The 144,179-nt window shown below is 45.0% G+C and overlaps 1 pseudogene across 1 annotated transcript; it reads right to left on the reverse strand.

Annotated features, from left to right (window-relative positions):
• Positions 1-17,791: 17,791 nt before the first annotated feature.
• On the reverse strand, positions 17,792-105,041 carry LOC146838958 (uncharacterized; annotated as a pseudogene). Its single transcript, XR_014960744.1, has 3 exons — positions 104,874-105,041; positions 52,256-52,329; positions 17,792-20,996 (listed from the first exon to the last, which is right to left on the reverse strand). The product of XR_014960744.1 is annotated as an uncharacterized LOC146838958 (transcript).
• Between the last annotated feature and the right edge of the window lie 39,138 nt (positions 105,042-144,179).

Consider the following 144,179-nt stretch of genomic DNA (forward strand, 5'->3'; position numbering starts at 1 on the left):
CTTCAGTCCAAGAGAGTGACAATATTCTGCAGGAAGCTGTGCCGCCATCGAATCGACTGGACACCACTGAGCCTGAACTTTTGTTTCAAGACCAAACGGCACCTGGCCGTCTCCGCTATAATTTGAGACCTAGGCCCATGGACAAATAAAGATTCCCTCATTATTTCCCTTTTGACATTTCTTGCTCTCCCATCTGAAGGACTTTCTTGATTTTTGTTTTTCGAACCACCATCCGGGTTCTGCCGCAGGGTCGCGGTGCCAAGACTTTGGGGTACAGGCCGAAGACGCTAGGTCAACGGTTCTGGTTGGTCTAGGGCGTTTCCCTGGACTGACAGGCGTACTCCTTAGCAGAAGAAACTCATCCACCGCGAGCGGCCCGAGTAGAGGATGGAGTTTTGTAAGATGGAGAGACCGATTGGAGAAATGAACTTTCAAGCCAGGATGTGTAGAATTGTAAAAAGTAGATGTTTTGTCTTTTTGTGCTTTTTTACACTGTGTAGTATCATAATGTTTATTGTAGGATTTGTGTTTTTCTCTGCTCCAAAACCCATTGCACCCACTCAACAGCCTATATTTCTTTCTACTGCCTCCTCTCACTCTTTTCACCCTTTGCCTGAGCACGAACAGACCCGACGATCAGAGTTCGTAAATAACTCATTTATCCAACTCTTGCACCAGCACCAACTGGTAATGAATACGACCAATTGCTGGGTCTGTGGGTTAATGCCACATACCATTAACAAGGGTATTCCCTACCTGGTACTACCGTACAGTTACAATGGATCGTCATGGGCATTCCAGACCATGTTTCTCTACGCTCTAGATACATACTCCCCTCGCCCACCGCGTTCCATCAGGCCCATCACCAATAATAAGGCTTTGATGAAAGGAGTTGCCGATATGAGTAGAGATATTAATGCATACTCATCCATTCCCAAAGAAGAGCTGAGACCTTATATGGGATGGAACGCGACGGGGTATAGTATTAGTCTGGGTGAAAGACAGCGAAAAATCTCATCTCCAATCTGGGTCGTACCCCACATGGGTCGGTTCTGCTTACAGGGTAATGGTCAGAACCCTAGGGCTCAACTGGGAAGAAGTGACTGTACTGAAACGTACACTTTCCCGTCACAGTTTTCCCCTGCGTTTTTGGCTGCTAAGGGCACATATTTCATCTGTCATGACCGAGCATATACATGGTTGCCCCCTGATTTCTCGGGCACATGTTATATTGCGAACTTGCTACCGCCGACATTTACTGCTGCCTCTGATTATCACAAGACCAGAGTTGTGAGAGGTGTGATCAGTAAGGAGGACACTGCCGGTCAGGAAGCAGGAGACTTCTTCTTGGGTTTCCTGCCGTTTTGGGGACCTATGGTCAATAGTAGGAACCTGAGACAGCTGACTCGTGTGGTTGAATCCACCGTCAATATAACGGCTGGTGCCCTTAGTAATCTGACAGCTGAGCTCCAAGCGGATCGCCTTATGACTTTACAGAACCGCATGGTCCTAGACGTTATTCTTGCAGACCGCGGTGGGGTATGCAAGGTCATCCAATCCAGTTGCTGCATTTTCATACCAGATAATGCTCCAACAGTGTATCAAGCCATCTCCAAACTCCATAAAATATCTGAAGCCATACACGTGGATAAGGGAGATTGGTCACTGATGGGATGGTTCTGGGAATTGATATCTGCCTGGGGTTGGAAGGTTCTGATGGTCATTGGAATGATCTTAGCCATTCTTTTCCTGTTCTGTCTATGTATACAGTGTGCTCCTGCGATATGTGGCCTCTGTGCTACCCTATGTGTAAGGAAGCCTGTATCGAGGGACGAGCTAAGCAATAGGATGATGCTACAGCAACATCTCCATGACTTCGTGAACATTGACCTAGACTTGGATTAAGATGAGTATAGTGATTGCCTATGTAAGGGCAAAAGGAGGGTCTGTCGTACTTTGATATTCGGGGACCGCGTAGGGGACAGGGCCTTACCCCTGTCTATCTTGGTATTAACGAACCGCGAATGGTAAATGCGGCACGTACGAGTGCTTTGCGTGTCGTTCTAGTTACGAACGCACTGTGTACACGTATTCTGCTCAACTACGCGGGTTCCATTTTGGAAGCAGTGGCCATCTTGTCATTGCCCTCACATAGGCTATGATGGAGTTAATACGGGCCTCACAGTACACGGGCTTCCCCTCTGACTTCTCCGTGACCTGGGCAGCTGGCTCTGCTGCCCCGGGTCAAACCGGTCTCACGAGCTCCCCTTCCTCCTTCCACCTATGATTCGTATCAGGGCTTGACCCGTCATAAAACCCTTTCATCCTACACAATCCCCCGGCTAATCTCTTCTACACCTGCTTGTTCTTGCTTTATTACTTGTTTCCCAAAACAGGAGATGCTCATGTTTATTGGGGGGTCTATTTACTTCAAACATGGGATCTGAACCTTCCTGTGTAAATCATTGTGGGCTGGCCGAACTGGAATGTGGGATGGTCATCATGACTCTGCTTTTTCGTTTGTAATGTATGCCTTTATATGACCATATCATAAACCAAGGAATGTATGCCTGGAGCATGATATTTTGTACTTAAGGAGAAGTCCGTTCCTATGATTTTCAGCAGTCTCCTGAGAACATACACGCTGGTGTACTTCTAGGATACCTGTCATTGGTCTGCAGCCAATAAACGATTCTTTGACTTCACCCAGAAGACTCTGTGTTTCTGTAGGTCCGGAACAGGGAGAAACCCCGAAGTCATAGGGTGTGTGCCCCTGCACCGCTGGGACTAAAATACCCAGTACTTCACCCCTCAGCGCCTTGAGAGTAGTTGTGCTTTATAAGAACCCTGATGGATTGAGTATGGATTCAGTTTAATCAATCCATCAGTTAATCTGGGCTAACAAGCAACCCCATATCAAATGGGAGGTCCTTATGCTCCCGTTTCACTTGGGAGGATTTGAGGCTCCAGATCCGGAGTTATACTACCAGTGCACTCAGGCTAATTTCTCCTACTATTGGATCCGTCTATATGCTCCACTCCACACATTGCTAACGAAAAGGACGCGGTCGCTCCGTGCGTGTTGAGTACTCTGTTAGGAGACACATGGATTTACTAGTCCATGCATATGTCAACCACGGAGTGCACCTCTAGAGCTTTGAGCTCGCTTGGCGGGCGGATGGGATGCATGCCTCTCTACGCAACGTCCCTCCCTTTGTGTCAGCCAGCACAAATCTCTGGCACACATGAACTGAAAGCACATCTCCCCACTAATTCCGAAGGGCATCTCCAAATGCAGGGACCTCTACCTTGTTAATAAATTCAAGACACAGGAGAAGTTCCTCGGCACAGCCCCACACATCCCTCTTGGATGTTTTCCTGTATTACAGAATCAGAGGCCCAATGGCGTGAGCACCACAGCTTTACTAACAGAACCAGTGCCTTGCCGGCCACTTGTCTGCCTTTGCACGGCCACAATCATGAAACAACTCATCTCCAGATTATTCCAGCATCTTTGGAGGACAGCCCTGCCCAGGAGCACAATGCGCATGCCCGGTGGGAGGAGGATATGGGTTTTGAAGGGACGAGTAGGTTGTGGTCCTTCTGTTGCACGCAGAAGGCCTAGTGTCTTCCAGTAGCAGGCTTCATATCATACATTACATATTGTTACAGTGAGTATAATACACTCCCTTCACATTGCAAAGACTGGGGCATCATGAGATAGCCCACTGTGCCCACTGGGGCCTCACAGGTGCAACATCAGGCGTGGTCATGCGGAGAACACTTCATCCCAGAAAGCCTTAACAGCACTGTTCAGGCATTTTAGGACAAGGTGCTCTCCAAGTTATCTATCATGATCGAATATGAGGTACCTAGGAACCCGAGGGTGGCACTTCTAAGTTGGGTATGGGACATCCTAGCATCCGTCTATCATCTTGTTGTGTTTGCTATGCTCGCCCTAAGTGGCCAAGGGTATGCCCAGATGTGGGTCCCTTGCTCGCTGTGCCACTTGACTCAAGCTACCCTGGCTGATGAAGGGTGATACCATGAAACTGGTCCCAGGATGTTTGTTTACGGTGCAGGGAGGACCTGGCCTCGCAGTTTGGGTTGGACTGTTCCCATGAGGCACAGGGTCAAGATGGATTTTTATATGACTGGGTCCAAACTGGGGTGACAAAGTGAGCAAATGAATGATGGATTTAACCAAGATCTCTTGACTGGGGGTGAGTGGTTGAACATTTTCAGAACTCTGCCCATCATCTTATTGAGTTTGCTATATCCTTGCGTCGCACAGGATATATACAGCTCTTGTGCTTTTACTGGCTAAGCGGCTGGTTGCTTGCAGCTGAGGATGTGGAAGATCGCCTAAATATAAGGCATGGTTGCGCTCTCTCCTTTACTGTTACGAGCAGTTAGAAACTTATGCCATGCTGCTGCCGCCATCTTCCAGGCCCAGAAAGATATGAATCCCACTCACAGCCTTTTTTCGAACTGAGCCCACTGGTAACCAGGGCGTCATGCATACCCTAGAGGAGTCCAGAGACCCCTAGCATCAAGGCCTGATGTCACACTGAGAGTCGATGTTTGTTGTGTGCACTGGTGCGATGTTCCACCAATATGTTATGTGGAAACTCTGGACATTTGCACCGGATTATAGAAGTCATTGAAATCCCCCTGTGTGCTTCACACAATTATTGCCTAATGTTCTTCCCTTACAGTGATGCTGGTACAGTGTCTTTATTTTGTGCTGTTAGTATGTGTATGATTTCTTAATTATTGCTCTATAAAAAAATTAAAAATAAAGTACATAGCTCCTCTGCCCATTCCCTCTGGAATGAGGGAGGGGCAGGGGGAATCTGTATATATGCCATCCAAATACCATACTCTTCTTGCTGATTTCGAACAGGGAGCAGGATTTGCCTCTTTCAGTTTACAAGCGGTGCTGTCAGAAAATCATGCTCTAACTTGGAGAAATAATTCTAATTTCTAATTTAATTCTAATTTAAAATACTTGTAAAGCGCAGCATACACCTTGCGGTTTCTTGGCGCTGGGGAAATCGGCAACTGAGGTGAAAACAAGAAGACCAGGGAGAGAAAAAAGGGATATTTGAAGGGGTTTAAATGGGGAAGGCTTGGCTAAAAAGGAACGTTTTCAGATCTCTGCGAAAGGGGAGATACTGGGTGGCAGACCGGAGGTGGTCAGGAAGTGAGTTCCAGAAGGTTGGAGCTAGGGTGGAGAAATTAGCCCCGCCCCACTTTTTGCGAGTGAAGCGAGGGATCTGGAGGAGGGACCTGGAGGAAGATCGAAGTTCTCTTGTGGGTAAATAGGACTTGATTAGTGAGGAGATGAAGGCAGGGGCGGAGCCCTGGCGGGCCTGGAAGACCATGCACCCGATCTTGAATAGGGCCCGTTCCTTTATGGGGAGCCAGTGAAGCTCTCTAAGAAGGGGGGTGGAGTGGTGATAACGAGGGAGGCCGTACACAAGCCGGGCTGCTTGATTCTGGACGGTCTGGAGTCTACGCAAACTGAAAGCGGGGATACCGTGATAAAGAGCGTTTGCGTAGTCCAATTTTGATATCACGAGTGCGGCCATAATGATCTTAAGTGCCTGGGGGGAAAAGAAGCGGGAGACAGTGCGGATAGTGCAAAGAGAAAAGAAACAGGAGGACACCACAGAACTGATTTGTGAGTGGAGAGTGAGTTGGCTGTTTATTTTGACACCAAGTGTTTTGACCGTGATGGAGGGGGTCGGTGCAGAGCCAAGAGAAGGGGGCCAAAAGAGAGAGTTCCAGGGACTGGATGAGCCACCGGTGAGAACCAGCTCGGTTTTATCCGGGTTCAACTTAAGGTGGTTGTGGTTCATCCAGTCACTGATGAATGTCATGGTTGACTGGAAATTGGAGACCGAGAAAGGAGAAGGGGACAGATCAAAGATGAGCTGGAGGTCATCCGCGTAGTTATAAACGGTGACCTCCAGCTGCTGTAGTGCAAAGATGAGAGGAGAGATGTAAAGGTTGAAAAGTAAGGGGGAGAGCGAGGATCCCTGGGGAACACCGCAAGTGACAGGAAGGGGAGTGGCCGTGAAATCGCCTAACCGGACCGCCTGAGTGCGTTCCCCCAGAAAGGAGGAGAGCCAGATCAGAGCTGATCCCCCGATACCGGCCGCCTTGACACGGGTGAGTAGGATGGTGTGGTCCACCGTGTCAAAGGCGGCGGAAAGATCAAGGAGGACCAGTGCCTGGTGTTTATTTTCGTCCATGCCCTTTCTGAGTTTGTCCAAGACTGAGACCACGACTGACTCAGTCGAATGCCTGGGACGGAACCCGGCTTGGCGGGAAGCCAGTCCCCCGTTTGCCTCCACATGGGCGCTGAGCACCGCGGTAACATGGCGTTCCATCACCTTGCCCAGGAAGGGTAGCAGGGAGATGGGGCGATAGTTAGCCGAGATAGAAGAGTCAGCGCCAGCTTTCTTCAGGATGGGCACTATGGTAGCTGCTTTAAGCGAATAGGGCACTACGCCCTGTGCCAGGGAGCTGTTGAGGAAGGCAATGGGGGAGTCAGGGCAGCTGGAGTATATTTGCTGCAGGACTCGTGCTGGGCAGACGTCCGCGGGAGATCCCGACTTCACTTTAGGGAGTATCTCCAGAAAAGAGTCCTGCGTGAGTGGGGGGATAGAGCTAAGAAGGTGGGGGAGGGGAGGGGGGGCGGGATCGACGAAGGCAGAGGAGGGTGGAGGGATATTAAGCTTAATGGTTGCTATTTTATCTAAGAAATAGGTATTAAGCTGGTCGCAGAGAAGTTGGGAGGGAGGAATAATGGGCGAGGTTCGGTCTGAGAATGCCAGGTCATTCACTATCCCGAAGATTACCCTGGGTTTGTTTTCGGCAGAAGTAATTTTGGACGAAAAGTAGACGGACTTAGCAGCCAGGATAGCTGTTTTATATTTGTCCAGAGCTGATGAAAAGTGGGTTTTTAATAGGGGATCGTAATTTTTCCTCCATTGCCTTTCTGCCTGTCGGGCGCTCAGTTTGAGAGCTTTTAGGTGGTCGTTGAACCATCTATTAGAGTCCTTTGGTCGGCGGACGGAGATGCGGCGTAGGGGCGCCGCAGAGTCGCAGCCATCCGCCAGCCAGGTGTTAATGGCCTTGGCTTGAGAGGTAGATGTTAAGCCAATAAGAGTAGGAGTAGAGTCGCGAAGCATGGAGGTCAAGGAGGGGTAATCCAATCTATTCCAGTTCCGTGCCCAGGTGTTTTTGGCATACGGAATTTTAGACATCACGTTGCGGGGAATAGAGAAGGAAATGAGGGCATGGTCGGACCAAGGGCACGGCGAGACAGTGGCCGAGGCCACGGGGAGGTTGAGGGACCAGACCTGGTCCAATGTGTGTCCATGGGAGTGAGTGGGGACGGATATGTGCGACACGAAATTAAGGGTTGATAGGCAATCTGTAAACTCTTTTGAGGCTGAGCACTCGTGTGGGTCAGAGGGCCAGTAATTAAAATCCCCTAGCACCAAGACCGAGGCGTAGTTGACCGCCAAGTTGGCCAATAGGTCTTGAAAGGCCGGCAAAAATGCAGGCGAGGGCTGGGGAGGCCGGTACATTAATAGGCAGGTAATAGGGGGGGAAAATGAGAGAGAGCGGGCTACCAGGAAATCAGCAGGGGGAATGGGAGGTGAGGGAAGTGGTTGGAAGTTCAACTCCGACCGAGCGATCAGGGCAACCCCACCGCCTGCCCTGCCCGCCGGCCGGTCGGCTCGAAGGGCCACATAGGAGGAGGGTAGGGTGGCCAGGAGAACGGGGAGGGAGGTGTCACAGTACCAAGTTTCGGTCAGGAGCAGTAGGTCCGGTTTCTCAGAATCGAGTAAGACGAACAACTCATGGTGGTGCTTGACCGCTGACCTGGTATTGAGTAATAAGACAGACAGTGCCGGCGAACAGGGGGGGAGGTCAGGGGGAAGGGGGCAGGGTAACGGGGGAGCATGTAACGGGGGATGAGGGGCTATGGGGGAAGTGGGGGCAAGGCCTAAAGAGGAAATCAATCTGCGGGTGGAATCTGAAAGTAGCCATTTACCTTGAAGGGCAATAAGATCCTTAGAAGAGTAGGATGAAGATTTGGCATGGAGTCGTGCCCCTAGCCCCGTCCGGCCGCGGGCGGGCGCAGACGGGCTTGCCTTAGGCGCGCCTTCGGCGCGCCACCGTCGCGCCCGCTGCGCTCGTCCGCTGCGCGTCCGACCAAGACACATACTTTATGCCGGTGGGTGAGGAGGTTGGAAGGGGCGTGGCCAGCCGAGGGGGCGTGTCTCGCCTCGCCCTCGGGAATGGCGACTGAAGGGAAGAAGTCGTTGCAGCGAGAAGCGCTGTTCTAAGATGCCAAGATGCAGGTGAGAGTGGATGGCAGTTAAAAGCACAGTGAATATTACACAAAATACAATTTTTAAAATCGTCCCTGCTCCCGGCTTTCCGCCTCAGGAGCCAATCAGCAAATAATGGGTTACATGAGTTCACTTAAGACAGTGAATGCACACATAAAGAGCTGCTCACCTGTGCTCTGAGCCAATTCAATTGTTCACTATAGGGGCCCAAAAGCATCTCTTTACATTAGTGTTGGACTGTTCAGAGGCTTAACATTCATCATTTACAGTGACCGCACGTATCTCTATGTGAAACAATTCAATATTTGAAACATTAAAAAAAAGATAGGCTGGGTTTGCGATAGTGTCAGCTGTTCACACACCAGCCGTCTGCAGATGCTGCTGGAGAGCATGTAGAATAGGTTGTGTTTGTGGGAGAGTATCTGCTATTCACACACCAGAAGTCTGCAGATGCTGCTAGATAGGGTGTAGAATGGGTTGGGCTTGTGATAGTGTCTGCTGTTCACACACCAGTTGTCTGCAGGTGCTGCTAGAGAGTCTGCAGAATAGGGTGGGTTTGTGAGAGAGTGTCTGCTATTCACACCAGTTTTCTGCAGGTGCTGCTGGAGAACGTATAGAATAGGGTGGGTTTGTAAAATTGTCTACTGTTCACACACCAGTCTTCTACAGGTGCTGCTGGAGTGTATAGAATAGGTTGGGTTTGTGATACTGTCAGCTGTACACAGACCAGCCATCTGCAGGCACTGCTGGAGAGCGTGTAGAATAGGTTGGGTTTGTGAGAGTGTGTCTCCTGTTCACACATCAGTCATCAGCAGGTGCTGCTGGAAAGTGTATAGAATAGGTTTAGGTTTGTGAAAGTATCTGCTGTTCACACACCATCCGTATGCAGGTGAAGCTAGAGAGGGTGTAGAATTGATTGGACTTGTGATAGTGTCTGCTGTTCACACACCAGTCATCAGCAGGTGCTGCTGGAGAGGGTGTAGAATAGGCTGGGTTTGTAATAGTGTCTGCTGTTCACACACCAGTCATCCGCAGGTGCTGCTGGAGAGGGTGTAGAATAGGCTGGTTTTGTAATAGTGTCTGCAGTTTACACACCAGTCATCTGCAGGTGCTGCTAGAGAGGGTGTAGAATAGAGTGGATTTGTAAACGAGTGTCTGCTGTTCACACACCAGCCGTCTGCAGGAGCTGCTAGAGAGCGGGTAGAATAAGTTGGATTTGTGAGAGTGTCTGCTGTTCACACATCAGAAATCTGCAGAAGCTGCTAGAGAGCGTGTAGAATAGGGTGGGTTTGACAGAGAGAGAGTGAAGGAGTAGCTCACCTTTTTCACATAGGGGCGCTGTTAGTGTAAAAATGTTTGCACTCCTGTTTGCAGTACATAATTGGCGTGGTCACACAGGACTTGGCATTTACCCCTTCCCCATTTTTAATGCTTACATGATTGTCTTACCATTATTCTTTACACTGTGAAATCTTCATTTTCAAATGTGTGCTGAACTCAGCCAGCTAGTGGTCCATCTGGATATGGGAGGAAGGAACATGGGCCAGTACACTTATTTTGATCAGCGAGGATGGGTAAGTGGCGATCAACAGGCTGAAATCCATGAGCTGTGTCTGTGGCCTCCACTTTAAGGTTTGACTTACTAACAGTTACGTCATGCCCCTCACACCTCGACGATGAGGTAGATCCTAGATAAACATTTCAAGCAGTCACTGCATTATAAATAAAAAATCACAAAGAGCTTATACACTATGAGTGAATGAATCACTGAAGATTTATTTGGATTGAATGTATATTCCGTGAAATCGATACAGCAATAGTACAGGAGAAACCATCAATGAGAATAATGCATTTTAACATTAACTAATCAATTCATAAACACTGGCAGGGAAGCAAGGAGCTGCTGCATCAAAAGCATAATGTAATCCCACGTCTAAAAATCCATATATGTTTGATCGAACATTAAAAGGTACACAGACTAACTAAAAGATTCCATAGTTTTTCAAACCAATAGTTAATTGAAACCTGAAGGTATATATACCAGTAGCATCTTCCACCTTATGGGTTACATGAATTATTAAGCTAATGAAGTCACATTTTTTCTAAAACTCACAAACTTAGACTATTCCTCTCCAGTTTCCGATGCTTCATACTTTTAGCCAATTAGTATAGAACATCCGGAACATATGATGTTAAGAGAAAAGTTAATATAGATTAATAGCTTCTCAGGCTAGCTTTTAAAATAAATGTCATTTTTATTTTAAGGGCACCAATATATTGACACTCGTAGCTGACTGCATGGCTGTGTACAAATTGCTACTCTTTTTTCCTGTTATCTGTCACAACCGTGAACCTCTTTATTCTGTACGTCTGTTGTGAAGGCTAAGGACAGATGTCTTCTGAATCAACCAACAATTTCAATTAGTCAAACATCTCCAATGCCCTCAGAAATAAGCATCTGGTGGCTAGGCCCAATGTCTGCACATCTATATATAGTCATTGGCAACAGTCAAGACATATATTTGCCCAGTTTGTGCACCTCGTGGTGCTGTCGTGCTATGAACCAAGCCACCTTTGGTGCAATTCTGACCCTTCTTTTGAGAACCAAGTGTGTGCCCAATCTCAAAAACACAAATTGCCCTCCAACACATATTACCCAAACGTTAGATAAGTCTCATCTTAGTAGTCCAATATCAACTCGAAGGTACACGGAGAGTGAAACCTACAGACCAGCACGTTTATCAGGGGTGTGCCGTCCCTCGATATATTTTAATACTACGGAAGCAGACACAATGTATCTCTGCGGACTATTTCTCTGTCAGCCCAGCATTGGGCCATATGAATGTGTGAGGTCTCAGACAGATGGAACCTTGGTTTCACGTTTTACAAACTGTATATTTTATGAAAGACCTCACATCTATTTTGGATATATTACGATACCTATAGCCTTGAAAAAGTCCAGGTGGACGAAACACGTGTCGGCTGCGGCATGTTGGACAACATTGTTTGGAGAACTGCTTTTGGAGTAAAAAAAACTTAGTGGAACATCGTGATTTGTGTGGACTGGAATTGATATTGGATTACTAATATGAGACTAATCTCCAGTGCCCTCAGCCTAGGGGGAACAAATCAATTCTCAGTAAACTCCTGCCATTGCAAACACGACAGGTAACCAGCTTTATAAACATACCAACTATTTTCATGATAACCAGTGGCAGAAAAATAAAAAGGTTTTAAGGATCTTTGGTTTACCCATTCAAAAAAGGAAATAGACTAATTTCTAGATCCCTATTATCAGTGACAGGATTGGTTCAATCTGCATCATATTTTAATGAGATCAGTTTCTTTTTTCTGATTTCCTAGGTTGAAAAATAATTTCAAAATATGAGTGTATTATCCACCTGCCCTCTACAAACTTTCCCGAAAGATGTAAATGCATCTGTTTGCTTTGTGCTCGGCCTGGCTTTCACACAGCTGCAGCTTTGTTACTATCATTAATGATCCCTCGCCATCTTACAGTGAGCAGCTTCATGAATTTAAGGCGATACTGTTCTACCTGTGTGAGATCCAAAAAAAACATTAATTTTATTTTTGGGTCTATGTAAAGGCAACCACATTATGCCAGAGTAAGGTAAGACAACACACTATTATTAGTTTTTGGATGATATGTAACAAAAGTAATATGTAATCAAGAACTTTAGATGCTGGCCTTGCAAATTAGAGACCTCTAAAAGCAGTCCTGATAATTAACCATATCAAATGAATATGGACAAACTGATTTACCTCTTTGCCTCAAACTGTGAATATGCTTATTGAAAATGTGTGAAATTTTATAAAACAGTATAAAAAGTGATGTTAAAATACATCTGCACAGTATGCTCTCAGGTACTTTCCCAACCATGAAAATGCTGTTTTGATCATCTACCTTGGCTCGGCAGGCACCGCCGGGGTTGCCCTGGGTTGCTCCTGCCTCCTTCTGGATGGCCAGTGTCAGACATTTTCCCTCCTGATCCAGTTGTTTGTTTTTCAGTGTTATGCATATGCAGATGGCACCCACAGCCTGCTCAATTTGGATTTGTTGTATGTTATGTCATCAGCATCTGTCTAGCACCTCCTACCTCTACTATTGCATCAAAACACTTTCTTAATAATGTCACATGTCCATGAACGTGTCTGCCAGTGATGATATTCTAAAGCGAGATTGAATAAGGGTCAAACCCAATATACCCTTGAGGGCTTGGGCAAATAGATGCGGAAGGGTAAATATGCCAACAAGGGGTTTTGTTTTAGAGTGATCTATTATTCGTGAATTTCAATGATCTGAATCAATAAACATGTTAAGATGAAATAACATCACTGTGAAATCAATCAACTGATATGAACATCTAAAATATATATAATGACAACAACACACACAGGGTTTTTTTTTGTGATTTAAGCACAATGATTTTTATATTTTCATCCAAAGTAAAAAGAGTACAAAAGAGACATAAATTTGAGCAATATATCATGAAAACAAGGGACGGAATTAAGTCCTCATTTCATCTAACAAACACATCTATTCCTGATTCGTTTGAACAGAGATAAGACTCTTTTTGAGCATATAATCTACTGTACATAACATTTGAACTGGAATTAGATGGTAAAGTCGACGTTTCGGTCTTGGGTGGTGTCAATCCGTCAGACCATCTTCAGGACAATAATTGCATAAAACAGACTCCTAAACGAACACAATGCAAATAGTTACAAATATGTAAACAATTTTGCACTAACAGATTAATGTACAAAATCTAAAACATGAACTCCAACCCGTGTGCGAGAAATGAAATTGTCAATTTAATCTAATGTTGAACAAGCTATTGCCAGTAGTTTATTTCCAAAAATTACTTTCTATAAACACCAATAATTTTAGTAAAGGACCGGGCTTACTTCGAGGTCTCAATAGTGTTCTCACGTAACTTTGATTAAAAATCGTGGAGATATTTACACTGCAAACGAAAAACAACGGAAATTTAGCATTTAATTAAAAAGTAGTGGTATTGTATCAAGGAGATAACAAATCATATCCTACCATGAAGCACTTGGCACCTGCAGTTGCCAATTCGTATTTATACGGGAGTCAATCCTGCCGTGATTTTATAGCTGTGTGATAACAAAGCCGAAAGGTATTATGCACATATTTGCCTGTATGTTTAATATATCATTTTGGCATAGCCATAATAGTGCTAGCTCTCATCGTGGAAACCTAATTATATGCTACGCTATAGGTGATATCTGCAGTCATTTAAAAATAGATTTCCTGAAAAGTATGCATGAGTTTTAATCGTCACACATGCAGCACAAAAAGGTAGATGCTGCAATTTAAGAATAGGTGCATAGCTGGTCTGCATCCCAATAGAGCATTGGAAAAAATGTCTAAAAGTAATAGACAAACAGGGAGAAAGTTTTAACGCCTTGATCATTGTGTCTAGATTTAAACAAACATAATGCACCTTGTTGCGTAGATAGTGCTAGAAGATCATAAAAATACAATGATTTAAGCGTGTAATGCTGACGAAGCGCGTCGCTAACTAACCTAGATAGTGCATGGATTATGGACGACTTACATTTCTGACGTTAGTCTTCAGAACGTAGATGGGGGTCCGCCTGAATCGAAACAGCCTAATTTGGCACTGAGCTATCATGTGCTTTTAAAGGCTAGCTGTGGCTGTAATTCAACACAGCTGAGAGCTGAAGAAATAGACAGGGTAACAGTGTTGAAACTGTGGCGGCCATCTTAAAGGAACCTGTATACATCCGATACCTCTATTATTGAGAAAATTGTAAAAAAACATTGGTCACTTCTGTCTGCACTACCTGAGTTTACTAACGAACCATTGTTTGCATTCAAGAGAGGTACTAACCTCAAAGATCGACTTGTACATGCTTACAATATGGCAGACCATAATGTAGTCAATGATATGCGTCAACTGGCACCAGTAATTGGTCATTATAAATGCGGCAAGTGTGCAGCATGTCCTACTACAAGGACCACTAAATCTTTTGAATTCCTTGGTGAGAATCACATGGCTAAAACCTTCTCAAATTGCAATACCAGCAATGTGGTCTATTGTATACAATGTCCATGCAACTTAAAGTATATAGGTAAGACCACACAAATGGTAAAAAAACGGATCCTACAACATCAATCTAGAATCAGATGCAAAGTGGAGACCGCACCACTAGTGGAGCACTACATTAAATTGAAACATACTGAGAAAGAAATGCTCTGGTGGGTCATCGAAGTGGTAAAGCCCACGATACGACAGACCAATGTTGAGCACATACTGACATTGAGGGAAAACCGCTGGATTTGTCGTACTGATAACATCAGACAAGGTCTGAACTCAGCCACTGAGTGGCATTCTTTGGCTTGTATTAGCCGTTGATATCTGGATAACACTCAAACTGCGTTGTTGATACTTTGAGAGTAGTTGTCCATTTATGTTTTCCTAACCATAAGACCTCTGATCTAGGTTCGTACGGTCTAATCAAGTTTTAAACACGTCTCTTTAGTTCCACATTCTATAGACTCATGCTACTATAATGTGTATTAAGCTAGTTATGTCTGGTGGTTCATATGTCTGAAGAAGATACTATCAATGTGGCTTTTCCGTCTCATACACACTGCCCATGATTTAATCCCTATATGATGGCGATACATAACCACTATTAACTTGATGTTTGATCGATAAAAATTTCTAGAGAATGTTAACATCTATGTTGAATGTACATTAGATCAGTAATCTAGACAACCATATGTTAGTCAAGGATACCTATGTTAATAGAATGTATATAGGCAGGATATTTTAAGCCATGTTTAAGTAACCTTGTGCATTACTCACTGATGGGAATACGCGGTTGATTTGAATAATATGTATTTTGATAAATTTCTTTTGGAAATGTCAATATATATTTAGTATTTTATACTCATTCAGTACTTTATTTTGAATTTCTGGCTTTGTAAGTATGTATCAAGTGGATAGCCACCATTTAGCTATACAGCAATTTAAAATAAAATAGTATCAACACCCCCCCTCTTTTTTTCACAGTGGCACACTACCATTTTATTTAGTCACAACTCTGGGAATTGTCTCAATGGCTGGTACGCATTGGAAAAACGATGCAGTAATAATACAGTCCTCACGTGTTTTCTAGACACTTCAAAATGGCTGCCACAATTCAATCCCAATACTCGTACAGTTTTTAGCTGTACCGAATCACAACATGGGTCAGCTTTTGATAACCTTATCCTGTAATAAATTCACAATGATTAATCAGTAACTTTGGATGTCCGGAATTGTTTTAATAAACGGCACTCCATAACAATAATAGAGGTATCGGATGTATACAGGTTCCTTTAAGATGGCCGCCACAGTTTCAACACTGTTACCCTGTCTATTTCTTCAGCTCTCAGCTGTGTTGAATTACAGCCACAGCTAGCCTTTAAAAGCACATGATAGCTCAGTGCCAAATTAGGCTGTTTCGATTCAGGCGGACCCCCATCTACGTTCTGAAGACTAACGTCAGAAATGTAAGTCGTCCATAATCCATGCACTATCTAGGTTAGTTAGCGACGCGCTTCGTCAGCATTACACGCTTAAATCATTGTATTTTTATGATCTTCTAGCACTATCTACGCAACAAGGTGCATTATGTTTGTTTAAATCTAGACACAATGATCAAGGCGTTAAAACTTTCTCCCTGTTTGTCTATTACTTTTAGACATTTTTTCCAATGCTCTATTGGGATGCAGACCAGCTATGCACCTATTCTTAAATTGCAGCATCTACCTTTTTGTGCTGCATGTGTGACGATTAAAACTCATGCATACTTTTCAGGAAATCTATTTTTAAATGACTGCAGATATCACCTATAGCGTAGCATATAATTAGGTTTCCACGATGAGAGCTAGCACTATTATGGCTATGCCAAAATGATATATTAAACATACAGGCAAATATGTGCATAATACCTTTCGGCTTTGTTATCACACAGCTATAAAATCACGGCAGGATTGACTCCCGTATAAATACGAATTGGCAACTGCAGGTGCCAAGTGCTTCATGGTAGGATATGATTTGTTATCTCCTTGATACAATACCACTACTTTTTAATTAAATGCTAAATTTCCGTTGTTTTTCGTTTGCAGTGTAAATATCTCCACGATTTTTAATCAAAGTTACGTGAGAACACTATTGAGACCTCGAAGTAAGCACGGTCCTTTACTAAAATTATTGGTGTTTATAGAAAGTAATTTTTGGAAATAAACTACTGGCAATAGCTTGTTCAACATTAGATTAAATTGGCAATTTCATTTCTCGCACACGGGTTGGAGTTCATGTTTTAGATTTTGTACATTAATCTGTTAGTGCAAAATTGTTTACATATTTGTAACTATTTGCATTGTGTTCGTTTAGGAGTCTGTTTTATGCAATTATAGTCCTGAAGATGGTCTGACGGATTGACACCACCCAAGACCGAAACGTCGACTTTACCATCTAATTCCAGTTCAAATGTTATGTACAGTAGATTATATGCTCAAAAAGAGTCTTATCTCTGTTCAAACGAATCAGGAATAGATGTGTTTGTTAGATGAAATGAGGACTTAATTCCGTCCCTTGTTTTCATGATATATTGCTCAAATTTATGTCTCTTTTGTACTCTTTTTACTTTGGATGAAAATATAAAAATCATTGTGCTTAAATCACAAAAAAAACCCCGTGTGTGTTGTTGTCATTATATATATTTTAGATGTTCATATCAGTTGATTGATTTCACAGTGATGTTATTTCATCTTAACATGTTTATTGATTCAGATCATGGAAATTCACGAATAATAGATCACTCTAAAACAAAACCCCTTGTTGATATTCTAAAGCAGCACTTCATATAGGCTACAGAAAACTCAACTTTTCACACATCTTATGTATACATTTGCATTGCATCAGATTTTAAACACATATCTGTGTCTTATAGTATGTATTTTAACAGATAAAATCTGTGCTTTTTTTAATTACTTGCCAGTAATCCAAGTTGCTGGCTCGCCCCAAAAGTAATTTGCTATTTTAGGGTTTATAGTATAATAGTGTTATTCCTGCCTTGTCTAAGGTTGGTTTTATAGGAATATGAACTTACAGAACACCATAGACAGCTCGGTCTGACTGACTCAGCCTTTCTTCCATCTATATTTGGTAAAATGAGTATCATTATATTCAGTGGTAACCATGGACATCTTCTAGAGTTAGTCAGGGGTCGCAGCTGTGACTTCTAGCTTGCTCCCTGCTACTCCTGGCATTTCCTTTGCGACCCCTGGCCTCGAAGGAGGCAAAGGTTTTACCCCCTCTGAAGCCAAGGGTCGCAAAGGAAGTGCCAGGAGTAGCAGGGAGCAAGCTAGAGGTCACAGCGGCGACCCCAGACTACCTCTAAATCACATCCAGGGTGGTAACAGCATTCAACATTAAAGAGACAAATGAGTGAATGGCATGTACTAAGTAAGTGGCTGTTTGTATTATTTAGTGTAGAGAACAACAACTTTGCTCATATCTAGCTTTTATCCAAGGATATTGTTTGATAAATGTTGTCAGTAGCTTGCCTAGTTCGCATGTTGTGCGTCAGCCTTAGTTGGCTCTTCTGGTGCTTGTCTCTCCCCTGGAGTAAAGCCTCTTTACCATACTTCTGATTGGATGACTTGTATACTTTCACTACTCAATATTAGAAACTACGCTTGTCTTTTGGTTGAGCATTCCATGGGAGCACATTTGTTTTGGGTTCATGGATTTACAGGTTTTATCATTAATATCTAATTTTATCTGAAAAAACCCTTGGTAGTTCAAGCGTTGTTCATTATGTTGCTTTTACCAGTAGCGTGATCAGGTGTGCTTACATGCTTTTCTTTATAAGTTTGTTTCGCTAAAGAAAAACAACAATACTTCTTTTGTTTTAACCCATATTATGTTAGTCTCCCAATATGTTTCCTGGTATTTCATGTTTTTTTCCTAACAATTGCTGAGATTAGACACTTTCATAATTTTACAAATAACTATGTTCTTCTTTCCTGCTAGTCGGGTCTTTTATCATCTACTTTTTATTACCTAGTATTTGAATGTTCCACATAATTGTAAAGTTACAATTTCATCAATTTGTTCATCTTCCATTAACTGCACTTGTTTGTTCCTGTGTGTGTCCACAGATTGTTCAGTATTATTGTTGATGTACTTCAGTTCTTGACAAATTTGCTGTATCTCTAGGATTATTTCCATGTGTGTTCAATGAGGGTGTGTTTTTGCTTATGGCGTTGTAGATTTGACAATCGACTGAAGGTTTCCATACATTCAGTGCACTTGTATGGCTTTTCCCCTGTGTGCATCCTCTGATGCATCTTTAGGGTTGAGGAGTAACTAAAATTACTTCCACATTCACTGCAATGGTAAGGTTTTTCCCCAGTGTGTGTTCGCTGATGACTTTGTAAGCATGATAATCGATTAAAGCTCTTCACACATTCGCTGCAATTGTATGGTTTTTCCCCAGAGTGTGTTCGATGATGGCATTGTAAGTCTGATAACTGACTAAAGCTCTTTCCACACTCAGTACAATGGTATGGGTTTTCCCCTATGTGTGTTCGCTGATGTCTATGTAGGATTGATGACTGACTAAAGCTCTTCACACATTCAATGCAATGGTATGGTTTTTCCCCGGTGTGTGTTCGCTGATGACATCGTAGGTCTGATAATTGACTAAAGCTCTTTCCACACTCAATACAAGGGTATGGTTTTTCTCCTGTGTGTGTTCGCTGATGTCTGAGTAGGACTGATGATTGACTAAAGCTCTTCCCACATTCGCTGCACTTGAAAGGCTTTTCCCCTGTGTGTGTTTGCTGACAATTCCTGAATGTTAAGGAATGTCTACAACTACATCCACATTCATAGCAATGGTATGGCTTTTCCCCAGTGTGTGTTCGATGATGTCTTTGGAGGTGTGATAACTGACTAAAGCTCTTCACACATTCACTGCAATTGTATGGTTTTTCTCCAGTGTGTGTTCGTTGATGTACTTGGAGGTTTGATAAACAACTAAAGCTCTCTGCACATTCTTTACAATTATATGGTTTTTCCCCAGTGTGTCTTCGCTGATGTACTTGAAGATTTGATAACTGACTAAAGCTCTTTGCACATTCACTACAATTATATGGCTTTTCCCCAGTGTGTGTTCGATGATGTATTTGGAGAGATGATAAACAGCTAAAGCTCTTTGTACACTCATTACAAGGGTATGGTTTTTCCCCAGTGTGTGTTCGATGATGTACTTGAAGGTTTGATAACTGACTAAAGCTCTTTGCACATTCATTGCAATGGTATGGTTTTTCCCCAGTGTGTGCTTGCTGGTGTCTTTGGAGGTATGATAAACAACTAAAACTCTTTGCACATTCATTGCAATGGTAGGGTTTTTCCCCTGAGTGTGTTTGCTGGTGTCTTTGTAGGATTGATAAATCACTAAAGCTCTTCCCACATTCACTACATTTGAACGTTTTTTCCCCTGTGTGTGCTTGCTGATGATTCCTTAATGCTGATGAGTAACTAAACCTACTCCTACATTCAATGCAATGGAATGGTTTTTCCCCTTTGTGGGTTTCTTGATGACATTGTAGGTTAGATAACCGAGTAAAGCTCTTAGCACATTCATAGCAATTAAATTGTTTTACTTCTGTGTGCGTTTGCTGAGGGTGCTTTAGTAACGATGACAAACTAAAGCTCTCGATGTATGTGTATGATTCTTTATTATTGGTTAGTGTTCCTGGGTCGGGTATATATTGGTCTACATCACAGGACTGTGTTTCCTGAAAGGCCAACATGGCTGTTAAAGCACGTGTGTTCTTCTCACACTCCCTAAATGTGTGCAATATTTTGCACATTTGGTTTCCGATTTAACAATAAAGTGCAAAGGTCGTCTAATACCAGTCACACTCAAGGTCACCAAATACCTGTCACACTTATATTGTGTGTAAGGCTTCTTTTTGGGCGATAGTGCCTTTAGAATGGATAATGGTTTTACACAGTTACTGGTAAAGATTCATATTCCTTCTGGCTGGTGCAAAAATTTGAATTTTAGATACCAGAAATTGTCTCTTATCTACACTGGAGTTGTCCGGCTCCTCTCCGTTGTTCTTTTCTCTGTTTCTTGTGGTTTGGCAAGAAATAGTTTACAATATACCCACATCACTGAATAGTAGTCATCATAATAGGAAGTAAAGCACTGCTGTAAACACATCATACCGATCCCATGATCAAAGCTTGTACTGGATACTTCTTTATACAGTAGGTGGTTTGTCAGTGGTGTTTCCTCAATTTTCTAGAGTTCCTTTTCTTTGTCTTGTGGAGTGGAGGTGCACAGCTCTGATGCTTACATTCAGTGAATTGCCCTTAATAGCTTCGTCCGGGATCTGTAATTTTATGTTCAGGTTCGTTGGTCTCTAACTGCGCTGATGTTTTCCTGAATAGTGGAGTTCAATTTATCATTGTTTTTGCAGATTTACTGTAGTATCTTCATTATCCTTAATCCTTTCATGTATTCAAGCTTTGTTTCCTGTTGGATGTAAAGAGATGTAAAATTACTAAATGCAAAAGTAATTTTTAAATGGTAGTAAAAGACATCTCTTCTGGTTCACTCACAAAATATCTTCTACCAAAAAACCTACTAAAAAAAAAATTGAGTCAAAAATATCGATGTTATAAATATTGACACCTTATACTTATAATGAAAATTACGAAAAAAGTTTTCATATATTGTTGTCACTAATATAGCGGTCTTAAATATTGATTTTTAAATATATATATATATAAATTTAAATAATGAACATTCATTAAACTAAATATTAATAGTACAATAATCAAAATAAAATATATTTAATAATTGTTTTGAAAAATGTAACAATTATTTTCAAAAATTAAAACAAACACATATTAATATATATTTGTATTTATTTACATACATCTAATTTAAAAATAAGATTAAATTAATATTTTCAATACTTTTTAAATGCAATAATATAATATAAAAATAGATAAATAAATATATATATATATATATATATATATATCCAGATACGAAAGTTAGTGGAACGTGCGCTCTCAGTGAGACACAGACAGCCAGCAGTGTGGTATAGTCCGAGTGTTGATAATCTCCCCGTTCCAAGATGGCCGCCATAGTCACTGCCTTGTAGTCCTTTGTTGATTATCATAACCTGTTTGAATACTTCTCTAAATGCTTTATAAATGGCTGTCTGTATTTGCTCATTTCACACGTGATCAAGGTTCTGTACCGAAACGCGTTGTGTGAATTAAACACTCGGACTATACCACCCTGCTGGCTGTCTGTGTCTCACTGAGAGCGCACGTTCCACTAACTTTCGTATCTGGATATTGTTGTTACCGGCGTGCTCCGCCGGTGTGTGCACTACCTCTCTTGGGTCCCAGCGATTCCGGAAGGAGCAACTTTTCTTCGTGGATATATATATATATATATATATATATATATATATATATATATATATATATATATATATATATATATATATATATATATATATATATATTACCTACTGGCGGTCGCCAGTAGGTAGTTATAGTTAGGACCACGTTTCCATAGGAAATCCGCAACATTCTATTTTGAATAACTTTGGCGCCGGTTGACGAATCCTCGCGAATTTTTCAAAATAGGTGGGGCCCTACGCTCCGCTCCTACCCTGAAAGTCTCGGGGGGATTCGTCAAGCGGGGGCTGAGATAAAAGGGGGGTCCCAAAACGCGTTTTTCCCATGCATTTTTCCATAGGACCTTTAGACACAGCTACAGCCCGAACGGCTGAACAGAATTACTTGAAATTTGGCAGAGAGGTAGTCCTCAGGTCAAGGAAGTGCCTTTTGTAGGTTTGGTGTAAATCTGTTCAGTAGATTCTGAGAAAATAGCCTTTAAATCAATATATATATCTGAGCCAGCGCACGGTGCGCTTACGGTGCGCTTACCGTACGCGTACGGTGGCGTGCGCGAGCGCGATTCTGATTGGCCCTTAGACCTTAGTAAACATTCGAATCGGTCGAAACCAGGAAGCGGCGGCCGCCATTTTCTCTCTCGCACTCTGACAGGGGGTTCAAAAACCAAGTGCAAAAACATGTAAAGGGGCTGTTTACACAGCTCCCAAGCACCTAGCCATGTCGAGGGAGTCCCCAACGATCCCCCAAGTGAAAACAGGCAATTTTAATTTTTTTGAAAATTTCGCCGATTACGCTTACCGTACGCGTACGGTTAGAAATAATAATAAAAAAAAAAACAATATCCACATTCTCCCCACCCCGTGTGCAAAAGGTGCCCGAAGGTCACCTTTTGTGCATGGCTTAATAGAGTTTAACAAAACATATATTTTACCTGTCACAACGATGCTCATCATATGTCCTCCATGTGCGCACAGTGCGCGAAGCGCATCGTGCGTTCATCGCCCATCTAGCGTAACGTGGGCACGCGGTGCGCGAAGCGCACCGCGTGCTCACTGTGCGCACACGGAACGAACTGCGTTAAGTGGGCGCGCACGCCACAAATGGCGTAAAGTAACTTAGCATTTAAAAAAACGTACAAATTCACTGAAAAAACCATAGGTTTCACACACGTTATAGTTAGGAATTAGCATTTAAAAAACCTTGCAAATTCACTGAAAAAACCATAGGTTTCACACATGTTATAGTTAGCTGGACATTTTACTGATAAAAAAACAATGAAATTCCCCCGTTATAGTTACTGTAGGCAACTATAACTCACGCGACCGTAATCCTCTGCTGATGACATGTGTCTTTATGAAAAAAAAATATTTGTAATATATGTATAGCTAAAATTTAATGGAAGAAGACATGGGCAAATAAGTGTCTAAATACAGTATTAGCATCAGCAGAGGATTACGGTCGCGTGAGTTATAGTTGCCTACAGTAACTATAACGGGGGAATTTCATTGGTTTTTTATCAGTAAAATGTCCAGCTAACTATAACATGTGTGAAACCTATGGTTTTTTCAGTGAATATATATATATATACATATATATACATATATATATATGTATATTATCTACTGGCGGTCGCCAGTAGATAGTTATAGTTAGGACCCTGTTTCCATAGGAAATCCGCAACATTCTATTTGGAATAACTTTGGCGCCGGTCGATGAATCCTCGCGAAATTTTCAAAATAGGTGGGGCGCTACGCTCCGCTCCTACCCTGAAAGTCTCGGGGGGATTCGTGAAGCGGGGGCTGAGAAAAAAGGGGGGTCCCAAAACGCGTTTTTCCCATGCATTTTTCCATAGGACCTTTAGACACAGCTACAGCCCGAACGGCTGAACAGAGTTAGTTGAAATTTGGCAGAGAGGTAGTCCTCAGGTCAAGGAAGTGCCTTTTGTAGGTCTGGTGTAAATCTGTTCAGTAGTTCCTGAGAAAATAGCATTTAAATCAATATATATATGTGGGCGGAGCCTAACCACACATCTCATCCTGAGATCTGATTGGCTGTCAGCACTTCATCCAAGAAGTGTTGGCAGCCATCTTGGGACCAATATACATGATAGCACCTCATTAAAAAGCATTGCAGTTAATAGAAGGTTTTAAGACTTTAGTTACATTATAAATCATTTGTTGATGGTACCATACTCATTTTAGGAATTGTGGTATGTTCTAAGGTGATTTCACCATGTGAAAAAGCCTTCTGCTGGGATATCATGATTGAGAGAAAAATATTTTCTCATGCTTTTACCACAGAGGTTTGGAAGGTGATCTATAAGCTAAACTGAGAGCTTATTTTCTGTAAATTCACATTATCTTTCTCAGTCATGTGAGAATGAAGTCTGACATTCTCAGTAAAACATGTACATCCAACAAGGGCAGAGACTGTCAGTTGATTCCTTTGTGTTCTACTGCAGCTTTCCAGAGTGTTCCAAAGAACTACTAGAGCGCTAACCGTCCTACTTATGATAAATGTATGGCACATCTGAAGCCATCTTGCATGGATTAAAGTGGTAACTCTTAAAACATTTAATTTAAAAAGGAACAAAATGAGGGGGTTCATTTTTCCATAAAAAGTATGATTAGTGCTGCAGAAAGAAAAATTAGGGCACATTTTGAGTGACTTCTCAAATCCTCTTCTATTTCATTAAAAAATTCTGACATGCAGACTGAAACATGCACTTTCAATACCAGCAGCAGTTTTCCCTGGTGAGCAGTAGCTTTACTACAGTGATCTAATGAGCAAAAAGAGTGCTAACATTCTGATTTTATGGCAAATGTGTGACACATTTGAATGCCTTCTTGATGAAATCAAAGTAAAAAACTGAAAGTATTTCCTACTGAGGAGACTGCAGTAAATGAGGAAATTAGGAAACTTCATAACAAATAAGTCTCCCAAGATGGCCACCAGAGACAAAAGAGCCCAAATGTAGCCCAAATATCACCCAGATGTAGCCCAAGTATAGCCCAATGACAGAATGTCCAAGAATGTTCTTAAAAACAACTAGAGCACTTACTGTCTTCATTATGACAAAAGTATGGCACACCTGAAGCCATCTTGATTGGAATAAACTGGTAACACTTAAAACATTTAATTTAAAAAGGAACACAATGAGGGGGTTCATTTTGCCATAGAAATTATGATTAATGCTGAAGAAAGAAAATGAGGGCACATTTTGAGTGACTTCTCAAATCCTCTTCTATTTCATTAAAAAATTCTGACATGCAGACTGAAACATGCACTTTTAATACCAGGAGCAGACTTCCATGGTGAACAGTAGTTTTACTACAGTGATCTAATGAGCAACTAGAGTGCTAACATTCAGAATTTATGGCAAATGTGTGACATATCTGAATACCTTCATGATGGAATCAAAGTAAAAAACTGAAAGCATTTCCGACTGAGGAGACTGCAGTACATGAGGAAATTAGGAAACTTCATAACAAATAAATCCCCCAAGATGGCCACCGGAGACAAAAGAGCCCAAATGTAGCCCAAAATCACCCAGATATAGCCCAAATATAGCCCAATGACAGAAGTGTGCAAAACACTTATTATTTTGTGTTTTTGCAGTGTTATATAGTGCAGACTTGTCAGGTATTGGAGTGCTTTACATGAGCATTGGTTACATCACACAAGAACAAATTCATTTTGGTTGTAGACATGGGGAGACTAAGTGATTTGACCAGAATCACAGAATGTCGAGCTGAAGCAGAAACTTCAACCTGGTTCCCCAGTTGCAAAGTCTGCAGTTCTGGAAGTAACACCACATACTCTCCCCTAAGTGCAACATTTAATCAAGTTGTCAACTAGATAAAAAAACATAAAGATAACAAATAATTTAAAAGTGCTTTGTCGCTATTTGAAAACTCAGAAAATATGTCCTTATTTTAGTCTTTTAGAGCACTAACCATAATTTTGAAGCCAATAAGACCCTCTCATATATGTAATTTCTAAAGGAATGCTCTAGGTATTACAGTTTTGATTACATTAAGATGATGTCAGGCGTTCCACACTTTTGTAATAAATATAGAATGTTAGCAATCTAGTTGTTCATTAGGATACTGTTGAGAGGCAGAGGCCAGGGGCACGGACTCTGAAAATTGAAGGCAGGTAGGAGGGTGCAAAGGCAACAATTTAACCACACTGAGCAGGCAGGAAGGGCCGTGGAAGCACAACAGACTATGGAGGGCAGTGGAAAGGGGGGCAGGGGCAACAAACCAACAATACAGGACTTGCAAGAGAGGCTGTTGGAGGGAAGATCTATTACGGGTCAAGGAAGCTAGGGGCGGTCCCCAGAGCCCCGGGAGCCACCACAGAACTGAGCAGGAGAGTGAGTCAGGGACAAAAGGGGCACCTTAATTTGAGCCGGGGTGCCTAGGAACGCTTGCTCCAAAAATGAAGAAAACAGACATATGAGACATGGAATTGGAGGCAGAATACAATGGCAGTTTAATGAGAAGATGCAACTTCAAAGAAACCGCAGAATAGAGACATAAAGTACAAAATACAGAATCCAGATAATCATACAGCTGTCATGATATTCTCTGTATCTCAATTAATGGACTGACAGAGAGAGAGAGAAAACACATCTATAAATGCATCATGAGAAACAAGTTACACCAAGGAAAATGTTACCTAGGGACACTCACATTTACTCTTAGAGCAAGCATTCCTGCAATTACAATACAACATCTTTTAAATGCAAAAGTAAAGAGAACAATGGTTAAACATAACATGACATTTCATATAGGTAAAATAGAATAAGATACTTCAAGCAAAGCAGAGCAAGACATTTTAAGCAAAGGAAGACAAGAGCTCCCAGTTCTTGGGGAAAACCTGCACAGCCTGTTAACCTACATACAGACGGCGAGGTTGTCCGTCGATATCTGTGGGTGCTCCCTTTTTATATCATTTTGTGGGCTCCTTTGCACGCTACATCTACCTACGTATGCTACCCAAAAGCTTCGTCTGCAGATTTTACCAGACATTTCGTCATTTACCCACTTCATGCTGACAATGGACTGGGTGAAAAGGTCAGTCTCTCAGGCCAATCGCTTATCGTAAGTTCCATAGAGCAAGCAGAAAATAATGGGTATTGTACAGGAATTCAATATATTCATGTATAAAATCTCCTCAGTTCTCCTAACTTGACGCTCTGCGGTTGCCACTTCCTTAAAAGCGGGAAACCTGCCCAGGAAGCAAGTACCAGTCCAGGATGCAGCCTACTGTATGTCGACAGCTTCAGGGGGATGTTGAACTTTGATACCGAGCACGGAGCACTCGGGTAGGGTGGGGGCTACTAGTTTGGAGCAGAAGGCCTCGCAGACCTGCCTTCAGACTGCTATACACTAAAATTGCAGAGCTATGGTCAATTTAACAAAGAGGCCTACATATTGAACAGAAGGGCCTACACAGGGGTTTTATGCTGGCTGAGTGGTAAGGATGTCTCAGGATAATTATAAAGCAACACAGGACCCGCTGGTCAATTTAATACGGCCTACAAATGCGGCTGGCAGGGCAAGGACAAGGGTCTCATACTTCAGGTGTGGACAGAACGGGCCAGGGGCCCCCTGTGATACAAAATCTACCCTCCTTCAAGGCTGTGGCAATGTAATAGACCATTGTGGGCAGAAGGAAGAGGCAATGGTAGTACAACCATACATGCCAACAGACCCGATACAGCCAGGAAACGTCCAATGTTTTTAAGCTCAAATGGGCTTTATTTGATCTGTCTCCTGTCTACAATATCCTCTTTTTCAATGTAACTCAAAGGGGAAAATCAATACCCCAGTTTTTTTTCAAAATCTCCCTCTTACCAAGTTCAAAATGTTCGCAAGTATGGTACATTGGATCATGGAAGGAAATGGATAGGGACATGGACTTGGATAACAGAGGACAGGAGAGACATGGAGAGGTGCACCAAACTGACCCTGCAGGGCAGGCATCAGGGTTTGCAGCAGCACAATACACCACACAGGGCATGCAGGACGGGAGTGCAGCACAACAATCCATAGAAAGCAAGAGGGAGGGGACAGGACCATGCACATGGACAACAGAGAACAGAGGGGCAAGAGGCAATGGTAGCTAGCTGACCATAATGGACAGACAGGAGAGAAGGCTGCAGCATAACAGACCATAAAGGGCAGGAGGGACGGATCAGGGGCATTACAATGGAACAGACAAGCCAGGAGGGAGGGAGTAGGGGTCTGCACATGTAAACAGAGGGCTGGGGGCAAGGGGGCAGGGCAGGAGCAGCAAGATAGCCATGGAGGTGAGGCAGGATGGGCACTAGAAGCAAGACACAACATGAAGAGCAACAGTGAGACTGTGATGGCATACACACAGACCATGGAGGGAAGGTGGTAGGGGGTCAGGGGCAGCTAACTGACCACACAGGGAAGGTGGGAGGGGCCATGGCAGCACAGAAGACCATGCATGGCAAGTGGGAGGGTTAGTGGCAGCACAATGGCTATGATGGGCAAGAAGGAGGGTGCAGGGGCATGCACAAAGGACGATGGAGGATAGAAGGGAGGGTCAGGACCTGTGCACAGACAAGAAAGTTCAGGGGAAGGGGCCTCACAACAGACCACACGGGGCAGGCAGGAGGAGCAGTTGCAGCACAACAGACCAGGGAGGGCAGAAGGGTGTGGCAGTACAATGGACCATGTAGGACAGGAGGAAGAGGATAGAGGCATGGCATGTGTACAGGCAGGGTGGAGGTGGCAGGGACAGGTTACAGTCATCTGACAATGCTAGGCAGGTGGGAGGGGAGTGGCAGCTCAACAGAACACTCAGAGTAGATAGGAGTGGCAGGTCCATGGGACATGGTGGGCAAAAAGGATGAAGCAGGGGCATGCACAAAGACATCGGAGGGCAGGGGGAAGGAGAATAGGGGCAGCAAGCTAAGCACAGAGTTTAAGCAGGAGGTCAATGATGGGGCATAGAATTGGGCAATGGAGGGCAGGAGGAGTGGACTGGTACATCATACTAAATTGAGGGCAGTGGCAGCACATCAGACCATGCATGGCAGGAGGGAGGAGGCTAGTCCATGGATTCACACAACAGAGGATAGGGAGGAGGGGGATGGGGCAGCAAGCTAACTGTTCAGAGAAGGCGGGTATTCGAAACTTTATTGTTTTTAAAACATTTTGTCTGTGCAAACTACTTAAAATATGAACAAGTATGCAGCATAATCTCACTTTTATTCAGGAAGAAGAAGACGTTAGTGACTGTGACTCCGGGCTCACTTGGCAAAAACACCCCCTGACCCTCCACCCCCTATCCCAAAATGTAATGCCCGTGAAAAGGGTAGGTGAACACAGTGTTATATAGAACATAGTCCTGAGAGCACGATTGAAAATGAAAACTAGATATAGTGTATGGTATAAACTATGCACCAAAAAGTGTGATATAAGATGAACCAGGCGTGAAATATAATATGCAATACATTGTGCGCAATGACAGATTCATTGGAGAGCGCGAGATAGCACAGGCACTAGCGCGTGCTATGCGATATGCGCCTTGGAGTGTAATATGCACAGGGCAGTGTTGTGTAACCTAACTAGTCTCTAAAGTTGTAATATAAAATATGTGCTGGGGAGTGTAACGTTGCATATGCACTGTGACAAAGATATGGATCCCAAATTGTAATATGTATGGCATAGCACTGTGCGTTATAACATAGGCATCGAGGAAGGCACGTTAGATGGGGCAATATAACCCGTGCGAAGACAAGTGTGGCATGACATTTTCACGGGGTGGTGTTACAGTGCACATGGGCTAGAGAGTGTCATAGCATATGCACTAGCTAGTGGAATACAATACAGAGGTGTGTGGCACTCGGCAGGCAATGGTGGGTGTAACACAGCATTGGGCTCTGTCAGGAGCGCGCTGTGACTCGCAAGTGATGTTCGTCCCCTTTCCAGAGAGTAAAATAAAAAGTATTACACATCCGGCAGTGGATGTGTGTTTTATTAACTGTGAGGGGGGTTTCTTGCATAGTTTTGGTCGAATTTTTGTCGAATCCCCTTTGAATGGCTTGGTGTGCATGTGTATTAAATGTGCCCGTCAATAGCTACCCATGTTTGTATAAATAAACGACAAGGGTGTCTACCGGGATTAGGCACGGTAGAGCATCAGACATGTCAGAGCTTCACTAGTGGTGTAAATACATTCCACGTGGATTAATTGCATGCATAGTCGCCTTTTAATGAATATCACGCAAATCGTCATGGTGATAGGTACGTACGGTTTGTCCAGCATGTCCTAGGTGTGTCTATAAATATATATTTTTTAAAAATAATAAAAAACAGTGGCCGGCCCTGGGGATTGGGGTCAAAAAAATATAATTAGGAGACAGGCCCTGGGGGATGGGGTCATCAGGGCCAATAAATTAGAATAAGAAGGGGAACCACACAGCCCCCCTTCTTAAAAAAATAAAATAAATAAAAGACTGGCATCGTGCCGGAGGCCATGCCCCCTCCATGCAGCACTCTGCAAACGCGCCCCCAACAGGCATCTCCAGTATGCGCCAGGGAGCTGCGCTGCAGACAGGTGTTCTGAGGCCAAGCCCCTTTTTACACCTCTCTGCAACGCAGCTCTGTGGCGCTTACTGGAGGTACCTAGTGGTCTAGTGTGACCCTAGGGACCCTTAGGATTCAAGGGGACTTAATCTCTCAACTTAGAACAGCCACAGGGCGCGTTTACACAGTGGTGAAGGGAGGGGACGGGGCCTGAGGTGACGTGTGCAAACACGCACCATGGCACGTTTTAAATTGGGGATATAATTTCCCTTCAATACTGAGGGCCCCTGGGGGCTAACTAGCCCACCAAGTGCTTCCAGTAAGCGCCACTGAGCTGCATTGCAGAGAGGTGGTCCAGGCCGTGCCACTTTTTACACCTCTCTGCAACGCAGCTCTGTGGCACTTACTAGAGGTACCTAGTGGGCTAGTTGGACCCTAGGGACCCTCAGGATTCAAATGAACTTAATCTCCCAACTAAAAACGGACACAGGGCGTGTTTACACAATGGTGAAAGGAGGGGACGGGGCCTGAGTTAACGTGTGCAAAAACGCCCTGTGGCCTGTTTTAAGAGGTAGTTTTAATCCCCATGCCCTATTATATACTAGGGGCTTATAGAGGAGGTAAGGCTAATCACAGGGGGACCCCAACGCATAATGTTCCCTAGTGTATGTAGGTGTTTTCACTGTATTCTAAGTGTCTTTTAACATAGCACTGGCTCTAGGACTGGTTAGTCAGACTCAGTTACCACCAGTATCCGTCTGAAAAAGTTGAGGGTACAGGATGATTTTGCAACAAGGCTTCTTTCTGCTCTTCTTTTTGTTCTTTCTGCACGTTATCCTTCTTCCTGCACTTATCTTCGTATTTGAGGACTTCTGTTGCTTCTTTCTGCACTTCTTTTGTTTCTTTCTGTGCATTTTTTCTTCTTTCTTCACATGTCCTATCTCTGTAGGCATAGTTAGAAATTAGCATTTAAAAAACCTTTGAAATTAACAGAAAAAACCATAGGTTTCAGGCACGTTATAGTTAGGAATTAGCATTTAAAAAACCTCAGAAATTCACTGAAAAAACCATAGGTTTCAGGGGTGTTATAGTTAGCTGGACTTTTCACTTGTACAAAACCATTGAAATTCCCCCGTTATAGTTAGTTCAGCTAACTATAACTCGCGCGCCCGCAATGCACTGCTGATGACGTCACATATTACATCACTCATGACATGGTCAGTGACATCACTCATGACATCACTGATGACATCTCAAATGACATCACTGATGACATCACTGATGACATCATCCTTGTGATAGAGTGGCAGACCTCCTCTCACCCTAATATAACCTTTGATACACACATTCAAAAATAGAGACTAAAATTTTCAAAACAATGGACATACCAATGCCAGTTACAACAACCTCTTCAGTAATTCTAAGATCCACATACACATCCACTCATTCACCAACAGTCCAATACAGTCACTCATACATGTACTCACTCATCATATATACTCGTACACCTATACATCCTGTTACACAATGCCACTCATCCATAGAGTTACTCACACACATAGTCACTCATGCTAATAAAGAATCAAACATACATTTACTTGCATATACAGTTATACACACACCACCACACTTACTTCTACGGAAACTTACACATACTTAGTCTTTTAAACAATCACTTATAGAAACACATACTTATTCATACAGGAACTCTTTCAATCTCTCACTCTCACATATACTCACATATATACACCAATAGTCACATATACTAGTTTAAAACATATGTAGTTACTCATAAAGACACTATTGAGACAGTCATTCACTCACTAACACACCCATAAACACACTCATCCACCCATACAGTCCTGCACACATACTGTGTTCAACACATACAAACAGTGAGTCACTCATTCATGCACCTATGCACTACGTAATACCCCCACCGAACCATGCAGACACTCAGACTGATACTCAAAAAACCAACTAATAACCTATATAGACACCCATGTAGCTACTCACCAACCCATGCAGCCACTTATACACAAAGTGAGAGACTGATACAGATATTTACATATTTAAACATTACTCACTAAGCCATGTATTCACTATGATACACTTAATCAGTCAGTTACACAATCAATTTTTCAAAAACAAATCATCCATTTAGACACTTATATACCCATTTATTCTTCCATCGACCTTGAGATATACATATATACAACATATTTAATTTTCAGAATAACACACATTCACTGGATGATGTCATCAGTGATGTCATCAGTGATGTCATTTGAGATGTCATCAGTGATGTCATGAGTGATGTCACTGACCATGTCATGAGTGATGTAATATGTGACGTCATCAGCAGTGCATTGCGGGCGCGCGAGTTATAGTTAGCTGAACTAACTATAACGGGGGAATTTCAATGGTTTTGTACAAGTGAAAAGTCCAGCTAACTATAACACCCCTGAAACCTATGGTTTTTTCAGTGAATATATATATATATATATATATATATATAAATTTATATTAACTGAGAAAACCATAGGTTTCAGGCACGTTATAGTTATAAATTAGCATTTAAAAAACCTTTGAAATTCACTGAAAAACCATAGGTTTCAGGGATGCTATAGTTAGTTGGACATTTCACTCATAGGAAACCATAGAAATCCCCCTGTTATAGTTAGTTGAGCTAACTATAACTCGTGCCCCCGCAATGCACTGATGATGACATCACATATTACATCATTCATGACATGGTCAGTGACATCACTGATGACATCACTGATGACCTCTCAAATGACATCACTGATGACATCACTGATGACATCATCCACGTGATAGTCTGACACACCTCTTCAGACTGTAACATAACTTTTGATAGACACACTCTAAAATACAGACTACCATTTTGAAAAGCATAGACACAGCAATACCAGATACTAGATATCCATTCACTGATTCCTATCTATATATTGTGAACCAGATATACACTGATACAGTCACTCATACATGGTGTCACTCATCATTACATCAGTATAATATCCACTTATACACGTATATATACATTTACACAGTGCTACTGATCCATAGAGTTACTCACACATCTATTCAGTCATGCCAAAAATCAATCATACACCTGTGTACTCACCTATGCAGATATATACACAACACCTGCCTTATTTATACACACATCACTTTCCTTATTTATATAGATACTATCACATACTTACTTTCTTATACAATCACTAATACATGTACACATTCGTGTATGTAGACACTCTTGCAATCACTGTCTTTCACGTAGTCAATTATGCACCCCAACACTCACATATAGTGTGTAAAAACATATATAGTTACTCACATATATACAACTGAGACACCAATTCACTAATGAACACACCTGTTCACACAGTCAGCTATCTATACAGCCCTTCTGAGATGCACTTTTGAATCTATAGAACGAGTGAATCGGCAATTCAGACATGTATGCACAGAGTCAGAGACCACCTACATAGACAGTCAGACCCCCATACAGATACTCATACAATCAATGAAAAACACATATACACACTGATGTAGCTACTCACCAAGCCATGCACCTGCTTACACACCAAGTGAGAGACTAAGAGAGACATTCACACAGTCTAGTCACTAATCCATTCATTCAATAACATACATTCAATCAGTGACTTATGGAGTCAGTCATGCATCTACTAAATAATGTATTCAGGCACTTTTACATCAACTTATTCTTGAATAGACCTTGGAATAGGTATATATGAAAAATATTTAAACTTTACAGAAACACACATTCACTGGATGATGTCATCAGTGATGTCATTTTCATCCCTGAAACCTATGGTTTTTTCAGTGAATTTCAAAGGTTTTTAAATGCTAATTTCTAACTATAACGTGCCTGAAACCTATGTTTTTTTCAGTGAATATATATATATATATTATCTACTGGCGGTCGCCAGTAGATAGTTATAGTTAGGACCGAGTTTCCATAGGAAATCTCAAAATTCTATTTTGAATAACTTTGGAGCCGATTGACAAATCCTCGCGAAATTTTCAAAACTAATGGGGCGCTCCGCTCCGCTCCTACCCTGAAAGTCTTGGGGTGGTTCGTCAAGCGGGGGCCGAGAAAAAGGGGGGGTCCCAAAACGCGTTTTCCCCATGGATTTTTCCATAGGGACTTTAGTCGCAGCTACAGCCCGAACGGCTGAACAGAATTACGTGAAATTTGGCAGAGAGGTAGCCATAAGGTCCATGAAGTGCCTTTTGCAGGTTTGGTGTAAATCTGCTCAGTATTTCCAGAGAAAATAGCCTTTAAATCAATATATATATCTGTACGCGCGCAGCGTGCGCGCTGGGTGCGCGCTGGGTGCGCGCACCTTGCCGTGCGCGAGCGCAATTCTGATTGGTTGTTAGATCTTAGTAAACATTCGAATCGGTCGAAACCAGGAAGTGTCGGCCGCCATTTTGTCTCTCGCACTCTGAGGGGGTGAAAAACAAATGTGGAGAACGTGAAAAGGGGGCAGGGTGGACAGTTCCTGACCCCCTAGCCGTGGTCACGGGGTCCCAGAAGGACCCCCAAGGGCAAACATTTTTTTAATTTTTTTTCCGAAAAATCGCCGAGTGCGCGCACCTTGCGCGCACCACCCAAACGGAAAAAATTCTGCGAAGTTCGCGCAGCGTGCGCGCACTCCATGATTTTTCAAAAAAAAAAAAATGTATTTGGCCCTTGGGGGCGAAGCGCTCCGTGCCCACCGCGCGTGCACGGCACTAACTGTGAAAAGTGGGTGCGAGCCCACTGTGTGCGCACGGTGTGCGAAGCGCACCGTGTGTGCACGGCACGAACTGCGTAAAGTGGGCGCACGGTGCGCGAAGCGCACCGTGCGCGCGCCGAGAAAAAGTTTTGTTTAAAAAAATATATTAATAAATACATAACTTAGCATTTAAAAAACCGTACAAATTCACTGAAAAAAACATAGGTTTCACACACGTTATAGTTAGGAATTAGCATTCAAAAAACCTTGCAAATTCACTTAAAAAACCATAGGTTTCACACATGTTATAGTTAGCTGGGCATTTCCCTCGTTAAAAACCAATGAAATTCCCCGTTATAGTTAGTGCAGGCAACTATAACTCACGCGACCGCAATCCGCTGCTGATGACGTCAGATATTACATCACTGATGACATATGTGTCTTTCTGAAAAAAAAATAATGAAATATATGTATAGCTAAAGATGAATGGAAGAAGACATGGGTAAATAAGTGTCTAAATACAGTGATGTAATATCTGACGTCATCAGCAGCGGATTGCGGTCGCGTGAGTTATAGTTGCCTGCACTAACTATAACGGGGAATTTCATTGGTTTTTTACGAGGGAAATGCCCAGCTAACTATAACATGTGTGAAACCTATGGTTTTTTAAGTGAATATATATATATATATATATATATATTCTGTACACCCAAGTTACTGTTATCAACAGGAACCACTCGGACACCTTCATGTGCTGCAAAAATTCCGTAATTTTAATGGCAAGTTTGAAACTACGCGTTTCGGCTTTACGCCTTGGTCACGTTCAAAGAAGCTCAGTATCACCATGTTTAAATTCACTGTTTCCAAAATAAACAAAGGACTATTTACAAAACCCATGTGTAATCACTGCCAACTGTGGCGGCCATTTTGTAACGTCTAAGCCTGAATTCATATGTATGTAGCCGAGCTATTATGATACAAATCTATACACAGAAATTTCTCCAGCAAATTTCTCAACATTAGTATAGCTGAAAGCCGCAATCTATATATTATTAAGCGGCAATTGTGGACATTGATAATATCACATATGCGCAAAATTTGGCATCATTCCAATAGCAAGGCTCACTACAAATTAGTACACAGCATGTCATATCGAGGCCAAGTGGGCTACAAAACAAATACAACTAATACATCAGTCATTGCTAACAACTTTTTCACCCAAGTGGGTTAAGGTGTACATCAGTTCTTAGATCCAATCGTCTCAGTCTGTCACAGTTGTTAATCAAGTTGACATATGGCCACACCGAGTTTTCAAATAGTAGATAAATGAAATACCACAACCTGAAATATAAAAAGTTAAAATTACTGAAAGCATCTGCTACTCTGTCTTATTGAATACCTCATTATTTATCATGTAAATGGATTGCCAGCTCTTCGCTCGAGTTTAGACCATTAGGTGCTAAACTTTCTAAATCTATGATGTATCTTGACTAATTTTTTGAGAGATAATTCTCTGTTACCCCCTCTTATTCCCAAATTTATTGAATCAATGACAACCATACGAACTTGATTCTCATCCTGACAGTGTTTGGCAAAAAAATGCCGGGCTACCGGATATTGTTTGTTATTGTTTCTTATAGCCCGGATATGTTCCAAAACTCTCTTCTTGGCCTGATGTTTAGTACTTCCCACATACCATTTGTTACAGGGGCAAATCAATACATAGATACAATATGTCGTACTGCATGTAAGGATTTTTCTGATTTGAAATTCTCTCTTGGAATTCGGTAGTTCCAATCTGTCACAATCAAAACTTCCCTTGCAGGCCTTTGATTTAAGAGGATCCATCCTAAGCATCCAACCGGGAGTGACATAGTCTCTATGAACACATTTATAATGAATCAGTTTGAGTCTTGCATTGCAAGTTACTTTCTTGCAGCATCTCATTATAGACCTCCAGTCTACTTCTTGCAATGGCAACCCATATCTATCTTCCATTGTGAACGCAAGGCAGCTATACGAGGTGTATTCTTTGGTAAAAGTAGTGAATACAATGTAGTGATGAGCTTTCCTCCCTTCACATCCCATTTATTGTTAAAGGCAGCGTAACTCATCAGGCGCCCATCCTCTTTGAAATCTCCCAGCATACGTGGGTTGCCACCCTCCCTTCCCTGCCTCAAAAAAGCTGGGTACAATATCTGTTAACCAGGGCACTAATTGCTGTAGATACACTTAAATTCATGTGGTTTCACCAACTTTGCCAGCATACACATTACAGGATCAATGTAGATGTCCATAAACCACTCAGTAATATACTGCAACTGGGATGCCCAATAATAGCTCCTAAAATGCGAAGCCTGCAATCCACCACTATCTCATGGTAACTGTAGCCCCTGTAAACTAATTTTCGCTCTTCCCGCGCCCCAGTAGAGTGTATGGAGTAATTCATCTAATCATTTAAAGCACATATCCACATATTTGCGCTCTTCCCGCGCCCCAGTAGAGTGAATGGAGTAATTCATCTAATCATTTAAAGCACATATCCGGAATTCTCATCGGCATATGCTGTAAAATGTATATAACTTGATGGAGAAGGGTCATATTACTAATCTCTATTCGTCCCATTAACGACAGAGGGAATTTTAACCATCTACGGACTGCCCACTCCACACTCTCCAATAATTTCCCTTCATTGGCCTCATATACTTCTTTAACATTGGAGTTCAAGTAAACTCCCAAATACTTAATAAGTGTTCTCTGCAATCTAATATTACTAACTGTTCTCTCCCTCAATCGTGGTGCCCATATTTGATAAAGAACTGATTTGTCCACGTTCAACAAGAATCCTGAATGTATCCCTACTTCCTTAATGGTGTCATATACTAAAGGCCATGTACGTTTAGGTTCTTGCAGGGTCAGCAAAATATCATCAGCGTACAAGGGAATAATTTCCCTTTGCAATCCTACCATCACCCCGCGTCTGCATGTCTAGCCCTTATCAACCTTGCTAGGGGTTCAATGACTAATGTAAATACCAATGGAAACAGGGGGCAACACGGTCTGGTCCCCCGTTCCACCTTCTACCTCCTACCTTCACCCTGGCTCGACTCAGTGTAAAGCAATTGTACCCATTTTAGATAGGTGTCACCCAAGTCATATTGTTTCAGGACTTTCATCATATACCGCCAGTCGACAGTATCAAACGCTTTATGTGCATCTAAACTCGCCAATACACACGGCTCTTCCCCAATTTGCATCTGTTCTGTTGTAAGGAACGCTTTACTTATATTGATGGGGGTGTTACGAGCTCGGGATGTGCCAGTACCCATGCCACCTTAGCCAAGCGATGAGCCAGAAGCTTCCCTAATAGCTTAGCATCTATATTAATCATCAATAACGAGCAATATCATACCATTCTTATTGACCGGTTGTCGAACGCTGGTATTGAGGATAAAGCCATTGATTGGCTAAAGAGCTTCCTATCGGGGCGTTCCCAGAGAGTGATCATGGACACGTATCGATCAGCGGAGGTGGAGATATCTAAAGGGGTGCCACAGGGCTCTTGTTTAAGCCCTACCTTATTTAACATCTATGTGGCACCCCTGGCAAGAGTGATGCGCAGCTATGGATTCATCCCAGTATCCTATGCTGATGACACGCAGCTCCTCTTCCCTTTTAAGACCATGTCCGCAGAAATTAAAAACTCCTTTTCTGCGGGCATGAAGGCGGTGGCTAATTGGATGTCTTCCAACTTCCTGCAATGCAATGTCAGTAAGACGGAACTAATGTTGTTTGGAGAAGCCAAACTATTGTGGACTCCTGATTGGTGGCCCCCCGATTTGGGAGTAGCTCCAGAATCTAAACAGGTTGTGAAGAGTTTAGGGATTCGGATGTATCAAGACCTGTCATTTGGACAGCATGTTAACCATACTGCTGGAATTTGCTTCCATACGATTGGCCTGCTACGCAGAGTCTTTCCCTTACTACCGGACTCTTTTAGAAGAACTCTGGTCCAGACATTGGTTCTGAGTCGTATTGACTACTGCAATGGCCTGTTGCTTTCTGCCAACGAAAATGTGCTGGCCAAGCTTCAGGTCATTCAAAACACCGCGGCTCGTCTTGTCCTTAATGTTCCTCCAAGAACTGCGTCCAAACCTCTTCTGGAGAAACTGCACTGGCTTTCCATTCGCCAGAGATCTAAGTTCAAGATATGCTGCTTGATCCATAAATGTTTAAATGGACAAGGGCCTATTTATCTTCAGAACAAATTTGTTCCTTATGTTCCAAGTCGTTCACTTAGGTCCAGTAACTGTCTTCTTCTGGTGACTCCCCGTGCAAAGAAATCTAGACACGGTGGTAAAGCGCTATCTATCGTAGGCCCTACCCTATGGAACAAACTTCCTCTTCATCTGAGACAGTGCAAAGAACATCTCACTTTCAGGAAACTCCTGAAGACTGTGTTGTTCAGAAACGAGATCTAGCTCCTATTATTCCTCTGTTTCTACCGGCTCCAGAAAGCGCAGAGATACTCCAGCTGGAGTCGATTCTAGCGCTATACAAACCCACAAATAAATAAATAAATAAATATGATTCACAATCTATCGGATCGCGCCCTTCCATAGGAAGGATCACAATATAAGCCTCTCTCAATGTATCTGGTAAGACCCTTTTGTCAAATGCCTTGTGGTACATGTTTAATAATGGCTTGCACAATAAATCAGCATATTCCTTATAAAACTCCGCTCCCAAGCCATCATTCTCAGTTGTCTTCCCTGTGCACATTTGCGCAATCTCCCACCTTATATCCGTTTAATCTATAGGAGCACCTAATACTTCTCACATCGCAGCGTCTGTAACCGGAAGCTGAGATGCATCTAAAAGCGCTGTCATACTCGGTTCATCATATATCCTTTGTTGGGTATACAATTCTGAATAGAACTCTCCAAAGCGCTGCTGTATGGCTTCCTGCCTTCTAAGAATGTGTCACTGCTTATCCTTTATTGCAGCCACCATATTCCAAGTTCAGTCTCTATTGACTAGCCACATCAGCAAATGACCTGGAGTGTCCCCTGTTCATGTTGTATCTCCGTATATGTTTTGTAATCAAGAAAACTTAGAGTCTCGCAACTTGCTACGCTCTTCCCATATCTCGTCTGTATGTGGTGCCTGCCTATCAATATCCCCAATTTGGAGCTCCAGGGTTATCACTGTGTGTTGTAGTGATTGCCGTACACCATATGAAGTTGCCATGCATCTGGCTGGCCCTTATAGTCACCTCCCATAACATGCCAGCCGACGCAACCGTTCCTGTGTTAATTTAAAAAAAACTCCCTCACTGCTATACAAATGCTCTCCCTAGATGCCATATCGTTCAATCTCCACATCAGAATGGGATTGATAAAGGCTTGGAGTTTCATAATAGCCACTAGGGGGGCATGATTCGATAATGTACGATCAAGATATTGTAATTTTACAAATCCATTCACTTGATCTGGGTGAGTCAACAGATTATCAATCCTGGAGAACGTACCGCGAGTTTCCAAGAGCGCCCTAGATGCTCTGCCCCATGGACATCTTGCCTGCCTAGAACTATCCAACTCCTCATCCAATATACAATTATAACTTCCCATACATATAATTGTATGAGTAACATAGGGAGCCAGAACGCCTGATAATGTCTCAAAGAAGTCTGGGGTATTTAAACTTGGTGCATATGAGGTGAAGAGCACCATGGGCCTAACCCCATCTCCACCACTACCCCTACATATCTCCCACCTGAGGCCTTCAGTTCTGCATTAACCCGCAGTGGAACACTATCATTTACCCATAACAAACCCCCCCCCATGTGGAAGAAGTAAAGCTCGAGTACCATAACCTCCCACGCCCTTTAGCTCGTAATGTTTCAGCTTCCAGAGACCATACATGTGTTTCTTGTAACATTATAATTTTTGCTCTTTGCCAGCGCGCATAAAACTATAATCTCTGCCTATTAATGGGATTATGGATCCCCTTCACATTCCAAGATAAAATTGGAATTTCCATATTCCAATATACAATTTGCCTGACTCATCCGCATCATCAATGGCGTCAACGAAGGAGTCCTGGTTTGCAGTCACTCCCACACGTCATAAGTGTAACTAAGAGGATAATCCCTCCCCCCAGTCGGGTGGCCTACCCCAACTTGGCCTCCACATATATCACTAAAAACATTCCCCTCCCCCTGACCAAAACAGTCAACTTCCCCTTTAACAGCACGATGTTTACCGGGATTCCTGTTAAGGGATCTCCCAGAGGCAGCGACGCAGTTTATATCCCACATTCCAAGGCAGATTATTCAAGGTACCCATCTCATCTCCAGTCAACACTCACTCTAATCTCAATCGTGTCATGTGAGCCCTTTAAAAATGTAATAGAGCATCAACTTTCTTTCTCCCTTCCAATCAACTCAACACATGAAACTTCATAGATTAAACAACATACACAGATTATCATTGATTTTCAACAAACTGCATAGCTTCCTCGGGCTGTTCAAAAAAATACCTTTTCCCCCTCACAATCAATCCGTAAGTGCACCGGAGGGAGCAGCACATAATCCCACTCTTTATCTCATAATTTTCTTTTGACTACTAGAAATTACTTACGCTTTTTTTGGGTGACCATACCACAATCTGGATAAAAAGACAGCACATTACCATCACACTCTACTTTCCCCTGGGTACGCACCACTGACAGTATCTGAACCTTGTCTCTGTAACGTAAGATATGCGTGATTAACATGTGGGGAGGTGCTCCAGGTTTGGGTCAACTCCCAGGGGTTCTATGATCCCTGTCCACATGTAAGTCTCCCTACATATTTAGCCACGGCAACACCTTAGGTAGCCAGTGTAGGAGAGTAGGGTCTGCAATCCTATGATCACCCAGATTTTTTGCTTTTTGCTTCATTGGTTTACGACTTTCCCTGGCTGTGGGCCTGCCAATCAGACCCACAGCCTAGCTGTTCTCTCTCGAAATTAACACACATGTACATTAGGTGCATCCACTAATTGGAACTGGGCCGCCTTATCAGTCCCTGTATCAGCATACCACAGGTATCCAGGGCGCCGGTGTACCCAGGGCCTACCAGGGGCTGCAGCATGTATTATGCCACCCCTGGATGGCCGCCCAAATCTGACACAACTGGCTGCACGACAGCTGGGGCAAGATGGTGTAATCACCCGTTGCTGTAGGTGTAGTATTCCTATACCTAACCCTAAAATGGACACATGGATTCCTATCAGTCACTCCTATGGCAGGCCTTATCAATCCTGAAGGCAGAGTGCGGGGAATCATGTGGGATGGTGCTCTGGCGCGAGCTGAGCCCGTCGACGGCTTGCGGAACCAAGTCCTAATAGCCGTTCCATGGTGACGCGTGCCAACTACCTTAAAATGCACTATAATCCTCGCGGTTATTTGCTAACTCTGGCATCGCATCACCCACACATGTCGAGTAAGGTGTCATACGAATTGGAATACGAACCCCTCGCCAATTCTGGTGACGGGGTTAGCATTCCCCCCTTTTAGAGGGGCACGACATGGAAGTAACCTTGAACCCCGGTTAAAGTTGACTCAAGCCTCAGCATCACAAAATGGATGCTGCCACCAGACACAAGTCTGACCTCCTGCTGCTGGGAGACCTTCCAGCGAGGGGAGCTTGGACAAAGGGTTTCCTGTCGAGGGCGGTGTTAGCACCATCCCAGACAGGGTTTGTGTATCCCAGGTAGGCAGGGCTGAAAGGAAGGTGATTGCAAGTGGCACCCCGGTGCTCACTGTGCATAGCCCGGCTCAAACCAGTTTCGGGGGCAACCCTGCCCCTGAGCTGGGGCGAAGCCGGACAAAGGATAGGGGTGTAACCACCCCCCTCCTGGCCCCACCCATAGGTAGGACCTAGTCACGGGCCAGCCCCTTTTCCTAGAATAAAGGTAGGAGCGAGTCCCCTTCCCAAATTGGATAATTCTGAATCTTGAACTACTTTCCACGAAAGGAACTCTTGACTATTTCTGAAGACTCTCCCTTGTGGCTAAGGAGTAGCCACCCTGCACCGGCAGGCACCACCTAAGCGCTTGCGGTTTGCTGTACGTCTCTCCCAAGGATCAAGACTGCCCAGCTCGACGAGACCCGGGTTCCCTGCCATCTCTGACCTCTATCTACATCGTCAGCCCAGCTGAGATTCGTAGGTGTGACGAGACCTGCGGGACCGGCCATCTTCAGAACCTGCACGACGCTTATCTAGCACGCCCACCGAGGGACCCTCGAGTGAGTGCACCTAGGGTTTGAGAAGCCCTAACCTTGAGCGGCTCCAGCACCGAAGTCTGCCTCCCCAGCATCCACGAGATCTGCGTGGGGGCCCTTCTGCTCCTTGCTGCTCACCGCGTTGTCCGACCACTCGCCGACCGGCTTGTGGCCCTCTTCACGACGCACCACGACAGTCTTTCATCACTGGTCTGGTTGCTCCAGACTGGCTCTTGCTCCCCTTCAACAGAGGAGTACCTCGGACCCTCCTGGTCCACTCCAGACGCCATCTTGACTCCACCGCGTGGGTTTGCCACTGCCAAGACCTGCTGCCCCATTCCTGGGCCCAGCATCATCGACAGCAGACACCTTCGTGGGACAGCTCGCCCTCCATCCTGGTCGCCGCCGCGCCTCCTGGTCCGAGGAACAGTCGAGTCCGACGTCATCCACTCACCTGGTCGAGGTGACTTCATCCGGTACCTTCCTGGTACCCACACGATCGCTGGCTAGCGGTTGAGAACTGAGTCCCCTCTGCTTTCAGGTTTCCTTCATCACCGATCCAGGCTTGGATCTCGCTGAACATCGACACTGGTCGCCTGCCAGCAACTTCTTCTTTCAGGCTCCTGAGACTACCACGAGGACTCCCGACATCTTGCTGAACCCCACGCAGCCACAGCCTCTGGGCTAGGTAACTCGAGCATCTCGGTGCTCCATCGTAGGTTCACTCTGCAAGTGTCCAGTTCCTTTTTCGTTTAGTCCCACTGATCGGATTCCTCCGGAATCAGTAACTTTAAACTTTCTAACCTCTCCCATTCCACTTGCAGTGTAAATGGTTTCGTGCCCTTCGGGCATTTGTGTAAATTGTGCAACCAGAAGTATTTTCCTAAGAGTTTTGTATTGTGCTTAGCTCCCTGACTCATAAAGAGCCAGGGTAGTCTTGTTATAAATAAATATCCTTTATTTTCATAACAACTTGTGTGGTGTCCTTTCACTTGGCGTTCAAGGGGTATATGTGATGGTAAACAGCTGGCTTAACACGCCCCCTAGAGTTTAGCCTGAAGACTGCTCTTGTCCACGCTACTAGGATAGCTGGTCTATAAGGTTGACTTACAACCAATCATCAATAAGGGTCGTTTGGAATGATACACAGTGATCACTAGAATAGTGAGCACTACATATCAGGCCAACTTCTCACAGCCAGTTCTCCAAAAACAGTTTTACCGGTGTCGTCTCCGTCCTCTCTGGCAATCCAAGGATGCAAATATTATTCCTCAGACAGTGATCATCTCCTGTTACTGTATGCAACATTCCTGATCTTTTAACTGCAGTTCCTCCGCAGTATCTATCCTGATCCCTAGATCAATGACTCGCTCCCGGAATTTGTCCATATCCTGGCGTAATAAAGTGACTGTGAACGCCACCCCATCTATCTTTTGTGTTATGGTTTTGTTTCCTTCGAAGATCAAGTTCTTAATGTCCAAATTAGATGGTGGGATGGATTCTCCTTCATTATCAGTTTCATGTATAGTACCAGACTGCGCCATCTTGGCGATACTTTCCTCTATTGTATTCCAGGTCTTGGGTGCCATGCCCACACCACCCTTGTGCTTAGGCTGTATGCAGAACTACAAGGGTCTCAGTCCCAGCTTCCTTCTGCGCAATCCAAAACACAATACTGTGTAAGCGATCACTCACACTTAGTGGAGGAAGGTAATCTGTCCCCTCCCCTGGCTCAATCAACTGTACAATCTGGAGTTTCACAAAAATCCTTCTCTTACCCCCCAGAGAGCATCAGTCACACAGCAGTGCAATAATCCTGTGGCGATCTCCCATGATATACAATGATCCCCTGAAAGAACAAGCCCTTCAAGACACCACCATCAAAAAGTGGTATTAAATAAAATGTTGTTTGCGCTGTATGCAGAGAGCACACAATACAGGGGAATATCTCAAGTCCCGGCACTACAGTTTAGAATGACATCGCAATGTCTTTTAGACATGCGCCTCGTAACTGGAAAATGGTGACCTGCAGGAGCTCCACCGCCGGGCAGCGTGGGGGGCCCCAGGGCTCCACCACCAACAGCACGTTGCCGCCACAATCTTACTGCTGCTTCCTCCGTCTCCCAGATCCACTACAATGTAGCCGCCCTCAACTCAGAACTCAAGGCAATTCACAGCCGGTCCACAGCTCTGTCCGTGGTGTCCCGTCTTCGTCACTCTGACGGCGGCGGCGACCTCCGCTCCAGGGCAGCACGCAGGGCCACGTCCCAGCAGGCCGCTGAAGCCCCCAGTCACCACGGCTCCGTATAAGCGGCCACACAAACCCCCATCATGGCTCCACCACCCATATTTATTGCAATGTTTAATAAATATTATAAATGAGGCCAAATATTATTTTTATTAAAATACCAAAATGTTATGTCAAAATAATAACAACCAATAAATACAATATTATTTATAATTAAAAGCATTACGCAATTAACACAATTAACACTAAATAATAATTACAAATTCATTTTTTTTACTCTTAAATTTTATTAGTTACCTAACTTTCCTATTTAAATGTAGAATATTTACACATTTTACATAATCATCTATTAAAATATGAACACTAATTAACTACTAATAAAACATTTACATTGAATTACCTTTACACCCTTTATTTATACAAAACAAACAACCCACACCTAATATATATATTGGAAAATATTAAAGAATTTATATAATTAATAGTCAATTAAACAATATTACTAATTAAATAAGAATAAATTAATTATATTTAATTATCTTTCCACCCATTACCCCTACAAATACAACCCACACACATAACCTAATCAATATTTTAATTACACATTTACATAATTACTTATCACTTAAACAATTATTATAAATTAACAATATTTATTCATTATTATAATTTCCTACACATCCTTTTACCCATACAAAAACCACAAAACACCCCAAAACAATATATATATATATATATATAATATATATATACAATATATATATACTACACAATTCACTTATCAATTAATTAATTGTAATATTAAATCCATTTTAAATAATTATAATTTACTTCCCACCCTATACCCATACAAAACCAGCAACCTGTACGTCAAATTTAACTTACAATTTTTTTTATACAATTAACGCATATATTTATCCATTCCATTCAATAACTTTATTTTGGCCACTAGGGTCATAAAAGTACATTACTAAAAAAGCACAACAAGCAGTAAAAACACATAAAAATATATGCACTTACAATTATATATTACATATCTCACAATTGCCTTCTTGAGCAGAGATTCTCCAAACTTTGCAGAAATGTAAATGTGAAAAAGATGGCGTCCTCAAACATTTTTAGAATCCAATAAAACAACCATCTGTTAAAAGCACAAGCTAAAATTTTTACAAGGTTAAAAGAAAAAAATATGTAAAATGGGCCAATGTACCCTAATCATGTTTACACTGGTGTGGACCTTTGCAATTTTGACACATAATTCTTCCCAGGGTGCTACATTAACAAACCTCGTCGCATGTGCCACATATGGTTTAAAAAACGTGATACTGCAAACACAATTGGCAGGTGAGTATCATATTTTAGAACTCTGTAGGCCTCTGAGCAACACACAAAGCTTAGGTTTCTACATATTTGGATTAACCAGCGTTTGCGATATGCAGGGCAAAAAAACAGTACATGAATTTCAGACTCCAGCTTGTAATTGCAAGCAGGACAATCACCCGTATTCTCTATGGCCCATTTGCTAGTGTGTACAAATAATGGAAGGTTCCCCTAGTCTAAACTGCACGTACAGTTTCCTGGCCATTGGGGGATAGATCACATCCAGGAAGTGTTCCTTACTATATACATCTTTTACTTGTAGAAACTTTGCTGTCAACCGGCCACCAGTGGGACACTAACTTAAAGAAATAATCAAAATTAGACTATTTACATAAATAATTATCATTTAAATAATTCATAATAATTATACATTAATTATAATTAATTTACTTCCCACATAATACCACTACAAAATCCACAGCCCACACCTAAAACTTAAAAACAATATTCATTATATAATTAACATGAATTATCATCAATTAAATAGTTAATATTAATGTAAAAATATTTATTAATTATAATTTACTTCCCACCCTATATTCTACAAAATCCACAAACCGCAACGAAAAGGTAAAAAAACAAAATATTAATTATACAATTAACATAAATAATGATCAATTAAATTGATATTAATTATAAAATATGCATTAATTATAATTAATTTACTTCCCACCCTATAGCCTTACAAAACCCACAACCCGCACCTAAAGCTTAACAAAAAAATATAAATGATATAATTAACATAAATAATTATCGATTAAATAATTAATATTAATTTTAAAAATATAAAAATTAATTTTAATGAATTTACTTCCCACTATATTCCTTGTAAACCCACAACCCACTACAGTGCTAAAAATAACAAAAAACTATTACATTAAATGTAAAAACTATTCATTCACAAACCATATTAAAAGACTAACAATACTAAAATATTTAAACAAACATTTTGTGCTGATCTAGAGGCAGCTGCATCGCAGATCACAACAAGCCCAGGCCTGAATCGGTGTAGCAATTATCAATCCTCTACACACCTGGCCTTCCATACAGCCAAGCAGCGTTCCGTTGGCGCCCCCTCCCCCGCAGTGCACGCATTTCACTGCTAGCGTGATCCCACTGCTCCGGAGGGAAGCACGTTGGAGCCTTGAGCGGTCCTCAGTGTCTACGCACCAGATGGCTCTCCTCAGCGACATCGTTCACTAGCAAGGGCAGCCAGAAGGGTCTCAGCAGAGAGGGACAGTATATTTATTGTCGGTTAGCAGCAATATTGTAGGATTTTGCAGGATTTTGAGGCAACGGGACTGGGAGCTCACCTAAAGTGCGGGCATCTTTGGATAAGGCAAGCTCTGCCCCTGAACCAACAATGTTGAGCAAAGAATTTCCCAACATCAAATCCCACCAGGAGCAAAGAGTTCACAGTACCTTAATTCAGCAGTCCCCCAAAAATTGCATATCTACATGACAAAATGTGCCAGGCACTGCCCAGGGCACATATGAGAGGGCAACATAGAAGCACCCTGCCACAAAAGTCCTTCCCACCAGACCGTAAGACAAGGATTGCCTGTAGCTTAAATGCAAGTCGAGGTGTCACTGGGTGAATTCTGGTCTGTCCTATGGAGTCGTCCCCTGAGTCCAGGAGTACTTCTGTGGTTTTTAGGGTGTCATCTGGGCCGATCACGATTTTCTCCAACCTGCGGTCATCCTTCAGGCTTGTCCAGAATCCCCTCCAACACCTGTGACGTCCTGACTGATGCTGTGCATCAGGTAGAGACAGGATCGATCGGCTTGGGCCTCGGCCCAATGAGCCAGGCAGGGCACCTAACCACTGGCTAACGTCCTCCAGAGAGAAAAAGAACAGAGCCTTTCCTACATGTTGTACTTTGTTTTCCCGGGTATATTAAATTGTATTTCATATTGAGGTCCAAGAGACTCTTCTTGATTACGAGAAAGGTTTTCCATTGTTCCTGCACATGTTAGGTAGTATTGTCAAGAAATATAACAAGCATTGGCATAGCCAATAGGTCTCGCCTTTGGGACCTTATAAGTGTTTAACCATGCAACAGTTAATGTTGGTGCACAAAGGATATTGTGCTGCATAACTAAACACTAATAAGGTCCCAAAAGCGGGCTCCTCTGGCGTATGGGTGCCCCTGCCCCCTGGGTGTAGGTGCAGGGCAGTGGTGCTGAGTACACGGGCAGATGTTTAAGGCAGCGTGAGGAATCTGCTCCGGAGGGCAGGGATGGGCCGAGTGACACTGCGATGGTGGTGAAATGAGGGTAGGATGAGGCAGGGGGTGAGGTGATGCAGGGGTGAGAGATACGATGGGAAGGAAGCGAGACTGAGGGGAGAGTAGTGGGTGAAAGCATGCAGGCACGTAACAGGTGGGATAAGACTGAGTGAGGTGAGAGGGGGGCGATGCGAGGCTGGGAGGTATGACAGGGTATAACATCATGGAGTGAGACAGCTGGTGGGGTGAGGCAGAGGGTGAGTGACGGAGGAGTGGGAGATGTGAGGTCAAGGGGGGGGAGAGGCTGCACACAGTGAGGATGTGAGGCTGGTGGAATGCAGGGAGGGAGCGTCGGTGGGCAGACAGTTTGTGGTGATGCAGGGGTGACACTGTGAGGGGGATGAGAGGAAGAGAGCATGAGAGGATGGGATTAGACACTGCAGAGTGAAAGCAGTAGTTTAATGCAGAGGGTGGGGCTGTGAGAGTGCGAGGCGTGGGACTGTGAGGGTGAGCAGTGACAGAGGGGTGGAAGTGATGGAGGGGTGGAAATGATGGAGGGGTGGGGGTGCAAGATGATGGAGGGGAGGGACTGTGAGGGTGCGCGGTGATGGAGGAATGACTGCATGTGAGTTGAGAGAGGGAGAGAGAGAGAGACCACACTGCGAGGACGCTTTGTATTAATCTCCTGCTAATTTTAGTAATAAAAGACGTTTAATAATTTGCTGCATTACCACATTGCCATACTGTACAAACTGTATTACTTTCAATGTTGTGTTCATCTTTGTAAGGCGTTTAATCCGTTCATCTCACTGTATAGCCTCTACAATGCTCAAAAACAACAGACCGACTACCTGTTGTTGAAATGCTCATTGTGCTACAGATTTTACGTGTAAATCGGCACACGCAATAAAACAATCTTTTCAATGCTTGTTTCATTTGGTTTCAAATAGTAAATGCAGTGATTTGCCGTGTGACACTAAAATAAGGTTACTAAGATACTGATGAAATGTTAACTGTCTATTTGGTTATACGCCACATAATATTTCACAGTGTGAAAAGCGTAATCTGTTTTAATTATTTTCTCTTACGAGTCCTCAGGTCGTGAAGGCTTTTCAGATGTGTCCATAGCATGCTCGATATAGACTGTTTTAGAAACCCATGACCACAAAGGGCGCCTGCTGGGAGAATTAACCTCCACGGGGTTCCCCTAAAGAATGGACTCATCTTTAACGGACTGAAAGAACAGCAGGGGGGGGGCGCGCACACCACTTCTATCAGAAAGACTATTACCACAGACCGCTCAAACAACATAGCTCTACGGTTCGTAGTACTAGGCGGCGAAATTGATCACCAAATGAATACTTGCAGTGAAACTACAGAGCGATAGATAATACGCACTCTCAGTTCGCCGACAACTTCTAATGGAAGATATGCCAAAGCATATAAAATGCATTTCGGCAGCCACGCATTTCTATAATTGGTTCAGTGAGTTCGCCTTTGAACTGGTGTGTTGGGAATCCAGGATTGTGTGTTCTTGGACGCATACATGAATACGGATTCCAACTGCTTTTTTTTGCCAAAAATGTGCGATTTGCATGAAATGTGTATATTTGGAAATAAACAAAAACAAGCGCTAGTAATGTTGCCAGTTGTGGGTGTGCCGGCAGAGGAGGCTGGGTCTGCGCAGCACAGCGGCCCTGCGGCCGCGAAATTGAAAGTGATCGCGATCGCGATCAAAGCGGCCGTGCGGGCGCAAAAGTGAAAGTAAGCCCGGCGCGCGCGCCCGCGCACATGCACTGTAGCTTTAGGCCACGGCAGCACTTTGAAAAGCCCAGATATAAAATGTCTCTTCGAGCCTTTGGCTCGCGAGACCTAAAAATAGGGTGGCCTTTGAACAGCAATGGACATGTGCGGGTGTTTTGTAGAATGGAGTCACGGTCACCGAAATTAAACAAACGGGCGATGATCGCTCTGGGAATGTCTCCTGGTTGTGGAGGAAGAGCCAGAGCCCTGTGCGCCTGCTCAACAGTAACATTTTTGAAAAGTCTCTTGGGCATAAGGACCATAGTGATCCAGTCCTCCAAGAAAGGTTTGGTAGATTGACCTTCTGCTCTCTCAGGGAGCCCCACAATTCTTAAATTGTTCCTCCAGAAACATCCCTCTGAGTCTCCCATTCTTTGATCCAAACAGGTTGACAGCGTTTTAAGTTAGAGGACTGTCTCTCATAGAGTGCGGACCACCTATTGCAAGGAATCTACATTTTGTTCCGTGGCCATCACTTGGTCCGCCACTTTAGGTAACTCAGTGCATAACAAATTGACATCAATGGCCACAGAGTAAATTATATGAACCATTTTGTCCCCAAGTTAGGATTCCTAAAATCTGCTCCACAGGAGACCCCCAGCTCCTCACTCAGCACCACTGGGCAATAACCGCTGTCAGGGTTCGCCCAAAAACCATGACACCTGCCTCGCAGAACATTTGTGTAATAATGAGCTGAACATATTTGAGTCATTCAGTAGCAGCAAGGCACTGTATTTTGCCTATCTGGTGCTACAGGCGATGTTCGTGGATTAGGGAGAAGGCAGTGGCTTCCAGCGAGAGTTGCGGGTCTAGTGTTTACCCCGCTGAGATATTGTGAGAGTTCCAGGGAAGCAGTGAAGTGTGCTCATAACATTCTGAACAGCGCACTTCACCTCGGAGAGTTCAGCAGCGTATTGTGTCTTCACACATGTTAGTCAGTTATTAGTCAGATTAGTGTCATTCGTAGTGCGCACGTGTAGGGAGTTAGTTTCATTTTAGGCGTCGGACTTGTCGCAATTGAGAAGCCACAATACAGCGCTCCTTGAAAAGAAGAATCTTGTGGTTCAGTAAAAGAGAGGAAATCTTACCCCAGAATAGCATTTCAGCTGAAGAGACACTTTTCGGCAGCAATTCGTTTCTGGGTTCACGCAAGTACCAAGTTCTAAAGAAGAAAAAGGACACATTAACATATTTAACACAAAGTCAATTGCTATTTATAATGAATGCCGTTTAACGATAGAACTGTAAGATTAAATTAAGGTGCTAAGGCTAAATAGGACAGAAACAAAAGTAGTAGAGATTAATATTTAGAAGGCAACTACAGAGAGTGCAGAAAAGGCTGCTTACAAGACTAAAGAAGAGAAACAAATACATTAGTCTAGAGGATATGCAATATTTAAAATCATATATATATATATATATATATATATATATATATATATTCACTGAAAAAACCATAGGTTTCACACATGTTATAGTTAGCTGGACATTTTACTGATAAAAAACCAATGAAATTCCCCGTTATAGTTAGTGCAGGCAACTATAACTCACGCGACCGCAATCCTCTGCTGATGCTAATACTGTATTTAGACACTTATTTGCCCATGTCTTCTTCCATTAAATTTTAGCTATACATATATTACAAATATTTTTTTTTCATAAAGACACATATGTCATCAGCAGAGGATTGCGGTCGCGTGAGTTATAGTTGCCTGCACTAACTATAACGGGGAATTTCATTGGTTTTTTATCAGTAAAATGTCCAGCTAACTATAACATGTGTGAAACCTATGGTTTTTTCAGTAAATTTGCAAGGTTTTTTAAATGCTAGTTCCTAACTATAACGTGTGTGAAACCTATGGTTTTTTCAGTGAATTTGTACGGTTTTTTAAATGCTAAGTTACTTTACGCCATTCGTGGCGTGCGCGCCCACTTAACGCAGTTCGTTCCGTGCGCGAACGATGCGCTTCGCGCACCGTGCGCGCACAGTGAGCACGCGGTGCGCTTCGCGCACCACGTGCCCACGTTACGCTAGATGGGCCATGAACGCACGATGCGCTTCGCGCACCGTGCGCACATGGAGGACATATGATGAGCATCGTTGTGACAGGTAATATATTAGTTTTTCTTATGTATAATATGCCATGCACAAATGGTGACCTTCGGGCACCATTTGCACATGGGGCGGGGAGAGTGTGGATAATTTTTTATTTTTTTTAAAAAATTTTACCGTACGCGTACGGTAAGCGTAATCGATGAAATTTAAAAAAAAATTAAAATTTCCTTTTTTGCCTTGGGGGATCGTTGGGGACTCCCTCAACATGGCTAGGTGCTTGGGAGCTGTCTAAACAGCCCCTTTACATGTTTTTGCCCTTTGTTTTTCAATCCCCTGTCAGAGTGCGAGAGAGAAAATGGCGGCCGCCGCTTCCTGGTTTCGACCGATTCGAATGTTTACTAAGATCTAACGGCCAATCAGAATCGCGCTCGCGCACGTCACCGTACGCGTACGGTAAGCGCACCGTAAGCGCACCGTAAGCTGGCTCAGATATATATATTGATTTAAAGGCTATTTTCTCAGAAACTACTGAACAGATTTACACCAGACCTACAAAAGGCACTTCCTTGACCTGAGGACTACCTCTCTGCCAAATTTCAAGGAACTCTGTTCAGCCGTTCGGGCTGTAGCTGTGTCTAAAGGTCCTATGGAAAAATGCATGGGAAAAACGCGTTTTGGGACCCCCCTTTTATCTCAGCCCCCGCTTGACGAATCCCCCCGAGACTTTCAGGGTAGGAGCGGAGCGTAGCGCCCCACCTATTTTGAAAATTTCGCGAGGATTCGTCGTCGGCGCCAAAGTTATTCAAAATAGAATGTCGCGGTTTTCCTATGGAAACGTGGTCCTAACTATAACTACCTACTGGCGACCGCCAGTAGGTAATATATATATATATATATATATTCACTGAAAAAACCATAGGTTTCACACACGTTATAGTTAGGAATTATCATTTACAAAACCTTGCAAATTTACTTAAAAAACCATAGGTTTCACACATGTTATAGTTAGCTGTACATTTCACTCGTAAAAAACCAATGAAATTCCACGTTATAGTTAGATCAGGTAACTATAACTTGCGCGCCCACAATAAACTGCTCATGACGTCACATATTACATCACTCATGACATGGTCAGTGACATCACTCATGACATCAATGATGACATCTGAAATTACACATTGTGGATTGCGGTCGCGCAAGTTATAGTTACCTGATCTAACTATAACGTGGAATTTCATTGGTTTTTTACGAGTGAAATGTACAGCTAACTATAACATGTGTGAAACCTATGGTTTTTTAAGTGAATTTGCAAGGTTTTTTAAATGCTAATTCCTAACTATAACGTGTGTGAAACCTATGGTTTTTTCAGTGAATATATATATATATATAACCTACTGGCGGTTGCCAGTAGGTAGTTATAGTTAGGACATTCTATTCCCAATAAGTCTGGCGCCGGTTGATGAATCCTCGCGAACTTTTCCAAACTTTTGGCCAGCTCCGCTCCTACCCTGAAAGTTTTGTGGTGATTCGTCAAGTGGGGGCCGAGAAAAAAGGGGGGTCCCAAAACGTGTTTTCCCCATGCAATTTCCCATAGGATCTGTTGTCACAGCTACAGCCCGAACCGCTGAACGGAATGACACCAAATTTGGCAAAGAGGTAGTCCTCAGTTCAGACTCGTGCCCTTTGCTTAAATGGTGTAAATCCGTTCAGTAGTTTCTGAGAAAATTAGAGTTAAAAGTACATATATATCTATGGCCGGGGAGGATCCGCGGACCCTACCCGCACCGTAAGCGCATGCTCCCCGAACCGAGCGCACACCCTCCCGATCGCGCGCTGAATGCTAATTGGCTGTCGAGTGTCTTTCTACATTTGAAACCAGGAACTGTTGGCGGCCATTTTCTGCCTCGGTAGAAGCGAGGCTGAAGAAGCAAGGGGAATAAGTGTGTAAAACATATAAAGGGGGTAGAGTGGAAATACTCTGATGCTCTAGACCTGCTTAGGGGATCCCAGAAGGACCCCCTGGGGCCCCCTTTTTTTTTTTTTTTAAACAGCAAAATGTGCCCACGGTGAGCGCATTCTATCGCGTTGGGTGCTCGGATTCTCTTGCGTTGGGTGTGCGGATCCTCGGGAAAAAAAAATGAAAAAAGACAAGAAATCGTTGGTTGTATGACTGAAAGATAGGGTGTATATTTCTGTTTTTTAAAGGTATGATTCTTATTGGTTAACAAAAACAGATTGTAAGGAACATTATATATGATAAGCTGATATGTTGAAAAGTCAAGCACACTTGCTGTCTTGTTTAGTAACATTGTGTGATGAACTTGTGACCTGTGTGCTCAGTGCAGTGTTCCATGACCTGTTTCTATGGTAACAGGCAGAAGGCAGATTGGGGGAAGGGTTGGAATGTATTTCAGTTGGAAAGGGTAGAAATGTTTAACTAATAGAAATGTGTGTTTGCTTTTGAGTTTATGTGTGAAGGATTGTGATTTGATGTTTACATGTATATGTGTGGAAAATGAAAGGGAAACTTTTCCATTCTTTGTTTTTGCTGAGAGGTGCACAGTGCAGATATTCTGTAAAAGAAAATCTGGTGTGTGACTGATATACTTCTTAATCTACAAAACAACTTGAAATGGGAGTTATTTAATTGTGAGGGGATGTGTGTAGACTATTTTGATTTTAATCAGACTAATGTATTTCTCCTGCTAAAGTGTAGGGAGTACTTTTTTTGTCTACAATCTTATTGACAGTGTGTGTGCATGTAGAAACCATTCTGTGATAAGCATTTGTGTTTTTCATGTGTTTGCAGACAGATAACTGTGCTGTTTTTATATTTTGGTAGAATTAGAAAGCAGTCATTGTTTATGAATTTGTGAAATGAGTTATGTTTCTATATTAAAATGTAGTACTCCTTCTAGATGAAGAAATGTGTTTTGGTATAGTGCCAGGGATAGTGTTGTTTGTCTAGAATCACACAGTGAGTGTGTGTGCATTTGGAAACCACTGTGAGAAGCATTTGGTAACATCGTGTATTTGCTGACAGATAACTGTTTTAAAACCTGTCATGTTGTCAAGTTTTAGTAGCATTAGAAGCCAGTCTTTGCTTATGCATTGATAAAATAAGTCATGCTTTGACACTAATGTGCTGTACTTTAATATGTAGATTGTGTGTAGTCTCCTTACCCCTTGCACAGTAGTGAATGAGTTTTGGTAAGCTGCTAGGGATAGTGTTGTTTGTCTAGAATCACACTGTGAGTCTGTGTGCATTTGGGAACCACTGTGAGAGTAGTATGTGGTAATATTGTGTATTTGCTGACAGATAACTGTTTTAAAACCTGTCTTGTTGTCAAGTTTTAGTAGCATTAGAAGGCAGTTTTTGCTTATGCTTTGATTAAATGAGTCAGGCTTTGACACAAAAGTGCAGTCCTGAAATATGTAGATTGTGTGCAGTTCCCTTACCCCTTCCACAGTAGTGAATGAGTTTTGGTAAGCTGCTAGGGATAGTGTTGCTTGTCTAGAATCACACTGTGAATCTGTGTGCATTTGGGAACCATTGTGAGAGAAGCATTTGGTAACATCGTGTATTTGCTGACAGATAACTGTTTTAAAATCAGTCCTGTTGTCAAGTTTTAGTAGCTTTAGAAGCTATTCTTTGCTTATGCATTGATAAAATGAGTCAGGGTTTGACACTAAAGTGCAGTACCATGTACTATTCTCTTAACTGTGCCAGAACTGAAAATTTAAACGTTTTACCCAGGCACTAACCTAGCAGTAGTCTGATGATTTAGTCAGTTTCCAAGTACTCATGTTGTGAACCATACATTACCACATAGATTGCTTCAAATGTCTATGCAGTATGCATGCTGTCTTCTAACCACCTAGACACTTGTCTTTCACACTTTCAATTCCCTAGTCAGTATCCATACAGTCCAGCAAACATCCTGTCACTCCCTTTGCACTCCTCTAGTGACCCATTCAGTACCAAGTACTAATCCATTCCCTGCGCCAAAAGCCTACCACTTATAAATTCACCCAGGCACTCTCCTTGCTGTACTCTAATCATTCAGTCAGTACCCAAGTACTCATGCAGTGAGCCAGGCCTTAGCACATGGACTGCTTCAAATGCCTATTCACTATGCATGCAGGCCTCTAATCACCTACACAGTTGTCTTTCACACCTTCAATTCCCCAGTCAGTATTCATACACTTCTAGCAAACACCCTGTCACTCACCCAGTGTGTCTCCTTATAGTACTGTAATCATTCAGTCAGCTAGCATGTAGTCTTTTAGTGAGGTAGGCTTTAGGGCATGAACTGCTGCAAAGTAGTATACACTATGCATGTAGTGTTTTAAATATCGTCACACTTGTGGTTCAGGGCTATAGTTTCTTAGTCAGTTTTTATATAAAATGTGTTTGTACAGTAATGGAATAGTATAAATGTGAAAGTTATTAATATACATTAATTTGTGATTCTTTTTTACAGATACAGAACAGGAGTGTTTCTCATCTGTTTGCACTCTTCTCGTGCAAGATTGTTTGGATGAAGGGTCCTTCGGTGTTTCATCATACTTGCCGTGCCGTACGAGTATTTCTTGTTAGGATCCCCTTGCAACAGAACTCTTTTGCAAATCTTGCACGTGACCAAGGTGGCATTGGTCTTTGTTTGCCCCTTGGAAACAGTTAAAAAATTTCACACCACTGAAGGAAAACGTTGTGGGCGTGGTGCGTCCTCCAAAAATTCATCCTTAGATTCGGTGAATATTTTAAAGCAACAACATTTACAGTTTTTGTAAGTTAAACTTATAAAATGTTGTTAGCTGTAAGCATTTTATATATGTGATTTGTATCTTGTGGTATTTTGTTGAGAATAGCATGTTGTTTTTTTTTTTAAACAATCTTTGTGATTGTTTTTTTTTTGCCCGCTGTTAAGTGATGAGTACGATTGAAATCACTATTTTTTGTGAAATTTAATATATTCTGAGAACAGCAAAAAAGGCAAACAAATTACTTTGTGGAAATTATGCTGTGTTGTAAAAAATGTATCATTACATGTTATAATTTCTTTTCCCTTTTCTTTCACAGATCCAAATTTAAAAAAAAGCAATTTATATGAATTTAGATTGGAATGAAATTCTGAAAAAAATGTATACCATTTTTTATTCCTATTACTGTGAAGGTAAGTTTAACTAAGTCTCAATATGCAGAATGAGGAGGTCTGCAAGAAGCTACAAAGTTGAAACACGTTTCTAAAAACACTTTATACCTATGTAGTTTTGAAATCTGACCATAATCAGATATCATGTGACCTGCAAAAAAAGAGATTTGAGGAGTTCATAATATTTCCCATTTTAGCTATTGAAGGACCGCAATCATTTCAATCATTCTTCTTTGAACATCTTTGCAAACAAAAATTGGTGCTTACCTTCTATCATTCGCAAGGAATTTTAAAACATTTTGTAACATTGTTATTGTGCAAGATACTCTTTCATATTTACAAAGAAAGGAAAAGGCACTCTGTGCACTTTTTATACTCCATGTAAATACAACCTCAGCATGCACACCACTTTGTGTTGAAAGGGTGTTCTATAAGTGTTTGTTGTTGTGCATGATTGCACTTAATACTCATAGAACAAGACGCACGTCTAGATTTATCATAAATCATAAATGTCGATATGTGTGTGAATGCTGCACCATTCTAAAATTGGTGTAGGAAAGCACAACAAGGAGAATTGTTTTAATTTCTCCACATTTTTATATCTTTAATGTATGCTGAAATGTTCAGCATACATTGAAAGAGAAAAATGCATTCTCTTATTGTTTTTGTGGAGGAAGGTGTGTCTTCCTGTAGAAAAACAAACAGCACATGACACAGATATCCTTGCACTATGATGCAAGGGTGCCTGTGTCACCACATGGCTGCAGTTTAAGCAGCCGTGCAGAGAGAAGCATTGATTTGCAACATATTTATGTACATATGTTGCATCCCTGTGCTTCGGAAGTACTACAGCACACAGCAGTTAAAGAGGTTACTGTGTGATGCTGCAGCACTTCCTCATAGTTCTGCACTTATACATTCACCATACGCTACTAATGCATTCATTCAGTCAATTACATACTACACATACATTCATCTAAACTTTCACACACTAACAAAGAAATTTAGCTCTTTTTTTAAGCCAGGAAAGTTAGTTCTTAGAAGAACTTTTTTTTTCTTCTTTTTTGTTTTTTAATTTTTTTGTACTTTTTGGAACAATTTTTTTTTTTGTTTGTTTTTTTGAAAAGGAAAGAAAGACAACAGGAGGAACAAAACAGTCAACTTCTGCAAAAAAATAAAATAAACACAAGTTTAGCACTTGTGGTTTTGCTGCAGATTAGTTCAATTGACTGCTCGCCGTAACATAGTAGTTTGTTGCATTTAATGTAACTAATTTTTAGTTTTCCAAATTCTGGACGTATGTCCGGGTGAGTGCTTGATGGTGATGCTGCAGAAGTGCTTGCCACTGCTGGCTGAGGCTGCTGTCGGAGTCTTCTGCATTCCTGCTTGGCCAGGTTCAAGGGATGCAGAGTCTTCAGGTGTTTTAACATACTTGCAGTCCCACAAGAGTATTTTTTTTATGGATCTCCTCTGGAAAGCACTCTTTGACATATTTTACATGTCACTTTAGTTGAATTAGTTTTATTTTGTCCTTCTGGGAAGGAAAAAAATTTCCACACCACAGAGGTGTATCTTTCTGGGCGTGGAGGTTTCACAACAAATTCCTCATCGGACGAATGGTCTGATTCTGATGGTGGCTGCTGTGCAGAAGCCATTGTCTTCAGAAAAATTGCAGCTGTGGAAATCTTCCCCAAAAAGTTTCTTCTAGTTCTAAGGTGTGAGATGTTCCTCCAAACAAGCTCAAAGAATGATTGAAATGGGTGGCGTCTTTGAATAGTTAGAATAGGAAGTGTAATGAACCAATCAAATCTCTTTTTTTGCAGGTCACATGGGATCCGCGCACCCTGCGCTTACGCAGCACACACCCAGCGCGCATCCGCGTAGTTGAATTAAAAAAAATTATAGAATTAGATGTAAAAATATATTAGTTTTAAGACTAGTTTAGAGTTCGTCTTCAATTAACATTCACATGAAATACATATATATATATGTTTTTTTAAATGTTAAATATTTTGCGGGATCCGCGCACCTACCGCGTCATAGACGCGGATGACGCACCGCGGAAGCGCGTAAACATCACGTTACGTACATCGAACGTGTCGCGTATAGGCTGGGAGTCGCGTACCTGTCGCATTGCGATCGAGCACTAAACACGTACCCAACACATACCATGCGCAGATGCTATCGCATAGGGAACGGTGCGCTTAGGGTGCGCGGATCCAAAAACATGGAAAAAAATATATAAAATAAAGTTTCGAACATATAGTTAAAAAAATATTTTTAAAAATATTTAAAAATATATGTTTGAAAAACCCATTAAATTCAAATAATATTTTTAAATTTTTAAAAGAATTAATTGAAAAAATAAGTTTAAAAAATGGTGATAAAAAAGTATTTAAAAAAAAATAATAATGAAATTGACACACTGAATTTGAAAAATATAGAAATCCAATCAAAATCATTAAACATGATATCTTCAGAGATAAGTTAAAGATAGGAATTAGCATTTAAAAAACCTTTGAAATTCACTGAAAAACCATAGGTGTCATGCACGTTATAGTTAGGAATTGGCATTTAAAAAGCCTTAGAAATTCACTGAAAAAAACATTGGTTTCAGGGGCGTTATAGTTAGCTGGACATTTCCCTCGTACAAAACCCTAGAAATTCCCCCATTATAGTTAGTTCAGCTAACTATAATTTGCGCCCCCGCAATGCACTGCTGATGACGTCACATATTACATCACTCATGACATGGTCAGTGACATCACTGATGACGTCATCCAGTGAGTGTGTGTTTCTGTAAATTTTAAATATGTTTAATATATATATATATAGAGAAAAACCTATGGAAGAATGAGTGGGTGTATAAGTGTGTGAATGGATGATTTAGTAGGTGCGTGACTGACTCTATAAGTGAGTCATTAAATGTATCTTACTGCAGACTAGTGACTAAACTGTGTGAATGTCTGTATCTGTCTGTCTGTTGGTGTATAAGCGGCTGCATGGTTTTGTGAATAGCTATACGAGTGTCTCTATGGGTTATTGATTGGTTGTCTGAGTATCTGTATGGGTGCCTGAGTGTTTGTGTGGGTGGGGTGTGTGTGACTCTGTGCATACATGTGTAGGTGGGTGAATCTATGGGTGCATGGTTTTAAGAGTGCATCTGTGATGGACTGTATGGTTGGGTGAGTGTATGTATGGGTGTGTTCGTGATTGAATGTATATCTTAGTGGAACATGTGTGAGTAACTACATATGTGAAAGGCAGTATATATGTGTGTAAGAGTATATAAGTGGGTATATGTGAGAGTGTGTGATTGTGAGAGTGGCTGTATGGATGAGTGTGTGCTTGTATCAGTGATTGTATAAGAGCGTAAGAATGTGGTACTATTTTTATGAGTAAGTGAACTTGTGTGTGTATAACTGCATAGGTGAGTAAATGGGAGTGTGATTAATTATTTGCATTACTGACTAGGTGTGGAGTACCTCTATGGATGATTGATGGTGTGTGAGTGTCTATGTAGGTGTATAAATGCATATGATAGTCCTGCACTGAGTGACTGTACAGGTGAGTGAGTGGATGTGTGTGTAGATCTAAGAGTCAATGAGTGGGTATGTAGTTATTGGTATTGGAGTATCTATGGTTTTGAGAATGGACGTTTGAAATTTTTATTGAGTATATCAAAGGGTGTGAGAAGATGCACTAATTTATCACATGGATGACGTCATCAGTGATGTCATCAGTGATGTCATCCGTGATGTCACTGACCATGTCATGAGTGATGTAATATGTGACGTCATCAGCAGTGCATTGCGGGGTCGCGAGTTATAGTTAGCTGAACTAACTATAACGGGGAATTTCTAGGGTTTTGTACGAGGGAAATGTCCAGCTAACTATAACGCCCCTGAAACCTATGTTTTTTTCAGTGAATATATATATATATATATATATATATATATATATATATATATATATATATATTCACTGAAAAAGCCATAGGTTTCACACATGTTATAGTTAGCTGGACATTTCACTCGTAAAAAACCATTGAAATTCCCCCGTTATAGTTAGTGCAGGCAACTATAACTCACGCGATCGCAATCCTCTGCTGATGCTAATACTGTATTTAGACACTTATTTGCCCATGTCTTCTTCCATTAAATTTTAGCTATACATATATTGCAAATATTTTTTTTTCATAAAGACACATATGTCATCAGCAGAGGATTGCGGTCGCGTGAGTTATAGTTGCCTGCACTAACTATAACGGGGGAATTTCAATGGTTTTTTACGAGTGAAATGTCCAGCTAACTATAACATGTGTGAAACCTATGGTTTTTTCAGTGAATTTGCAAGGTTTTTTAAATGCTAATTCCTAACTTTAACGTGTGTGAAACCTATGGTTTTTGCAGTGAATTTGTACGGTTTTTTAAATGCTAAGTTACTTTACGCTGTTCGTGGCGTGCGCGCCCACTTCACGCAGTTCGTTTCGTGCGCGCACGGTGCGCTTCGCGCACCGCGTGCCCACTTTACGCAGTTAGTGCCGTGCACGCACGGTGGGCACGCGGTTATGCTGGATGGGCCATGTATGCACGATGCGCTTCGCGCACCGTCCGCACACGGAGGACATATTATGCGCTTCGTTGGGAAAGATTATCTATTAAATGTTCAATTCCTAAATATGCCATTCACTAAAGGTTCCCTGCGGGCACCTTTTGCACACGGGGGGTGGGAAAGGTGGATATTTTTTTTTTTTTAATTTATTTTTTAACGTACGCGTACGGTAAGCGCATTCGGCGTTTTTTCGAGAAAAAAAAATTGAATTTTTGGCCTTGGGGGTTCTTTTGAGACACCCTAACCAAGGCTAGGTGGTTAGGAGCTGTCTAGCCTGCCCCTTTTCATGTTATCCAACTTTGTTTTTCCTCCCCCCCTCAGAGTGCGAGAGAGAAAATGGCGGCCGACACTTCCTGGTTTCGACCGATTCGAATGTTTACTAAGATCTAACAGCCAATCAGAATCGCGCTCGCGCACGGCACCGTACGCGTACGGTAAGCTTACCGTAAGCGCACGGTAAGCGCACGGTAAGCTGCCACAGATATATATATTGATTTAAATGCTATTTTCTCAGGAACTACTGAACAGATTTACACCAGACCTACAAAAGGCACTTCCTTGACCTGTAGACTACCTCTCTGCCAAATTTCAAGTAACTCTGTTCAGCCGTTCGGGCTGTAGCTGTGTCTAAAGGTCCTATGGAAAAATGCATGGGGAAAACGCGTTTTGGGACCCCCCCTTTTTCTCAGCCCCCGCTTGACGAATCCCCCCGAGACTTTCAGGGTAGGAGCGGAGCGTAGCGCCCCATTAGTTTTGAAAATTTCGCGAGGATTCGTCGACCGGCGCCAAAGTTATTCCAAATAGAATGTTGCGGATTTCCTATGGAAACAGGGTCCTAACTATAACTATCTACTGGCGACCGCCAGTAGATAATATATATATATATATATATATATATATATATATATACACAGTCCTGTCCGCTCTCTTCTCTCAGCGGAACCTTAGGCACGGACCTCTCACCTCCAGAAATCAATTAAAAAGTCCCACAACACGGAAAGTGGGTGAAGCAGTGACCAGTGTCCTCCATGAGGCGTTTCGTTCCACGCGGGGAGCTTGATCACATGATGCGTCTCCGTATTGTGACGTGTTAAATAGAAGCAATGGGCACAACCAGCTTAAGAAAAAAGCTGTAATGGCGCAAAAAAAATAGACAACACACTGCAGCAATCTACTTGTCCAATACAATACATCTGAATAATAATATTGTTGCAGTTATAATCATGTGAAAAATACGCAAAATTACCATGAGAAGAAAATAATATGTATGAATACATAAAAGTACATAGAAGTGGTTTCCATAATCATTACATAGTGTAATAGAGAAAGTATTTTTTTAGAAAATATATATATATATACACACATTACAAAAGTTCAGAATAGGGAAGAGTGTAGGAATATCAACTGTGTGCTTTTGTATTACAGTTCACACAGTGTTTCCAGCATTCTCCATTAAGACCAGTAGAAGCAAACTGTGGGCAGTAGCGAGGTGAACCTAAGAAAACTAGTCAAGGCGGTCTCTTCTCTCTATCCCCATCCCCTTTCCCCCCTTGGAGTTCACTTAGCCCTTCATTTAATAGTGAGGGCTGAGGGGCTTCTAGGCGGAGAGTTGGAATCTGTGTATCATTCTGCTCCCGTGAAGTACTGGGAACCACCCAGTGAGTACAAAGTCCCCGATAGCCGCACACTCCGACAGGATCAAATGTGACTGAGCTCAGTGGGAGGCTGATCAGCAGACATAAAGCCTACAGCCTGTAGATAGAGCAGAGAAGGCACCGCCACTGCAGTTCAAAAAGCATATGGCACTCAGCAACTCTCTAGAAATGAGGCATACGCCCCAGCACAAAACCATGCAAGTCGCCCAATGGGGTGGGAGGTCCCGCAGCAGACAGGTCAGCAGGTCGTCAGTTCCCCTCATGGGACCGCTCACACTTGACCAGAGACTCGGTGTGCATCACTGCATCTTGCCGACACTCCAGACAATGCCAGGGAGCTCACACAGTCCTCAATACCTTTAGACGGTTAATGGTAGTAGCGGGACCTTGAACAGCAGGCACCTATCGGTTGCAGTCGTTTTGTGTGCTTCCCCCAGGAACTCAGACAATCGCTCGGGGTCCAGGCGCTTCGCTGCCTGTGACACTGTCCATAAGGAGGGAGCTGACTTAATCACACTACCCTCCGGCAGCCATCAGTCATAGGCCTCCTACGAGCAGGCCTCGCTTCCATGCAGTCATGCACTGTGAGTGGGTCTGCCCCGCTGCAGCTGCCCGTCCCAACCACAATCGGGCAGCTGATCCTCAGAGGGGCTCACCGGAGCCTCACAGGCCCGAAGCTAAATGAGCACCTAGGGCTCGTCTCCAGAAGGCGCCCGGAGACCTGGAGGGTCACCACGCAACAGTTCAAGGTGGAGCAGCGCTCCGACCCAAGATAGTGGCTTTTCTTCTCTCCAGGCCCGCATCCAGATGAGCGTTGCCGAGCGGTTGAATGTGCAGTGAGAGAGCTGGCAATGCACTCAGGCATGTTGTCAGCGGACTAGGGAAGCTGCTGGGGGATAGTTGGATTCAGGATCGCTGAGGATTGAAGCAGGACTACAATCACTCTGGCGGGAGCTTTGGGAGAATACGCTGTATGTTTATCTGATACCAACAACTTTTTATGTTGTATATGCATAAGGTTCCAAGAGACTATCAGTTGGAGGGACTATGATGAATGTTATACACAGCCCTCATTAAGTAGTTGTATGGAAGATAAGAGTTTTTATGGTGTACTTGTACTATTTTTTGTAACGTGGTGTAATGTTTTGTATTGTTTTTGTACATAATATAAATGAATGTTTGATGTAACACATCACGCAGCAGCATACTTCCAGTGGAAGAATGTGAATATAACTGGATTTTCTCAATAAAAGAAAAATCTCGTAATTTTCGAGTGGTATCAAGGATTAACTTATGTAATTATTAGATTTAACATTGAATGTATTTTTCCCTGCTTCCCAGTTCTATTTTTTGTAGCGGGAGCTTTGGGAGAAGCGTCTAAATGGCATTTTTGCTTGGCCACCAAAGTCTTAGTTTTATAATAGACAGTATTAGCTTACTGCGGCTGTGAGTTGCAGTCATAATGTTACCCCTGCCGTGTTCCTTTTAGCTTCTTTGCCCAGCTTCTGTCACCTATGCTCATAAACTGTCAAGAGTCGATTTTGCTATTATTTCACTCTAATGTTTCCAGTGACTGATGCTCTTTTCTCTATTGAATTTTCTCAATTTTGCTTCCTATGTGCATCATCAGCGAGGAGGGCTGGCAGCAGGCATGGGAGGCTTAAATGAGATCTAGAGAGACATGATAGTGCACCCGGTTTAGTCTTCTGTAATGAAGCGTTCAAATGGGTTCTGGGAATTACAGTCTATTTGTTACTGCATTTAACTCGGCTGCCATATGGATAAGGCAAGGAAAGTAATGCATAACGCTCTCCTCTCTGCATTTAATAAAGTGGAGACTTTCTGACACTTTGCACTCAGGAAACTCTAAACTCTGAGCATGCTTACAACGTATTTCATGGGAAGTGTATATTGACAGCAGAAAAGAAAGAAATGAGAAAAGAAAATGAGCAATGGAGGAAACGGAGAAAGAGAACCCTTCATCCCCCAAAGGGTCAACCTTAAAAAAAGATGAAACAAAGAACTTCCGTTAGCCATTTTTGAGCTCTAATTTCACCACTTTCAAGGACGGTGGGATCTGATATGAACTGGTAGTGGGTCCCTAATATTCAGGGCATTGCCAGAGAAGGGCCTACTGAGGCTAGATGTCTGTCAAATGAGGGGACCTGAGATAAAGACATACTTCCTCGCGTGGCCTGACAAGATGGCTGAGTAGACGTCTCTACCGGCACGCCCGTCGACCTAGAATGAATCCGGTATCATCCTGAAAAGCCTGGATGGCAATTTTACTTCTGAGACTCGGGGAATGACCGGCATCACCCCAGCACCTGCTACCTGACACTGCCTGATGGTTCGATGAAGCGCACAATACAGAAAGAGAGTCGGTGTGTGTCAGTGCTGGCCGCCATCTTCACTGCCCTGACAAAATGGCTACAGACCTGGCCATCCTTGGACTGCCGCCTCTGTGGTAACGGAGCAGAGTCACTACTACATCTATTGTGCATCTGTCCGGCACTACATAACCTAAGGACGTCACTTTTAAGGCAAATCCTAAGAGAAACTCAAATTCGGACTTGCAGAGCGGCTGTCATAAAATGCCTCAGCGGTTCTTCAGTTCAACTGTCTTGCAACACCGTCAAATTCTTGTCACTAGCAGCACAAGAACTAGAAAAGAAAGAAACAGCACACAATCTTGGAAAGAATGAAACACCAAAATAAGAACTTGGCAGAAGGGTATAAAGTAGCCAGCCCAAGTCTTTTTTAGACCTGTCCCTGTAATCCCTTTTCTCCAAAGCCCCTTTCTATGATAAGCCCCAGGCACAAATATGATCATACCAGTAAATGTTCCAGATATGAAACCATAGTGACTTAAGAAACTGGATAGAAAATAATGCTTAGCAGTCTTGAACTTTGCTCCCTTCTCACTTTTCGTTGGCATTAGCACTTTAATTACAACAAAAAGCATGGACATGTTTACATGGGTGTTATAATAATCCGCTGCTCTTTGGTTTAATCCCACACGAGGGTTACGACAACTAAAAATGTTTTAATGTAATTTTTAATCTGAATTATGATGCTTTCATCATGGTGGTATGTTTTTTATGATTTTAACAGATCAAATAAAAGTATTTATCACTCACTGCCCTGCACTGAGCCGCAGAGGTGTACTCACCGAATCAGCGCAAGACTGGTGGCCTGGAGCGGAACGGACACCGAGTTCGAGGTCCCCGCTGAAGAAGTCGACCCTGGGTGCGTAGGAAGTGGGTCACGAAGATAGGGCTGAGGACTGCGCCGGCACTGCAGGGAGATCTAGGCATTGAAGACGATACCACAGGTCGTATGAGGCAAGTTGTGGCGCGCACCCAGAGAACCAGGCCAGAGGCAGGTGCTTGGTCTCTGTGGGTGAGCGCTACAGCACTAGGCGCCCTGGGAAGCGGAGCTCCAACCCACAGGAAAGGTCACGCGGTCTAAGAAACTCACCAGTGAACAAAGCCGATCGCTCGGCACTCTGCAGCCCGACACGGTGGGGGCCCACAAAGAAGTGGAGGAGCTCAATACAGCTCCAATCAGAGGGGGCCTTTGGTGTGTATATTGGAAGTGGTGTAACGCGCAATCAAAGCAATCTGGTGAGCAGGGCTGACATAGCTGAATCGCCCCCTGGAACAGCCCTATGCTCAAGATATAAGATGAGGTGGATGCCCATAGAGAATCTGCAGAGATAAATACAGCTCCAAGAGGGAAGAGGCTTCACTACAGAGTTCGGGAGTAGCATAAGGCCACAGTTAACAAATCAGGTGAGCTGTACTGGCAGAGTTGAGGCACTCTCTGGAAAAATCCTGCACTAGAGATATAAGGTGAGGTGGAGGCTCACAGAGAAACATCAGAGCTGGATACAGCTCTAATCAGATAGGGCCTTTGCTGCAAAGTTTGGAGTGGCGTATGACCCAATCCACAAAATCAAATGAGCTGGGCTAGCAGAACTGAGGCGCCCTCAGAAAGTCTTGATCTCAAGATATAAGATGAGTGGTGTGAGCCGGCAAAGGTAATCTGGAAGTTTGACACTACCCGGCAGCCAAAATTTGATACTGATATATATCTCTACGTCTGGCTGCCATATAAGTGAAAGATACCCATAGCTGATACAATTGGAAAGATTGCAAGGGCTGTGACGGGACTGTGCTGAGGCACATCAGTGGCCACACTCAGGTGGGGGAACGAGTTGCAAGCAGGATTGGAATCCTCACTCCTCACATTTAAGTACTTGGGAGCGATTGGCGCTGGAGGGAGCGAGGGAATCAGACTGCGCCTAGTGATCTTCTGGACCCACAGATAGTACGAGAGCTGGCCTCATGGTCAAGGAGAAAGGAAACAGCGGCTCAAGCCAACAAAATCCTGAATTATGCATACCCTCTCCCCCCGGACCATGGAATACAAGCAGGGCCCTTGACAGAACAAGCTGAAGGGGCACAGACTGCCACGGATCAAACCCTTCTATTGCAGATGTGCTGGGGGCGATTCATACCACCAGTGACGAGATGGTACACAAAATAGACACCATCGCCATTGAAGTCAACTTGCTCTGCTGTGACCGTTGCAAAGTCTCAGACAGAGTGACCACTAAACAGGCGGAGGTGCATACTTTGTGGGACACTGTAATTAACCACAAAAAATGTGTGGTGTGACTAGATGAACACGCGGAACAGTCAGAAGGGAGGTCGTGCAGAAACAACTTCCGCTTTGTAGAATTCCCCGTGTAGGCGGAGGGGCCATCTACCAACTCTTCCTAGACGATTGGATCACTTCCACGTTAACCCCAAAGAAGCTCTCTAAGTTCTTCACTGTGTGGGCACATAGAGCGCTTGTACTCCTGCCTAGGCCGGGCGCAGGCCAAGGGCCATTATATCCCAGCTTTTTAACTTCCGAGATCGAGACGCCATTTTGCAAATCACCTGCACACGCAGCCTGCTGCTGTTTGAGGGTCAACAGATCTCTATCCGGATTACATACAGTGTGTGCAGGATCAAAGGAAATCTTTCCTAATGTTGAAACAACGCCTTAGGACTTTAAACCTGAAATACAGCCTCCTCTTCCCAGCCAAGTTGAGGGTTGAACGCAACGGGAAAGCATTGTTCTTCTTTACAGCGGCAGAGGCTAGTGACTGGTTGGACTCCCGAGGTCATCCGGGAACGTGTTTGGGTCTGTCGACGGATTCGTCCCGGCCCACTGGATCAAGCCACCCACCTCGGGATGAGAGAAAACAGAATGCCTGGCAGAACAGTACTAAAGTGCGAAGTCCCAGAAGAATCTGAGTATGCCCTAATGGTACACTGCAGACATTGGATACTGTCCCTGACTCAGGGGACTCGTCCCCAGAGCAGCAGATGGACACAGGCCAGAACGAAGATACTGAAAACTAAGAAGGGTGTGCCCTTTGGGGAAAACTAGAGACACACGCTTGGCCTAGATAAGTATAATGCTGTTTACCTGTGGAGAATGACGGAGAGCACATGTTCTGCATGAGAGGAAAGCAAGCATAGGTGTTGTATGGGATTGGTTGTCTCTAGATCCAGGATGAATGCAGTCGCCAGGGGCCTGAGGAGGGCACATGGTTCAGAGGCTGGAGGCTTGACCTCGCACTCCATTAGCAAGCCTACCACTAGCTTTGCAAAGTGTTTTGTAGGTAGTTCTTAACTGACCAATGCTGGACATTAAAGATATCTGAAAAGTTGGAATGAATATTGGAAGTTTTTGTTCCTTGTTATCCCATGAGTTTTATTTTTTTCAGTGATGGGGCGGCGACTGCACATCCTCACCAGGTCTCTTTTGAGACTGGGGGGAGGTGCGATACTTCCCAAGAGGAGGGGAGTGATTGTCTCTATTGGGGTTTGGTGGGGATTGCTGTCCCCATGCCGAATCGCTGAGTCTGAAATGATGCATAGGTTTCAATGGCAATAAGTGAAGCAGGAGAGTGCATGGCTGCGGAACGGTAGTGAGAATGGAGTATGTGCTTTATGGCAGCCCCCATGACAACATTGATTACATGGAATGTGCATGGCATAGCCGCCTTTAAAAAACGCAGAAGAGTATTTGACTACTTGAAACGATTTAAAGTAGTTGTGGCATGCCAGCAGGAGACCCACGTCTGGGGGGATTCCTTACCATTTTTGAAGAAGCGATGGAGAGGGCAACTGTACACCACCTCCTACTCTGAATTGAGGGGTCCTCATTTGGGTAGCCCCTGGGGTCCCGTTCCAACATTTACATCATTCTGTGGACCCAGAGGGGAGATATGTTATTCTGCATGGGACATTAGACGGTAAAGAAATATGCATTCTTAATGTGTAGGCCCCTAATGATGATTGTCGCACCTTCTTTCCCACTCTGATGGAAGTGGCAGCTCCATATCTGGGAGCACCGATATTACTTGCAGGAGATGTTAATTGTGTCCTTGGTGGCTTCTTAGACCGTGGACCCCCACAAGCCGATACTAAGCCCCGGCTGACTGTAACACTACGAGACATTTTGGATGGCATGCACCTATTTTTTTTATAAAGGGCGACAACGCCACTCGACAACCCAACATTTTTCCTGCGTCAGGAATTTTTAGTCAGTTAGACTACTGGTTCCTTTCGGTCGAACTCAGCCGGGTGTGGAGGGAATAACTTATTTACCTAGATACCTTTCCGAACTTTCACCTGTATTTCTGAGCCTTGGGGGGCTAGAGTTCGCTCTGCAATACCCCTCTGGCGACTTGGTACTGAGGCCTTAACAGACCCTCCATTCGTGGCTACATCTTAGAAGCACTGGAACGTTATTTTGAGGAAAACTGGAGATCCACCTCGTGCTCGAATGGGAGGCCATGAAGGTGGTCATTAGGTGTGTGTGTATTAAGATGTGCAATGGGGTTTGGCAACAACTGGAAAAAGACAAAGCGAAAAAGGAGGCAAGGCTGGGCAGGCTGGAAGCAGCGTTTCCTCGGGCCCCCCACAGGATGGCAGAGTGGTGTACGGCTCAGGAGGCGCTGTTGACGGACCTGCATAGATTTGAGAAACCTGTACGCTATTCATACTGACAAAGGCTACACATGGAGGGAGATAGAACAGGAGCTTTGTTGGCCAGCCTGGTTAAGCGGGAATCAGCCATCACTCCCATTCTGCAGCTCTGAGATGGTGGAGGGAATATGGTATATACGCAGAACGCAATCACTGAGGCCCTGGCAGAGCACCTCGGTGATGTACAAGCGTATCGACCTTCCGTCCAACCCGAGGCGATCTGAGCTTTTTTAAGACTCTGTTGGGCTTCCCCAGGTGGATCCAGAAGCAAACGAGGTCCTGAATGCCCTGATACAAAAAGAGGAAATCTTATTGATTATCCAACATCTTAAGACTGCTAAGAGCCCCGGTGCCAAAGGACTACCTGCTGAGTTCTATCAGAGGTTTGCCCCCTTGTTGGCCGATCACCTACTGGAGGTCTATAATGAGGCACTAGTGACGGGCGCTTTGCCGCCTTCCATGTGCAAGGTCGTGGTGGCCATGATACCGAAGCCTGACAGAGACCCTTTGCTACCCAACTCCTACAGGCTGATTTCCCTATTAAATATAGATGTAAAATTCTAAGCGGAATCTTGGCGGCGCACATTCTCCCGATGATATCCCACTGTGTCCATACAGACCAAGCAGGGTTTAAACCCAAGAACAGTACCACTCATAACCTGCGATGCCTGGCACATGTATGGCATGCCCCGTGCTTAATGGAAGGCGATTATGCATTGGCGCTGTTGGACATCGAACAGGCCTTTGATTCAGTAGATTGGTTCTATCTGTGGCATGTCCTCCAGCGGGTTGGTGCAGGGGGGTGGGGCAGAGGTCCTTAAATGGGTCCTGTTACTCTACGCAGCCCCTACGGCCAGAATTAGAGTTGGAAACTTGGTGTCTAAACAAGTTGCTCTTTGCTGAGGCACCCACCAGGGATGCCCGCTCTCTCCACTTTTATTTGCAGTAGCCCAGGAACCAGTGGCAGCTGCCCTACGAGGCAAACTAGGACCCTGGAGGATCAGGCTGGGGGAGACCAACCATGTGGGCTCCCTTTACGCCGATGATGGAGTGGTCTATTTGCGCCAGCCGACAAGCTCTGTGCCACTTCTCCTTGCAGAGCTGCGGAGATTTGGAGAGGTGTCTGGACTACGGATTAATCCAGGATTCCCATTGGCAGACTGGCTGGAGTGCCGCAATCTGAGCTGACGTGGGGGGGAGCTGCCATGGGTAGGTGAGGGAACGAGATATCTGGGGATACGGATAGCAAACATGGCCTCTTCATATTTAGATCTTAACATTGGCAGAGTGCTTGATGGATGAAGTGGCTCCATACGATTCTGGCAGTACCTACCACGATCCATCATGAGCTGAATTACAATAGTAAAAATTAACATCCTACCCAGATGTTTGTATGCATTGCAACACTCGATTCACACAATACCACGGCATTACTTCCAGACACTGGATCGCTTGCTGGCAGATCTCTTATGGGGCAATAAACTTAGACGTGTAAGCCTGGCAACGTTACAAAGGACATGGGGTCAGGAAGGACTAGAGGTTACCTGTTTGGAATTCTATTACATGGCCTCCCAATGCGGTACACTCGCTGGATAGCGATGATAATTCGAAGACACGCCTCCTGGCGGGCATGCATGACGGTCGCCCGCTGCCGGAACTTTTAATGCTTGGACTGGTTGTTCCCCCGGGATCCCATGCATTGTGTGGCATGTAGCCACAATCTGGGAAAATGTGGTACGACAGGTGATACAGCATGCCCGTATGCTCCAGATATGCCCCTCTGGGCGCTGCGCCCTTTCGCCCGTATTGCGATTCTATGTCTGTGCAGTGGGGGAGGGGGGGCAGAGGCAAGGGGACCTGAATGTAGATGAAAGATGAATCACCCAAGAAGAAGGTATGGACACCTTTAATTTGGGAACAGGATAATTCCTAAAATATGAGAAGATTTCAAGTGTGGCAAAGGAAATTTGGCTGGTGTTTCCAGAGGAGTCCCCTAGTACTAATACATTGAAGATGATGCTGTATATAAAACCAACACTTATTCTGCAGTAACCAGATCAATTTTCGATTGTATAGCGATTTTTTACAAATGGATGCTGCACTACTCTCCTCAGAACTTTAATAAATTCTCTTACTGACTTTCTACAGCTTGCAAAGGATGCGTTAATGGTTTAATAGGGCGATGGAAGCAAGTTCTTTGAAGGTCTCCGTCACGCTAATTTCGGGGACGACATTTTTTGTTTTGCTAGGAGTGAAGTGTCAGCCCTGATTCACAAACTGCATTTTGTACTATGTGAAGTATTACTACTGGAGTTCCACTTACTTACTACAAAATGCAATTCACAAACCTATCAGTGTAAATCTCCACCTCGAGTCCATAGAGCTGTACGATTCGGCTCCGAAAGACGCGGCCTGTCCGAATGCCTTTCGGAACAGATTCGGACAGCCCTAAGTGTGTACAATTCGGTCGGCAACAAGGTTCTGGATCGGATTCGTAAACACAAATCCGATTCGGAGCCCTTCTGAACGACATCGGACTCGACTCTTTAGTTGTAAATATGAGAGTGGCTGGAAAAGAGGCATACATACTACTAAATGGGAGGGGTTTAGGGAGGAGTAAGGAGGGAAGGGTTAGAGAGGGGTTGAGGGCGGGACGTGCACCCACATAAGATCAAGTCCATTTTTATTTTCAACCTGCACTTTGTAAAGTTCTTACAGCCAAAAGCGACCCAAGGCAATATTACACGGGCTCTAGCTCAGAGATTAAATAAGTCTAGCACCACACATGGCCAACAACTGGTACTGCAGCACCCTCCCATAGAAAAGGATGAAGCAAGAGACTTAAAATATAACCAAGTAGGAATTAATGTTAAATTACATTAAATATAGATAAATTACATTAAATAGGAATTTTGTTCTTTTTAAATAAAACATTTATTGTTTGGTAAAAAATATTTTATTTTAAAAATGATTTTAACATTTATATTAACATATAATTAAAGTACTTTTAATTAATTCTCTGCATTACCTAATGTTAATATAGAATAAAAATACTTGTTTTAGATTGGCTGGGAATTGGTTTCGTTTTAATTTGAACTTCAGAAAAATAATTTGCTTAATTCAATATTTTCAAAGTAATTACACATTAAATATAAAATAACAGCTCTACAGCATTTATTAATTTGTTCATTTCAAATAAATATATTAAGTCCTACTTCAGACACTAACGGGATCAAGCAGCAAACTGCCCCAAGAAACTTTTCGAATTGGTCAAACAACAGTCAGTCGTTGGTCATAACCACTCGGATCCTGGTGGCAACCCACCCTCTTGTGATGAACTTGCCGCTTTCATCACTGAGAAATCAAGTCTCATCTCCATTGACCTCGCCGCTAAGAAGACTCTACTACCTTCTTCCAGTCCTTCCCCACCCATTGACTCCTCTGAGAAGCATAAATCGACCTCCACGAACTCCAAGAACAATGCATCATGGGGCACCTTTACCCCATTTAGTGAAAATTACATCATCAAGATTTTTCAGAATATCAACCCTTCCAACCACTTCAGCGACCCGTTGCCCCCCTCCATCTTCAAAGAAATCAAGAATACACTCATCCCCACCTGGACAAGGATTGTAAACGCTTCTCAGGTACATGCTCCACTAAGAACAATTCGATCAGCAAGACGCCACGAGGCACAAAGATGGTTTTCTCCCGACTTACAAAGCCAAAAACTAGCACTTCGTCAATCCGAAAGGAAATGGAAAACTAGTTACTCCTTAGATAAAAAAAGAGAGCTATTTGATCCAACTGAAAGAGTACAAAAAATCTATTTCTTCAGCCAAGGCTGTTTACTTCTCTTCAAAAATCATGAGCTCTACTAACAGGTCCAAAGAAATATTTGCCATCGTGAACGAATTATCCAATCCTGATACAGTTACATTAAAATCTACTCCCAGCCTAGCCTTTTGTAACTCCCTCAATTTGTTCTTTATTGATAAAATTGTTACAATAAAAGCCAGTATCCCCTGCTGCCCTGATCCTGAGGGTTCACCCTCAATGCTGGAAAATCAGTGCTCTCTTGAACAGTTCTCAGCAATAGACAGTCAGACTTTTTTGGACCTTCTGTCTAAAGTAAAATCAGGATCGCCTACGGACAGTTGCCCGCCCCATATTTTAAAAGAAGTTTTTACTATTTTCCCCGGACCCGCCTTGGCTCTCCTTAATGACTCTTTAGCACAGGGCTGTGTCCCGAGAGCTTTTAAAGAAGCAACAGATGTCCCCCTACTAAAAAAAAACAGGTCCGGACCCTGGGATCTTGACTATCGGCCTATTTCCCTGCTTCCCTATTTGGCCAAAATATTGGGATCTCATGTGGCCAAATGTCTCTGCACTTTCATTGAGCAGTCGGACTATCTTGATCCTAACCAAGCAGGTTTCCGCCCAGCCCATTCTACTGAGACAGTAATACTCACCATACTGGACACGCTTTGAAAGGAAGCCGATAAGGGCCCCAGGCCTTGGTGATGCTGGATCTGTCAGCGGCATTTGACACGGTTGATGATGGTATCCTGATCAACCGTGTCAGGACGTGTCAGGAATCCCCTCCCGCACATGGATTCCCTCCCACGATGCCAGTTCCGTGAACCTGGTGCGCTTGGAGGAGAGCGGACTACAACTCCCAGAATGCCCTCCGGCAACAATTGCCTTATGCAACTCAAGAGTTCTGGTTACATAACACCAAGGGGAACGCCTAGTTTTCATGTTATGCAACTCAAGAGTTCTGGTTGCATAACACCAAGGGGAACGCCTAGTTTTCATGTTATGCAACTCAAGAGTTCTGGTTACATAACACCAAGGGTAACGCCTAGTTTTCATGTTATGCAACTCAAGAGTCATGGTTATACAACGCAGAGAGTACTACTTAAGGAGAAGATCACTGGGACTCGGCGTCGGATATTCTGATCTTTGCAGGAGTACCTGGTTGAGGTACACGGACCCGTTGGTGAGTTGAGCGGCGGAAGGAACATTCTAAGGAGCGGAGGAGAGGTGCTGGTGTGTGCTTCCTGCCCGTGTCCTGTCCCGTTCTGAGAGCCGTATTCAACGTCATTGGGCACAAGTCCCGTTGGTAGAGCCGAAGCTCCCAACGGCCTGACAATTTGGAGAAAACGAGGTTGGTGCGAGCCGAAGCTCCCAACCCTCGTTCCTTGGGTAAACACACGCTTAGAGCTAAGACGCTATCCCGGAGGTGTTTCCGCGTCTTAGCCATCGACACTCGTAGGAGAACTGGGATAGGTAGAGCGGCTGCTCCCATCCATTCTCTGCGCCACCTTGGGTATCATCACTTAAACCCGGATACAAGAGACGCACACTAGGAGGTGTTCCCAGCGTCTTTGTGTTGTGGCAGTACTCTGGGGGATACTGGTAGAGCGGCTGTTCCCAGGTGGTAGCGAGCCCGGCCGGGTGACTCCCACGTGCCCCCCGTAGATTCCACAACCTTGGAACTACCCTTCACAGCGGTCGAGTGGCATTGTCGGCCACTGCTTAACACTGTGCCCTCCGTTGGAGCATACCGGGTCCGGTGTGCATGCGGAGGACGGTTAAACGAGCTGTGAATGGGTATCGTACTTTAACTGGTGATTCCAGTACCGGTATTCTTTGTTGTCTGTAGTTGTTTATCTGTTTATTAAATCATCCTTAAACCTCCATTTCTCTGGTCCGTCGTCTGTTTGTCCCAACCCCGAGAAAGCCAGGACGTTACATAATATCCGCACTCTTCCATAACTATCTCCTGGTTGGGCGAACGACATGGCCACAATTGAGAATGTGTTGGCCGTCTTAGCCGCGATGCAAATCGAGCTCACCGCTTCCAGACAGGAAACAGCAGACGTTAAGGCTAGAATGGACGCTCTGCAGAACGATCCGCTACAGGCGGGTGCCTCTCACACGGCCACGGCTCCTGCGGTTGTGGTAGAGATGCCCCTAGCCATTCCTTTGGCGACACCAGAGAGGTACAGCGGAGACCCCAACACAGTGCAGGTATTCCTCACTCAAGTAGCACTGCATCTGTCCTGCAAACCAAAGGCCTTTCCTACCAGCCAAGCCAGAGTGGCCTTTCTGATCTCGTATCTTGCTGGGAACGCGGCGCAATGGGCAGTCCCACTGGTGAGCAGGGACGACCCTATCCTATGTGATTGGGGAGCCTTCCGCGAGGAATTCTTGAAGGTGTTTGATCGAAGGGCGGACTCGTATACTGCCGATCGAGAGATGTTGGAGCTGAGGCAAGGCAACAATGATCTGGTGCAGTACCTTAATGCTTTTCGAAGGTTAGTGGCCGAAACCAAGTGGCCCATAGCCAAACAAACCGCGCTGTTTCACCAGGGCTTGAGCGAAGAGCTCAAAGATGTGGTAGCACAAATCGACCCCCAACCCAAGACATGTGAAGGCTTGATCAACCTGGTGCTACGGCTAGACCATAGATTGAACGAAAGAAAGGGCGATCACAAGAGGAAAGGGAAAGCGCTGCCATCTTATGTTTCGATGGGTGGCCCTGAGACCAACTCCTACACCAGGACGGAACCCATGGACATAGGAGCTATAAGGGCGAGCCTTAGAGCCACTGAAAAAGAATCACGCCGCAAGCAAGGCCTTTGCCTTTACTGCGGGAAAAAGGGGCACTATGTACGCGAGTGTCCAGCCAAGCCAAAAACCTCACGATACCGAGCGAACAAAACGGTGACAGCAGTGGAGTCACACCCACATCCCTTCCATGTTGAGCCCGAATCAAAAAGGGCGAAGACATTTGTTTATTACCTTACACGAAGGAGTGCAGGACCAGTGGATACCTGTGGTAGCCATGATTGATTCAGGAGCCACGGGCATGTTCATGGACTACAATGAAGCACGGAGACTGGGTCTCACTCTCCTTCCCAAACATATACCAGAGGAGGTGTATGCAGTGGATGGGAGAAGTCTGGTGACCGGACCTATCGGACAGCACACAGGAGAAATACCGGTGAGGTTCGGAAAACTGCATAACGAACGTATCGATTTTAGCATAATCAGAGCCCCGCAGTACGGGGTCATATTGGGTCTACCCTGGCTCCAAAAACATAACCCAACGTTGGATTGGCCTACGCATCACATTGAGTTGACTTCCCTGTTTTGTGAACAATGGTGCGGCATGCGGCAGGACCCCCACGAAGGTGAGGTAGGCGAAGGTCACACGGTCGCCACGGCAGCAGAAAAGGACGTAAAGCTGCCCAGAGTTTATCACAGTTTCGGGGACGTCTTCGATGAAATCCGAGCGGAGGTGCTCCCTCCACATAGACCGTTCGACTGCCAAATCGACCTGGTTCCGGGGGCTAGCGTTCCCAGCGGCAGACTGTATGCGCTCACAGAACCCGAAAACGTACATCTACGGGGATATTTGGATAAGTTACTAGGGCTGGGGTTCATCAGGCCGTCGAAATGCCCTGCCGCATCGCCTCTCTTTTTCATTCCGAAAGCGAATGGCGAATTGAGGGCCTGCGTGGACTTTAGGGCCTTGAACGCGATAACCATAAAAAACCGGTACCCCCTGCCTCTCATAAGCGTTCTCCTGGAACAGGTAAAAAAGGCCCAAATATACACAAAGCTTGATCTCAAGGGGGCATACCATCTTGTGCGCATGAGGGACGGCGACGAATGGAAAACCGCCTTTAAGACCAGGTTCGGGCTCTTTGAGTACCTCGTCATGCCGTTCGGACTATGCAATGCCCCTGCCGCCTTCCAATACTTCCTCAATGAGGTGTTCCGGGAGGTATTGGATATCTACGTGGTCGTTTACATAGACGACATACTCATCTACTCCAACTCAGAGGAAGAACACGTACAGCACGTATCCGCGGTTCTCAATAAACTGAGGGAAAACATGCTATACTGCAAACTCAGCAAATGTGACTTCCACGTCACATCAGTGGAATTCCTTGGGGTGATGCTGAGCCCCAACGGACAGGAGATGGCGGAACGCAAGATCAGAGCGGTGGAGGAGTGGCCGGTGCCCCGAGGAGTAAAGGAAGTCCAGAGCTTCATAGGCTTCGCCAACTTTTATAGGCGTTTTATTGAGGGGTTTTCTGGCTTGGTTGCCCCGATCACGCAACTACTAAGGAAGTCTCAGGAGTTCGTGTGGGGACCGGAAGCACAAAAAGCATTTGTGGCCCTCAAGAAGGCCTTCAGCACCGCCCCGTTGCTAGCTCACTCGAATCCGGAATTACCCTATGTGGTAGAAGCGGACGCCTCTGATGTGGCGCTGGGTGCCATTCTATCTCAGAGGAATGAGGTGTCGGGTTTGCTCCATCCTGTGGCGTACATGTCTCGTAAATTGAACGACGCGGAACGCAATTACCATATTGCGGAGAAGGAACTACTCGCAATAAAGGACGCATTTGCTGAGTGGAGGCATTTGTTAATGGGGGCCAGACACGTGGTTACAGTGTATACGGACCACAGAAACCTCCAGTTTCTGACGGCGGCGCGGCATTTGTCTCCCCGTCAAATGAGGTGGATGATCTTTTTCTCCGTTTTCAATTTCCACATCACATACCGAAACGGTACGGAGAACAGGAAAGCGGACGCGCTTTCGAGGCAATCGAATGCCAGGGATCCGCAGCCGGTTGCCGAACATTCCATCATCCCTCCAGGAGTTGTGATAGGGGTGATTCAACCACAGACATTCCTCAGGGGGGTCCAGAAGGGGACCCATACCTTCATGTGGCGGAGGTGGCTTCGCAGTCACAAGGAGTGGCAGATGAAGGACGGGATTCCGGTGAAAGGACGATGTATGTTGTTACCCACGCCTAGGCTTCGAAAACAGGCCTTCACCTGGTGCCACGTGTCTCCCTGTGCCGGCCATCTGGGTGTCGAAAAGACGGTAGCGAGCCTAGGACGGCAGTTCTGGTGGCCTGCCATGAGAACGGACGTCCGGAATTGGTGTTCATCATGTACCGTTTGCGTATCCATGAAATCGGACCACAGAAGATCGCAAGGACTCCTCCAACCCCTTCCTACACCGACCAAACCCTGGGAAAACATATCCTTAGACTTCATTGTCGGGCTACCAAAGGATCAAGGAAAGACGGCCATACTGGTGGTGGTGGACTATCTCACGAAGATGGGGCACTTCTTCGCTTGCAAACAGGTACCTTCGGCAGGAGAGCTGGCGTCGTTGTTATTGAAGAATGTAGTGAGACTACATGGCCTACCCAACGTGATCGTGTCGGACAGGGGGTCTCAGTTCACGTCGCACTTTTGGAAAATTTGGTGTTCGGCGTTACACGTCAAGTCTGCCATGTCCACGAGTTATCACCCGCAGACGGACGGCCAGACGGAGCGCCTGAACCAGTCGCTCAAACAATATCTACGTTGTTTTGTAGAGCAAGGGAAGGATGAGTGGGTGGACCTACTTTGGATCGCGGAAATCGCGTACAACAACGCCACACATTGTTCCACCAAGGCCTCCCCTTTTTATAGTAACTACGGCCATCATCCCCGGTTCTTGCCGTTTCTGCACCCGGTCAGGGAAGACAGATTGCCGACAACAGCCAAGAGGGTGGCCCGCATCAAGTTCTCGATGAGTTCTCGAGTTGCCCTGGAGGGGGCTAAGGCCACGTATAAAGCCTTTTCTGACAGGAGGAGAAGGCCTGGACCGGTCTACAAACCTGGAGATTACGTCTGGGTATCTACTCGGCACATGAGATTCAAGAAAAGTAGCATGTTCCATCCCCGCTTCATGGGCCCATATAGGATCCTTCGATGCATCAGCCCGGTGAACGTGAAAGTGTGCCTGCCCCAGTCCCTGCGGATCCATCCCGTGTTCCACGTTTCTCTCTTGAAACCCGCGAACGCGGTGAGGCCACGTACGCCGGTGTCGGTGACTGTGGATTCGGAGGTGGAGTACGAGGTGGCTGGTATCTTGGATTCCAAGTGGCGCAGGGGCAAACTATGGTATCTGGTGGCATGGAAGGGGTACGGACCCGAGGAGCAGTCATGGGAACCTGCGGCGGGGGTTCACGCTCCTCGTCTGGTATCGTCGTTCCATCGTCGATATCCTTCCTGTGCTGGTCCTGATGGGGGGCGCTGATGGGAGGGGGATGTACTGTCAGGAATCCCCTCCCGCACATGGATTCCCTCCCACGATGCCAGTTCCGTGAACCTGGTGTGCTTGGAGGAGAGCGGACTACAACTCCCAGAATGCCCTCCGGCAACAATTGCCTTATGCAACTCAAGAGTTCTGGTTACATAACACCAAGGGGAACGCCTAGTTTTCATGTTATGCAACTCAAGAGTTCTGGTTGCATAACACCAAGGGGAACGCCTAGTTTTCATGTTATGCAACTGAAGAGTCATGGTTATACAACGCCGAGAGTACTACTTAAGGAGAAGATCACTGGGACTCGGCGTCGGATATTCTGATCTTTGCAGGAGTACCTGGTTGAGGTACACGGACCCGTTGGTGAGTTGAGCGGCGGAAGGAACATTCTAAGGAGCGGAGGAGAGGTGCTGGTGTGTGCTTCCTGCCCGTGTCCTGTCCCGTTCTGAGAGCCGTATTCAACGTCATTGGGCACAAGTCCCGTTGGTAGAGCCGAAGCTCCCAACGGCCTGACAATTTGGAGAAAACGAGGTTGGTGCGAGCCGAAGCTCCCAACCCTCGTTCCTTGGGTAAACACACGCTTAGAGCTAAGACGCTATCCCGGAGGTGTTTCCGCGTCTTAGCCATCGACACTCGTAGGAGAACTGGGATAGGTAGAGCGACTGCTCCCATCCATTCTCTGCGCCACCTTGGGTATCATCACTTAAACCCGGATACAAGAGACGCACACTAGGAGGTGTTCCCAGCGTCTTTGTGTTGTGGCAGTACTCTGGGGGATACTGGTAGAGCGGCTGTTCCCAGGTGGTAGCGAGCCCGGCCGGGTGACTCCCACGTGCCCCCCGTAGATTCCACAACCTTGGAACTACCCTTCACAGCGGTCGAGTCGCATTGTCGGCCACTGCTTAGCACTGTGCCCTCCGTTGGAGCATACCGGGTCCGGTGTGCATGCGGAGGACGGTTAAACGAGCTGTGAATGGGTATCGTACTTTAACTGGTGATTCCAGTACCGGTATTCTTTGTTGTCTGTAGTTGTTTATCTGTTTATTAAATCATCCTTAAACCTCCATTTCTCTGGTCCGTCGTCTGTTTGTCCCAACCCCGAGAAAGCCAGGACGTTACAGGACGGCCGGTCTCAAGGGGATGGCGTCCAGCTGGGTTGAGTCATTTCTCGAGTAACGTACTCTGTCAGTGCGTCTCTCCCAGTTCTCTGCACCTAAAATGGCAATGACATGTGGAGTACCGCAGGGCTCCTCGTTATCCCCTCACTTATTCAATCTTTACCTTCTTCCCTTACTTCAATCCCTGAAAAATAGGAAGGTATGCACGTATGCAGATGATCAGCAACTGGTGTTTTCAATCGATAATTCACCTGCCTCGATATCTGATTTCCAGGCAATGATGTTACACATCCGTGACTGGATGAATATCAACCAGTTAAAATTAAACCCAGATAAAACTGAAGTGATTCTGATAGGTGGTCCCCTGAACCCCTGGAACGGACAGTTCTGGCCGAGTGAACTAGGCTCCCCGCCTAACCCTTCTTCCTGAGCTAAAAGTCTGGGAGTGATCATTAACAGGGATCTCACTATGAATCTCAGATAGGAGCAGTGACTTCTACCTGTTTCTTACAGCTAAGGAAGATAAGGAAGATTAGGAGACTACTCACTCGGGAAGCCTTAATCCAGGTGGTCCTAGCTATGGTGATGTCACACCTGGATTTTGCCAATTCTCTATACTTTAGCATTCCGCTCTACCTCATCAAAAGACTGCAGATGGTTCAGAACCAGGCAGCAAGGTTGATATCCCAACAACCCAGATGGGAGCACATCTCTCCCACTATGAAAGAGCTATATTGGCCTCCCATCCCACAAAGATGTGCGTTTAAAGTTGGTTGCCTTATTTTCAAAACCCTGCATGGTGCCAGCCCAAAATGTATATCCAGATTTGTCCAGAAATATTTACCTGCACAGAGCTTACGCTCTGTCCACAAGAACCTTCTAACCATTCCTTCCTACAAACGGAAACGAATAGGTGGCTGCAGGTTTGCAGTATAGGCCCCCAGCTTCTGGAACACTCTCCCTTTAGATATAAGAACCTGCACTGAATTCGTTAGAATCCGTAGACTTCTTAAGACTTGGCTATTCACCCAAGCTTATAACTAGATTCTGTTGACAACTAAATACATGAGGTTCCAGCAAAACCTTAAGTTCGGCGCTAAGAAACCAATCGGCATACGAGCGATTTACAAGAAATTTTAACATAACATAACATAACAGGTAACACCTATACTAACAAAATCTAACGCTGACAAATCTGATCTCAATAACTTCCACCCCATTTCTAACATCCCTACCTTAGCGAAACTCCTAGAAAAATGTGTGCAATCCCAACTGTGTGCTCACATAGAGAATTACCAACTCTTAGACCAGCATCAATCCGGCTTTAGGAAGGGGCACAGCACCGAATCGGCTCTCACTCACGTTAAGGATGACATTTTAAAAATGCTTGACCAAAATGAATCCTGCCTCCTGATCCTCCTTGACCTTTCCTCTGCATTTGACACGGTTAATCATGACAACCTCCTATCCATCCTGCAAAACAGAATGGGTTTTTCTGATCAGGTGTTACAATAGTTTTCATCCCTACTACAGCAGCAAAGAACACAAAGAGTCAAGGCAAACCACTCTCTCTCCCAGCCCTCTCATGTACTCATGGGGGTCCCCCAAGGGTCCGCTTTGTCTCCTATCCTCTTCAACCTTTTCTTGGAACCTCTTGCAAACTCTCTAAATTCCATGGACATTCTCTTCCACATGTATGCGGACAACACGCAACTATATCTAAAAGTCTCATCTCCGGAAAACATCATCTCACTCAATACTACCCTAATGTTTACCCAAAACTGGTTAACGGAGAACCATCTCCTACTCAACACTTACAAAACGGAATTCCTGCTCATCTCCCCTCCGAACCACATCCCTAAGCTAGACCTCTGGCTGAGTCACCTCAATGCTTTCAACTGCACTCCTCTCATCGTAGATTCAGCCAAATCTCTCGGTATCACCATGGACAAGCAGCTGAACATGAAAAATCATATCAGCAATGTATGCAAAGGAGCAAACCACTTGATGAGGTCACTCAGAAATATCAAACCTTTTCTTCCTCTAAATGACTTCAAGCAGGTGGTCCAAGCGCCCGTCTTGCCGAGGCTAGACTACGGCAGTGCTAGCCTCTGTGGCCTTCCCAAATACGCCCTGGCTCCGCTAAGGGCCTCACTGAATGCTGCGGCTAGACTGGTTACAGACACCAAACGAAAAGAGCATATATCCCAAGTCCTAAAATCCCTCAATTGGCTGCCCTATGAAGCGCAAATTCACTTAAAGATTGCTGTTCTTACACACAAAGCCCTTCACTTGAACACTCCTACGTACCTTGCGCAAAAACTTAAACTATCCTGTGGTGTAAGAGCCTCAAGAAGCGCCTCTACCTTCCTCCTGAAACCACTCATCCTTAACAAAAAGAGAAGTTGTCACCGAGCCTTCTCTGGCGCTGCCCCTAAGATATGGAACTCTCTTCCACCGGAAGTACGTAGAATCTCCTCATCAACGACGTTTAAAGTGGAAGCCAAAATATTCCTAATTAACACATTTTTACCCTAATAGGGACAGACTCAAGTGCCTGTTGACATTGCTCCTACTACCATTGTACTTCCATCTGATTCCCCCCCGCCCCCCCCTAGCTGCTTGCCTACACCTGTCTATTACATTACCCTCCTGGGTGCAATTGTACTGTAATATGCAACCTTTCCTGTTTTTTTCTCCCTCCTACGTGATACGAATATTGCTTTTGTACTTCCTCCCATTATACTGTTAAGCGCTCGGATATCCCTCGGTATATTGTTCGCGCTATATAAGTAACAATTATTTTAATTTTTTCCTTTTCCCTATATTTTAACATAAGGAGATCTCCGCTACTATGTGCTTTACCTCGCAGGAGGACAGATAGCCCAGGAGAGGGTTAGTGTGTTCCTAGCATGCGGAACACCCAGAAGAAGCAGAAAAACAAAAAGAGCAAGCCAGGAGTGACTTAGGCAGCAAAGGGATCCCTTAGTCTATGATCCGCTGCCTTTTGTCTATGTTGGTATTATAGAAATACCAACTCTACACACATATCGTCTCTGCACAGTTGGTGAGTGAACTGTATCACAACTGGACCAGAGCGAAGATTCCAGTCTCACTTTCAGCCTGGCCTATTCTACAGATACTAGTACTGCCCCCGTCGATGGAGTAAAAGAAAACTGCATATCTAACAAAGTGGAAAGCCAGGATCGGCCTCGGGCAACAACTGCCACGGCTACATCATCGTGAAGAAACTCAATTGGGAGGCAGCAACTTCTACCTCGGATGACAGGTGTGCAGACAGCCACGAGGGCCTCTACTGTTGCAGATTGGTGTGACCGCACAGAACTACCCAGCAAGTCTGCTCCGCGAACCCTATCATGAGTGAGGCTGTCACTGCAGACCCTGCAAAGAAACCATCAGTGGCTGACCCTGCATACGCTGTGCAGTATGAAGTACAATTCACCCAAGGGCAGAAAAAAACAGGGTTTTAATCTGAATTTAGGGACAAAGACGGATTCTCATGGTCAAAGCACCCACACTGCTTAAAAACGTTTAACTGAGGGCGGTAAAAGAAACTGAACCCAGTTGCACAACTACTGAGTGAGTCTGCTTTGAGTTATCTGCACCCATGACTCATTCTTGCCTCCTCCCTACTGCTATAGCCTATTACTGAGTGAGACTGCTTTGAGTTATCTGCACCCGTGACTCATTCTTGCCTCCTCCCTACTGCTATAGCCTATCACTGAGTGAGACTGCTTTGAGTTAGGCACACATGTTCATAATTCTTGCCTCCTCCCTACAGCTATGACCTGTTACTGAGTGAGACTGCTTTGAATCACCCGCACCTGTGCTTCAATCAATCAATCAACTCGGATTTGAAAAGCACGGCTCATCACCCATAAGGGTTTCCAGGTGCTAGGTTCTTACTGGGCTTAGATAAAAAGCCAGATCTTGAGTACCTTTCTGAATTCCGGAAGAGGGGGTTATGTTCGGAGATGAAGGAGATGGTAGTTCCAGGACTTGGCCGTGAGGTAGGATAAGGATCGTCCTTCACTGCAGCTTAGGTGGATGAGGGAAGTGTGTGTGAGGGAGGAGGAGGTGTCTGGCAGGTTGGTGGATGTTAACACGGTGGTTGACGCATGCTGGTCCTTGGTCGTGGATGGCCTTGTAGGTGCGTGTCAGCATATTGAATTGGCTTGCATCTTTTCAGGATGGGAAGCTCATGGTGGTTCCTGAGGTGGGGATGATGTGGGTCAGTTTGGGGAGTTCAAAGATGAGTTTGGCAGCTGAGTTCAGAATCGTCTGGAGTCTCTCCAGGAGTTGGGTGATAATTCCAGCATAGATCAGATTGTAGTCCAGCCGGCTGGTGACTAGGGCTTGAGTGACCCACTGTCTGTTGCTGAAGAGGAGCCATCTGAATATTTTTCGGAGCTTGCGGAGGATGTGGAAGAGGAGACTGTGTTGATCTGGCGTTTCATTGTGGATTTGCTGTCCAGGATGATGCCAAGGAAGTTGGTCCTAGTAGTGGAGGGGTCTTCTGAGAGCGAGACGATGAGATGGGAGCTGTATGCGTAGGATATGTTGTTAAGGCCATGGGTTCTGACGATGTTGGCCAGGGGCATCATGTAAGTGTTGAACAGGGTGGGGTTGAGGGATGAACCTTGCCGGATGTTGCAGATGGTGCTCTTGGGTTTGAAGTGAAAGATGGTAGGCAGATTCTCTGGGTTTGTCCAGTGACGAAGGATGCGATCCATTTGAGGACGTCTCCTTCGCTCTTGATGTGGTAGAGTCTCTTGTGTGGTGGGATATGGTGTCAAAAGCTGCTGAGAGGTCGAGGAGGATCAGGCCTACTGATTTCCCCCATTCACAGAGGGTTATGATGTCATTTGTGGCAGCGATTAGGGCGGTCTCGGTGCTGTGGTTGGTGCAGAAGCCGGATTGGGAGGTGTGCGGCAGTTTGTTTCTCTCCAGGTGTTTGGTGAGTTGGTGGTAATGGCTTTCTTGAGGACTTTGATGGGGATGGGGAGCAGAGAGATGGGTCGGTAGTTCTTGAGTTAGCTCTGGTCGGGGGAGGGTTTCTTGAGGAGGGGTCTGACCTCTGCGTGTTTCCATTTGTCGGCGGAGGTTACCGTGGTGATCGATGCATTGAGAATAGAAGTGAGTTTGCCACTGATATCCTTGCTCCTGAGGTTGAAAAACTGGTGGCGACAGGGGTTCGTGGGTGCTCCGGAGTGGATGGGGTACGTGGTGGCTGTGGTGCTCTGAGTGGTGAGCAGTTCCCATGCGGTGAGCTGGTAGTTGTGGGTGAGGTTGGTCGGTGTGAGGTGATTGTAGCGGTCGGTGGGTTGGGGTTCGAAGTTACTGTAGATGGTGGATATCTTGTTGTGGAAGGGTCTTGCTATGTTTGGACCTTGCTTCGATGTGGTCTGCTACGGCACCTCTTTTAGTGTCTTTTAGGAGCTGATGGTATTTGTTGAGGGCTGACTTGAAGTTGGCTTGTTCTGTGGGATCTCTGCTTCTGTGCCATCTTCTTTCTAACTGTTTGCAGTTGCATTTCATTGTCCTGAGTTCAGGTGTGTACCAACAGGCTTGTGTGGTGGATCTACTAGTCTTGCTGGCTTGATGGGGGTGACTGTCAAAGTCTGACTAAGTGCAATTGGTTATCCAAGCCGAGAAGTTCTAGGCAGTCTGTTCAAGATTGGTTGCAGGGTCAGGCTTGTTGGTGTTGAGGGTGTCCGTCCATTGGGTCTCTCTAATCTCGTTCTTGCCTCCTCCCCACAGCTATGGCCCATCACTACGTTAGACTGCTTTGAGTTATCTGCGCAAGTGCCTCATTCTTGCCTTATTCATTATGCTATTGAGGGAGACTGCTTTGAGTTATCCGCACCTGTGCCTCATTCTTGCCTCCTCCCTACAGCTTCGGGAACTGTAGAAGCAGAACATTCACCACAGTGGGAAGGAGACGGGAGCTAGAGAGAAGAAGGAGGTGTAGCTCGTCATTATCCGAGGCTACTGATTACAAACCCATATTACACTGTCTTTGTAATGTGTAATATTTAGTTTAGCGGTAAGATTAAAGTACTCTCTTTTTTAAATAATAGATAGTCACTGGGTTGGGCATTATGTTATTGTGGCCCATGTTAACACTTTTGAGTTATGAGTTTCTGTCCCAACTCCCCTGCCCCCACAAACACCCCCAGCACGACCTCCTGAGAAGCCTGTAACTGCTCACATCATTGTCCCGAGAGTAAAGTTTGGTAAGGTCTGTACTTGTACCAGTTTGCAAAATCATAATAGGACGTATTCCAGGATCTTACAGGTGCTTACAGGACTATGTTCAAGACGAAGTATCTCAAGCTCGAGAAGATTCTCTCTGGTGCCAGTTGGCACAGGCTAGCTATCCAGTGGGTATGGCATAGAGTGCCCGTTTGCTCCACATGAGGTAGAAATTAACGGCAAGTGTACCGTGGCCAATGAAGGTTTGAGAGAGAAGCAATGTAATGTTTTGATCGACCCTGGTTAAGTACCAGATCCAAAAGCCTACTCATGGATACATCTAAGGTTGCTTAAATAGAGAGATCAAACTTAATGTGTTGGCTTTTTAAAATAGACTAAGATTTTCTTTGTGACAGAATCTCTGTGAAAACCCAAAATTTCAAAGTAAAAGCCCTGCAGCCGCACCATGTTTCAGCTCACTAGCCTGGCTCCAGAAATGATATCAACAACCACAAAAGCAAAGAAACAGGTCAAGACATAAGGAGGAATAGATGGATTACTGATACAGGGCACATGAAGCAATGTACGGACTTGTGAGATAGACCACAAGCAATGGGGATAAAATGTTGTGATGGACTAGAGTTTTTCCAAGAGGATCAACCTAGCTTAAAACTTTGAGGTGTTGAGACATTTGGTGAGAGTTGAAATACTGAGACTTCTGGAAATTAGTGAGACCTTGACCTCAGGGCCAGGGCCAGCACTCTCCCCAGCATCTCCGCCACTCCGCCACCAGGTCTGAGCCCATCCCTGTGCAGGGTTCGATCCAGCTACCCGACCGGCTGCCTCTGCCTCCCGGTATCCCCCAGCGCTCCCTCTGTTGGTAACTGCTCGCTTCTGTGTCTGAATTACTGTATACCTTCTGTGTTTTAAATGCTGTTTTCTGTGCATTGCTGCGCTCTTCTTATTCCCATCACTGTACTTTTGCTGCGTCCTTTTGTCCCCTGCCTCTGCTGCCTTGTACCCTCTTTGTGTGTATTTTTCCGCCCGTTTCCTGCCGCTGCTGCCCCTGCGGCCCTGCCCCTGACCCAGACGCTCTCTGCCTCCGCTCCCGCCTCCCTTCCCTCCTTATGGGGACCGCTGCGCACCAAAGGCAAGCCCGTCTGCGCCCGTCCGCGCCCAGCGCCAGACCCCCTGGCCCCCCCGAACGCCACAATGCCCGACACCGCTACGATGACAGCACCCTCCACGCACTCAACACCGGACGATTACACAACTGCTTCCTGGCCGTAACGAAACGCACACAAGGACCCTTCTCCTGCCGGAACTGCAGCTCCACCAGCATCCGATCCGCAAATCCACCCACCAGAACGCAACCACCTCAGATGCATTCTTCTCAACACCCGCTCCGCCCGCAAACACGCTGTTGAACTCTGGGACCTACTCGACTCCACCTCCCCAGACGTCGCTTTCCTGATGGAGACCTGGCTGAACCCCTCCTCGGCACCCGACATCGCCATAGCCATCCCAGACGGCTACAAGATCACCCGCAGGGACCGCACCAACGGAGTAGGCGAAGGTATCGCCATCGTCCACAGGAAAGCTCTCAGAATCTCGACCAACACCGACAACACCCTCAGCACCGCCGAACACCTGCACTTCCAGATCCACACTGATCCCAACACCACGCTCAGAGGAACCCTCGTCTACAGACCCCCCGGACCCTGACCACAGTTCAGCGACTCCATTGCCGACCTCGTTTGTACACACGCCCTCGCCTCCACAGACTACATCCTTCTCGGGGACCTGAACTTCCACCTCGAGAACAACAACGACCCCAACTCCACCACCCTGATCGCCAACCTCGGACTCAGACAACTCGTCACAACACCCACCCATTCTGCCGGCCACACGCTTGACCCCATCTTCTCCGCAAGCTCCCACGTCACCTTCAACCACACCACCGAACTCCACTGGACCGACCATCACTGCATCCACTTCACCTTCCGGAAACCCACAACCGCACCCAACAGATCCCCCGCCGCTGCTGGAGCAAAGTCACCGAAGACCAGCTAACCACCGCCCTCGCCCAAAGCCCACCCATGAAACCCACCGACCCAGACACCGCTGCCTGTAACCTCATACACTGGATCAACGACTTCGCCGACACCCGTGCCCCGATCAAGAAACCCTCCAACAGACACACCAGCAGGAAAGCCAGCTGTTTCACGGAGGACCTCCAGACCTCCAAGCAAACCTGCCGAAAGCTAGAGAAGAAATGGCACCGGGAACAGACACCAAACAGCTACGCAGCCCACAAGAACGCCACCCGCCGACACCATCACCTCATCAGATCCGCCATAAGGGCCTCCTTCAAAGACCGCCTAGACAACAACGCACACAACAGCAAAGAGCTCTTCAACATCGTGAAGGAACTTTCCAACCCCAGTTCCAACACCAACGACATCCCACCTTCGGAACCTTGCCACTCCTGTGCGACTCCCTTGCCACCTTCTTCCATCGCAAGATCACAGACATCCACGTCAGCTTCAACGTCACGACCACCCCGACAACCACTGAGACCTCTGTCCCCACAGCCACCATGCGCACTGATCCCCTGCTCTCCTGGACCAACATAAATGACGACAACACCATCAAAATCATGAACACCATCCACTCCGGATCTCCGTCAGACCCATGCCCACACCACATCTTCAACAAAGCCAGCACCACCATCGCACCCCATCTCCGGAATGCCATCAACATCTCCTTCGAGACAGCGACCTTCCCAGAGAGCTGGAAGCACGCCAAGATCAACGCCTTACTCAAAAAACACAAGGATGACCCCAAGGACCTCAAGAACTTACGGCCCATCTCCCTGCTCGGGTTCCCATCGAAGGTCATCGAGAAGACCGTCAACAGACAACTCACCCGCTACCTCGAGGAGAACAGCATCCTGGACCCGTCCCAGTCCGGGTTCTGAAGCAACCACAGCACCGAAACCGCCCTCATCGCCGCCACCGATGACATCAGGGCTCTGCTGGACAACGGAGAAACAGTGGCCCTCATCCTTCTGGACCTGTCAGCCGCCTTCGACACTGTCTGCCACTGCACACTACGCACACGCCTCCACGATGCTGGGATCCGAGACAAGGCTCTGGACTGGACCACCTCCTTCCTCTCTGACAGAACCCAGAGCGTCCGCCTCCCCCTTTCCGCTCCGAAGCCACCGAGATCATCTGCGGCGTACCCCAGAGCTCATCCCTCAGCCCGACATTGTTCAACATCTACATGGCACCACTCGCCCACGTCGCCCGACTGCACGCCCTCAACATCATCTCCTACGCCGACGACATGCAGCTGATCCTCTCCCTCACCAAGGACCCCCTCAAACCAAAACCAACCTCCACGAAGAAATGAAAGCCGTCGCAGAGTGGATGAAGTACAGCCGACTGAAGCTAAACTCGGACAAGACGGAAGTCCTCATCCTCGGCTCCACCCCCTCGGCCTGGGACGACTCCTGGTGGCTGACTGCACTGGGAACGGCTCCAACACCCACCGACCACGCACGCAACCTGGGGTTCATCCTCCACTCTACTCTCTCCATGACAAAGCAGGTCAACGCCGTCTTGTCCTCCTGCTTCAACACCCTCCGCATGCTCCGCAAGATCTACAGGTGGATCCCCACCAAAACAAGAAGAACGGTCAATCAGGCCCTCGTCAGCAGCAGGTTGGACTACAGAAATACCCTCTACGCAGGGGCCTCGGCCAAACTCCTGAAATGCCTACAACGCATTCAAAACGCCTCTGCACACCTGATCCTTGACATCCCTCGCCGCAGCCACATCACACCCCACCTGAGAGACCTGCACTGGCTCCCCGTCAACAAGAGGATCACCTTCAAGCTCCTCACCCACACACACAAGGCACTCCACAACACCAGACTAGCATACCTCAACAGACGACTCACCTTCTACACCCCGAACCGCCAGCACCGCTCCGCCGACCTCGCCCTCGACCTCTCCACCGTCCCCCGCATCCGAAGAGCAACCTCCAGCAGCAGATTGTTCTCCCACCTTGCCGCCAAGACCTGGAACACCCTCCCCATCCTCCTACATCAAACCCAGGACCTGCTGACGTTCAGAAGACTCCTCAAGACCTGGCTGTTCGAGCAGTAGCAGCATCCCCCCCCCCCTAGCACCTTGAGACCCTCACGGGTGAGTAGTGCGCTTTACAAATTTTCTGATTGATAATTTCAATCAGTCAATCAATCAATCAATGTTAGACCTGGCACCATTGGCGTAGGTCTCCCTTCCATTTTTTGTCGTTATGTCTCCTTCATGGTTGCTGGCGTTAGATGTTCTGGGCGCTGTGCCACTGCCATTCGGTGACACAGCGCGAATGCTCCTTATTATAAAAAAACCTTGTTGTCGCTATTGTGGGCCGCTGCGTAGCTGTGCCGCTGGGTGCCCGCATTTGCCCTACTACGTGAATCAGAACTACCGCCACTGTGGGCCGCTGCAGCCGAGGAGCTGTGTTGCTGCAGGCCTGCACTGGCTTTGCTACAAGAGTCCTTGCTATCATTGTTTTGGGCCGCCGCCATCGAGAAGCTTTGCCGCTGAGTGCCCATCTTTACTTTGCTACAAGAAGCATCGCTTTCGCTACCGTGGGCCGCTGCAGCTGAAGAGCTGTGCCGCTGAGTGAACGCACTAGTCCCACATCAGGAGCCTTGTCAACTTCCGCTTGCGCCGCTGGGTGCCGCTTCCATGCCCGTCCCAGGATTATCGTGAGTGCACGCTGCGGAACGCCACCGCCCAAGAGCTGTGGCCGCTGTGGGTCTGCCTGCCATCCCGCACCTTACCTGAGGAGCTGTGCACCGTGCCACTTTCTCCTAAGTACCTTGTACATTGTGCACCACCGGGTCGCATAGATCCCGGCCCCGAACCAAGTTCGTTCCACCCGCACGCACAAATGCTTTCATCGCTCTTGAGACGAATTTGTAATTACGTGGATTGTGGTTCTTTGAGCATTTCTCAGTTTCCTGTTTAATCTATATAAAGATAACTATTTTTTATAACTACTTGTGGTGTCTATTTTGTAGCGTCTTTCCTGCGTTATTGTGTATGGTCCTAAATGCTTCACACACTGCCTCTGAGATAGGCCTGTCTGCTCATGCTACGTTTCCACAGGGTTGAGCCGGGGTTATCAAAGGGTGTAGCCCCCTTACTCTGACTTAGGAAGAAGGGTCACTATACGACATCGCCATCAGCCACTGTCGACTAGTGGCCCCCATTTCTAACAATCAAGAAACCAGTGTGTGCATAAAACAGTTAAACTCTGGACACCAATGGCCACATGAAAAGCTAATTGAGCCAGTGAGTCTAGGACACTCCACCTCGATACACTCAGACAGGAGCTGTCAATTACAAGAGCTGATGGGACTATATCTTGGGGTCCTGTAATCATCAGTCAGTGGTGACGTGGCAGTATTACAGACAGGCACAGTGTTTACTAGGCCACCAATGCAACAGCACTTCAACTGAATAGCCAATTTACTTCCTTTGAGTAAATGACTCTCTACGGACAGTGAAGTAGTGAAAACAAGAAGTCATGGCAGAGGTTAGAAATCAGACACAGCACAATCAATCAATCAATCTATCAATCAGAATTTGTATAGTGCGGCTACACACCAGTGCCATGAGGGTCTCATGGCACGGAGGGGCTGCTGATCCATCTGGGCGTGGAGGATCAGTCGAAGAGGCAGGTCTTGAGATCCTTCATGAATTGGGTCAGCAACGGGCATTGTCTGAGGTGTAGAGGCAGGGTGTTCCAGGTCTTGGCAGGGAGGTAGGAGAAGGATCTTTCTCCGGTTCTGGTCTTGTGAATCCGTGGGACAGTGGCCTGGGCAAGTTGGGCGGAGCGAAGTTGTCTGGGGGGTACAAAGTATGTGAGTCATTGGTTCAGATGTCCTTGTCCTGCATCATGGAGAGCTTTGTAGACATTAATGAGGAGCTTGGAGGTGATTCTCTTGTTGACTGGGAGCCAATGGTGTTGTCGAAGGTGTTCTGTGATGTGGCGGGGGATGTCGAAGACCAGTCTGGCTGGATGAGGATACAGCATTGATCTGGAGGTTCACTGCGAGCGAGGAGTCCAGTATGATGCCGAGTGTATGTGCGTGGGGGTGGGAGGGGTTCCCAGTGCAGCGGGCCACCAAGAGTTGTCCTAGGCTGAGGGTGTGGGTCCCAGGATGAGTACTTCAGTCTTGTCCAAGTTGAGCTTGAAGCAGGTTTCTTTCATCCAGTTGGCAACGGCCTTCAACCCGCTGTGAAAGTTATTTCTGGTGGATGTGTGTTCATTAGTGAGGGAGAGGATCAGCTGGATGTCATCGGCATAGGAGTCAATGTTGAGTCCGTGGCTTCTGACGATGGGGTGAGGGGGGCCATGTAGGGAGTAGCCCTGAGGCAGTCCGTAGCTGATCTCTGTTGGTTCTGAGAGGAACAGAGGTAGTCTGATTCGCTGTGCTCTGCCGGTAAGGAAGGAGTGGATCCAGTCCAGGGCCTTGTTGTGGATGCCGGCGTTTATTAAGGTGGATCAGTGTAAATATCATATCATGATCCACTGTTGTAAAATGCAAGAAAACTAAACTTTTTTCAATTTGAGGATGGAAGAAGAGCACAAAGTCAACTTTCCAGCTGATGTTTTTCCACCAACAATGAAAACTTCTGTTTTATCTCCGTTCATCTTTAAACATTTAGTAGTCATCAGGACACGAATGTCTGTGAAGCAGACCTCCCGAGGACTGATGGAATTGTCAGAATCCTGTTCCAGCCAAAGGAACAGCTGTGTGTCATCAGCATAGGATAATACTTTCAAACCAAAGGAGTCGACTAACCCCTCAGTGATGCCACCTACGGATTAAAGAGAAAGGGGGAGATAGCATAGCACTTGAGTTGCTCAGTTGTATTGCTGAGCAGAAGAGCAGCCTTCAAAGAACCCCCACACAGGAGCAGAACGATTGGAGAGTGAGCCTGCACTGCGTTCTATCGAAGGATAGTCACAAGTAAGTGTTTGACTTTAGAGACTGAACTCAGTCCTTAAACTTCCTACACCACTAAAACAGGGACTGCAGTGGAAGGTTTCAAGATGCTGGCAGCAAAATCCTATTCCAGTGGACTCCATAGAGGGCACTGACTCAGCACTGCCTTTATCTCCTATTGAGTACCTTGCATCTAGGAGACCAATTAGGTTCTTAATAAGTCTAACCCCCCACCATGTCTTGATTTGATACTAAAGACTGGACCTTGATAAACTGAACACAGAGTGCTTAGTTTGCAAAAAAAAAGAAAAGTGTAAAAGCATGTATAGTTGAAATCTAGTGACATGACATTTTCCCAGTATGTTTTGTGTTTCCCCGGTTTCCCTTAGAGAAACCCTTGTACACACCACCACATTTTGTGAGTGATCCATTTCCTTTCCCACCCTAGTAGGAGAGCTACCCCAGCATCCAGCTGAAGAGAAATCTAACCTTCTCCAAGTTGTGAAAGGTTCAAATTGGAGTTTGTAAACTTACAAACTGACAAAGCAAACCATGCCTGTGTAATTCTGTGCGGATGTGACCGAAAATTATACAGAGTCAAAACGTACACAGCTGTCAGGTATTCTCTTGTGGGTCGCTGTCAGGCATCTGAGGAGCCATTAGAGAGTTTCTGATTGGACACTTTAGACGCTTGGTGCCATAAAACTCACTTAGGTGACTTGGATAGATGGATTTGTTGCTATTAAAAAAGAAATTGGGGCAAGGAGATATTTTTTGAATGTTTATAATTTGAAACGCAGTATCAGGGACTCAGACTCAATGAGCTGTCCAGATTGGCGCCACTTTTTCCCCGACTTGTTTTGTTTACAAACATTGTAGGAAGAGCTTTGAGTCCTAACAACGTTTGATAACACCCAAGCGCTATCCCCAAGGTTAGCATTGAACTCATTGTTATTTCAGACACAAACTTGTTTAGTTTCCTTGTAGCACTTAATGCGGGGAGGTGCCTGGCTCCCTCTTTAATATTTCTTTAGCATTTCTTTCCTTGTAGCACCTAAGTGCTGGAGTTGCCTGGATCTGTTTTTGTTCTCTGCTTACGATCACCTTACCAGTTCCCGCTTACAAATGCAGGGCGTGGTGAGTGCTTCCACCCCCTGTCCTACTTACACCGGAATGATGGGGATTAGACCACTCCCCTCAAGGTGGACTACTTGTGGATGGCCGTGGCATCGGCATGCTGCTGGCCCGCAAAAGGCAAGCCCGTCTGCACCGTTCCGCGTCCGGCCAGGGGCCGGAACCCCAGCCAGTTTAACTACCCAACTAAAATTAAGGTACTCAACGGACCAACTTAAAAGCCTAGCCCCTAAAATCGCCGCAGTGTGTTTACACAATCTTACAGTGGACCCTCCTAAATTGAAATGTCCTCATTGCAGCTTTAGCCTCATACACAGCAAGTCAGTCAGGACTAAGGATTACAACGCTCAGTTCTTACCAACTGCCCATCTATGATCAAACACAAGATTTACATTTTTTAAATCATTATGTGAAAGCAACCTGATGCCCTGTTTCTGACTGAAACATGGCTCAATGAATCCTCCGCACCAGATGTTTTAGATGTGATCCTGTTAGGCTACAGGATTGTAAGACAAGATCGCCCTATAAAAAGAGGTGGAGGGAAAGCCACAATTCATAAACTAGCCCCGAAATGTACCATTAAGGCTACTAATATCAAGAACTGCAAAGCCATCTTTTTCTCTCTTTTTCTAGCAGAAAATGTTGCCCTAATGGGCTTTCTGATCTATTGCCTGCCTAAACCTGCAACTCAATTCATTTCTAGTTTGGCAAGGAACATTGTCCAACCTGCGCTACGCCACAAAAATGTTATCGTTTTAGGCGATCTTAATCTACACTTTGACAATAATTCCAATACAGAAGCGCTAACTTTATGCAGGGAGCTTAATACCATGAATTCTAACTCAAAGAGTGCTCACCCCAACCCCCCACTGGGCCATACACTAGATCCCATGAATTCTAACTCAAAGAGTCTTTATTTTATACCTCAGATTGCTGGAGACTGCGTTGGGAAGCCTGAAGCAGATTTAGAATATACCAGTAATGCTAGCTGCAGAAATCTGGATACAATCCTTAAATGGCTACCCGGCAAAAAATGGATATGCTTTAAAATTCTCCAACTTACTCATGAGGTCTTTTACAGAGTGCAAAGGCAGTCCAACCTCTTTGGCTGACATTTTGGTGCCTCACACTCCAATGTGTCTTCTGCGATCCAGTGCCCAGGTCTTATGTCATATTCTCTGCTTCCAGAGTACTAGATAGGGGTGAGAGACCTTCGGTGAGATGAGTCATCACCTACAAAATGGGCTATCTTTGGCCCCTCAACTCATTCCTTCCCCTGTGAAGTCATAGATGGTTCAGGAGATCTCTGACAATGTATTTTATCTTGCTGAAGCACTGCCCTGTTGGCTCGTGCTTTGCCCGTCTGTTTCAGGTCTATCAGTCTGTCTTTGGTTCGCTACTGCCATGACCCCAGAGGTCATAGAACGGTCAAGAGATAATGGGTTTCTACAGCACCATTGAAGCATGTTGTTGCCTGTGGCCAGGTGGGCTTGACGGATCTTGAGGGTGACTCTCCGTTTTGAGCCCAACTCCAGGCAGAAGGCGCCTTGTGGAGATCATCCAGAGCTTTCTTCCAATCAGGAGTTGCTACTTTCCTGCCTCAGCAGTTCAAAGGTCAGGTGAGTCAGAACTGCTCTAGGTCACATTCTTCTTAATTGGTATTTCACTGATAAAGTCACTGTGCTCAAGTTGCCAGAAAAAGGAGGAAGATGGATTTAATTGAGCTCAGTGGAAAACTGCTCTTGCAATGGAAAGGATGACAAGACCCGTCCCCCTCCCATCACCTAGTTCCAAAATCAGGGAAGGCAACCAAGCAATTGACACAGTCAGGTTGTCAGGCACACATGCCCCTGCCCTCCCCACCCTCAGCCGGCAGTAGTCCCCTTAGGGGTGCAAATGAAAACAGTGGTACCCAGACGAATAATCTGCTGCCACCACAGCCAGTGACATCATAGCATTGTTAGAAAGGGAAGGCTCCACCTTTGGTGCGATCGGGGTACACTTTGGCGGGTACCACCTTTCAAAGGAGCTAGCCTCTGCTGTTTTTAGTCTCTTGGCAAAGAGTAGGCGATCACCTCTTGTCGGCTTTTAGATTGTTAAGACCATAGAAGGTTAGAGGTCAGAAAAAGGTGCAGAGCAGTGTTTACAAATCCACGCAGAGAACATCTGCCTCAACATAGAGAATTTTTGTAGACACATTTAGACTCCTAAATAATCCACAAGACTCCAAGAGTCTGAACGTCCCCTGGCAAATGACTAATAAATAACAACCTCCCTGTACCAGCAACGTTCAGAAAGATTCCACAATCTCGAGGTACATTCACTTCCTCTATCAGTTGTAACTGCAGATGGTAACCACTATCCCCTTTGGACATGGTCCTCAATTTTGCCACCAGAATCTTACTCATTCTGCCCAGGCACACACCCTCCTTCCATCCACTACACATCATCCAACAATTACAAATCCATCTCCAAGAACTTCAATCTAGACTCAAATCTTTCAACCTTCTAGTTTCCTGCCAGTGTAAATCCCGGTCCTTGAGATTCATCGATGCTCCACAATCAACACACATTACGTTACCTTGTAAAACCATCTAATGAACTTTAACCAACTCCATCTTGCCTCAGCCACATGAACATACTGCTATAACACTAACACACGCACAGGCTTCAGCACTAACAATTGAAATGGTATTTCACTGACCTGGACTACGGATGCCATGAAAATAAGGTATGATGTTTTTGTCTAAGCATTAACATTTGTTTCTCAAGGTTATATCCACAGTGGGAAGAATGCACTGTTCTGCTAATGGTATCACATGTACCAGGAGGTAGATGTTGCATGCAGTATCTACAAAAAGCTGAACCAGAAGAAGTGTCTTGAATATGCTTCCCAATCAGTCTCAAATCAGCACAGGAGCTTTGTTGGAATCTGACGCAGTGAGTCAACAAGCACAGAGGATCGTTTTGGTTCACCTCTGCCAGGCTATCTCCTATGAGGTGGAGGAAGACAGGATGGAACAGGCCACGGGAGGCTGGATGTGTATTCCACATACTATGCCAGACATCAAGTAAACAATCAGGAAGTATTGCAGAGAAGATACAACAGGTTGCTATTTGAAGAAAGTGTCCACCACAGGGAAAAAACGAACGTAGGGAAAACCCACATTTCTTCTTCACCTCAAGATGTTCGCAAGTTAAATGAGGTTCTCATTGGGTCAGAGATTGACGCATTCAGCACAGGGTGTCCTCACAAATGTTTAGTAGTATTATAGTAGAGGAAACAAAGCACTCAAAGAGGGTTGAGGCAAAAGCCCGCACCTGTCTCTTCAAATAGCTGGCTAGTATTATGATGGTGCTCGGAAACCAGGAAGTGCACCCCTCTATACTTCCTATGGGGGTGAATCCCCAAATCCAAGCACAAAAAGATTGGAATCAGCGCACATCAATTAACAATATTATTTAAAGTTCATATGATATCAAGTGTCCATGATGATCTGAAGAAATTGCCAGGTCCAAATTATTCTTTGTAATTGGTGTGAAAATGATAAATCACTGCTCTGTGCAATACATGCAAGTGAGCTTTTAGCCATGTTAAAACCTAAATATATATGTCATCTTCATATTTATGACAGCAAATGTGTTGGCTAAATGAAATGTGTGAATATTGGATTTTAACGACTGAACCTATTTATCAATAAAGAAAATAATTTTGTTTACAAATAATAATTTGGACCTGGCAATTTCTTCAGATCATCATGGACACTTGATATCATATGAACTTTAAATAATATTGTTAATTGATGTGTGCTGATTCCAATCTTTTTGTAGTATTATAGTAAACTAGCATATTTATACCTTTTTAGGTAAAAGACAAAATGAATTAGCAGAAGCCAGCAGTCCCAAAGTAAAATGCAGAAGAAAGATGGGAAAAGGCTTCTCTTGACTTTAGTAATATAGAGACAAAGGTCTGTGTAACATAAAGACTGGAAAAAAGAATTAATCTAGATCTGAGATTATCATCCACTCCATCACTTTCATCCTCCTTGGAGATCTGAACTTTCACTTCGAGGACCGTAATGACGCCAATTCAAATGCCCTTCTTAAAAGCCTTGGGAACCTCAACCTTACTCAGCACGTCACCGGACCTACCTACACCGCTGAACTCTTCGTGGACCCTATCTTCTCTACACTAACCAACATCACAGTCAACAAACCAAAGCCTGTCACCCGAACTGACCACGTCCTCATGAGTTCCACCTAGGGACAGGCCTGTCGCTGCTGGAAGAACATTTCAGAGAAAGATCTCGAAAAAGGACTGGGCTGCTGCCTTCTCCTCACGTCACCTCGATCATACCAGCAACATAGCGGATGACATCAAGAACTTCATTGAATGAATCACCAACTCAACCGACACCCTGGTCCCCCTCAAGCACAGCAAAAAATAAAAATCAAGATCAAGATCACAAAAACAAGCCAGCTGGTACATAGAAGAACTAAGGAGCACTGTAATCAACCGGAAATCAAGTGCAGAACAAGCAAAGACTCGCAAATGAGGACGTCTTCAAATCAGATGCTTTCACCAGCAAGTCTGAAATGCTAAGCAACGCTGACTACATCGAAGCCAGCAACCACAGCAGCACATAAATCTTCAGATAATTCATGGCACCCATAGCCACCAACAGAAACATATCCCCTTACCGGATCCATGCAACAAACGTCTTTTGGAACAAGATCACATTCATATATGGCAACTTCACCCTCAACCTGACCCCATCAACCTCACAGCAGTCTTCAAATTTCAGCCAAAGAATGGATCTTGACCATTTGGAGCACCATCACCACAAACAAGACTGCTGCAACCAAAAAGACCATCCACTCCGGTGCCCCATTAGACCCATGCCCCCACCACACTTTCAAAATACGTCTATCCACCATACGTTAAGTCCTCACTCCAATCCTTCCCAGAAGCCTGGAAACAGGCAGATGTCACAGACCTGCTGAAGAAACACTCCATGGACCTTACCAAACTCTCCAACTACTGACTGATCTCCCTCCTACTATACACAGCCAAAGACCTAGAGAAAACCATCAACAGGCGTCTGGCCAACTACCTCGTCAACCACCTGCTCCCCAAGGCCACCCAGTCCAGATTCAGTCCCGGCCACAGCATCAAAACAGCACTCATCGCACCCACCTACGCTATACGCATCATCCTAGACAGAGAGAGAGAGAGAGAGAGAGAGAGAGAGAGAGAGAGAGAGAGAGTGCGGTCTTCATCCTATTGGACTTCTTGCCGGCATTTCATATGGTATCACACCCAAAACTTCATCAGGCACCTTCATGAGATCAGGATTCAAGGGCCTGCCTATGATAGATCTGCTCCTTCCTGACAAAAAGAACTCAGACAATCAACCTGACACCATACCGGGAATCTCATCTGTAGACACCTAAAGGTTTAGTCGTCAGCCGGACACTCTTCAACCCCACTGGCCAATGTCATCCGGGCCCACAACATCAACATCCTCTCCTACACCAACAACATGCACCTATTGCATCCCTCACGTGCAAAACCTACAGCACAAGGGACAAGTTCACTGTCTGAATGAAGTCTAACTATCTCAAGCTCAACACTGAGAAGACAGAAGTGTTGAATTTTGGAAACAGCACCTGTCATGGTAGACCAAGGTTTGAGACAGACAGGCAGACAGACACACACACTCCCCCACCCCCATTCCCCTGCAGCATTTAATGCCATAAGCAAACCTATTGCACGGGAAACTATTGCGATGACTGAAGCTTTTGCCTAGACTGAGATATGGAAACAGGGGCAAAAGGAGAAAAGGGGAGCGGGGCAGCACGAGTAGCTTGGGGGACATGCTTCTGACATAGGGTAGAGGAGGGCAAGTCAACAAATAAACAGCGAGAGCCGAGCAAAGAGTGTGCACAGGTTTCTCATAGTGCACTAAGATGCAGCCACGGCCGCTGCAGGTAAGAGCGGTGAGGCCGGGTTGGGGGGGGGGGGGGATTTCAAGAGACGACTACGAGGGGAAATTAAATAAATAATTAATTTTCCCTCGAGGTCGTCTCTCGAAATCCCCCTCACATGGCCCCACCGACCTTACCTGCAGCGGCCGCTAGGATACAGTGCTTGGGCAGTAATGAACTCATACCAGCCAGTTTCCCCATCTTCATATCTTGCTTGCACATATTCCTTGCACTTAAAACTAAAATGTATGGCTCTTTTTTAAACATTTAGCCTGCTGGCGCCGTCCAACAGAAGAAACCAAATGTAGGGGCTGAGGCATGTTTTACAAACCCTTGGAGGACGCTCTGGTCATCTGCCCAGTGTTGATGGACTTGCGTAAATTAAGTCTAAGGGATGAGTGTAACAAACTGGGAGTCCGAACCTGTCCGCAGAGTATTACAGCAGCATTAAGCCCAGAATATAAAAGGTTCATTCAGGTCCTCAGGTGGCCATCCAGTAAGTCCAGCCTGATAAACACTTTACTGTACCTTTAACGCCCTGGCTTCCTTTCAGAACGCTCACACGTAAGCATACTGCTGCTAGCATCTCAAAGGCCTTCTGTTAACTGCTTGGTACTCTACGCATATATTTTATAACTTGTTTTATATTACACTCAGTAACTTAACAATATGGATAGTCTTCTCTGGACGACGTCTAACAACGTCTCAGCTCTCGCACAGACTTGTTAAATGCAATTATAATGCTGCTAGTACCTGAAGGGACCTGAAAAATATGTAGTATTTTATGTATTTATCTAAAACTTGTTTTTTTTACACAATCATTTGTACTACTTTTAAACTGGATGTACCTTTTTCACATTTGTAAAGGTTTTTAAATAACCATATACAATAAAGATTAATAACAACACTAAGATGCAGTGCAATCTGAACAGATTTTGCACAGTGCAATAAGATGTAGTGCAGCGTGCACTGATATCTCACAGTGCAGTGACACAGATTCATCACAGTGCAGTAATTTGCAGTGCAATGGACAGATTTCTCATAGTGCAGTAGACAGCAGTCCATTGTGCACAAATTCATCATATTGCTGTAAGAGGCACTGCAGTGGCACAGCTTACTCACAGTGCAGTAAACAGCAATGCAGCGTGCACAGATTCCTCATAGTGTAGTATGATGCAGTACAGTGTGTAAAGATTCCTCTTAGTGCAGTAAGATGCGGTGCACAGATTTCTTACAGTGTAGTGAGATGCAGTGTATCGTGCACCGATTCCTCAAAGTGCAATAAGATACAGTGCAGTGTATACAGATTCCTCAGTCCAGTACGATGCAGTGCTGGGTGCACTGATTCTTCATAGTGCATTAAGATGCAGTGCACACAGATCCCCTCTTTGACACAAATGAAGACCATAAATAAACACTTCAAAGACCGGAAAGAAAGACCCCCTCCAAGAGGCCCCGGATAGAAGAGCCCAGCTCAGCCCGGCTCTTGCAGAGATTCCCTCCAGGATTATTCAGTTTATTTCTACAAACACAGCAGAAGGTGCTGACAATCTCCTACCTGAGCAGAATCCTGTGCAGACATGTCCAGGCTCCCTCCTCCTCCTGGAGGGTGGGGGCAGGGGCAGATTTGGGGCGGGGGGGGGGCTTGTGAGGGTCTGAAGAGGAAGATAACTGCACAGACAAACAATGGATCCTTCCTCCTCTGCAGCAAGTTGAACACACCAGGAGAGGCGGGACGTGATTTCAGCATCTGGTGCTGATGCTGTCTCTGCCGCCGCTGACCCGGAAGAGGAAATCATTTTCCCCATTCGTACAAGTGCTCCGTGGCTATTATCTGCAGGTGAGGAGCGCCCTCTGGTGGCCGCTGACAACCGCCGCGCCGCCTCCAGGCCACACAATTGAATTAATTTCACACATACAAGCATTTTGTGCCTGTAAAGACCTTGGTTTTAGATGTCACAGGCATGGATGGTTTTAAGGTACAGACAGTCCAAATCCAGGGTCACAATTAGGTATTAAGTTTTCTGTTTAAGAGCATAATTACCTCCTACAATATTGAAAAAGCGGCTTCTGCCAGGCTTTGATACCAGTGTCTGTCGCTCTGTTGTTTTGTTTACCGATGTAGGTGAGGTCAGGAAGTGAACGTTTTGTATTTTATTAAATATATGAAAATGTGGGCAACAGCTACAATTAAATTGGAGAGATGTTTTCTAATTTCGTGTTTCTGTGGGATAGTTTTAATAATTAATAGTGATATTTACCCTCAAACGTTTTGGCCTAAATTAATTTTTGGATTTCTAGTTGAAGATCATTGTTACCTCTTATAGTATTAAGCTAAGAGGCCTCTGTCTGTCAGATTTTGATAACAGGGCCTTTCGATCTTTATATGCTGACCTGTTTACCACACTCCTCTCCCAAAAAAAGCTTGCTTAAAAAAGCAATGTTACAGTTTCCAGTGGCGGCTCATGTCTGTGGGCAAAATGGGTGTTGCCCTGCCATCCTGAGCTTGAGGGGAGAGGCAAGAAATGAATAAAAAAATTAGCTAGCATTCGCGCCAAGAATTTTCAATTCTATTAAGGACACGGAGGCGAGGATTATGCTTCTCTTTCTATTTATTGCTACTCACAGCAGCCAATGAAAACTTTTGTTATGTAAAAAACAACAACATTTCCCATGATGCATATACCACATCACTTCCTGCAGGGCCCCATAAGAGCCAGTAACACCGGAACCAGTCCTCTTTCTTTGCTCTGAACAACAAGTCCAATAAGTAATAAAGTTCAACAACAGCTTCCAACGTGGAAGAAAACCAGACCAGCTGGGAACGTCACTCTGCACACTGGATTAATCCATTTTCTTGTCAGATCCTGGAAAGAATAGAGATAAAACAACCCGTAACTTCTGTATAATCAGAGTAAATACACAACGGATGGGCAAAAATTACAGTACAGTAATTTAACCGGGTGGGATAATCCTCGCCTCCGTGTACTTAATAGCATTGAAAATTCTTGGCGCGAATGCTAGCTAATTTTTTATTCTATTACAGGACCGGAGGCTTCGTATTATGCTAGTTTAAAAACAATAGAGGATATATCACCCACCGGTTTGTAATAAAACTGTTTAAATGTTGATTCAGACGACCAGTCTGCAGAATGCATAATATCTTGTACAGTAGAACCCAACATAAAAGTCTTGGAGGCCATAGCGCCTCTAACAGAATTTGCACCAAAGACCTGAGTATCTACACCTGCCTCTTGCATGACATCTTTGAGCCATCTGGCTATGGTAGCTGCTGTCACAGGTTTGTACGGTTTCTATAAAGCAATCAATAATTGAGCCACCCCCTCAGGCCTGGTAGACCTGGTACATTCTTCATAAGCCTTGAGGCATTGAACCACACAAAGTTTAGCATTGTCTGGAAAAGCATGATAATCCACACTACGTGACATTGTCTTAGTTCTAGAAGTGATAGAAAACGAAACACCCTCTGGAGTAAATACTCTACCTGTAATATCGAGAGCTTTAACATCCGAAGAACGTCTGCAAGCCGCCAGGCAAAGTAACATGGCCAGCTTGGCCGACAACTGTTTCCTGGACAACCTATTGTTGTCTGGCCAGTTATTGAAGAGCGACAGCACCAGCGAGACGTCCCACAAAGAGGAATACTTTGGTTTGGGTGGATTGGCTACTCTAATGCCTTTTAGGTGTTTACATACCACTGGATGCATTCCGACAGGCTTGCCCTCGAGCTGAGAGTGGCCCGCCGATATGGCGGAGCGGAAGTTATTAACCGAACGGTACGCTAAACCTTCCGACGCTTTTTCCGATAGAAAATTTACAATATAGGGTAATCCTGCCCCCACAGGATCCACATGCTGTCCCATGCACCAATGAACCCAGCCTCCCCAGGCTGAAGAATATCGCTTCCTGGTAGAGGGGGCCCACGCTTGATTGATAAAGCTCGCAGCCTGGTCCGAAAATCCTGGCATTTGCCAACGCTGCCTGAAAGTCTCTAGGCCATCAGGGACAGGTGCCCCGATAGAACCATCGGGTGTGTCTCCCCCTGAGGGCCCTGGAGCATGGTCGAGGACCAAGGAATCCTCCTGGGGAAGTCGCAACTCGCCTCCATCAGCAACGGGAACCAAGGCTGCGACTTCCACAAGGGAGTCACCAATATCACTTCTGCTCTCTGGCGCATCACCTGAGTGAACACTCGGGGAATGAGGATGAATGGTGGAAACGCATAATTCAACTTCTGAGTCCACTCCTGCGCAAAGGCATCTGTCGCCAGCGCCAGAGGGTCCGGCCTCCAGCTGAAAAACTGCGTCATCTGACGGTTCAGCCGGGAGGCAAAGAGGTCGATCTCGCAAAGACCCCAAACTTCCTGTAACCACTGAACCACTCATGGGCAAAGTTGCCAGTCGCTGTAGTCCCTGAAGTGGCGAGAGTTCCAATCCGCCACCACATTGCATTGACCCGGAAAGTACTCCGCTATCACAGATATCTGGTTGTTCAGGCAATAGTGCCAAAAGGCTTTCGCTATCTCCACAACATTGAGGACCTCGTGCCCCCCAATTTGTTGATATACCGGACTGCCGATATGTTGTCCATCCGAAGAAGGATGCAACATGAGATCTGCCTGGGAGCCAATGTCCGGATCGCAAAGGATCCTGCGAGGAGCTCTAGACAATTTATGTGAAGATCTAACTCCTCTAGGGACCACCGTCCCCCTGTGGAAATATTTCCGCAACGCGCTCCCCAACCCCAACGGCTGGCGTCGGATTCTATGACCACCTCTGGTAAAGAGCCAAAGATTGCTCTGCCGTTCCATGCCTCGACGTGGGCCAACCACCATTGCATCTCCTCCCTCACTTCCTGGGAAAGCGGGACCACATCCGTGTAAGAAAGGCCCTTCTGTAAGTGTTGGATCTTTAGTCGTTGAAGGGCCCTGTAGTGCAGGGGCCCTGGAAATATCGCCTGAATGGACGACGCAAGGAGGCCCACTATCCGGGCAATCCCCCTGAGCGAGACCATCTGTTTGGTCAGGAACGAGCGCAGTTCCTTCTTGATATCCCGAAGTTTGGAGTTTGGAAGGCTGAGCTGGGCCGTCTGAGAATTTATGACGAACCCCAGAAAATCTATCTTCTGTGTGGGAGACAGGACCAATTTTGGTTCGTTGATCACGAACCCCAGATTCTGCAAAATATGAATGGTCATGCGCAAGTGTTGAGCTACTAACTCCGGAGATTGCGCCATAATGAGCATGTCGTCTAAGTAGACAATCATGCGAACCCCTTGCTCTCTGAGGTAGGCCACGACCGGTCTCAGTACCTTGGTGAAACACCACGGTGCTGAGGAAAGTCCAAAAGGAAGGACCAAATACTCGTACCACCAGTTCCGCCATTGAAATTGAAGGAATCTGCGGTGGGGACGATATATGGGAACGGACAGATAAGCGTCCTTCAGGTCCAGACGGACCAACCAGTCCCCTTGCTTCAGAAGATCTGCCAACAGATGGATGCCCTCCATCTTGAAATGCTTGTAAGTCAGAAAGTGATTGAAATCCTTCAAATTGAGTACCAACCTGTAACCACCTCCTTTCTTCTGCACCAGAAAAATATTGCTGCAGAAACCGCGAGGGCCCTCTTTGCAAGGAGCTATCGCGTGTTTCTGCAGCAATCCGTCTATTTCTGAATCTATAAAATCGCACTCGAGTTGGGAAAAAGAAAGCTGCCTGGGACGCTGTACCTGACGGGGAGTCTGAAAAAACTCTAGGTGGAACCCCTGAACTGTCTGTAGTACCCAAGCGTCTTGTGAGATCTGAGCCCAATTGTGATAGAAATATTGAATACGCCCCCCCAAGGGAAGAGGAAGTAAATCTGGGGCGCTCACCCGAGGACTCGGCGGCCTGGAATCCTCCACGATAGGATCCCTTGTTAAAGCGCCGCTTGTTGAAGCGCTGCCTGGTGGGGTAGAAGGTGCCACCACGGGTGGAGTCCCAATCACCTCTGCCGCGCCCGAAATCTCCTCGCTGGGGACCTTGGGAGTGCTGACGGCCAAACGAGCGTCCCCGCCCTCGTCCGGCCCTATTGAAAACACCGGCGTGGAAAACGCGTTTGATCCCGGCCTGAGCCTTGTCCAGGGTCGTGAACGTACCCACGTACTTTGCAACGTCTTTGACGAACCGGTCACCAAAGAGGTTGCCGTCCGCCAGTGGCCCAGGTTCCGCCGCAGCCAACTCAGTAAGATTAGAGTCCATGCGCATCAATATTGATTTCCTGCGCTCCGTTGAGATCGCGCAGTTGGCATTCCCGAGCAGGCAGATAGCCCGCTGGGTCCAGCCTGCCAGTACGTGGGAATCAATCGTGCTCCCCGATTCCTGTGCCTCCAGGGCCATTTCCAAACTTTTCGCTAGGATCCCGACCACGTCCAGGAGCTTATTTTGGCAACCACGCCAAGCGCGATCTATCCCCTTCTTGGGGTCTTTGGCGAACTTTTTCAGGAATGTAAGCATGCTGGGGTCAATGTCCGGCGTCTCCGCTACCTTGTCCGAGAGGTCCGGCCTTGGGGATTCGGATCGCAGCCTGTTGCGCACCTCTTTATCAAACCCCTTGCGCAAGTTCTCGTGTAAATACGCAGCCACCTCGGGGGCAGGTAACCAGTCCGAGGATCTGGGGTGGACAATATCCGAGGGGTTGAACGTAAAGGGCGTGGGAGCCGGCGGGGAAGGCTCTACATGCTTAGACTTCCGAGACTTCTTTTTAGGAGGGGAGTCCTCCGAGGTGTCCGAAGAGGTGGAAGTAGACTCAGTGTCAGTGTCCTGAACCCTTTCATGTTCTCGAACTGGGCGCGGAAGTGCCTCATAAGAACCTGAGTGCGGCCAAGATTGAGCCCGGGAGTCCTCTGACGTCCCCTCAGTCTGCTTCGGAAAGCCATGCTTTTTCGCGAATTTCTCCAAGTGCTTGGTTATCGGTTTTAAAGCCGTCGCCAAAGCCTGCTGCACAGTTCCAGGAACTGCCTTTTCTAGGGCCTTGCTGACCGACTCCTGAACAGAAGCGTCCAGGGCCTCAACAATATTATCCTCGATGGCAGGTCCTCCTACCTCCTCTTCATACAAGGTATCATCCTCCTCATAATGCACCCACGTATCCATCGTGGAACCACACTTGTAGCGATATTTGCTCATAAGGCAATAGCAGGAGGGATAATCCAAAGGGGGGAGTGTTGTATCTAAGGTTCTTGCTGCTTAGCCAGTATGTTTGTGTATATGAATGGAATGATGGAATGCTTGAGGACTTTACGGAATGTTGGTGCGCCTGGCTGACTGGGAGGTATGACAGTTGGAGAGAGGGGCTGAGCAGCAGAGATGCAGTTCCTGGTGGGACCATATACCAACCTGATCTAACTCATCTACTATGTAACTACCATCTTGTAATCAACTAATAAACATCTATTTGGATCTACCACATGGATAACTTCTTTTCATTGCAACATTGGCGACGTTCTGGATAAAAAAAACCTGCGTGTACTGGTTTCCTGCCTACCTGAAGTGAAGATTTTGAATTTACAAGCAAAAGACTAATTGTACAGAAATTTGAAGAAAATTTACACTTGGAAAAGAGGAGAAGAACACCCAATTTTGTCCCACCAGTGTCCTCCATCAACCGGACATCCTACTTTGGGTGCTTCACACTCCTTAATGAAATTCATTTCAACAGTTGAAATTATTATTTGACATATGCTGGAGAGACACAGCATTAACAACAGTAAACTACGAGCATCCTGTGGTGAGAAAACCATTGTTAATTTTTAACTACTAGAAACTGGCAACATACAAGAAAGACAGCCGAGGATTTGCCCAGATACTAAAGAGTAAAGAAAGTTGTTTCCAAGGTAACGCGGTAATTAATTCAAGACAGAAGAAGCCTGTCAGCTAATGCCTTTAAGAAGAGATGTATGCTGCGGCCATGAACGAATGAAACTCTAAGAAATCTTTTGTTGAACATTTAGAAAATTTTCCTACTCAAATGTGACATATGGTAAAAGCGGAGAGCCTACACTCAACAGGGAGCTAACCCACAGCACAGAGCACCGGTACCTAGCTCCTCAGCAACAGCTGTAGATTAATTATTACAGCCCTCAGGGCGTAGTGGAGCCAAAGAGCAAAATTAGATCCAAGGAGGTGTGCTCCCTCCAGGCCCAGGTCGTTTTTGCAGCCAGCCAGGCGTCAGCAGTGCTCTTCCAACGAAAAACCAGCCTAAAATGCATAAAACTGAAAGTATTTGGGTAGTTTCGACGTGCGTAGCCCAAATCCTACCAAAAACAACCAAATTGGGCTACGCACGTGGGAACACGATCGAAAGTAAAACTAACTAACTAGCAGGCTCCCGGCGTCATAGGCATATCAGGGGAGCGTCAGCGCCACATCAAACATAAATTCAGACCCACCGGAGGCGGGGCGGTACCGTGTGCTGATTCAAGCTGAAGCGCATACGCGCTGAACGGAGGAACGAAGCGGCCGAGCGCCGCGTTACCAGTGCCCCAATTTTAAATGCGCGCATTGGCGCACAAGCACAATCGTCCGCCAAGACTGCCGCACACAGCGGGGATCACCAAGCGCCACCACGCGCTGATCGGATCACACAACCCGAAGGTTAGAAACACCAGGGCGTACTCGCCAAGCTATCGCAGCGCGATCCTAACATCCCAGTAACATTGCAATACAGTCAACATGACAACATCATAGTACAAGCCATGCACAAACGGAGCTTTCAACTTAACTGTCTGCGTAAGCAGCAAAGAAAGAGGACTGGTTCCGGTGTTACTGGCTCTTATGGGGCCTTGCAGGAAGTGATGTGGTATATGCATCATGGGAAATGTTGTTGTTTTTTACATAACAAAAGTTTTCATTGGCTGCTGTGAGTAGCAATAAATAGAAAGAGAAGCATAATACGAAGCCTCCGGTCCTGTAATAGAATTTAAAAAACAAAGCTGCCGAAAAGAAATTTCTACTTGCTGGCTGCTCTATTACTTTTAATGAGGCAGCTGTAATAAACTGCAGACGTCCTGCTGCGCATGTGCCTGCCAGGGCGCGGTCATCTTACAGCAGTGGCATCATGGCAGGGGTGTGCCCAGTTGGAACGCCGTGGATAAGGCTGCTTATCTGGCGTTTACAAAATGGCCCTGGGAGGAGTTGGCAGAGCTCTATTCATTTCAATGGCAGGGGCCGGGGCAGGCTGAGAGGGAGAAGGAGGTAGTGGGTGGCAACAATTACCAGCCATCACGAGAGGGGGCGGGCTGTAGGAGGGGTGCAGCTCGCTGCTCTCCTCATTCCTTTCCTCTCGTGGAGTAGAGTGTGCTTTCACTTTTGAAAGTGTTATGCAGCTGAAGCTGAGCCATGTCTCGTGTTTGTTACAGCATAGGCTCAAAGGAATACAGGCTGGTAGGAGAGGCGTTGGCCTAACGGCTAGGGCGGTCGACCTCGAACCTGGGGAATTGGGTTTGATTCTCGGTAATGACGCTGAGCATCCTGTGATTCTGGGCAAATCACTTAATCTCCCCGTGCCTAGCAAAAACGAATGTGTTCTCAAGTAACACAACTGGTGCAATGTAAAGCGCACTGATACCCGATGCGGGTCAAGTTCGCGCTATGTAAAACTCCGTAAAATATAAAAAGGTGCCTATTTTCGCGTTAAGCTGTAATTAATATACTTAATTTTTAGTGGATTTTTTATTTGCGTGCAGTTTAGCAGCATTTGGTGTTCACTGAGAGTTTGTAGTTAAACACCACCCAAAGGTATTGGCCCGCATTACTCAAAGTCAGAATTTTGAAGGCAACAAAAGGATAAGTGATTTGCCCAGAATCTAAGGATATACTTGGGCGGAGCGCTGATAGTGACCTCACAGTCGCCAGGAGGCCGTTTGTCTGTTTCTTGTCAATACAATCTCGCTCTCTCCGTTTGGCTGTTTTTTTCCGGGCATGAATGCTTGCTATTTTGCTGTGCACATTGTGTTCCTGTTTCGTTGCTGTGCACATTTTTTTGGCAAAATATTTAATCTGTAGAAGGGTCTTTATTTTTTTTTCATTACCTACCCAGCTCTCGTTACCTTCATCCTCCCCCGCTTATATCGTCCCTGCACATTTTTATTTGTGGGATTTTTCTCGCAGATTACGGCCACAGCAATTGTGCATTAAAAATGGCAACTCGGAGCACAATTTCGTGATGTGTCAGAGCAGTTAATTGTTCAAGCTGCCACTGAAAATAGGTGCTAGGGCACACTTTGAGCAGAACACAAGATGCTAATTCACATCTAAATTATGTGGCCTGAGAGGCATATTTTGAAGCATAATTTTGTAAGAGTCTTGCGTCATTATTATGTCATTTTTACATGTTGGCGCTCTGTAGGCAAGGGTTTCACCACTTTAGTATCAGTTTCACACTCAAATACAGCAAAAAGCAACAGAAAGTTGACCAGTCAAATTTTCCACTGCACAGCAACACTTTGCTGTGTTTTTAGTAACTTTTGAGCTACAAATATTTTTTGTTGTTAAAATCTGCACATTTTGCATCAAATGACTGAATATGTGGCCAATAAGGCAAATCCATTTTGCCACCTTAGGGCCGACTGGTGACTTATGTGGTTGATGAGCTGGAGCAGCACTATTTTACTACCTTAGAAAGTGGTAAATAGTTGTTTATGACTGGAACTTTAAAGGAATGTGCTGCTTTCAGCTGCAAATATAGTAGACCTATCTAAAGAAAACCACCAAATATCACACAGTAACATATACAAAGCAACATAACACTACAATTAAAACATGACATCGCACATCACAAAAACAGTCAAAACAGAACACAGCACAAAAACTACAACATAAAAAAATCACATTTAAATAATGAAGCAGAACAAGACAGCTGCATGAAAAAGCAGAAGACGTTACCAGCACAAGAAAATGCTGCAAAGCAAATGTGCAATTGTTCAAATTTGCAGTAAAGTGTACTATTTTGTCCTCTGTTTCAAATTTTGTTCAGTGAGGGACACCTACAACCTTCTATTCCAGTCACGCTCAGTCATCACGCATCACCACTTTCAAAAGTCACCACCCACCACTGACAGTTTCAATGTATTCATACAACAGAAGATCAGTTTTGATCCTTGTACACTTGACACTCAGAGGTTTAATTACAAGGGCCCTATGTTTTTAAACACGTCTGCTGTACTTGTGACATTGTACCGCAAAATATTCTGATGGCAAAACCAAGGTAATAATTCTTACTGCTATTCTTGATTAAGCACATACTAATCTTCCAGATTGATAATGCTGTGTAGTAAATCTTTTTTTTTTTAAACAGAAAACAGGAATTCAAGATAATATTTTCCAGTAATATCTACTCATGCAAGAGAAATGCATTGGTAGAAGGAGCCCTGTCACTGTCCTCCCCAGGCCAGTGTTTGCTTCTCTACCCTCCAGCCCCTGTAATGCAGGTGATACACTTCCACTGTCTGGGAACCTATCCTCAGGGGAAACTTCCTTTACCCCGCAGGGAGAACCACGACCTGCCTTTACAACGCAGTTACTACCACAAATTCAGGGGGTGCTTTTTTGGACTTGTGTTGGATTTATACTAGACATGTTAAAAATACGATGCATCAGCTAACCAAAATGTCGTGGGAAGTTTGTGCAGAGTGAAGCCTGTATTTCTAAAGAGGACTTTGCCACCCGAAGATCAAATGTCTTCTTTTCAGAAGTTATGGCCACATCTTTTTGAACCATTAAGGCTTTCAGTTTGCTCAGGGTGTCAAAATGCACTGGGGTCAGAACAGTTGAAGACCAAAGCATCGCCTCTCTAACTGTCCGGGCAGGGGGAAACAGTACTTGTGTACAAGAAGTAACAACAGAAGAAACCGTCACCAGATATGCAACCCTGGCTTCATTCCGCAGCAAACGTGGCTGTTCAACATCAGGTAACTCTGTATCACGGCCGCTGGGGAACCTTTTAAGAAACAGGATAAGTTCACCACAGAGCATTACAAGCCTCGTGCAACGAAATGTCCCTGCAAACTAAAGATCCACTTAAAGTATTCTCACAGTCAGAGCCACTGGGAAACACTTCAGTTCCCTTATTTCCGACACTGACATTTAAAAGGAAGTTCCCAAGGCTCATGTACAAACACTTCTCCTGACGCTTCATATCTGCCCAGTTGGTGATGTAGAAAGAACTGAAAGGTAACTTTTCTAACTTCTCTATGTTTAACATAGTGTATTTGGAATCTTTGCGTGCCATAAGTATCTGCTGTTCTGTAAGATAGTATGGGGAAAACAGACTTGGGACGTTAATTAGTCGCCATGGCTCGTGACCAGAATCTAGTGTTTTTAATGTCCAGCTCAATAGCGTAATAGACCTAAGTTATGACTTTCTATGGTTGTAACGCGGACATGTCTTGGTGAACAATGTCTATCACTAAGAACACTATGGGGCAGATTTACAAGATGTGGCGCATCGCTGCCTCAATGCAGCGATGCAGCAAAAACCAATGCGCCAACCTGCGGCAACACAAATATCTCCATCTTGGTGGACCGTGGCGCAACACAGCATCCTGCATCAGAAAAACTGACATAGATGCTGCAAAAGCGTCGCAAGTCAACCTGGCAAAACTGCTGAAAAAGTGACGTAAGGCGGAATTGCGTCACGTAACGCCAGTACGATCAGCCTGCAACAGTTTCCACTGCGTGAAGTGGCAAAAGAGCCCCGAAAAACGACACTTCTCCCCAAAACAACCATTTTGAGGACCATAGACGAGTCTGCAATGGAGCAGGGAGCCCAATGCAGTAGTCAGGAGCCTCAACCAACCACCCCCAACAACAGTCCTGACGCCCACGCAGACACTCAGGCAAAGAGGAAGAGGAGGTCTAACTTCAGTCAAGAGGAAAATTAGTTACTGGTCACTGAGGTGACCAATCATTAGCACCAGCTCTTTGTGAGTTCCAAGTTGCCACTATCTAAAAAGGAGGCGATATGGCAGTCAATATTGCAGAAAGTAAACTGCGTCGTACAAGCGAAGAAGACTGTCGCCGACTGCAAAAAGCGCTGGCACGACTGCAAGCGCAGAACCAAGGAAAAATTAGCATGGCATTTCAAAGGGTCAGGCATGCCTTCACGCAGTACGCCACGTGCACTACAGTTCTTCCTGTTAATTGAACAGGAGCAGCGGAATCCGAGTGGAGCCAGCAGCAGGACACCAATTTGGGAGGAAGGTAAGTCTCCCAGCAGCACCGTTAAACTCTGCTCCGCTGCGATTGTAGGGTTTTTGAAAACATTGCATGGAGTTAACTGCCCAGCCTTAATGCCCACATACAGTGCACTGACAGATCATGACAATGTAAGAATGTGCGATTGTAGACATTTTATGCTTTGGAGACCATAATCATTGAGAATTCATACTCACTGGCAGCATTGGGCTCCTTGAACAAGTCCACCTCCCCTTGTGTGTATGGCTGGGGTCCACCTAGGAGACATTAACAGAGGTACAATGACCTGTGAATGCTGGATTGTATACAGTTTATGCATTAAGCACAATACATTGACATTACACAAGCATGGAATTAACAGACCATGAGCCTCATTTGCAAGACAGTGCTGCAGCGTGGCACCAGAAGCCCTATGGCTGCGCCACGCGGCAGCACTTTCACAGCGCAGGGTTGTGACATTGTTACAATGATATGTTGCATCCCTGTGATTTCACCTGCGCTTGCGCATAATTATCTGCCATGCCCTGACGCCGGCACACTTGCACCATGGTGCAAGCATGTCTGCATCACGGAGATGATTGTGTATGTGCAGGAAGGGACACTTTCTTGCACATGAACAATCCCCATAGTTGTTTTCCTTACACTATGTTTGCTGCCGGATGCATCACACATATTACGATGAAAAACAAAATGGAGAAAATAGTACATTCCTCCTCGTTGTGCCTCCCTATGCCTCCCCGGGGAGGGGGGGGGGGGGCATGGAAGTGAGACGCATTTACAAGTGTTTTGATTTCTCTAACATCTGGAAATGTTTCATGTTCCATGGGTGTTGCGTGGGAACACCCAAATAACACCCATGGAACACCCATTTCATGAAAAGTGTTGCGCGTAAAGGTGCCATATTTACAAGGACAGGGAATGCCACGCATGCTGGCTTTTCATATCCCTGTTCATACGGTGCTGCAAAATGCGCAACAGGTGCGTGAGAAAAAGTGATGCACCATTGGACTGGCTGCTTGTATATGAGCAACACAATGACTTTTAAATGTGAAACCATGTTGTGTGTCAGAAGTATGGCACAATAACCTTCTAACATGCAAACATGCATAAATCATATGGGCTTTTCTACAAGCCCTTTGCGCCGCCAGTGCTTCACATTTAATGATGGAGTAAGCAATGTACGATGTCGCTGAAAACCTGTAAATAAGCCACATGTGTGTTTTTGTAAGTATTGACTTACCAATAGGGCCACCAACTTCCAGTCCGAGATGATCCAGCAAGTCAGCATCTCTGCTGACAACATCCTGCCAGTGGTGTTTGAACTGGTGGACCGTCCGATCAACATCATAAATCTATGACATGTGGTGCTGCGCCTTCTCCCACCTTTTCTGGTGTTCCCTAGGCGGCTACCCTCTACTGACACATCCCTCTGTGCTCAGCATCCGTGGCAGCAAATGGAATATGAGCCAAAGTAGGCCCCAAACTCATTGTGTGACAGGTTTTTAGACCTGCCTGTCATGTTTGGTGTTAATGAGTTTACAAAAATAGAAACCTATCTACCCCAAAAGAGCACTAACACCCGAAAGACAACAATTTTAACAAGACAAATAGTTTACGAGGACAATAAACAGACAACAAAGGAATTAGTTCACAAAACACACACAAAACACAGGACAATGTAGGAATATAAGATACTCTGTCAGCAATTCCCAACAGACTCCTCCAACAAGCACACTCCTAAGACTAGTGAGTGAAAGTGAAAGTAACTGTGTACTTTCTGATTTGCAGCATGGCTGAGTCATTCCATCATTTCCTGTATGGATGCGACACATTTGTACGTTTTGCGTCATATCTTGGCCTTGTGTCGATGTTTTAGACGCAATTACCATTTATGGATCACTTCTGCATGCGTGAAGTTTTTATGTGTTTCGTGGTTTTCTCATTTGTTGCATCAGGGTTAATGAGGCAACATGCATTTGTACAGGAGATGCGACACGATAATTTATAGGCGTCAGTTTTCAGCAAGATGCTACCCGTTTTGTGTGTCAAAGTGACTCAACCCAGAGTTACATTGAATTACGAGGTGATGCGTGGTTTTGTGCAAGTGATGTGTCACGTAACGCTCCTATAAGGGTTTCTTACAACATGATGCATGGTTTTTACTATGAGCTGGTCATTTCTAGTTCTGACATTCACGTACGTACTGGGATATGTCCCAAATATTTACTTTGCATGAAAATTGTGTGATGTTTCTGGTTTATTTACAGGCACCTTACACCACGGCATAACGCACCAGCAGCCCAACCTGCAGGTCAGTTCTTACAATGACACAGACAGCCACCCTGCGTGGCTTTACATCTGCTTGTATATATTTCCACTTCTCACACAACACTGTGCATGTTGAGTTGGGACATGGGTGTTGATGTGGCTTTTCCAAACAACACACATGTCCACTATTGCATTTCCACATTTACAAGCATTATACATGTGGAAATGCATGAGACTGCTACGCCCCACCAGCGTTGGTATTGCAAGGCACAACGAGGTGAAAAGTCTTTATTTCTCAACTATTTTCACTGTTTGAATGGGTTCTGCATTCGACAACACACATTTGGAGAGGTAATCATCCAAAATGATTCTTTTTGTGCATGAAGGTGCCCCTTTCTGCAGCAAAGCATATTCTCATCACTACCCAGCCATCCCTGCACCACGGTGCAAGTGTGCCTCTGCCGACGAATGACAGCAGTGTGTGCGCCTGGCAGGGTAAAGCACAGAGAACAACTTATGTTAGCAAATAAGTTGCATGGTTGTGCTTCATAAGTACCTTGCAGCAACATGCTGTGTTACTTTCTCGTTCACAGGGTCAGTAGTGCTCAGTATTAACACTTTGCATGGGAGATGTGTTTATTACTGTTGTGACACATCAAATTATTGCATACTATGCTTATGTTTTGGCACTGCCTATTGTCATAAAGTTTCACTACTTGTATGATTGTTATGTAAATGACCCTTATCACACATTTTGACAGTCACTGCTTGAGGCAGGTGCACATGCTATAAAAGACTAAGGTACGTACCCATTTTTATTGTGTCGTGCACACATGCCAATCTGTGTGCCACATCTGTAGATGTCGATTGCGTTATGACTGCACATGGCCTATCTGGATCAGTGGTGTGCACACACAGGCGGATGCTGAACCTTCATTTTCATGATATTTTATGGATGAAGCAAAGGCGTATGTAGACACATGTTGCACACACAGGGCACTTGGATGATTCAGACCATGATATTTTCCCAGGCACATGCATTTCACATTTGATGTTGTTGGTATCTAATGACATGTGTACAAAAGGAACACACCTGCAAGTATTTCATGCGTATTTGTGAGTTTATTTGGAACAAATGTGCTAATTTGTACATATGTTGAATCTCAACATCGTGACAATGTGAGTGCGACGTGTTATCCCTGCAGCAGTGTTGAGGAGGGCTCTTCGTTCTGCTTCAGCTTCATCATCGGCACCATCCATTGGTTCGGGGAGCTGTTGTTCTTCATCCCAGGGCACATTTGTTTTAACACATATATTGTGTAGTATTGCACATACCATGATCATCTTGCAAACCATTTCTGGTGAACACAGTAGCCTTCCAACTGATAAATCCAGACAACGAAACCTGGCCTTGAGCAGGCCAAAGCTTATCTCTATGATATTTTGGGTTCGGTAATGTGCTTGGTGGAAGGCCTTTTCAGGATCAGTCGGGGGATGTCCAAATGGTGTCGTCAACCACGTCTGTAGGCCACATCCTTGATCAGCTGTAAGTGGAAAACAAGAGAACTGTATTAATTTTTGTACATACTCGATTATACATGGCAAGTGGTGTATGTCATGTTTGCCAACATTTTCATTGAGATTACTGTTCGGAAAATTAGATGGAGTGTTTAAGATATAGTTGCACATTGTTTGTGACACATCACTTAAATTGCTGTGTATCATGTAATGGACGTGACAGAGGATGGTGCACTGCAGTGCATGATTTTGTGACACAAATGTGTGAGGTCTTGGAATGTGTGAGTGATACCTGGGTAGTAATGAGATATCATACACACTTTCCATGATTGTGCATGGCACACCTAGGCACATTTCCCTATGTAAGTGTTGCCAGCCATTTGGCTACGCAGAAGTGCGTCACTTTCAAAGCACAGTGATGCAACATATTTATGTTGATTTGTTTATTCAATGTGCTTGCCCCGGTGCTGTCACACAATCGGTTGACTTGACCCTGCACTGGCACCCTTGTACCATGGTGCTCAAATGCCTGCATCGTGTGTAGATTGCTTTTGTTCATAAAGGGACACCTTTATGCACAACCGCAATCCATTTTGGTGATTTCCTCTTTCCATACATGCTTTACATTGCAGTTCACATTGAAAGAGGTAAGTTAAAGTCGAAGAGATGTACGCATATATCAACATTGTGACTCACTATGCAAACCGTGGTTTTACAGACGATTCCGTTGCATTTCCAGGTTGCATATTTTTACACTTTAGAGAATGCATCAGGATACATGGTTGCTGCATTGAAACACCCACAGCCACAAGCATGTCACACACCTTACACACAAAGTCTTGCATTAAAGGGACAGTATTTGCTGGCAAACGGAAAGCCACACATGATGATTTCATGTGTCCTTGTAAACGTGAGCCTGCAGGTTACGCCCTGGTGCATCACACAGTGTGGTATAACAGCTGCGCAAGGAGCTTGTACAAAATCAGATTTAACCTTTGTGCACTGGACGAAAAATGGAAGGTGTGACATGTTACATAGATTGTGCTGCACCCATGGCTGACACTTATTCATGTTGCTTACAATTAGTTGTTCCATGTGTCACTGTGCATGTGGTTTCCAAAATGCAATTTTGACAGATATTTCATGTTCCCTTGAAGGCAGGTGCAGTGACTAGGTGCACACACGTGCAAGGGAATGTCTGTGTTAGCTATGGGACACCCTTTCAAGCCTCGTAATGGTTAATCTTTGTGGGCAAACTGACAGTGCCACATCTCTGAGGTGGTGCAATGTTTGTGTGCATGATGTTAGCTTCTGGTACTCTGCTCTTGTGGTACTGTGCAGGCATAGGGTCAAAGGTATTTAATCATTTGCATGTGTTCACAAACACCATGCAATAGTGAATAAGTTGCCTTCAGACAGCACCTTTGTCTTATGGGCATATGTGCATTCAGAATTTCATGAGGTGAGTTCCATGCATCTGTGCCCACCTCTGTAATCACAATGTGGCGTGGGGGCAAACATAGAGGGCACATAGGACCATGGCACCCACAGGACACTTTCTGTTACACTGCTAATGGTGTATGCACCTTTTGACTGTATGTTATGTACCTATAGTGTAGATGTGGGTTAGCATTTTCACAATCACTTATTGTGTCATTATTATATGGGGCCCTGAGAGGTGCCAGATGGCCAGCTATTGTTATGGAGTATCGATATGTGCATTGATTGATTGTTGCTTACCTACAAGTAGCACATCACTATATTGCCCATTTTGGAAACGTTCGTTGATGATGCTGTTTCGAAATATATATGCATCATGCACACTCCCAGGATATTTAGCCAGCACATTGGTGAAGAGTCCCGATGGTCCACAATGGCCTGGACATTGATGGAGTGTGTGTGCTTCCTGTTACGGTATAGATGGGAAGTTGCTGCAGGAGGTACCAGTTGTACATGCGTGCAGTTCATTGCACCAATATCATGGGGGAAGCCTGCGATGCCATAGAAGCCTGGTTTAATCTCCATCTGCTGATGTTGTGTGTTGGGGAAATAGATGTGCTGTGGTGTGAGCTGAATGATGGCATCCAGGACAGAAGGGAGGAAGGCTGAAAAAGAGGCCACTCGTGCTGCTGTGGTTTGGAAAGATCCTGAGGGCAACATGTGTAAGACCACCAGGAGCTCTGTCTGTGGTGCAATGTTGCAGACCCTGTCAGTTGGTGACTGTAGCCGTGGTGAGATCTGATGCAGCAGGGTCACAATGGACGCCCTCTTGAAGCGATACATTTAGATGACTTATTCATCCCTGAGCCCAATGAGGGTGGTCCTTTGGCGATAGATGCACTCCCTTCTCCTGTGCTGCCTTTGTGGTGATGGTTGTGGTTGCGATTGTGGTATTTGGTCAGGTGGTGGTTGTCGTCTTCTTGGTCCAACTCCCAGCAGCAAGATTAGGAGGTCCATGCTGTCTAATCTGCTGCACGACTGCTCTGCTAGGCTTAGCTTTTATTTCTATGGCACATGCATCATTTCCTACACAGGGGAGTGTGAGGCGGAGGGATTCAAGTGCAGTTTTAAAGATGCGTGACGCAGCCAAGGGATGCGTTAACAGGGGGAAGGTTTGTAAATATCCCAGTGTCAGTAATGCGTTCGATTTTACGTAGGGAATGCCTACCTTGCATATTTTAATATTTACGTGATGCAGCTGGTTCTCGCACAGTTCCGTTCCGATGCAGTGCTGCCTTCTGTGACGCATCTCCCTAGATGCGTCAACTTGTAAATATGGCGTAAAAAAAAATACCGATGCGTCACAAGAAGTGACGCACCAGTGGCGCAAGGGGCTTGTAAATCTGCCCCTATGCTTCCAAAAAGGACATCTAAGAAGATACGGTGGTCATACTGTTGTCAACCACTGAAAGAGTTTGTTCTAAATTACCCTATCAATTTACTCTCAATCTTTCAGCAGCCTCCTGCTCCCATATCTCTTTCTACATGGCATACAAGAAGAGCTTTTGACAAGGTTTTCGAGGACCTAATAAAAAGTCCCTGAGTTCCAGGTCATGAGATAAAAGGGACAAGTGTTGTTTCACCTGAGACAATGTTGAGGATTTTAACCAATCAAGGTAAACTTCCAAATACTGTAAATTGTCACCACCGCAACTGTTCAGACTACACATACCACATATCAGGCCTACTAGTTTTAAAACCCTCAGTGTTGTCGAGGAACAGTGCCTGGTATCCATTTGAGTCTAGTGTCCAAACTAACCATCCCTTCCAAATTGGGGTCAAATGAATTGTTTGTGCCATTACGCAGCATGGCATCTAATGTATCCTCACTGTAGTGTGCAAACCGTTGCCAGTTTTCCAAACGTCCAAATGTGGGAATTTGAGGTGTGTGTTTAAATCTTTCATCTTGGCGAGTCCAAGATATGTTGTTTGTTGCACAGTTTTGTTCGGGAAAATCATTTGTTGTGGTATTAGGGATGCTCTAAACAAGGCCTCAGTTCCCTGAACCTGCCAGTCTTTTGTCCCCCAAATAGACTTTACATCTGTAGTGTCCCTCCAAAAGTCAAAGCCCTGTACAGACAGCTGGGAAAGAAAAGAAGCAGAGCATATCAGCTTGGTGTCAGGTAGCATATTTTTCTTTGCAGATGATGGTGCAAGCCTATAAAATATGAGGCAGGGTCAGATGTATCCCTACGGGAAAAATAAGCAAACTTATGCGTTAATGTTTGTGAACTACCCCATGGTGGTGTAGGACAATGTTCTCATTGAGTGTAATTGTAAACAGCACATGTAATACTTGCTTTATGTTGAAACAAAACATGTTGTCATAATTAGGTGTACCATCATTTAATTCATCAGAAGAAAACCCAGTTGAATGCTCTAGATCTTCTGGCAGGTCATGCACTGTATCAATGTCCCAATCATTAGAAGCAGTACTAGGGGTAATGACATCATTCAAAGAAATGTTGAACGGATATGGAATTTGTAAACGTTCAGTAGGGCCATACGCGCACTATGATACCCTATCCCAAACAATCTTATCGGGAACTGGAACAGCTCTAATGTTCACCAGGGAAAGGTCTCTTTGTTCTCGGTGTGACGACTAATGTGGTTTAAAAACCACGGGGCATATGTACAAAGAAGTGGCGTAGTGAGGCATTCGCCATCATGGCTTAACACCTCAGTCCACCCCTTCAGAAACATAAGGCTGCACCATATTTATAATGATAAGGTGCAGCCTTGCACTTCCCCCTGCGCTGGCGCTACACTTGCCTTTTGTCACACTAACGTTTCCTCCCCCTGCCGCCCCTCCTTCTTTTTCTCATATCCCCAGGGCAAATACTACGCGCTGATTTGACTTCACGCTTCCTCCCCCTTTAAAAACCCGTGATTTCAAGTTTCATTGGACTCCCTAAACCAGGCTCAGGTATTCATTTACAGCCTTTTTCTGTCCCTTTCAACTTCGGGCTTCTTTTGAAATCTCTGACCTCACTTCTCCCCTTCCCCTTTACAGCACTCCTTTAAAATTGTGACCATTGTCCTGATGATGGCCTGGAATCAATCAGGCTGAAACGCCGTCGACCTCTCCCACCAAAGAACCGTGGCATTGCTGTGGTCAATTTATTCATTGTTTAAAAACTACACTGTATATAATGTTTTGTTTCCTTTGACCACATTGTTACCTTATCATTTTTCGCCGTTCACGCTGCCTTTTACCCTTGTGTCACTGCGCCGTTCACTATCACTAGCACGCCCAGTGCTCACTTCTGTGTTTTGGTCATTTGTACCTTTATTGTACTGTAGTGCTGTAATAACTATTTACAATATAATTTTTCTCCTTATTCCCTTGTGGTCTCCCTTCTTTTTCCCCCTCCTTGTGTGATTTATATCACTAATTCTGAACTTGCTATGTTTTAAATGACTTCCAGTTGAGACGTTGTTGTTTGTTATAAACACTTAGCTGCCTAGCGCTAACGCAGGTACTCTTGCACCATAGTGCAAGGGTGTCTCCGTGCAGGGGAAGATTGTTTATGTGTAAGACGGTGTCACTTCCTGCACATAAACAATCTTTAAATGCCGTTTTGTCACTTCTATGTCTGCTGCTTAGTGCAGCACACATGAAAGTTACCAAATGTCATTTTTTTTTAAAGATTGTTTATGTGCAGGAACATAAATAATCCAAGGTGTTTTGCTTTTTCCATGTGTGCTGCTCAAGGCAGCACACAGGGAAAAAGCAAAAATGAGGGGGAAAAAAATGTCTCCTCGTTTCGCCAAGACCAGGTTTTCCTTGGTCTTAATGTTGGCGCTGCCTTCTAATAACTCCAACCTTGTAAGTAGATGGCAGCGTCAAAATCAATGGGTGTTGTGGTGGAATGCCCAGCACAACACCCACTGCCCACTCCTTTCACGCTAAGCATAGCATGAAAGGGAGCAATATTTACAAGGCAGCATTAAGCCACATTAAGTGGCTTAACGCTGCCTTGTAAATAAGGCGAAGCCCCTATCGCTACAGGAACGTCGGACACAGTTACGTTTCTGTGGCGATAGGGGCTTGTACATATGTCCCAAAGCTCACCAGTTGTCCTGCAGAGCATTCAGGGAGGGAATGTCCATTCAGAAGCAGGAAAAAGGCAGTCACAAAACAAATCCAAAGGACGGGGAAAAGTAATGCAATTTTAATCCAAAGAGGTACCCATGGAGAAACAGAATATGTCTTTTTCAGCCAAAGATAGGAAACACGTCCTTTAGCCTGACAGGAAGAAGAGCGGTGGTGGTGGATCAGTTGAGTCCAATGAGAAGTCATGAAAGTCGATGCAGTTGCCAGAGGCTGTTCAATCAATTTATAGCAGCTCAGTAGGTTTAGGAGCACTGGGAGATGACTCAATCTATGGTACATTGACGTAGACCGTGTTCTATTCAAGTCTACGAACTGAAATCTGTGTTTCTGTACTAGTTGACTGTACAGTTGTTGTTGCTGGAACAGGAATAAGACATACTTCATTGTTGTTGGTTGTTTGTTCTCGTTGGAGATGCTTCTTCAGTTATTAAAGCTTCCATCTCAAATTCCTGTATGGTAGCGAGAGGCAGGTAGCTAACCAGGAGACAACCAACAAGTAAGATACCTGCCAGGATTAATTCAAGAAAGGCCCTAACAAGGGTCCTAATGATAATAACAAACCATCGTGGCAGATAGACACAGGAATTGAGAAAAGGACAAAATTACAACCAAGGTAAGTTTTAATCAAACAAATCGATTACATTTATTTTTCTATATTTTTAAACACCATTCTGTTGTATATACAAATATGTCTTACAATGCATCATTCCACAATTCGAAAAGATATCAAATTTCTGTCCCACACATCTCATTCAAAAACAACAATCATACTGTCATACACTCCAAAACTATATAATATATCAGAACACACAATTATATTCATAAGGTAAAAAAGGCATCAATATGATGAGTCTGCCACATATTAATTATGATAACACAAAGGCAGTTGGCATCCAAAATATATGGGTAGTGGGGTTTCAGCTACCCAGTAGCCTTAAACAACGCCGACGCGCGTTTCGGTGTGAGGCCCCAGCCGGGGCTACACCTTCATCAGGGCGAGGATGGGCCAAAAGTGCGGAACAGAAAAACCTGGCAGTAAGATTCTTTCGGGTAGCCAAAAGATGTTAATAACCCCTCAGGGCTGTAACAGGAACTTCCGGAAGGGACAGTGCCCTATCAATATCCACTGTGTGTGTGTCCTCGTAAAAGAGATCAAAAGGGTCCAGTGAGCAAGAACGATAATATTTTAGAGTAGTCTCAAGTGGGTCTGGTTGATAGACGGTAGAGACGGGATGTCAATGTTCAGTTCAGAGCACACTGGGGTATCTTGGTGGGTGGGTAGGCTCCAAACGTATAATTCAGTAAACTCAGCGACTCAAGGCGGAAGCGCCATCCTCAGGTAACGAGCTAACCAGGAGACCACATGGCTTACTGTTGAGAATCAGCCACATAGTGTGGATTGATCAGATCAATGTTGACAAATCTTTTGTCTTTGCGACTGGCATGGGGTGGAAGAAGTGTGGTTCTGGTACCTTCAACAGCCAGGAGAGGTACACACGCTCTGTAGGATGGCCCAGACTCTTTCTTGTCCATAATCTTTTCCCTGACCAGATCCCCAACCTTAAGGATCCAGCCAGGCCTTGCTGGGACTACCTTCACTTCTCCAGTGGTGCTGCCTTTTATTTGGGTGTTGCTTTGTTCGTCACAGAAGCCGTTCACTCCTGGAAAATGGCCAAATGTTTATTGATGTCAATTGGTGTTTCTGCCGCCACTGTGCTAGGATTGTCAAGGTCTGTGACCCACCTTTTTCCCCCAAACAGGATTTCATATGGACCACCCACAGATTTTCTCAGCATGTTATTGACCCCATATAGATCATGGACCCAAACTGCGACCTGAGCCTAGTAACCTCACTTTTAAAGACTGCTTTAAGTCACTCTTTTTCTTCTCCACTACTGCATTTCTCTCAGGTGGTATGAAAATGAGAAATGCAGGGTCACAACCAAACTTCCCATGTCCTCTTTGTAAGCCCTAAAGCTAAATGCCGGACCCTGGTCCCCCGAGCGACCCTGCCCCTTTCCATATCTTGAAACTAGCAATGCCCACAATTATCAGTCCTATTGCCAATTTAATCAATGCTTCCCTAGCCTCAGGCATAGTCCCTCGGGACTGGAAAAATGCCATGGTGAGGGCACTGCTAAAAAAAACCCTATCTGGATCCCTCGGAACCGGGCAACTATCGCCCCATTTCCCTACTCCCTGGTATCAGCAAGGTCGCAGAAAAACACATCAACCACGCACTCTCCGCGCACCTTGAAACCTTTAAACTGCTCCACTCCTCCCAGACCGGCTTTCGCCCCGGCCAGGGCACTGAACCTGCACTAATAGCGGTGGTGGAGGAGGCACGAAAGATTCTCGATGCAGGAGGATCCGCAGCCATCATCCTCCTAGACCTGAGTGCAGCCTTCGACACGGTGAACCACCGTATTTTGATACACCGTCTCAAAAATGTAGGAGTGACAGGCAAAGCCCTGTCGTGGTTGGAATCATTCCTGGAAGAAAGATTCTTCCAGGTATTTGAAGGTAACACCCGATCCCAACCAGTACCACTCCAATGCAGGGTACCTCAGGGCTCCTCTTTAAGCCCCACCCTTTTTAATGTGTACATGTCCCCGCTAGCACAGATAGTTGCCCCTTTTGGAATCCAACTGGTCACCTACGCAGATGATACCCAACTTATTGTGACCTTGAACCCGGAACAACAATCTCCCACAAACCTCTACTCCTGTCTTAAAGAAGTCACCAGCTGGATGAGCTCCTCCCACCTCAAGCTCAATGGTGACAAGACCGAGCTCATGCTACTGGGTAATCAAGCAAGCTTCAACCCTAACAATTCGTGGCCACCGTGCATGGGACCCGCACCATTACCCAAACAGGAAATAAAGAGCCTGGGCATATGGCTCGACCATGAACTCACCTTTAGAACTCAAGCAAGAAAAACGGCCGCCACCTGCTATGGAATGCTCCGCACCATTCGGAAAGTACTCCCTCTCCTACACGTCCACTCCAGAAAGCTTCTGGTTCAAGCGCTCATCCTCTCAAGGTTAGACTATGGCAATGCCCTCTATCTGGGCACGCCCAGCTCTGTTATTTCCAAACTACAGGTTGTCCAAAACGCGACAGCCAGACTCCTCACAGGCACTAACAACCACTGCTCAGCTAGGCCTGCCCTGAAGACACTGCACTAGCTCCCGATACAAGAAAGAATACACTTCAAGGCCCTCTGCATCGCACACAAAAACCTTCATAACAAAGGCCCCCCATCATCAAAAACCTAATCAAACCCTACAAAACCACCAGAATCTACGCTCAGACCAACTTCATCTAGCAGAAGTTCCCAGAGTCAGGAGGGCTCGGTCAGGGGGTCGCCTTCTTTCCTGCAACGCCTCCAGACTCTGGAATGTCCTTCCCCTCTCAATCCGCAAAGAAGCTAATCATCTGTCATTTCGCAAACAACTGAAGACCTGGCTATTTCCATAACTCCGCCTTCGCCTCGACGTTCATCCGCAGCGCTGGGATGTCTCCGGGTAGCCATGCGCTATATAAGAATATCTTTCATTTCATTTCAATGTGCCAACTGCATACGTCCCGATAAAGACTTGCAAATCCTTTTATAACAGTTCAGGAATCTGCTGACCGCTCTGGTCAAACCCACAGGAATCGAGAGCAGGAATCCACTGCTACCAATATGTAATTGTAAGCCCCATCTGATGACAGAGGGCTGCAATGGTCCAAATAGACACAAGCCAGAGGCTTGTTTGAAATCTGTAAAGGTGTCTGGGGTGGACGCGATACGGTGGAACCCTTCATCTGCTGGCAGATGTCTCATTTAAGGACATAGACCTGGTCTGTTCGTAAAGACCTGCCCACCAATAGCGTTGCTGCAATAATGAAATTGTAGCAGCCACCCATGCATGTGCAGAAGCCAGACCCTCATATGCAACTAGTATTAACTTCAATCTGTGCTCAGTGTTCAGAATTACTCTAACCCCCACACCAGGGATGTGAGCATATAGTCTGTTCTGTACATCTAACATGTAGGAGTACTTGAGTGGAAAGCCTTTCAGCAGGTCAGTGTCTTCGCGAGCAGCATTGATGACCACCATGATGTCTCTGTCTATCCTCGTTCTAGAACGAGTGAGAGCAGCAACCTCAGCAGTGCGAACTATTGCTTTGTGGATTCATCAGCCATGGAATTCCCTGCAAAGTCAACATTTTGATGACTGAATGTGTGTATTACATGAGTCTGTGGCGAGCAATCTTTCAGCTTAGTCACCTGATCCCAAAGCATCTGGTGCTTTATTGTGCAACCCTTTGAATCTCTGAATCCATTCTGGCTCCAATAGTGTAGGTATTCATTGTCGGACTGGACACAGTAATGTGAATCACACACTAAGTGTGGGGAATCCAGGATCTGTATTTCCTAGTACTAGAATTAGAGCCTTTAGTTCTGCCAGATGAGCTGTGCAGTCACCAATTGACTGCGTGTAGGTTTTCTCATCGTGCATGTGCCCTTTCACAATTGCGCACGCTGCTGAGCATTGGTGCTTGGTCCCTATGGTAGGCTGGGCAGACCATCAGCATATATGATGCAATCATAGCAATCTAGAGGCATTATTTAATTAGGCAAAGGATATTCTTGTTAATACTGCAGAAAGACTTGTGTTGGTAGTGTAGAATCAAATCAGCAGTCTACATCTGTTGCGGTGAGTGAGTTAACCCATTATAGCCAATGTGGATGTAAACTTTGAGTTTGGAATGCTTACTTTGGTGACGGCCTCTAATTTCAGCACCGGGGTCATGACAATTATGCGTTTACCCTGAGCCCATTGTATCCATCGTGGATGTAAAGCTTTAGCATTTGGAACACTTATTTAGGTGACAGCCTTTAAGGTCGGCACCGAGCCATGGCTCGCTCTATCACCACCGTAGTCTGTACTGCTGTTTGGATATTTTCAGTAGTTTCAAAACGCATTTCAGTATTAGGGTATAAATGTGATTTATATGTAATTGGTACTGTGTCACCTTCATTGGACGTGACGTAAGTGTATCCTGAAGCTCCCTTGACAACGCGGACCACCAGGTTTGTTGGGTTTACACGTGTGTGTAAATGTTTAGAAGCTATCATGTCAGCTTGTATGGAATGTAGGATTTTTGTGTGTTCCTATGTCCAATGTGTGCTTGAGAATTCTGAATGCATTAAGTCGTGGAATGGTTTAACCTTTTCTGCGCAATTTGGAATGTATTTTCTACCAAAATTTAGGAATATCAATACGGATTGCAGTCTTTTCAGTGTTGTTAGAGGTTGAAGCAGCACACATTTCTCTAAGAAGTTTGCCGCAAGACTTTTGCCTTCACTTGACAGCTTATATCCCAGAAAAAAAGACATTGAGGTGGGCAATTTTTGTAAATTGAATGTGTAGCCCATGTGAGCAAATTCTAGAATTATGTGATCTACTCTTGCCAAGGTCAGCCTCCGCCAGATATATTTCATTGACATAGGGCAATGCCAGGTCATCACACATTTGTAGTAGCTCTGTTACTCTAGCAGAAAAGAGCCCAGGGTTATTCTTATACCCCTGGGGTAATAAACAGAATTGACTCTGAGAGCCTAGAGCTGAAAATACTTCCAGGTGCTATATTCTGTCAGAAAAATCAATTTGAGATATCAAGTGTTGTTTTGTATTTCTTCCACACAATGTTGTTCAATAGTGCAGCACTGGGTGCATTCTGTACTGCACATGTTCGAGTAGCTGTGTTTAAGAATCTGTACTCTAATACTAGACAATATGAATGGGCTGGTTAAATTACGGGACAAATAGGATACAAAGGATTATTCATAGATGAGGTGCAACTTTCCATTACACCTTGGTATTGAAGTTGTTCTAGGAATACGCTAATTTGTTTTTTAGCTTCATGTTTAATTAGAGGGGCTTGTGGTCTGTCTAAACAATGAAGTGAGTGCCAAACAGGTATGGCCTCAGCTTCTTCAAGGCCCTGACCACAGCAAAGGCCTCCCTCTAAATGGCTGACCAACGATTCACCCTGTGGTTCAACCTTCTGCTGATAAAAGCTACTGGTTGATCCTGGCCCTCTGCATTTAGTTGTGATAACACAACCCCTACCCGTATCTCAGATGCATCTGTCTGGACAATGAAAGTTTTAGAGTAGTCAGGACTTTGCAGGATGGGAGAAGTGCACATGGCCTGCTTCAGTTCATTAAATGCCGTTTGACAGCTTACTGTGCATGGAACTTTCTTTGGCATTTTCGTTGATGTAAGATCATTCAGGGGAGTCACAATGGACCCATATCCCTTGACAAATCTTCTCTGGTACCCAGTCAGGCCCAAGAAAGCTCTGACCTCAGTCTGGGTATTGGGAGCAATTCCCAGTCTACAATGGTCTGGATTTTGCTCTCCAGTGGTTGAACCTGGCCTCCACCTACTAGGTGGCCCAAGTACAGAACCTTGCTCTGCCGTATCTGGCACTTGGAGGCCTTGATAGTGAGGCCTGCCTTTTGCAGGGCCTCTAGAACATTTCTGAGGTGGACCAGGTGATCCTCCTAGGTGGAGCTAAAGACAGCTATATCATCCAGATATGCTGCACTATAGCTTTCCAGGCCTGTGAGAACTTTGTTCACCAGCCTCTGAAATATGGCAGGTGCATTTTACAGACCAAAGTGCATTACAATAAATTGATAATGCCAACTAAGGCTTGAAAATGCTGTTTTTGGCTTGGCATCCTCAGCTAGTCAATCAATCAATCAATCATCACATTTGTAGAGCGTACTACTCACCCGTAAGGGTCTCAAGGCGCTGCTCGAACAGCCAGGTCTTGAGTTGTTTCCTGAAGGAGAGATGGTCCTGGGTCAGCCGTAGGTGGGTGGGGAGGGAGTTCCATGTCTTGGCCGCCAGGTAGGAGAAGGATCTTCCTCCGGCGGTGGCTCTGCGGATACGTGGGACGGTGGCAAGGGCGAGATTGGCCGATCGGAGCTGGCAGATGGGTGTGTAGAATGTGAGGCGCCTGTTGAGGTAGTTTGGGCCCTGGTCGTGGAGAGCCTTGTGTGCGTGGGTGAGGAGTCTGAACGTGATCCTCTTGCTGACGGGTAGCCAGTGCAGGTTTCTCAGGTGGGCAGAGATGTGGCTGTAACGCGGGATGTCTAGGATGAGTCGTGCAGAGGCGTTCTGTATGCGCTGGAGTCTTTTCAGGAGTCTGGCTGTGGTTCCAGCGTTAAGGGTGTTCCCGTAGTCCAGTTGGCTGGTGACGAGGGCTTGGGTGACCGTCTTCCTAGTTTCTGTGGGGATCCACCTGAAGATCTTATGGAGCATGCGTAGGGTGTTGAAGCAGGATGACGAGACGGCGTTGACTTGCTTGGTCATCGTGGAGGAGGAGTCCAGGATGAAGCCCAGGTTGCGTGCGTGTGGTCAGTAGGCTTGGGGGCGGATTTACCAGTAGCCAGCAGTCAGGTCAAATGTACTCAGAAACTTGGCTGAGGCCAAAGTATCTATGAGTTAATCTGCCCTTGGAATAGGATGGGCATCAGTCCTAGTAATTGCATTGAGACCCCTGTAGTCCACACAAAACCTCATCACTCTTTTTCCACCCTTGGTGTGAGGTTTTGGCACAAGGACTAACAGACTAGCCCAGCGGCTATCTGAAGACTCAATGACCCCCAATTCCAGTATCTTTTGGACCTCTGTCCTGATGCAATCCCTGACATGGTCAGGCTGTCTGTAGATTTTGATCTTAACAGGCAGACTGTCACGTATGTCCACTTTATGGGTACACCAGGTGGTTTGACTGGGGGTAAGGGAGAACCTGTGTCTGTACTGATTGAGGACTTGCCTACAATCAGTTTGGTGCTGGTCATTGAGGCTGCCTGCCAAGGCTACTCCATCTACTGACCCATCATCAGGGTTCTGAGAGAGGAGATTAGGGAGAGGCTCACTCTCTTCCTCCTGCCCCTCATCAGTTGCCAAGAGCAAGCCTATGTCAGCCCAGTCTACACAAGGTTTCAGGTGGTTCACATGAAGTACCCTATGGAGACTTCTTGAAGTACCTAGGCTCATCAAATAGGGGACCTCACCTTTTTGTTCATGGGTGGTGTGGGGGCCACTCGACTTGTCTTGGAGAGCTGTTGGGGCCACAGGCTCCAACACCCACACTTTCTGGCCTGGCTGGTAAACAGTCAAGACAGCCTTTTGGTCATGCCAAGTTTTTTGAAGTTCTTGGCTGGCCTCCAGGTTTTTGCTGGCCTTCTTCATGTACTCAGCCATGCGTGAACGCAGGCCAAGGACATAGTCCACAATGTCCTGTTTAGGAGGTTTGAGAGGCTGTTCCCAGCCTTCCCTCACTCGACACAATGGACCCCTAACTGGATGTCGAAACAGAAGTTCGAATGGGCTGTAGCCAACCCCCTTCTGAGGAACCTCTCTGTAGGCAAAGAGAAGGCAGGGTAGTAAGACATCCCATTTTCACATAAGCTTTACTGGGAGTCCCATGATCATACCGCCGAGGGTCTTGTTGAACCTTTCAACAAGCCCATTGCACTGTGGATGGTGGGATGTGGTAAATGTGTTGTTTACTTCACACTCTTTCCACATATCAGTGATAACACTAGACATGAAGTTTGTACCTCTATCTGTTAAAACCTCCTTAGGGAAGCTCACTCTGGAAAAGATTCCCAGGAGGGCCCAGGCCACTACAGCAGCAGTAGTGGTTCTTAGGGGAATAGCTTCTGGGTACCTAGTGGCATGGTCCACCACCACTAGGATATAACTGTGCCCAGATGCAGTTGGAGGGTTCAAGGGACCAACAATGTCAATCCCTTCCCTTTCAAAGGGGACCCCCAACCACTGGAAGTGGAATTAAGGGGGCCTTTGTGGTGCCACCTGACTTACCACTGGCATGGCATGTGGCACAGGAGCGACACAACTCCTTTGTGTCTTCATATGGGGCCAGTGAAAATGAGGGCTAAGCCTTTCCCAAGTCTTGCTTTGCCCTAAGTGTCCTGCAAGAGGACATGTGCTAGGGAGAGGAGGACACCTCTGAACCTCTGGGGTATTACCAACCTCCTGGTGGCACCAGGCTTGGGGTCTATACCTTCAGAGTACAGAAGACCATTTCCCAATAGATCCTATGGGACCCACTGATATTCATTGCTTCCTCAGCAGCAGCTTGCTGTCTGAGGGGTTCAAAAGAGGGGAAGGTCTGCTGTTCCAAACTCAAGTCTGTTTTGGAAGGGGGCTCTGCCCCCAATAACTCTGGCTGTTCAGACCCAACTTCCTCTAGGACAGTTCCTTCACAGGGGCTGAGATCATCTCCCTCAGGAGGTTGATCTTCACTAGGAGTTTGTGAGGAGCGCAATTCCATACCCTTCCTGCTCCTTCTCTTGGGAGTCACCTTGTCCATTTTTCCAGGATCCAGTGCCTTGTAAGTGCTAAGCCCTGGTGACAGCAAACACACTGGCAGAGATGCCCATCATCTCTGCATGAGGACTGAACGCTACTTCAGCCCAGGCTGAAGTTTCTAGATCATTGCCCAACAGACAATCTACAGGTAGGTCTGGAGATACCACAACCTTTTAGGTCCAGTTACCCCTCCCCAGCTGAGGTTCACAACTGCCAAGGATTAGTCAGTCCTGACATTGCTAGCATTTGTGACTTGGTACATTTGTCCAAATATGATCTGATCAGGGACACAAGTTTCCGTGTCACTATAGTGACACAGACCCCTGTGTCTCTGTAAGATATTTATTCTTTTCTATTAATCAAAGGCTATTGTCTGTACTTGCCCAAGTTAGTGAGATTTACCAGTAAGGTGGCAAGGTCTACACCACAATCACAGACTAGAACAGGCGGAACTGGAGTTCTGACTAAGTCAGAACCCAAGGTTAACCCCACTATTCCCTTCCCTTGGTTGCTGTACTTCCACTTGTACTGGTGCTAGGGGGAACAGGTGCCGTAGGGGCAGTGGTAGTAGGAGTTTCCTTGGCCTTTGTACAATCAGCATCCCTTGTCCAAGTTGCCTTTATTTTACAAATGTAGCACCAAGGTTTCTTTTTGCCTTTCTTGGAATTTTGGGACTCAGTCCCAGATGCAGGTTTTTGGGGCCCTTGTGAAGACTCTTTTTATCTTTACTTTTGTCCCCACCGTTATCCTGGGATTTAGAAGAAGCTTGCTTTTTCTGGTCACCTCCATTACCATGGTTTTTCTGCTTAACCCTGGTGAGGACCCATTTGTCTACCTTCTTTCCCAATTCTTGGGGAGAGGTCAGATTAGAGTCCACCAGGTACTGATGCAAAAGTTGGTCTGACAATTATTAAGGATGTGCTTCCTCATAATCGAATTGTGCAGTCCTTCATAGTCCTGTACATTGCTTCCTTTAAGCCAGCCTTCCAGAGCCTTAATAGCACAAATCTACCCAGTCCTTGGTCTGTGCTTTCTGGGTGTCTCTTAACGTAATACTATACTGTTCAGTGGTTAAGCCAAACCCACCTGTGAGAGCACTCTTCAGTACTGAGTAATTGTCAGCATCCTCTTCTCTAACATCAAGGAGTTTATCTCTACCTTTGTTAGCAAAGGAGAGCCACAGCATAGCTGCTCACTGCTCTTGAGGGACCTCTGAACTTTGCAGGCCCTCTCCAAAGCAGTGATCCATTTATGGATATAATCCCCCTCTTGGTAATGAGGGACTATCCTGATCAGGTTCCTATTGTCAAAAGAGGATCTCTCTGATTCTAGGGACACTGTTGATGCCACCATGGGACCCTAGTCCCGGTCTTTTCCTAGTCTTCGGCACTTCCAAGGACTCTTTATCAAGGGCCAACTGATCTCTCCTGAGCTTAAGTGTGACTTTCTCAAGTTTGAGTGATTGGTATTCCCTGTCGAAAGAGTTGTCCCTCTTACTAGATATGGAGGTCCCTATGGAAGTGTCTAGAGTATGGGATTCTCTAGAGGAGGATCTAGACCTCCTTGGTCTACTCTGGATCCTCCCAGGTGGATCATAGGGTATGTTCTCTGTGCCATCTGCACTTTTCCCTGAGGGGTCAGAGTTTGGCAGGTTGGAATCTTTTGAGTCCTCCATACCATACTCAGAATTGAGATCATCAGGGAGAGCCCCTGATGCTCCCTCTTCAGGAGTATCCACACCCGCGTTATCCTGTTCTTCTGCCCATACAGGACAGGCATCATCCTCATGTAGCTACTCCAAGAACAGATTAATGGTGGGGTTGCCACCTGTCTTTATCTTTCTAAGGCTACACAGGGTCCTTAGTTCCTGGAAGTTTAGACCACTGTACATAGCAGACTGGGGTACACTGGTATCCCCAAATAAAGACATGGTTCTAGGTGTAGTGAGGTGTTGCACCTACCTGCCCTAGTGGAACTAAACCCTCTGAGGTTGGAGAAAGGGTTGTGCTAGACCCTTAACTACCCAACCCTAAATTGTATTATATGTTCCTAATCTTAGTGATGGTTTTTCAATTAATCTACACCAAGATTATCTGGTAAAAAAATGCAGGCTTGAACCCCAACCACTGCACACCAGTGTGAGAAGCTGGCTTGCTATATGGTGCACACTTATGTAAGCGGGCACCCTCCACCAATCCGGACAACCCTTATGGTGATTTTAGTGGTCTTAGATAATCTTAGAAAGCTCTCTAAGTGGTAGCTGTGGAACAGCCTTCAGGCTTAGTCCAAAAGGAGTGTAAAGCAGCTTGTTTTACCAGAGCATGATCTTATTGGTATAGATCAAGTGAAAAAGAACTACACAGTATATTTATAAAAATATGTATTATAAGATACTCACTAACACATTTAGATATCTTCTACCTGGAATTATACACAATACACACAATACTTTGCAATAGAAACAGGTAAGCAGCACAAATACACAGTGGTTGCCAGGGGAAGGCCAAACCAAATACTAAAATAGTGGTATGCGAACCCCGACTCAAGCCAAGACTTTACCTAGAAGACGTAGAAGTGCCGGGGACCCAAGGAACCTCCTGAGGTAAGTAACCAGGAGGCCGTGTGCAGAGTGGGAACACGACCGCAGGCTCAATACAAGTCAATGGGTAAGTTGCGGTTGCAATTTTAAAGAAGAAGGACCCTTTCAAGTGGAAACTGAAGAATCCCCGCGGAGGACAGAAGTTTGGAGAGCCACCCCGCCCGTGGATACCTTAGGAACCAGGATACCTACACCAGGGGAGCCGGTGCATAGGTGTGAAGTGGCATCGGAAACCGCAGTCCATTCCAATGGAGGACTTCTGAAAGATGCTGCTGCTGGCGAAAGTGAAAGTGTCCTGTGGAAGCCAAAGGTGGATTCAAGATGAGAAGAACGTGTCTAAGTGGATAAGATAGCTCACCTGTGAACAAGGCTTTGAAATAAGCCGAAACGGATCAGGACTGAAAGATCTATAATGAGCTGCCATTCCATTTTATTGAATAAAGTGCCTTATTCCTTGGAGGTCCTGGAGGGCAGCGTTCTTCTTTGTGTATGAATGAAGAAGTTTCTGTTGGAATATATATATATATATATATATATATATATATATATATATATATACAAGCTTCTGAACCGCCCAGCCTTGAAGAAATGGAAACCTGTCGACACGAGTCGGACCGTGAATTCACAGGAAGGTGCAGGTTACTCAACAATGCACTTTCAGCATGTTTTACTTTTGAAGCAAGCATGCGGCTGGACGAAGGTTTTCCCAAGGGCGCATTTTATTTAAAACAGGACATTGCGAAGGACAATTATAAAGTTGAGACACAGCGATGGAGATGGAAATAGAACAAATAAAAGAAAGGCATTTAAGCTGTGAGAACAAAAGAGGAGAAAGTCTTTCCACGTTTGTGATAGGGTATCCTCCAATAGCAGTGAGGCATCCCATATTTTAAGGACGTTAAATACGTACACCACTGTCAGTAGCATTTGAAAAAGGCATTTAAGCTGAACCGCATGAAAATGAAGTCCTGTGAATCCGAGATGTGCTCTGTTTGTGTTCCTCCTGAAAAGGAGCATTCGTGTTGTGGACAGATATAAATATATACACACACATATATATATACACACACACACACACACATGTATATATATATATAGTATTTATACAGTCATTGCTCTGAAACGTAAATTTGCACATGGGTTTTTTTAAAGCAGCAGATTTTAAGCATTATGCAGGCATAGTATGAAATCAATTGTCTAATGTCTTTTTAACATGTGTATAATATTTTAAATATATGTATTTATACAGAAATATGTTATAGGTATTTTTACACATGATTGTATGTATTTACACATGAATATTAGTATTTAAAATGTAAAGTAATTTGAAATACTGCAATGTGTATACAAACAGGAAACAAATTCTTAAACTGCATACAGCTGAGTTTTGTAAAAGCAGAGTTCAAATGGAAAGTCTGTCTTTTATATCTATTTGTGCACGTAATGCACTGTGTCACTTTAAAAATGGGAATAAATCAGCAGCATGTCATGTGATCAAGGGCTCTGGGTAGCCCGAAACGCGTCATGGCGGCGAAAGCACAATAAAATAAAAATATTGAAGCACTTATTAAGAGGAGTCTGTTCCGTTTCTTTGGCGATACAGAAGAAGGAGTATATATATATTCACACATACACACACATATATATACATACATATACACATGTACACATACATATACATACACACACACATATATATATATCCACCTCCAATCCCGCTTCCAAAATCAAAACACGTTTGACACAGCTCGGGTCAACTCCAGGTAAGGTTTATTCTGCTGCTTTGGCACATCAGAAATATGTTATCATCAGAGAGGGGACTGAGAAGTCTCTGTAAGCTGTTAATACTGTCCTCTCTCAATCGCAATGTGTCATTACCACTGGTACACAGCCAAATGTGCCTGAAGTCCTGCCACCAGAGCATGAAGACAGTCCAAATATGTGTGTATACATATATATACACACACACACACACACACACATATATATACGAACATATTGTTAAAAAAAAACCTTTGACTCTCTTTAATGACCTCCCCTATATTTCACTCTATACCTCTCTCAATATATACTCTACCTTCACTCTCGGACTCATCCCAAAGCTCATTCTACTACTATGATCTCCAAAATAACCCTTTCTTGACTCTTCCTTCCCCCATCCTTCCTTGGATTACCCCAAACCTCATTTTCTTACTATGATCTCCCAAACAACCCTTCAAATTCTTTCCTCACCTAGCCCTCCTTTGTCTCATCCCAAAACTCATTTTACTAGTATGAACTCCCTCATCCATCTCTAGAGAATCTTCCTCCTCCGTCTATCCTTATACTCATCCCAAACTTCATCTTACTACTAGGATCTCCCAATAAACACTTTCTAGACTCTTCCCTCTTATATCCCTCCATTATCCTATTCAATCCAACTAACCGACTCGCATGTCCACCGCTCAAATTACCTCAAATTTTCACAATGCCAACCCACCACTAATCCACTAATTACAATAAAATATATACATATATATAGAGTTTTAATATATATGTTATTTTTATATACTTATATATTTTAGTACAGGAAACTTTTGTTTCTTAGGGGATACATTTGCCTGCTATTGTTTACATTAGAGTCTCAATAGTAAATTGAAACCCTCCAAAGTTCAACACATTTCCTGTTTAAGTTGGAGAAGGGTAGAAACACCCTGACCCCCGAGGGCTGCTCAGGGGGTCCCACGAGTACCCCCCTAATTTTTTTTTTTTTTATGGGAGGATGCGCGCTGGATGTGCGCATCCTGCCAAAAAAAAAAAATTAAGCGCAGGCTCCCGCGCTTGTTTGGTATTTAAACCCCGGGGGGCCAAATCCCGGGGGGCAATGGTGATTTATGTAAAGGGGGGGCCCCCAGCCCCAGGGACCGCCACCCCCGGGGCTTTTCTAAATTGGGTGGGGGGCTCTCAGGCCCCCTCAGCCCCGGGGACAGAGCATGTTTGCACACATGTCACCTCCACCCCGCCCCCTTCCTTTACCATTGTGCAAACGTGCCCTGAGGTGCGTTTTAAGTTGAGGAATTCACTCCTCTTCAATCTTGAGGGTTCCCTGGGGGCCAACTAGCCCACCAGGTACCTCCAGTATGCGCCAGGGAGCTGCGTTGCAGACAGGTGTTCAGAGGCCACGCCCCTTTTTACACCTCTCTGCAACACAGTTCTGTGGCGCTTACTAGAGGTACCTAGTGGGATAGTTTGACCCTAGGGACCCTTAGGATTGAAGGGGACTTAATCTCTCAACTTTGAACGGTGACAGGGTGCGTTTACACAGTGATGAAGTGAGGGGACGGGGCCTTATGTGATGTGTGCAAACACGCCCTGTAGCGCGTTTTAAGTTAGGGAAAAAATTCCACTTCAAACCTCAGGGACCATGGGGGCCAAGTAGCCCACCAGGTGCTTCCAGGAAGCTCCACTGCGCTGCGTTGCAGAGAGGTGGTGCAGACCGTGCCCCTTTTGACAGCTCTGTGGTGCTTGCTGGATTACTCCGAATTCCGATTTATTCACCTGCTATCAGGAGAGACCTCAGTGCTGCATCTTTGAGCCCAGTACTGATCCTGAAAAGTAATTGTAACCATACTTACCAGTAACTTGAATTTCCGTCCATAGGCTAACATTGACTGGTTTCACTTGGAAAGTGTGGTGTTTTGGAACTTTAAAATTTTCACCTAAAATCATCCGAAGAACAAATTCCGATTTACTCACCTGTTATCAGGAGAGAACCCAGTGCTGCATCTTTTAGCCCAGCACTGACCCAGAAAAGTAATTCTAACCGTACTTACCAGTAACTTGTATTTCCTTCCATAGGAATCCATTGTCTGGTTTTCAGCAGAAAAGTTTCTAAGTGTCTATTTTCACAAACTAAAAAAAAACTTTAAAAAATCGCCTGTATGACTTAAACGCATTCTTTCAACTGTTTACAGGAGATGCACCAGTGCTGGATCCAGGATCTACCACTGAGTAAGAAAAAGTAACGATAACACTACTTACCTGCTAAGACATCTCCTGAGGCTTGAGCCGGGAGATCGAGACTGCCGCGCTGTGTGAGGTGCTTTGTGTATTTTGATTGCGAATTTAGGTGGCATTATATGTATTTTATTTCAAGTTTTAACGTGTTTTTAATGCGTCTTATTTGTTCACTTTTTACGTGGAATACATTTCAATTTTAAAAATCTTTTACCTTGGGGCGATTCTTACCGTCCAACTCTTTCTCTACACGACTCCCTGCATTGTAGCCTGCGACTCCCTGCCCGCCCGCCCGACATCTTGGTGGTAGTACGAGGAGCAGTCTAGCGTCTGCTCCTCGCATACTATTTAGTGGGCCATGGCGCAAGCGCGCAGCGGGCGCGCCAGCGGCGCGCCGAAGGCGCGCCAAAGGCAAGCCTGTCTGCGCCCGTACGCGCCGGGACGCCGCCAGACGCCAGGGACCTTGCTTTTACCATAGACAACCCCAGTAAGTGTATATTGGTATTTAGTGGCGCTGCTCTCAGATCCATCCGTGATAGGTCACCTTTAACTAGCCTGTCATGCCACAACACGGCACCTCATCCCCCTGAAGGACCTTTTTCCTGCATACTTTGTAGATTTCAGTGTAATTGGGAAGCTGAAACTCCTGGAAATATTTTTCCAGGACGTATCTCTGGGCAGTACCATATCAGGCCCCCTGTGTACCCCGATACAAGTAGGATCAGTAATAGTTATACATCACCACCTAATAATTCACAGTGTAACCACTGGAAGGGCTTTTTAAGCAATGTAAGATCGCTCCCTAAACACTCATCTGAGATATTGGATTTACTCACGACTGACATGCTTGATGTGGGTTTCCTGACTGAAACCTGGCTGAAACCCACCAGTGGCCCTGACATTAAGATTGCTATTCCTGATGGTTACAGGATTCAGCGCCTAGACAGGCCACTGAAAACCAGGGGGGGGGGGGGGGGTTGCAATTCTTCATAATGATCGTGTAAAACTTTCTATCTTAGATCAACGCACCAATGCCCAAATCGAAATCCTGATCTTTAAAATGGAAATGGTCACCCACGACTTTTGGAGGGGGGCACTGGTTTATCGCCCCCCTGGCCCTATAAAGGACTTCTCCGCTCAATTAATGGAATTAATCGCCCCCATGTGATTGCGTCGGAGAATTTCCTATTATTAGGTGATTTTAATATCCATAGCGATCATCTTTTGTTGCCCGAAATATCAGCCTTCATCTCTGACCTGTCTACCCTGCACCTTTCTAAAAAAACACGAGGGTCCTACCCATACGGCTGGGCATACTATAGACATTATTTTCTCTAACTCAGACTGGCTTATTTGTAAAATCCCTCGCCCATTATGCTGGACTGATCATGCCCTTATTAATTTCCAAGTGCACTCCCCCCTTATAACTTCTATTATGGCAGCACACATTCAATTTCCCTATAGATAATGGTCAAAAATCAACCCAGAGTCCTTTGCAGTAGCCTTTCTCCTAGGTTTCCCCCGACTAATAATACAGAAGATAATCTCTCCCTTTTCAACACCACTGTTTTATCGGCTATTAACTCAATTGCCCCTGAAAAAATTTGCTCCAAAGCCCCCAGGAATAATTTGGCGGTGTGGTTTACCCCAGAACTACGCACTACGAAAAGCAAATGCAAAAATCTTGAAAGAAAGTGGCGACGCACCCTCCTAGACAACGATAAAGCAAATTTCAGAGCTGCATTATCGCTTTACCACAAAGAAATTAAACAAGCACGCAGAACATATATAGCTGCGCAACTAAGGCTAGCAGGTAATGCGCCGAAAATCCTTCATCAAATCTTGCAAGATTTCACCTGTCCCAAAGCTTGTGACCTGGACAACCTGCATTCACAATCTCTTTGTAATACAATCAGCTCTTTTCTCATTCAAACAATTAATATGATAAATTTGCTAATACTTGTCACACTTCAACATCTGATGGTATTGTAAACCCCTATACCGTCAATCCCTCACCTTTGCTCTCCTTCCCCCCCCCTTCTACGGGATGAGACCACTACACTACTACGTAATATCACATCTGGCTCTCCCGTAGATGTTATGCCTGCAAGATTAGGAGCGTCTCTTGCGCACGCATTAGCTGACCATGCCACCATGCTGTTTAACTCCTCTCTAAGCAAGGGGCTTGTTCCTCTTTCCTGGAA

This window comes from Triturus cristatus, chromosome 4_2 (genome assembly GCF_964204655.1).
Source record: "Triturus cristatus chromosome 4_2, aTriCri1.1, whole genome shotgun sequence".
NCBI lineage: Eukaryota > Metazoa > Chordata > Amphibia > Caudata > Salamandridae > Triturus > Triturus cristatus.